This window comes from Pholis gunnellus (assembly GCF_910591455.1).
Source record: "Pholis gunnellus genome assembly, chromosome: 11".
NCBI classification, from domain to species: Eukaryota; Metazoa; Chordata; class Actinopteri; order Perciformes; family Pholidae; genus Pholis; species Pholis gunnellus.
This window is the reverse complement of record NC_136538.1, coordinates 19899423-20043601: the sequence shown is the minus strand read 5'-3', so window position 1 is coordinate 20043601 and position 144179 is coordinate 19899423. Positions and strand designations below refer to the sequence as shown.

Here is a 144179-nt window from a genome sequence, read left to right as displayed (position 1 = left end):
TTCCTTGGTTTGAAATGTACTTCCTGGGTGGCATCAACCCTGACGTGAGGTACGAGGTCGGCCACGTCCAAGCCTCAGGACACATCCTTGTTAGTTGAAACTGTACCGTTCATGCACAGGAACATGAGAAATACATAACTATAGTTATTATATAATAATTATAATATACATTAATTATGACGGCAGACAAACCTGCTGAAGCTCTTCTCGTCTGATAGGCTCATTCATCATCTCAGACATTCTCACATTAACTTTGATCTCAATCAAAACTAAATGAATCTAATCTGACAAACAAAAGTATTGTTACCACAAGTTATTGTTAAATTAACTTATATTGTCATGAATGAACCTGCGTACTAAAATCTACAATTTCAGACTTATAGACTTCCAGAAATATTTTGCGTTAATTCGGCATGAATTCAGAGAGTTGTGACTGGATCAAATGTTGACCAGGAATCACCGTTTAGCTCAAATTCAAGGATTTGGATAGAGACACGGTTGTTGTGTGAGACTAAAAGCATGAAGAAAACACCAACAGAAGTAACGGGTTGGAGCGGTTGCCGACCTCCTGACCTCCTCACCGGGTCACGGGGTCAATCCTGTCGCAGTCTGTACAGGATGAGCCGCTTTGTCTCGGCGAGTGGTCCACTGGGCTTAAGGGGGTTAACTCTGACATGGACGGTCAGAGATCTGATGGTCCCACAGTAAAGCATAATAATACCACCGAGCTTAGAGTTTCTGCCCCAGCTGTGTGCAGCGCATTGTGGATGTATGTCAGTACACATGCGGAAGAGGGTGAAGAAGGTGAGGACTTATGAATACTAAGAAAAATATACAAAGCAACAAACATCAAGACAAGTGAGGCTGCAATTAAAGCAGAACTATAGGTATTTTTCCAACAGTGCAGGTTTCAGTTTAGCTTGCACAACAGTTCCCCATTAGAACTGGGCCTGCAAGAATATTTGCATCAAATAAACACAATACTATGTTGGCTTATTCGACATGTAGAGCTCACCAATGATTTTCTTTCAAAAGACTTTTAATGTGAAGTTGCTCTTTCCAAACAATAAACAGGAAGATGTTTCAAATGTTCAATTTTGTCTGAAGGTCTAAAAAGTAAGTTTAACCGTCTCATGCTGTGTAAAAAAACAAACAATAGTTCAATAACAATCTGTGTGTGTGTAAAAGACTAGAAGAGGCCAATTGTTCAGTCGATGAGCAAATGACACTTACGGGTTAATAGGTCATCAATGTTTACTGGGGCACACACACACACTCAAATAAAGACACAAGCATGCCCAGATGTAAAATCAAGCACAAGCACACACACACACACACACACACACTACGGGAGCCAAGTGAAGCCGAAAAGCAGATTTCCACTTGATCGCCACTCTTCCACACCTCAAGGTCAGAGGTCACCTGTCAGCTGCAAATACACGGTTTGGCCACTGACACACACACACACACACACACACACACACACACACACACACACACACACACACACACACACACACACACACACACACACACACACACACACACACACACACACACACACACAAAAGCCGTTCGGCTGAGCCAGACAACAGTAACTGAAGCTTTTCAGCCAATGCTACATCTGTGTTTACAGTGTGTGTGTGTGAGTGTGTGTTTCTGTGACAGCAGTGAATGAGAGCACATAAACAAACACAGATGGAGCTTTGACGATATAGATAAACACGGTATGACAGAAAGATGATTATGGTGAACTCACCCAAACGAGTACACCTGACTTGGTTTCTTCATGCTCACCCAGGAGCTGATGAGACATGTGATCAAACTGAGGGAGGAAACACAGGTTTCAGAGAAAAGACAGCGCAGAGAGAGACCACTGGTAGAACAACAGAGAGGTCGGCTGAAGTTCACTTCTTCTGTAATTTATCTTTTATTCATTATAATCTCAGAATGAATTTTTCATGAGTGGAAATTCTCCATCAAAAGAAAAAGCAACACACAGCTGAGCAGACAAAGAGTGTTGTCTCACATCTCACACAATTTGTTTCACAATCAAAAATGATCAGAATGCATCAGTTATTTTCATAAAAATAAGAAAAGATAAAGGAAATCTATTTGATATCATATTAGACAAATAAAGCATGATATCTTCACATGTAAGAAGCTGGATTATTCATTAAATTCTGGTTTATTTCTCTCTCTCTGTGTTAAAATGTACACGTACAATCATGTGGGAATAAAGCTCATGAGAAGAAACACGCTCATGTCACAGCCGATGCAGAACACACTCACCTGAACAGGTCGAAGATGGTGAGGTACGTGTAGGCGGTTAAGGCTGAAATGACAGAACGGGAAAAACAAAGACCATTAAAACTCAAATATTTATAGCACTACAACATTAATACGGTTTCAACAAATACAAGACTGAACTATTGCTTTATTGTGGTTGTTGTGTTGATGGCATTAGCTTTATCGAGGTGTAATAATGATGTGCAACTTGCTAACTATGGTCGTGTTTTCTCAGGTCTGAAAGTGAGACAGTCAGCAGTTACTTGACTAGATGACTAGATAACTGGCCATCAGGCTCGAGTGCCACTGACTTAATAAGTTATCGAGTCATTGTACCAGACGGACAGTCAGCCAGGCTTTCACTCACCTGCACAGCAGCCAATTAGAGAACAGGTAAGCTGGGTCAGTTAGCAAAGTCAGTCAATTAGTCAGTGAGCCAAAAAGCCAATCAACTAATCAGTCAGTTAACCAGCCAGCACAGAGAGACGCTGTCCTGTCCGTCCGTCTGTCTGTCCTAACGCCCGTCCACCAGCTTTCTGTAATCAGGTTCTGCTGTGTGTGTGTGTGTGTGTGTGTGTGTGTGTGTGTGTGTGTGTGTGTGTGTGTGTGTGTGTGTGTGTGTGTGTGTGTGTGTGTGTGTGTGTGTGTGTGTGTGTGTGTGGGGGGGGGGGGGGGGGGGGGGATGAGGGATTAGAGCGGCTTTGTGCAGAGAGGAACATTTTGTTTCCCCACCACCGGTGTCCATGTTGGCCAACCTGACACCATGTAATCCTGACAGAGAGGCTCCGGAGAGACAGACGGGTAGAAAGAGAGACGGGCAGCCGGACTGAGGCGGAGAGACACGCGGACGGGCAGAGGGAGGGACCGGGAGACAGACGCAGAGAGACGGCCAGAGAGAGTTTAGAAGACAGACAGACAGACAGACAGACAGACAGACAGACAGGGTGAAGGACATTTATACAGACAGACAGGTAGAGGGAGAGTGAACGAGACAATCCGTAACACCGGTGGTGAAAGAGTTACAGGTAGTGAGGAGGACAATATCTACACCATTGAGGAAAAGTACTCTATATCAGCGAAAAATCAAGCCCTTAACATATATACACTCACAAAAGCACAACACCCTTCCCTCCGAGATGCCGTAGAGTCTTATGTTCAGCACAAAGACGGATTTCTGCAGGTTTACCGAACTTTCTGCTGGTAATCATCAGTTTCATTGTGTTCAACGCCTGAACTTCTATTGATTGAAGTGCTTTTTTTTGCTGCGTCCTGTTGTTATTTTGATATGCAGCAGCTCGTCTACCCACAGGAATCAATGAGGTTTGATGTCATCGTGTTGTGTTGAATTAAAAGCAGCAGACAATAAAAGCAATAATAATACAAACGCTGACATCACAGTGACCCTGAAACGGGCCGGACCAAATCAATAAGTGGGCTGAAATTTCCCCCTCGCTGTGCTCGGATAGGTTTACACACACACACACACACACACACACACACGCACACACACACAAACACACGTACAGAACCCGGTTCAATTCCTTTTTAAGTCTCCTGCTTACAAACACTGACACCCAGAGGACGTGTGGATGTGATACCAGAGCAACAAACAGAGCAGACGGGACATTATTCCTGTCTGTCTCTCACACACACACACACACACACACACACACACACACACACTCACACACACACACCTGAATAATCAGAGAATATGATCGTACCTTAAACAGAACTACACAAACAGATGTACACATCTTAACACATGCAGAGACATCAAGAGACACACAGTCGCCCCACAGGACCTGAACTCTATACCCAGAGCAGAGCGACGGATTCAAATCCCTGTTGTTTTTTTGGGGGGGGGGTTCAGAACTGATCAATAGAGGAGAAGAAGTCTGTCAGCTCACTCAATTCCTTTAGCCTAATTTAACATTCCTTCCTATCTATTACTACCTTCTTACACTTTTCATGTCCTTTCAAACTGCAAACGATGGAAAGAAAAGATGGCAAGAGAAGGAAGGAAGGAAGGAAGGAAGGCTTAAGGTTTTAGAAAGGTAGGAGGAAGAAGGGAAGGGAGGATAAACAGATGAGAGAGGAGAAATACGAGCAGGAGGATGAATATTTAATGCTGTCTGGAGAGGAGCAGCGCGCACACACACACACAATACTACACTACGCGTAAGCACATTCACAGTAAATGCGCACATAAGAGATAAAGCATATTAAATATATGAGCACTTCATTTATCACACTTTATTGTCTGAGTGAAGTATTCAAGGAAACTTCACTGCAACATATACGTCATGCACCTCGATGGAAACAACCATCACAGAGAGGCCGAGAGAACAAATATCACAATTTTAAGCTTCGTTTTGGTTGCTTTTTCTGACGGAAGTGTTCGTCACACAGGACCGACCAGAAAAGATGAAGACCATAATGACGGTTTTTCATATATCTTAACTTCTTTCTGTTCACTTCTTGCTTTGAGGACACTTTACACGATGACTTCTAATGCTTCACAGCTACAGCTGGAAATCAAACTTACAGATGTTTGGAGAACTGAATGAATTGTGTGACGCACAAAGTATCAAAAACTGTGCTGAAGTACCGAAACATGCTGAAAAAAAACAACATGCAGCAACATGAGACGGGACCTGAGTGCATTAGTGGAATACAACAAAGTACACTTACTCAAGTACTGTGCTTAAGTACACATCGGAGGTACTTGTACTTGAGTCATGACACTTTATATTACTACTCCACTACATTTATCTGACAACTTCAGTTACTTCACAGATAAAGGTTTTTGTGAGTACAGCGGAAAGGAATGGTCGATTAATCAACTTTGTGATTGATTATTTAAATCCAAAAGTAAAATCCTGCTTTTTACATTGATGTATGACTAATAACTAAGTAATATCATACATATTTGTATAACAGTCAGAGAGGACATTTTAAACTTTCAATAAATTACGTAGATTATAGTTAAATACTTGAGACTGTTACTGAAGTAACATTTTCAACGCATGACTTTTACTTGTAAGAGTATTATTACCGTGTGGTATTAGTACTTTTACTGAAGTAAAGAATCTGTATTCTTCCTCTAACACTGCCTTACACACCTGAAAGACACATACACTCACTCACTGGATGTGCCAACCACAGCAAATAGCAGCTTAGTGTCACTGGTTCCGGTAAACAGTAAAGTGAGATGCAGAATACACGCACACGCACACGCACACGCACACGCACACGCACACGCACACGCACACAGGGTCGTGGTGTCAGGTCAGCTCTTGTGTGCTGCAGATGTAAACTAAAAGCTTCTATCGAACGCCTCAACTGCTGCGGTGAGGAGGCTCTCCAGGGAGGAATGAGAGAGTGAAGAGGAGGAACAGATGAACCAGCGAGAGAAGGATGGAACGATGGAGGAGGAAGAGGAGGAGGAGGAGACGGGACAGGGACAGGAGGGCGAGGTGGGAGAGAGGAGAGAAGGAAGAGGAGGAACAGATGAACTAGTGAGAGAAGGAGGAGGAGGTTGGGAACACTGCCCAGTGCTGACACTGCTGACCACTGAGGGAGAAACATGAGACTGGACCTGAGGGAGGGTCGGAGGGTCAGTCGGTCAGGGAGGGAGGGTAATGGGGTAAATTCATACATTTGGGGGTGCAAATGACTAAATTGAGTATATTGAGCCCCTGAATTAGTCGTTATAAAGTCTGTAGCAGTGGTTAGAGACAAGAACATCGTCTCCTGTTCTAAGATCAACAAATAAAACTGTCTTTTAATTATGATCCACCCATAATAACGCCGTTAAATCATTATATATTGAGCAATTAAACATGTAAGAAACTGCAATCTCACCTAAATCACATAGGTGCCTTTCAAAGCCCTGAATCTCAAAACACACATATATATGATGCAGCATGCATAAAAACAAGCATGTCTACATATGGTTAACACACACACTCACATACATACACACTCCCTGGTGACCGTGGCCCACACAGACAGCTTGTCATCCCGACATGTGACGAGCAGCTTCTGTCGATATGAAACCAGACCGAAGTCAAATGGATCCTCGTATCTCCGCGTGGGATTTGAGAGGCAGCTGGCCGTGATACGTTAAACCAAACTCAGCGCTACACCCACCCCGCCTTCATGCCCCCCGTGCCCTGACCCTGTACTCTGATGGTGATCAATGTAACATCATCTGTTAAGACAAAACTGCCATTAGGGAAGCTAAGCGCCGGTATGTTCAGGCTCCTCCCTGCATTTTTCGAGTTCAGTCCTTACAGGCATGAATACTTGGTTTTAAGTTTAGGAATAAAAGCGTTTTTATCAACTTTCGTATCCTGGGAGTTGACTCCAGTCTATGCATACGACGTCTGCATTAAGGGTCTAACACAGTCACAGGACTATCGTGAGCTACACCATCACATCTATGAGAGGGACTCACACACACGTGTGTGTTCAGTCTTCAACTACTCGGTCTTAGTCTGAGGTAACGCTAGTGAGCTAGCAATGGAATAATCTGGGTTTTTTAAAGATATGGTGGCGGATTGCTGTTTCAATTGTGTTTTAGTCTTTCTGCATTTTTCAGGGGAAAGAATGTGAATTGTGTTCAAGCTTGAAATAACTTTTAATTCAATTCTTTACCCGTTTCAGCCGAACCTAGAGGACAGAGAGGGCAGTGAAACACGGAAATCATCACTGTTGCAAAGGTTTTTTGAAATCAGGCGGAAAAGCAGTCTTTTAAACTTTCATATATATATGGTTTTTAACTGTTGATTGGACACTAGAAGAGTTCATAGATCAGAATATACATGACTGTTAATGGCAGTCGGAGTGCTTTGCAAAGGTGGATCCCATGGGAGCAGATTCACAGACATCATCAGCGCGTTTAGGTGATCGAGACAAACTGAGAGAAAAAGCAGATGTGGTGGCTGTATGGGGAGTAAGAGGAGCTGATCTCACACACACACACACACACACACACACAGTTACTGTGAGTGTGTGTTGGCTGTACTCAAGGCCCTCTGGGACGGACTGCTTCACCAGCTGTGTTCTGACACACAGGAACACTGAGGGCCCGGGGACAACACACACACACACACACCTCAGATTACATATGTACATTCAACTGTCTCTGGATGACAAACAAACAAACTAATGGATATGCACACAAACACTGCACTGACACAAAACATAAAATAAATAACATTCAATAAATTGTTTTATGTTTTTGACCTCCACACTTTCGTGTATTCACCCTCCTTATGTCTGAACGGTGAGCCAGTTAGAAATTAAAATCTGAAATAAACTCTCTGCTTCTACACTAACACACACACACACACACTCTTACTCATATCAACGGTTCGTTTTTTTATCTAAATGAAGAGGAGTAGAGGAGCAGGAGGAGGAGGTGTGTTTAGTCGTCTGTGGAACAGACACTTGACCTGGTTTCTCAATGCTGCTCTGGGCCGAAAAACAGCTGGAGAACACACACACACACACACACACACACACACACACACACACACACACACACACACACACACACACACACACACACACACACACACACACACACACACACACACACACACACACACACACACACACACACACACACACACAGAAATAAACATAGTACTACAATACACCAGAGAGCTGGGAAATAATTAAATACTATCATATATACTGACTTTCAATGGATTGTAAATAAATATATTGTTATGGGGAAAGAAAATTACAAAAACTATTTCTATTCTGCTTTCACGTCAAAAGTCCGTCTTGGTTCAACTGTTCACAACTCAGTTTCGAGCGAAGGCCACATCCTGTGATGATGGGTCACAAGCTAACATTGGGTGCATGCCAACTCTTTTAATTACATCCACGTTTACGTTACGTGTTATTTCCATGCACTGAAGACAGCAGGAAAAGATCCTTCAATCAGCTTCACAGATCTGTAGCAACGTTTCATGGTTTGAAGTTTGTGAGAATAATCACTGTGGAAATTAATATGTTGGTTGTCTGTATATGTAAACTGTTTTTATACTGCGTCCAGATCCGTCAAACAGAGTGCAAATGGACTACAGAGACTCTAAAACAAAGCAAGCAAGCAAACACACTCACACACACACACACACAAGGAGGCAGTGGAGATGGAAGACAGTCTGTCCATCCATCAGCTGGGAGGAGAAGAGGCGACAAGAGGGGTGGGGTCAGGGGAACGAGTGATGGGAGACAGACAGAAGTGAGAGACAGGAGAGAGAGGGAGAGTAGGGTGAGCGAAGGTGAAAAGCAGAGCTGAGGTGTGTGTGTGTGTGTGTGTGTGTGTGTGTGTGTGTGTGTGTGTGTGTGTGTGTGTGTGTGTGTGTGTGTGTGTGTGTGTGTGTGTGTGTGTGTGTGTGTGTGTGTCAGAAAGAGAAAGGGGAAGACATGGGTCTAAGTGACACAAAGGAGTGGGCTGTCTGTGATCGTTGGAGTGAGGGAGAAAAAAAGGAAACAGACAGACTATTGGACAGACACACAGATGCCTAAACTGCTGTGTGTGTGTGTGTGTGTGTGTGTGTGTGTATGTGTGTGTGTCTGGTCCAGTGAGACAAAAAGCTGATGTCTTTGCTTTGTAAGACTGAAAGCTGATCCAGTTGTCCAATGCACAATTTGATACGAGAGGACCAGCGTGACCACAAACACACACACACACACACACACACACACACACACACACATCTGTAGAATCATCAGCTTATGTTTCAGCAACAGTGCAACAACGACTCTGCTTAAACAGCACTGACACACACACATGGACACACACACACACACACCCCAACCTTTACGTACACAAACATACAGCAGCTGGTTGTCATCACTGAGTCAATTAAGATGGAGTAGATTTCAAAGTAGAATCAAATGCAGTAGAGCGTCAGGTGAGTTGAAGACGGGATCAGTTTAAAGACACTATGACATGGACGTAGTATTGTTGTCTGGTACTGTTTGGTCTCTAAGGGCCAAATGGGCCCCCGTGAGTCATTACATCATCCTTTAGTAAAAGGGCTGGTATAGAAAGAGGAACATCTAGCAGCTAAATAAGCAGACATGTTTCTCAGGAGGAGACCGAAGCAGTGACATAACGACTTTGTAAGGTGATAATATGCTCGTTGCATTTTGAGCAGGCTCTGCTGCCTCCAAGTGGCAAAGCGTCTGCATTCACGTCTGCTTCTTATTCAAAGTGGGGCGAGTTAGTACGGTCAGTCACTCACATTAATGCTACTTGTAAGGAAGAATATTGTTAGTTTGTGAACACAAACACCTTTTATTTTCACTGTCAACACATGTGTGACTCTTAGGAAAGACGTGTCTGCACCATGTTCCCTCCACAGTCTGTGGGCTCGGAAAAGATAGATTCATACACACACACATACACATACACCCATACTACACTCTGGTTCCATGTTCTCTTAACTAACACACACACACACGCAGGAAATTAGATCAGGAACAGTAGGTCTGTATAAGTTGCCCTATGACTCTCTTACTGCAGCTTCACAGGGTTAACCGCCTCAGTGCACTAGCAAGGCATGGATGGAGTCTATACCGCCGTCCGTACGTACGTGGGTGTGTGTGTGTGTGTGTGTGTGTGTGTGTGTGTGTGTGCGCATTTAGACGGCTGCTAAGCCGTTAGTCATGAGCTAATGGGGCCAGAGAAGCGTGTGTGTGTGTATATACAGTATATACACAAACAAATGTGTCTTTCTATGCATGTGTTCCTGCAGCAGATTGCCGGCATGTAAAGCCTGCACATATGAAAAGGGACGTGTGTGTGTGTGTGTGTGTGTGTGTGTGTAAACTTCTATGAAGGTTATGCTTCATTTAAACTAAAAGTGGAACTGCACTGGAGGCGTTGGATGTACACATACATAGCGTACACAGAGACATGAGCTCACTGCTCTAACTGTCGGTGTGTGTGGGATCGACGGCTGAGGCTGAATGAGAATAATGAGAATAATGAGACTCAGTCCAGTTTGTTTACGACCCAGCAGAGCAGACTGGTCCGTCAGCCCATCGCACAAGAAACTAAATCAATGGCTGATTTAACAAAGATTAAAAAAAAACTATAACTCAAACATCAAATGTATTATTTTCATTGGAAATAGATTAGGCACTGAAAATAATTAAATAGTTCAAACACCATTTAGTCGATGTCCCCACAGTGTTGCCTGACTGGATTTGAGGAATACTGGAGAATGTTAGAGTTTTAGTTAAGACGGCTTTGCCTGTTATCTTTTAAATAAAGATTATTTTGAATATTCCACTTGCTCTGTATCCGTTGTTTAAACATTCAACTTTCATTGGATATTAGGGGTGAGCGACATGGACAAACTATCAAAATGCACCGACTGGTTTTGTTGTGGCACCCAAAGAAATCCTCAAATGTAATACTTTGACTTTTCATACACCAACGCATCACTCGTCATTATCTCAGCATCATTAAATCTGTCAGATAAATGGAAATACTGAAGTAGCAGACGGACTTCTGAATGTGTAAAATACTGGAGTGCTGATCAAGTGAGCGGAGGAGACTTAATACACGAGGAGGAATCTGACTGATAGTGTTGAGACGGGGCCGCTGTCTGCTCCGGTTGTTCTCATCGGGGGCCGAATATCGACGGCGGGGTCGCCTTCCCCCGCTTGTTCAATACCTCTGTCCTTCGCTTCCTGTCTGCACGACACCCGACGCCACCGCTGTGTGTGTGTGTGTGTGTGGCTTATGCTGCTGCATTTGCAGGCAGAGGTAGCGGGGATAAGGTTGCATGTTGTTCTTTTCGTGGCAGCATTTTCCTGAGTGATGGAATCCCTGAGAGGGTTTAATGTTGGTGGCGGACACGAGCCTCGCTGACCATAAACACCGCCTCTCCCTGCATAGCTGTCTCACTGCACAGCTGTCTCACTGCACAGCTGTATGCGGGACTCTCAACACATCCACAGGTAACTTCTCCTTAACCTTAAAATCTGCTAATTTCTCCTACGGCCTTGCGTACCTGCAATCACTGCAATACCCTCCATGTATGCTAGTTTAAATGTGGCTCTGTGTGTGTGTGTGTGTGTGTGTGTGTGTGTGTGTGTGTGTTTTTTGCCTCCTAAATATGAGCGTGTCACATCATCCAGAGCGAAACCAGTGGACAGCTCAGCTGAGGCAGAGAAATGGTTTTAAGTGCTGCTGCTCTGCACACACAGAGCTCACGAGATAAAACAAACACACTCACAGTTAGGACCAACACTGATAGTTGTGGGAGGCAGAGACGAACAATATTTAAATAATAATAATTTTACCGTTATCCTTCATGTTCTCTTCCATATACGTTTGACTAACTTGGAGGTTCGTCTGATCCTGAATGCTTGTGTTTCTGGGCCGTCAAACTTTGATGAGCGCAAGATTATTATTACTAATAGAAATGATGATTTAAGAAATAAGAATAGAGTTGTTATAAACCAGAAATATCCTTTAAAACCTTTTATAAACGTGCTATTCTCCTGCTCTGCTGTGTGTATTTGGGGAGAGAAAAAAAAAAAGAAAAGAAAAAACATGTCCGTCAATATGACAGATGTGTTCTCTGTGTTGTAGCACCAGAGGCTAAAAACAGACGCTGTGAAGGACTCTGTTTCTTCAACATGCCCTTTAAAGTGCCATATTTTGAGTGAGGTGACCCCCCCTCAAACACACACACGTGCACGAGCACGCACACATCGGCAGCAGGATCAATCTGAACCCCTGTGGTGAGACAACACTGGTAACACACTTTGACTTGTTCAGTGTGTGCTTAAAGCTGCAGCGTGCGCGCGCACACACACACACACACACACACACACACACACGCACGCACGCTTCTGTGTGCATGTGTTAAAGTGTGTGTAACTGTCAATCTGTGTTTACTGTGTGTAGACGGGTATCTCCGCCTGTTAATGTCTGGTTGCAGAGTCTCAAAGTGTGTGTTTTTTCGGTGTACATCTGTCTATGTGTGTCAGTTTGCATGTGTATATCTGTCACTGTGTTTGTTTTATATATATATATATATATATATATATGTATGTGTGTGTGTGTGTATATGTTGTGTGTGCTCACCCATGCTGTTGGTGGAGCTGCACCACATCAGCAGACAGCCGGTACACAGCAGGTTGAGAGCCCCGAACAGCAGGATCCTCCACGACTGAAAACGACAACAAGCAAATAAAATAACAGTTTAAGAACAATAAGAAAAAGGAGCAGCGTGGCTCAACCTTTGGCTTGAGGCCCGACTGAGGTCATTCATTACGCACGAGGGGAGAGATCATTGTGTTAACGTCATGTTTTCTTTTGAAAAAGAGAAAACACCACCATGCCATAATAAAGTCAGGACAGCTGAACAAACTAATAGTTGGTTCTACGAATGTTGATGAAGAAAGGTTAATTACCAATCAATATCATCAGCCCCATAGAAATGAATAGGAGAAGGAAATATGGGATGTATTGGGTTAAACACTGGATCCTACACAATGCAACTCACTAGCATCTTTCGTTATATTTGTCCACAAGCCCAAACGGATAACCGGGATGACATGAAGCTAACCCACAGAAAGTATTATACAAGCGTTTTCTCCTGCACAGGGTTTCCCCGGCTGTCAGTCAGCGTCCTGTGTGGCAGACGCTCTGGCAGATGACCAGCCGCCGTCTAATCTAAATCCAAACCTACAAACCGACTGGGAGCTGCTGGGTTTTGGCTGCTGCATGCGGAGTGAGCTTCCTGCCCCGCGGTCGACCTGCTGTGCCGGGAGATTTGGGTGAATTCTCTGACTGAACGAGTCACTACAGTCTGAATCAGTTCATCGCAGAAATACCAGCTCAGGGGAAGGTCACATCCGGAGGACCAGAGAGCAGACAACAGGCTCAGTGCTGAGAAAGAGCAGATCTGCACATCTGGAACATCAGCAGGTTTGAGTTACAAGAAATCCCCCCAAGTCATTCTTTAAGAAACACAAACAGGTTATGTTGTTTAAGTGTTGGGTACAAATGACCAAAGAGAGTAGACCAGAAACACATTTTTTGTACAATGTGTATCGGAGACCATTCAACACTGTTCTTACTCCATCAGCCAAAATGTCTATTCAGCAAAATGTTCAATGAATTACATAAAAAATGAAAGAAACGCGAGTCTAAATTCGCCCTCAGAGCAGAAAAAGAGAGTGCGTTTGTGTGTGTCAGAGAAGAGGGAAATAAGAAATGGAACAAGGGAACGAGTGAGAGAGTGTGTGTGTGTGTGTGTGTGTGTGTGTGTGTGTGTGTGTGTGTGTGTGTGTGTGTGTGTGTGTGTGTGTGTGTGTGTGTGTGTGTGTGTGTGTGTGTGTGTGTGTGTGTGTGTGTGTGTGTGTGTGTGTCCTGGCCTGTCACTTCGTGTTGGAGTCATATGCCGTGGTGGGGAGCGCCGAGTGCTGTGAAATCTACAATTACTGTGGTGTGCTGTGTTATGACAGCACTGGGGCGTCTGGTGACAGCACTAGCCAGCGACAGGCATGGGAGACCCACAGTGTGCGTGTGCGTGTGTGTGTGTGCGTACGCGTACATGGGTGCATGTGTCTGTGTGTGCAAACAGAGAGACAGCACTTGGCCCAAAACATTCCCAACCCCCATTCACATCCACAGACACTCAGCGCCTGGAGGAGAGGGCATGGTTGTAAAATCCTGACGCTCTGCTGCCCCCGTCCGTCCGTCCGTCGGCGGCTGCGTCGCTCGTGGTGTCCGGCTGCATAACCGCGAGCCAACATATTGAGGTTACATGTGACATTGGAGTGACAGAGCTGCAGCACTTCAGTTACCAGGTACTGTATGAAATAAGGAGCCCACGCTGACGCCAGGCCTCATTACATCATTGTCGAGCACCGTGCCATGCCGCAGCATCGGGGAAATGTGTGTCACCGTGATGAGCGGAAGCGTGACTCATATCAGCCTCTGAAGAAGGGAGGTTGGAGCAAGAAGGAGAGGTCAGTTTAATCCTAACAGACTGGGAGTACGTGCAGGGGGAGTAGTGGGACTTCTGGAGCACGCCGCCGTCGCTCCCCGACACGGCTCGCTTACGGTCGCAATGAAAAACACGAATCAACCTCTTTCCTCGGATTGGAGCCGCCGGGGTTCTGCGTGTTCAGGGTGGCCGTGTCCTCCTCTCAAAATAAAGCTACTTACATAATGAATCGGCGGCGGCCTGTTGACGTAGACGGAGGAGTTACAGCAGAAATAAGATGATGACCGGTGCTCACTCTTCTGTCCCCCCGGTCATGTCTCGTCTCTGCCGACATTTTGTTACTGTAACAGTGACTGGCGACCTTTAAGCACCAATGTCCAGCACTACAAACACGTACTGTATGACAGACATGGTGAATAACCGGCATTGCAATTCTTAGGCTGTTCTGAAATTCATCCGATAAAAAGCAGCGTCAGTAACTCGCTGCTGCTTTAAGTTTACTTCATGTCCTCTTCAAAAACTTAATGTGAACTTGTTTTAGAGAGAACTTTGACTCTGAGTACATCTTTACAGGAACTTAAAGTGGAACCGAACTGATTTTACACATACATGGTGGCTTTACTAGTCGTGAAGTCAGAACAGAGGGTTGTCAAGTCGAGCAGGGTCTAATGAGGAGACACTATTGAGTTGCATTATGGGAGGTGCAGGATCTAGTGCTGTCGGAGCTTGGAGCGCTTTGTGTCCCTGCTGCTGTGCAAATTCTTCATCCTTCATGGCCAACGAGGAGGATGAGGAGGGCTGATTTGGCACTTTATTTAGTTTCTTTCATTTTTAATGGTTTGGTTATGCTGTGGCCTAATCTACCAAAGCTTCTTCTATTGTTCACATGAAACTGGAGAAGAGAGAGAAACTCCTCACCTCAACACACCTGATCGATCAGTGCGTAGAGTGCGAGTTAGATGTTAGCAGTTTCGGGAAGTTATGAAAACCGGCGGACGCAGGCAATCCCTGACTGCTGACGTCAGAACAGTGTGCGAGGTGTTTCCACTTTGTTCAAGGCCTACTGAGGCTGAGGTGTCCATCAATGGTTTAAAGGCTTATTTGGATATATTTGGCATAAAATAGCATATATTTGGTGTTAAAACATGTAGGCTGTAAAAGCTGCAGGCTACCTGAAATAATATGTGGACAAGACTTTGTTATATTTTACAAAAGGTAAGAGGAGACGTGAGACAAGGGCGATGAGGCGATGAGGAAGCACATCTCAGCTTCCGCCGGTTTGAACTATGTTTGGTCCGTAAGCCGTGTACGACACCGTGTAATCCAATCCAAGGCTCTATGGGGAAGCAAGACCCCCTGCCAGTATGTGGTCAAAGTGGATTATAGTACAATAACACTGACACACACACACACCAATCACGTCTGAAATCCTTTTACGTTCATTATCATATCTCCAGTGTTGTTGAGAAGCATTTTTAGCTTAAACTCTACATCTGTCCCTGTTTTGATGGGAAACTATTCCTACTTTTTTTGCATCTACTCTAAATCACTTCAAGCATTTGAACTAAACATGTTTTTTGAGCAGGAAATTAAGACAAACTCTGTTGTTGTTGTTTTGTGTTACTGCTGATGTGGAATATTAAATGCTTTCTTATCAGCCTGCAATAAAGGAAGTGCCTTCTTCTGCCTCTAAATAATGTTCATCATTTTCACACCCAACAAGTTCATGCTCAGTTGGCCCACCGAAAAATGCTATCACATTATATTTATATTCAGAATATACAGAAATTGAGACAACAGTTGGAAGCTGTCAGACAAAGTGGACCGACTGTCAGCTCATGGCTGGTGGTATTTTACTCGCTGCTGCTTTCACTGGAACACGGTGACCTGCTAGAAAATCAGGATTACTGGAGGTGTTTGGGTTTGACCGAGTGTGACACAGCTTACAGCACAGTGGGATTATGAAGTGAGGACTTTCCAGACGCTAACTGCCGAGTTAAAACCAGGAGGAAAGATGCTGTTTGGATGATGATAACCAGGCGGATACAGTTGGTTGATAGTAAAAAAAAAAAGAAAAAAGAATGAAGCTCATTTTTATGTTTTTTAAAAGGTGAGAGATCTGAGAATGGGAGCAATTTGATTGCCTCTAAATGGCTCTCAATATGGAGGCGCCTGAGCCGGCGGCTTTCGGCTCACAGTGCTAGAAGCGCTTACGATGCAAACCACAAAACGTCAAAAGTGCTGACAGGGCTAACAGGGTCAACCTGAGGGGGAACCAGAGGGTGGGAGCTACGCTTCCTCCACGGGGTACCTGGGTTATCAGTTATAACCGCCGTCTGTTGTAACCACCGCATTAGAGCAGTGAAGAGCACCTGTACATCGATAACAGCTGTTTGATGCTATATTAATGTTCTGAATGTACAGCTCCTTTAAAGAGAAGAAGTGTGACGTTATATGTTTACTATGTACTTAAACACACACACACACACTTACCCGTCTATCTGAGGTGACCAGTCTGAATTCTTGCTGAAGTTTTCCAAAGAAGGATTTGTGCGTCTTCCTGAACGGATGAATGGTGCCCTGCAAATTAAAACAAACGATTAATAAATATCAATACTAACGAACTTTTAACTTGACAATAGATAATGAAACATTTGATGAAGTGTAGTGTGCAGCTAAATAAAATGCAGGCTAGAATATTTTTGTACAGATGTCAGGAATGACGTTTAGATTAATTTAGGTACAATCAGGTTCATCAAGTCTGTGACAGTAATGCAGAGATGGAGGCAAAGCCTGATCTGCACTGCCACCAAGTGGTGAGTCAGTGTACAACATTGACTTTAGCTACACTGGATGTTACAGACGCACCTGGTAACAATTTAATCTGCAGAAATATTTTCTTGGGGTATTCCAAACCGCAGAGTCTCTTTACTTATGAGAAAGTTATCATATTAATGCACATATTTGCACAATTTGATGGCTGATAATAATGCCCCTCACTGTTTAAATATAGGCATCTTAAAGTAATCAAACACCCAAAAGAAGAAACATCGCATTAAATACAAGAGAAATAACTGTACACCAAATGTTTCCCTTAAACTCTACGAAAAAAGTACCACCGGACTTTTATCAAGAAATTACTATCTTGTATGACTCTCCCATCCAAATGGTTCTGAAAGAAAAAACTTGACTCTTAAGTCAAAGCTTGGGTCCAGTCTTAAAACCTGTTCTCCGAAGTTTAACACATACCAGCCCAGTCTGTCTTTAAAGACATGAATACACACTAAAGAACAAAAGTCATGGTAAACACAGAGCGGACTACTTTGAGAAGAAATGAAAGCTCCAGTACAATCATTATGTGTGTGCATAATATTACAGAGGTGAGGAAATAAAGGATAGTAATTAACCCTAAAACCCATCCAATAGAACCCCCAGAGACACTCACCAAGACATATGCCTCGTGCTCATGCTTCTTCCTGTGCAAGTGGACATCTGTGGACGAATACAGACACCACCGTCAACATGGAAGAACAACAAAACATGATGAACGGTAGACTGTCTGACAATGAGCTACGGTTTCTGCATTTTAGTGTAAGATAACCAGCGTGTTCTTCGCTTTAGATAAAAGATCATTTTGGTTTATTGCAACTTTGGTGTTATTTTGTTAATGTCTATACTGTACTGCAACTCTTTCCTAACCCATGGGGCAATGTTGTTGTAGTTCAGCTGATTACATACATGCATTGAGACAATAAAGGTGTGTCTACAATCCAGCAACTTTTTTAACTTAGAACTGGTCCTCCACCGAGACTCCATCCTATCTATGAATTGTTCCTGTTGAATTACCATAATATTTAATAGAAACACAATATCAGTATTTTCACTTTCTTTACTTGTACTACCTGGTTACATCTCTGTATACCATATATAAATATTTGTTTGACTTTAACTTCCGTGTAACTGCGTATTTTTACTGTAATATTAAGGTTTCCACTTTTACAGAAGTAAAATATCTGAATAACGTTTTAATTATTTCATTCTTAACCACTAGCTAGACGTTGAAACTGGCTTGACAGTAGGTTCACTGCTAGCTAGATTAGCTATACATACACGTTACCGTCTACAAACAAGATCCACGGACCACTAAACTGGTTTACACGGACCGTAAAAGACAGTTTTTTCCGTTGTTAGCTGGTCACCATCAATGTGTTGACCAGCTAACAACGGAAAAAACTGAAAAGCTCCGCTGACGTCCACAGCTAAAGTCGGAATCAGCTGTTAGCCGTCGGTTAGCACAGCCGCCTGTTTGCCGACGTGTTGTTAGCCGTTAGCCTGCTAGCATCACAAACCTGAATCACTGACGTTAATGACATCCACCGACACCATGTCCGGTTTATCCAGCGGGCCCACTTTCCTCTCGATGACTCCAGACGGTACCACGTCCGGCTTCGTTCCGAACTTTCTGGGATAATAGTCTCCGGCATTGTGGTAAGACAGACCCGAGGACGTGGACATCATTCCGTCCATCTCCATTTTGGACTTCCGGTGCACTATTTCTTCTTCGTCTGATTAAACAGCGGGTTGCAATCGGTGTTTATACGGTGCACACCGCCACCTGCTGTACCGGAGTGTGTAGTGTAAGATAGTCTCCCTGGATTACTTTACATCTTTAGGTAAATAAAGTAATAAAGAAATGATGAATTAATAAGAAGTATTGCTAATTAGCAGTCAATTAATTAATTAATTTGAGTTACAATATTCATATAAAGCAACGACATACATAGTTAAATACATATATTTTCTAAATGTGTGTGTGGTTTCAGCTTCACAAATGTGAGGATTTGCTGCTTTTCATTTGAATAATTTAAATTTATTTGATAAGAGAAACACAAGATGTTCCCGCTTAAGGAAAACAGAATTGAATCCCACAATTGAAACTGAATTTACATGACATCATGTGCAAGACGCTGAGAACTGCTTGATTTGGTTTCAGCTCAATTCATCACCTGCACGGCCTGTTTCTCACCTCTGTTGTTTCAAACAAATACAGTACAACAGCCTTGATGTAATAGATTAAAATCACATGCAATCTCAACTAGTATAATCATACCATCAAGACCGGAGAAAATAACTGCTAAACATTGGTCAACAAATCCATTCACACACAAAAACTAAAAACTTAAATTTATATGTGAATACAATTATGAATGAGAAACAAAAAAACAATAAAAGAGGAAAATTAAAATATAGCTTTAACACATTATAAGCAAAAGTCAGGCTGAAAAGATACGTTTTTATTCAAATGTCAACACTTTCAGCAACTCTCAGACACAGCTGAAACAATTAAGGAACTGGTAGAACGAAAATTAATCTGCACTAACTTTGAAGAATGATTAATTGTTTAAGGCAATTGTTCCAGCTTCTCAAATGTGAATAATTTAGGTAAATTGGATACCTTATTGTTTGGACTAACGGTCAGAAAAACACAAGACATTTGAAGACTCCAAAAACTTAGTTTTTTTCACATAAAAAAACAAACATATTTTATAGACCAAACAATGAATTTAGAAAATAAACGGCCGATAAGTCGTTAGTATAAATACTCATTAGTTGCCGTTCTACTCCTGGATCCAAGCAAACACCAATGATTCATCCAATCAGGTGCAGGTTCTGCTCATGTTTATGTTGATTGACAGCCTTTATCATCCCAAACACAGACCAGTGCAACAAAAATATACAGTATATATAACAATTTTACAGCTGAAGCAATGAAACGTTTAGATGTAGACGTGTGCAGTGAGCTTTGCGGCTGTTCAGACAGGGAGCAGGAGGAGTCAGCGCGGGGGGGGGGGTTAAAAAATTATTCATGTAAAGTGCCAAAGAAAGAAATGGAAGCGTGACGGATTCAAGCGTGGAAATGTGTGTATTATGTCTGGGGCCCCAAAGAGCTCTATGTGTGTGTGTGTGTGTGTGTGTGTGTGTGTGTGGTGAGGAACTCTTCAACGTCATTTTGTGGGTGTGTTCATGCGAATTTCGGTCAAAGTTGAGTGTGTGTGTGTGGAATATGTAGTTGCTCATTGGTGCGGTGGTGAATGGTGAATTTTGCAGTTTGTCAATTGACACTGAGAGGCCCCCGAGCTGAGTGGCGCCTCAGGAGAGAGAGAGAGAGAGAGAGAGAGAGAGAGAGAGAGACAGGATGAAGGAAAGAGAGTGGGTAAGGGAGGGGGAGAAAGAGAGGAAGAGTTGTAGAAACAAAGTTAAAATACACAAAGATCAAAGAAGTGGAGATGCAGTGGAAGGCAAAAATATGCTCGAAAGTGAGACAGACAGATTTCTTGTGGTGCAGACTACAGTGTAAAATTATTTTCTCCATCTGGTTTGCAGCCGTGATCAGACTCTAAATCTGTTTCCTGCCACATTTGTCAAGCAGATAACTACGACATGTGCAACGCGAGCATGTACAACACTACTGCGGATAATCACTGTACGGAATATATGAATAAAAGTGATGCTTTTAAATCTGCCAACAACATCTGACTCCGTCGAGGACTCTGTTTCTTCTTAAACACACAGACATTACGCGTTAGCGGCATGAAGTATTTGTATCTTCAGGGAAATTGCTGATAATAATAAAAAAGATCTTTCATGTTGGATTTACACAAAGAGAGATTTCGGGTGCTCATAACTCTACATTCGAAGGATCTGATTCCTGATTGTTCAACCATGTTGTTTTAAAGCTCAAATCACAATCACAGTTTGTCAGACACCAGGTCAAGAAAGATGTGTGTGTGTGTGTGTGTGTGTGTGTGTGTGTGTGTGTGTGTGTGTGTGTGTGTGTGTGTGTGCGTGCGTGCGTGCGTGCGTGTGTGTGTGTGTGTGCGTGTGTGTGTGTTTTATACACTGATTTAGAGGAAATTACAAAACAGTTGTGTAAGAATAATAATATATATTAAAAAAACATCACTTTGTTGCAAAATTCACATACTTTCACGAATAAAAAAATGAATTTGATTCCTTTTATGGCCCATGCTCATCATTTTATGAGGATATTTTACATTAACACAGAAAAAAACACATCATATAGCAAACAGCTGAGTAAGTAATATCTGTCAGTATCTATATATTGGTTCTTGGTTTTGTTTTATAAACTTCCCAGCTTTCAGTAACAGCTTATTTTCATACACGTATATCCAAATGTTCGTCCCCGTTTAGCACACAATGCCCTTGTGTGCAAAAGCCAGCTCCATGAAGGAACGGTTTCCCCAGTCTGGGAGGAATAACTTGCCTGGTCAGAGCTCTGACCTCCACCCCATCCAACACCTTTGGGATGAACCGGAACAGCGTCTGTGAGCCAGAACTGCCAAACATCAGTGTTGGACCTCACTGATGCGCCAGAGAGGCTGAAGGTTCCACAGGTTCAACATTTATAGTGGAGCGACTGAAACCACAAACAAGCCTCAGCGGTTTTATACGACAACAAGCAAATAGATTAAAACCGTGCTGGCTGAGTGATTCATGTCTTTAACTGAGTATCTTGGAGAAAGTAGAGAAAGTCAATGGACTATTAACAAATGATTTATAGCCACAGTCCAGCTTTCACCCTCACTAGACGAAAAGCAGACAGAGGATGTGAAATCATCCCTGCTGAGGCAGACAACGTTTTACTTTTGGGAAACCTCATCCTATGACCTGAGAGCTGCACTTCTATTGAACTGATTCTTGATTTCTGAATCCCTCTAAAGTCCTCTGAGACCTGCGGCCGACATCACTGTATCAGAGCAGGCTCAGTTTTTGAAGCTAGCGTTAATATATTGGTATTAAATTAAACTAGACGACTTTATCTCCCCTTTACAGATATGCACACTTTATGGACTAATCCCATGAAGTTTTGGGCATAATGTGTGGTATAGATATGTTCGTCTAAAATGGTATATTTCAATATTTCTCTGGGTCTCTTGAAGAGTTATACTAGTCAGTTGACTGTGTGAGTTCACCAGAAAAAGCTATAGATTTGCATCATGGGTAATGTAGGAGTTTTGGCGCTTGATCCACAATAGGGCCTCTATTGCTTCAATTCTTTATCATGTGTTTTCATAAACTCTTTCTTGCAAGTTCTCCACATCTATGGAAGTGTGACTATGAACTCTTTCAACGTTTTCTCTCGTTCTGTCCTTACTTCTGAAGCGGTTGTGGGGGAGTTTTTCCTCGTCTTCTTCAGAGATCTTTGGGGTCTGGTTGTCAAACGAGAGTGTGAATGTGATTCTGAGCTGCATAAATAAACTACACCTACAGAAGAATGTGAAAATATGATGATTATAAAGTCTTTATAGGTAATTAGTTGTGTGTGTGTGTGTGTGTGACTTGGGGTCTGCGGACAGTCAATCAGCATGTACCTCCCATCTGGTAGATATTATACAGGCATTTCCCATCATTCACTCTTTCACAAACACACACATTTTCCTGCATATGTGTATGTGTGTGTGTGATTGTGTGTGTGTGTAAGAAAAGGAGGAGGTGCCCGGTGCCTCCTCCTTTTACTACAGCTACACACACCCTTTCTCTCTCTCTCTCTCTCTCTTTCTCAGTGCTACTCACTCCCTCTCAGGGCAGCAGTGGATGGACGCTCAGCTGCACAGAAAGCAGCTTCTCTTCTATACATTTTTTTTTAAAAGCTGAATCTTTGCTTTACTGATTCAAGATGAACACCAACGCCTTCGCCACTAAAGTGCAGTCCAAGATGGAGGCTGCAAAGGAGATCAAGGACGAGGAGAAGTTGTACAGATACAACGGGGTGTTGTACCCGCGCCTCATGTGCCCAGAGGATAACTTAAAGGCTCTGGAGAACATCGAGGCCAGAGAGGACGACATCATGCTGGTGGCTTATCCCAAATGTGGTGAGTTTTTTCTCAAAGCTGTTCAGTTGGAGAGTAACAGCTGTCGGATGGTATTACATCTTTTTAAATAAATGATTAATAAAGTTGTATAGGGGTCGCCGAAAAATGAGATCCATCTGTTACGACCTCTGACCTTTGATCTCCGTTCCGATGGTTGTTTGAAATGTTAATGATTGTAACTTTATTGATCTATTGATCTATTGATCTTTTACTTAGTAAATGCAGTAATACCACAGTACAGAAATACTTTGTTTGAAGTCCTGCATTTTCAAAATGTATTTGAGTAAAGTGAAAGCATCAACATATACTTAAATTAAGTAAAAGTACTAATTGTGCAGAATGGCTCATTTCAGAATAATATATATTATAAAGTTGTATTATTATTATTATTGTTGCATTAATATGTTCATCACTTTATTGTTGCAGCTGGTAAAGGTGAAGCTCATTTTAATTTAACAACATCATAATTTATTTGTTAATTATATTTCGTATTAATAATCTCAAATTATATAAATTATCCTAAAGTTATATTAAAAATGTAATGGATTAGAAGTATAAAGTACCAGAAATTGGAAATACTCAAGTAAAGTACAAGTACTTCAAAACTGTAGTTAAGTGCAGTATTTGAGTGATCTACTTTACACCGCTGACTGTTAGTCACGACAGATTTCACCGCAAAATACAAAATACATATATTTCCTCTTACTTGTTGTGCTATTTATCCATATAGATTATTTAGTTGTGAGTTGCCCAATTCTGGAGATATCAGCCATGAACTAGTTCCTACATGAAACTACGCACAACAAGGTCTGTGGATTACCTCGAGTAACCGGGTCATGATTTCAGGAAAGAGACGTCGCTGTTGAGTTTTTTCAAATGTATGTTTTTTGGTAATTTGAGACCATATAGTCTCATTATATCGAAGAGAAGCCAGACATCTGTGCTGCCGTAGAGATGTTACATTACTTAACAAGCGTAGCATCAACGTTTAGTTTTGGCTTTTCACGGGACACTTTCATAAAAGTAAAAGTGTCTAAAAGATATAACAAGATTCAAGTCTGTGCAGGTTGTGGCACGGACGGCGTTTTGATGAACGATGACTGAATAGACTTTCCTCTCATCTGTGAGGTTTTTTTTAAACCACCTTACAGTGGTGGAAGAAGTATTCAGATTCTTGCAAAAGTAGACGCAACAGTGTAAAATACTAAATATATAATGGAAGCCAAAGGAGCCACACCTTTTGTGAAACCCAGTTTGAATGTTATCGGCCGGTTGAACGGGTGTTTTCAGCAGTCATCCGTGCCAGCGTTATGTTTCGAACAGGACAAACTGCACCTACCACCTGAAAGCGAAAGTTAAACTTAACATTGTGAATTGATGCAAAACAACTTTAGGTTGAGACAACAAAACTAGTTGGATTTAGGAAAAGATCTTGATTTCGTTTAAAATAAGTATGCTTGTTACGTAATAAACGTAACTTGGCATCAGTGAAGTACGTTTATTATGTGACAAAAGCATAGTAAAATAAGTCAACCTTGACTTTTGGTTTCACACAAGCAGCTGTCTCCTGGATGTCTATGAGGCTGATAACAACCAGCTGATAACCTTCGAAGCAGGTTTTTTTTGTAGGAGGTCACAAAGTGAAAAGGTTGGTTAAGGCGCCTGGTTCTGGTTCAAATAAATGAAGGTCAAGTATAAAGAAAATGGAAATATGTGAAGTACAATTAGCCGATACCTCAAAACTTTGTTTTCAGGCAAAAGAGTTAGAAAACACTGACGTAAGGTCAGCTGAGTTCACTTCCGGTCACAGACCTGAATCTTTAAAGGTTTTCTGTAAAATCACTGCACCCGGCCACAAAGTAGTCCGGCACACAGGGAATTTATGTTTTTACATTTGGGTTTTTGCACGAATAAAAAACAACATATAACGTGTTCAATTTAGAGGTTTATTCATTTAAGACAAACATTCAACCATTGAATACTCACTTTACTGACATCACTTTGCAGGAATTCTGGGTACTGTAGTGCATTAATGAGCAATGTGAATGTGGTGATGATTTATTGATATTAAAAAGCACCACATAATCTCTCTCTCTTAAAAACACAAAAAGCTCACAGTGCGGTCTTCAGAGGAAGAAAAGCGTGAAATCCCTGCTGTCGCCGCGGTGCGTTCAAGGAATGTGACATGTTTTTCTTTTTGGTTTTTGTGTTTACTTTTGAGAGGCTTTTTGGACACCAGCTCGCTGGTCGAGCAACGACACGAAGACAGACTTGTTAATCGCCTTCGGAGGAATGTTAGATTACACACACCCGTCCCACATCACCATGTGTAGGGGCCTGTATGGCTTGGGGCCCGCATGGGGGCTATAGAGCTTATCTATGGGTGTGTGACAGCCCCATCAGTCCAGCCAATGGGGACCTCTTTTTAAACGGCTAAAAGGCCCGCTTTGATGTTGCAGTGCTACACAGCAGCCTGCCACAGATAATGGCTTTCTGACGTTTTGGTGATATATGAAGATTGAGGAGGATTAACCCGACCTCCAAATTTACGGCCTGTGGCTGTTTGTAGGCCTGTAACATTTGTTTCACTGGTTTCTCTGTGGGTGTCGCACTACATGGCGATACAGCTGGTTTTCTCATCACCGTCTGTCCCCAAAAAATAATAAATTATAATTCACTCCAGGAAGTAGTCAGGTGTCATTTGCAAGGGCGCTCCAATTGAATTACACAGACATTATAAATTATATTTTAAGCCTTTTTTAGCTTTACCCATTTTTAAAGTCAGTCTACCAAAATTACTTATTTTTTTTTATTCTTGTTAATATTCAACTCTTTGAGCGCAATAAACCAAATTCCATTAATTTGCAATTTATTGGAGCATGAAAGCAGGAATCTCAAGATTTATATTTCAAAACTTAGACGAAAAAAAACTAAAGTGAAGGTCGAGGAATCTTTGCTCTAAAAGTCTTTTGCTTTGCATGTCTGTCACAGCAGGTAGAACTGGAGAAATAATTAGTTTTTTGCACAGCGACATAGACATAAAAAAGTTTAAATGTGCCTAAAAAAAACCATGTACAGTAAAACTTTGTGGAGTGGTCCTCCTGCTTCAAATGGTGCAAGGAAATACTGCGATTCCCAGAGAAGGCCGGTCATAAACCAGTCCTTAAACTACCCATACTGATGTTTCCCCTCCTGTTAACTCTGATCCATAGTCATTATTTAACGGAAGGATCTGTCAGAGAAAGCAATAAATGTGGAGACTAACACGCCGGCTCGCTGCCAAAGTGAAAGAAGAGAAGAAGTGAAACAGATGAAAGAACTGACCTGCAGCAGCTGCAGAGTCCATCGAGCTGCAAAGTTAAATTGTTTTTACGGCGTGTGACGGGATCACATATTCAGCACATTTTGTACACTATTGTTACAGGTTTTTTTACGATTGCTGAAACACGATTGTGGAACCAGGGCTCATTTTGTCAAAACACTACACACAATTCACACAATTACACACACACAAGTGGCAAAACAACTCTAAAACAGTTACTCACCTGTGGTCCTTTTTTATATTGCTTGCATCCTGATTGATGAGTCAGGTGGCACGTGTATCAGCCAATTGGTCCAAGGATGTGACATTTTGAATGGCAGTTTTTTGAAATGGCAAACAAGTGACTTTATGTCTGATTCATGTGTCTTATGTGGAGAACTGTGTGCTGCAAAAAAAGTACCACGTTGAATTGCAAACTGGGTGCAAGCCAGAAAATGTGTTTAGACTTTTGGAGACTTGAGCTGAGGTTTTGGTCTCTGAGTGTCAATCTCAAAACATTTTGCTTTATATGTGTGTGTGTGTGTGTGTGTGTGTGTGTGTGTGTGTGTGTGTGTGCAGGTTTTAACTGGATGGTGGGTGTGGTAAGGAAGATCATCACAGAGGCCACAGGGATGAAAATAGAATCAAGGATGCCACCACTGATCGAGTTTTTTGGACCGGATGTCATAAAGGTACTTTTTTTTTTTTCATGCCACTCTCGCTGCTTTACTTACTTTAATTTTTACACACAAAACACATGAACACCAGTACACAAATACAGCTGAAATCAACATTAGTTCATTAATCTAGCAGATGGTTGAAGTCACTTTTCACATCGAAACATTTCATGCTGCTTTTGCTTGTTGGGATGTTAATAATTGTAACGTGTCAGTAATAATGTTGAGGTTTTGACTTTTTGACAAAAAAACATCTATATATCCAAATCCAGAGTGTGTTGGTTGGATGTTGTAGTCCATTAATCTTAACTCCTACTTCTCTTTTGGAAGAGAATCAAACAGAAACCAAACCTCATTAAGTAAACTGGTGTTGAGGAAGTCCATCTGTCGCTGCTGAAAAGCCAAACAGAGTGCAGCGTCTCTGTACTATTGGAGTAATGTGAGACAGATGTGTGATCAGAAAACACTCAAGAAATCAAACAGAAATGCAGACATGCTCTGTGTTTAGAACGATTCTTGGAAACCTCACCGCTGGCCGTGTTTCAACTGTTCAGGAACACATGGTTTGGTGTGTGTGTGTGTGTGTGTGTGTGTGTGTGTAGGTGTGTGGGTGTGTTCATGTCTCATCATTCATGTGTTGAACTCTGCACTGTAAAAATTCTGAGAAACAACATAGCAGGGAGACATTAAAGGATTAGTTTCAACCAACGGGAAAATATGTATATTCTCTTTCTCAGCGAGAGTTAGATGAGAAGGTTGATACCCTCTCATATTTGTTGCAATGCTTTCTTCTCTCAAGAATAACCACCATTATTCCTTGACTTAGTAGTTTCAGTCTCAGACTAAACCAAACCTCAAAGTTATTTTTGGCACGGTCTTATCTGAGGGAACTGACAAATGATAAGAAATCGTATTCTGGTGGTAACATGTAATGTCTAATGCTGAATAGCATACTTGCATATTGTAAAAGGTAAAGTTGACTCCCCCTTTCTCTCCGGTCCGGCTCTCCCCTCAGGCCCTGGGTGAGACTCCCTCCCCAAGGTTTCTGGGGACCCACATGCACCCCGACAACATCCCTGCCTCCTTCCATGCAAAGAAAACTAAAGTATGTTTCAAAACATCTGCAGCAACATTTTCCAACTGATTCTCCTCTTGTCATCAACTGTGAAAGTACCTCAAAGTATAAAATGTCCTTCTGAAATGGAAGACAAAGCTGGTGTGGCTTTTAAAATGAAAATGAAAAGTGAATTCTTCATCATGTTATCCTTGTAATAAAATAAATATATGTGGAATTCAAATCTATTTAGTTTCTGTTCTTTCCATATTTTTTTCTGTCCCTTTTGTTTCTTAAATTATTTTGTAGAACACCAGTTCGATGCACCGACATGTTTTTTTTTTAAATTCATTTTGTTATGTGTTGTGCAGATGCTGGTGATCTTCAGGAACCCTAAAGACACTCTGGTGTCCTTCTATCATTTCTCCAACAACAACCCGGTCCTCCCATCCGTGGAGTCCTGGGAATCCTTCTACTCCCACTTCATGAGTGGAGATGGTGAGAAACAAAAGCACACACTACCCACCTTCAGGTTATTACAATGTTATCATGACCCAAAGACATCTGCAGCCACTTTTCTCTGAAAAAGGTTGAACATGTGCTTTGACAATGAATACATCTTACATTACAGTAACTGTTAGACACTTTAAACCTGGTTAGGAAACGGTCTCATTGTAATACTGAAGCCTCCATATAGTAATATATCCTTCCATATCCTTCATAAGTAAACAAGATCATCAGCGAGAAGATTGGTGACGTTTATATAGTTATTCTTTTAATTTACCTCGGTGCCATCGGGTCGGATTCCGCGCAAAATCGGATGAAATCGTGCAGACTCCAGCGGGGCCTTCAGACCTGCCGCCTTTTGCTTTGCACATACTTTCACAGCCTGATTTTATGATACTGCAGCTCCGCTGTGTTTATGGGCTAGTAAACACCGTGTAAAGCTGACAAAGCCGGGTCACTGTGGAAGACCTGTTGGATTCAATGGAATCCAAGTGAGGCTAAAGAGCCACTAATACTCAGTGAGTTCATCAAGACACTCATAGAATTGCTTCTCACACCTTCATGGGGCAAAGGAGGGCAGTTTCTCAGTACCAATACCTTGACGTAAAAGTAGTATAATTAATAAACTATACAATTACAGCTAAAAGGTAAAATGCCTGCATTAAATAGTTTACTTAAATAAAATAAGTACCAGAGAATGCACCTTGGGATTTGTTATATATATATTTGTTATATATATATATATATATATATATACATATACAGCAAACATTTGTTGTGCAGCTTTGTCAGATGAACAGCAGAAGAGCAACTAGCTCTAGAGCGCTAACTCTGTACTGTTTCTGCAGCGTCACTGTGATCTGTAAATGATTGCCTGCAGAGATTATGGGGCTGTACAGTGGTTAACTTTATCGCTTCATGTGTTTGTAATGCTGACAACGTCCACCCACAACCACAATGAACACAACACCGGCTTCTTTGTTTCCCTGCCATCAGTCATCTCACTCCTGCCCTGCAGTAACCCCGACCACTGCCATCACCTGACCTAACCCCTTTGCACTTTCTTCATTAGTCATGTTTGCCGGCCCACCTCTGTTCAATCTCTGCCAGATCCTCTATTGTTCTTTTGTTCAGCCTTTGTTAGTGCCTGACTGCTTCTTGGACTGCTTTACCCCTGACTAACCCTTTGAATGGAAGTTTGCCAGTTACTTTCTGGCTGACTTTTTACTTTTGACTGACAAAATCACCCTGAAAGAACTTACGAAACTTCTGCCAGACATCAAATGCATTTTTGGAACCCTATTTCATAAAATTACTTTTTGCCAACTCTTCTTTTTGGTGAGATGTGATCAGTGGTGAAATTCAGAACCTTAGCAAATATATCCCTCTGCAAGTAAAAGTCTTGCCTTCAATTTAGTATTAGCTATATAAATGTACTAAGTCTAAAAAGTAAAAGTACTTATTAAGCACAATGTGTATTGTTATTGGTTTATGGGGTCATGGAAGTCACATTTAACTGATCCAAACAACTAAATGCACTTTGATGGTGGTGTGTGTGTGTGTGTGTGTGTGTGTGTGTGTGCGTGTGTGTGTGTGTGAGTGTGTGTAGTTCCCTGGGGGTCATACTTTGATCACGCTCTGGCCTGGGAGAAGAGGATGGACGACCCCAACGTTATGATCGTCACATATGAAGAGCTAAAACAGGTGGAGCACACAAGGACTTAGAGGGTAGCTCTCAAAGAATGTATAATACTGTTATTGTTTTCACATGTTCATTTAATTTATATGAAAAACAATCACTGTATAAGTGTCTGTCTGTAACGGCTCTGGTTCTGGTTCCTGTCCTGCAGGACCTGAGCGAGGGCGTCCGGCAGATCAACACCTTCTTTGGCTTCAGCCTGACGGAGGCTCAGGTGCAGCAGATTGCAGAGAGGAGCACCTTCAGCGCCATGAAGAAGAGCTCCGCCAACTCCCACGGTACTCTGGGAAACGTCATCTTCAGAAAAGGTGCCTCACCGCAACAAAATATTTTTTGGGAGTGTGTTTTTACTGAAATGACTATTGTTTTATCCATTGAAGGCATTTGTTTTAAAACTAAACTGCAATGTGCATATTTACTGCACATGCCTGCTACATAGTGCAAAGATCTCCAGCTCTGCTCATATTGACCAACACATCGAGCTAAATACTGTCATTTATTTAACAAATCTATTATTTTGTAGACTTTCTCCCTATAATTTAGCACATGAAGAGTTCATTTGCAAAAGAAAAAAAGCTATTCTTGAAATGAATAAACCGACACCAGTTTAAAGGATTCAGAAAGAAGAACATGACTTTGGAGAATAAATATAAAAACTATTATTATTTTGAAGCTTTGAGAAGAAATGTAAGGGGTAAACCAGAGGGTTTTAAACGGCCTCATATTTGTGTCCCTGAGCAGGTGAGGTCGGTGACTGGAAGAACCACTTCACACCAGAACAGAGCCAAGAGATGGACGACGCCTTCAACAAACACCTGGCAGGAACCAGGCTGGGAGCCAAACTTAACTACCAACAGCACTGTTAGTAGGAAGCAAGAGAAGAAGAAAGGAGGGGGAAAGAGAGAGGGAAAGTAGAAAAAGAGCTTAGGGGAATCTTCTGCCCTGAGCAGAGTCTGACAGACCTCCCTCTCAGGCACTGCACAGATGCTTCTTCACCTGGTCGCTAGAGGAGGTTCTGTGGAGGCAGTTCAGGGGCCAAAAGTACCTAAAGAAGGAATACAATGAAGAAAGGGAGGGAGCAAAAAGAAACAAGTGTTTGTCTTATTAACTGCAACCTGTGAACTACAGAAAACATTACAGGAATAGTTTCACATTTTGGGAGATCAAGAACAAGAAATACAGATTAAACAAATGAGATATAAAAATGTATTAAGTTAATTTTAAAAAGCTTTAAGAAGTGCTGGTAGATGGGTTTTTAAAAACGTTTTAACAGATACTGTTTCCAGTCTTTTGGAGAGTGGAATCAATTTTCTCAACTGACTGTCCACCATTAAGTAAAAACTAATATTTCCCAAAATGTCAAACTGTTCTTTTAAACCCCCAAATATCAGTGAATAAAACCAGAATTCAAAAACTTGACCAACACACTGCTCATCAACACAGGAAGCAGAGGAACATAGATGGATTTTTGTGTCATAAATTTCACCTTCAAGGTTAACAATTTACAGTTAAAAGTAAGAGAACCAATGTTTCTGGAGTTTGTGTTGTCACAGACAGAAAATCCTAATTGGTTTCAAGCATGGAAAGTTTTCAAACACAAAGGTAAACCAAAGTGCTTTATATAAAGCATGGAAAGGTATAAAAAATACAAAACAAATAAAACAGGAAATAAGACAATTTAAAGATAAAGAGTTTAAAGATGGGCAGAACAAGCAAGGAAACATAATAATAATAATAATTACAGTGAAGTGTGGCTACAACACACCCCAAAACATACACCTCCAGTAACCTGAATGTCTTCTATATGTAGGATTTAAACTTTGGTGCAAGAATAAAAAAGGCACTGGCAATCATATATATATATATAAAAAAAGAAAAAAATGCTATAATTCCCTACAAATTAAACATTTTATAATATCTTAAATTGTCTTCAAGACACATCATTGAACCTAGTTAATTAAATTTTGATGAATAGAAAGATGATTTGCGTTTTTTTGTATGATAAGTTTGTGTTTTACTGCTTAGTTGGATTGCTTTTTACTCTGAGCACATACAGGTTTTTATGTAGCAAGACCAGAGTTTATCAGCATCACTTGTTTGCCTTGTGGGTGTGATCTTCTGCCAAAATAACACCTGAATGCAGCGGATAAGGTCTCACGTGTAAGATCTTTATCACAAGCACATGAATGTTAAATCCCAGGTTGATTTGTTTACTGATTACCCCTGATTTAAACACATAACAGTTGAATTATCTTTATACTGGCAGTTATCTGAAATCAGGTTTATGGAAACACTCACAATCTTTATTCTGGTTGTGAAACTGTGGCTTTGAAACATTACTGTGATGAGATTATCGGGTATTATAAATATGCACAATCACTGTTTGTGCTGTATGTATACATGCAGGTCATCACTGTACATGATCAAAGTAATGAAACTAAAATAAAACTCTTTTCCAGATCCCTTATTTGTTCTTTATTTGTATGACTCCATCTCAATACCTTATGACTATTATGTTATTAATTAACAAGGAAGTAACAATCACACCTACTTCATGTGTTTTATTCTGAAAGGGCCAACCGGATGTGGTGTTGTTATTGATCCGCTGATAACTTAACGTTGGTCCACTGTGTGGCTCGTCAATGAATGACATCATGCGGGCTTATGTCGGTCTCCATCTGCGACATGACACCTTCAGACACTAACGGTTAGACGTTTATTTAAAAATCTAGCGTTGCACGTGCAACAGCTGCACATTAACGGGTTTTCCGTTTCAATGATTCTTGCGTTTGTTTCCTGTTAGCTAGCAAGCTAACGTTAGCCTCTCAGAGCAAGCAGCCAGGTAGCTAATGCTAACTGCTAATGATGGTGTGATGGATTTATTAAATGGACGCTGAAGGTATAACTGTGCCCACAGTGTTGCATGCCGGGAGAATTATGTTGGAACATGGAATTTTTAATTTGGCCAGAAAAGTGTTAAGTGACCAAACTGTCTTTAAGAAATCTAATGTATACATTTATTTTACCTGCTTAATGACTCTGAAAATGAAATCATCTTGGTTTTACCAAACATAAGGTTTAGTCCCACACTGTACCAGTCTCAGCTGAGGAGACATTGGTACAGCTGTCTCTTTGTAAGGCATTTATTGTGCCTTTTTATGTAATTTTATTCTATTTAATGTTCTGTCTTATCTGGACCCTGAGTCTGAAATAAAGTTTTGATTAACCTTCGAGTATTTTCCATTTTCCTCTGGGCCCTCTGCAGCCTAGTCAGTGATGAGATTGAAGAGGCTTAAAACTGATTTATCCAATTCCACTAGTGCTAACGTTGACCCTAGACTAACCCTCTATGTCTATGATGACGTTAGAGGAATAGCTTAAATTAAAGCAACACGACTTGTTGATGCTGAGCTTCCAGTTTCCTCTGAATAACAAAGTTAGTGTCAAAAGGTTTCTGTCAACTGAGTGAGTCCCTCCTAATTTCAGTGACACTTTTATGTTTTTACTCTTTTTAATCAGCTCTTGTTTGATTTGTTCTCCTCTAACTTAAATATTGTTTTGGTGATGAACATGAATGGCATATTATCGAACAGTTATCACTGTAGCTGTGTTGAAAGTGATACATCTTTGCTTGATGAATGACGAACAGGATCATCAATATATTTGGCAAATATATTTCAGTTAATTTTAGATTTAACGATTCAGAAAAATGTCAGTTCCCAGAGCTCAAGAACATATGTTTAAATAGAACAACGGGGACAAACTCAAAGGTATTCATTCACATTTTCCCTGAGTAATTAGTGTCTTCTCTGTACTCCAGGTGTGGAGTGATGCAGCAGAAGTTGTGTTCCAGAGGTTCTGGTTCCTTCCTCTTGGAGAGGAACGTCCAGCCCTGTGGCAGCACCGCCACCTCCTGCGACCTCCCCTTCCGCTGCCCCCGCTGCGGCGAACAGGAGCGCTTCCGCAGCCTGGCCTCGCTCCGCGCCCACCTGGAGTACCGCCACTCGTACCGCTCGCCGGACGTGACAGCCGGCGGCTTCAGCATCACCGGCAAACACCCCGACCCGTTGACGGCGGCGATCCCCTGGCACGACATGAGTCTCCCGACCCGCAGGGGGCAGCAGAGCGCGTGGCGGCCGCCTCACGTCCGCTCCCTCAGCGACAGCAGAGACAGCGGGTACCCCCACTCCTACAGATCTGTGAGGAGACGCACCCAGAGTGTCGGGGTGGGGACGCAGGCTGAGGAGGACGAGGACGAGGATGACGACGACGAGGATGACGAAGAGGAATTTGGGTCAGAAGATGAAGACGAGGATGACGACGACGAAGGTGAAGAGAGAGATGGAGGTAGAAACGAGGAGGATATCAAAATGTCCTTAAAAAAGTCAGACACATGCCACCATCACCTCAACCACCATCGCCTCCCGTTCCCTCCTTCTGCTCCTCATGGCCCCCCAACAGACCCGGACCTGGACCTGGACCTGGACCTGGTCGGTGCGTTCAGGTTTACTTTCTTACTATACTTTTTGGAGCACAGTTATATTTATGTCACAAATGTTCGGTGGCCGTTTCAGAGACACTGCAGTTCATCGTGATGAAGCAGGATTTCAAACTATGTGTTGAAATGTTCATGCATGCAGTCAGAAGAAGTAGGTCCATCGATGTCAGTGTATTCTGCACATTGTGGATTATTACATACCCACAGAAAGTCTCTGTGTGGAAGGCAAATGCCACTGAAATTGTCCTACAAACGTAGTTCAGGAGGTGGTTCAGAGATCAGTAATCAGCCGCAGTAACTCGTCTCCTTCACTGTCGCCACCAGAGCAGAACTCCTACTCCGGTTTGGAGACGGCAGCGGCCTCGGCCGCGGTGCGCCGCCGACTGACCCGGATCCTGAGGGCGGCCGACAGCACCATGCAGTGCCGGCTGGCCAAGGTGAGCACGGAGCTCGCTCAGACCGACACGGAGCTCCTGTGTGAGCGCGCTCACTCGCAGCACCTGGCCCAGGAGAGGCAGGAAGTGGCCGACAGGGAGAGGTCGTTGAGCCGGCAGGTGGACGTGGCCGTGATGGTGATCGCCGCACTGAGGGAGCAGCTCAACGCCTCGGAGAACGAGCTGGAGCGTCGAGAGAGGTAAAGGGAGGATAAGGAGATTACTTTATTGCCGTGTTTCAGTGGCCTTGTTTTCTCTTTTGCTCACTGGAACCAGCCAGAGGTGAAAAGCAGATTTACTCAAGTGCTGTACTTGTTATTTCTGTTTCCCAGGGAGGTGATAACCATCCAGAAGTTCCTGGAAGCGGCGGCTCGACAGGAGACGTGCGGCAAAGTTCGAATCCAGCGCTTCATCGAGAATCTGCTGAGACGCATCGCTCTGGCCGAGAGGCTGGTGGAGTATTACCAGGTCAACGGCAGCCCGCAGCAGTGCAGCCACTACAAGGTACAACATCTACTGAAGTACTACACCTAAGGACTCCCACGTTATGCTGCTTTACACTTCTATTCCACTACATTTCAGAGTTAGCTGTTGTATTTTTTTGGACTCTGCTACGTTTCGATGCAGCTTTAGTTGCTCTGCAAAGTAAAGCCACGCAGGGGTTTTCAGTTACCCGGCTGATTACACCTCGAGTCTGGTTTTTGTGTGCGCAAGGGCTTTAAGATTTTACTTATAACTTCTTAAAATAGGATGCATTATTGCTGACTACCAAACTACGTAATTAGTAGTAAGAAGTTCAAGTTCTTCAACGAGCTGCAGCATTAAAAATTCTGTTAATAATTAAAGCATCAAAGAATCAGTACTACCTGTAGATAGAAATATAACATTGACAGGGTCTGGATGAGTACTTTTGATACTTAAAGTACATTTACTTCATATTTAAATGCTCATGAATACTTCTTCCGCCGCTGCAGAGTTCTTTAGTCATGAGCACAAACACTCACTGAATTAATCCTAAATTTAATAGCTAATTTCTGCTTGTGTTTCAGTACCAGCAGCCAACCGATAATGGACCTCACAGAATCACTAAAAGCAGGTTAGTACCTCCACGTTGGCTCCTATGATGTTGTACAACCTGTAACTGGAACAGAAGTCACCTGCAACAAACTCATCTCATAATACTGAGCTGAGTTCAAACGTTTTATGGGACAAATTTAGGGTTTTAAATCTATTTTAGGTTCTCTAGGTGGTCTGTTTTAGATTCATCCATCACCATCATTAGCTTCACACAAGAGATCATTTCTCTGCAGGATTTGTATTCTTCTCTCACGTTTTTGAAGTGATCCGCTGAAAGACATGAAAAGAGGAGTTTAGTCGTCACACTCGGCTGTAAAAAGGCTTATTGCTCAGCAGGATTCATCCTCTAACAGTGCAGATAAGCTGCTGCTGCTGTTGGTCTGAATCAAAGCCAAAAGGTGACAGAGCGGCTGCTAAATCCTTCATGAGGATTTCTGTGTTTCCATGTTTTATTCATCGCTATGTGACATTTAACCTGTCTGTCTGTGTGCAGCTGAAAGTATGAAAGTCTGTCAGTCACCTGTGCATCATGAACACCTGCTTTTTCTTCTACTTCAGTTTGATCCAAAACGTGCTTGTTTTTTGTTTGTTGCTGGATTTAAATAGATAATCTCTGTTTTTTGTTATTGCTCCCATTAGCGCTCCCAAATGCAGAATTTCCTCCCGTCTTGAAACTGAACGTTGGACTGTATTTAAAGACGAGAGAGAGCGTTGTAAACATATTCATCACGTTTTCCTGCACTGTCTTCTTCTGTAGGATTGATGCCTGAATTAGCTCCTCCCATCACCCATTATTCACGTAACAGTAGTGGACGGAAACATGCATCCATTCACAAAAAACAATCTGTTATCCTTATTTGTTTTGTCTTTATGTAAGTGTTGATTTTTACAATAAAGACATATAATACAATTATTAATAATAATAGTAATACAGACAGCTCTTTTGTAACTTCGTCTTGTTGACATTCCCCACTTCCTGTCTTCATTTGTTTCTAGGTCAGCGGGGGGTCAGCTCTCCTCGTCTGGCCTCCATGACAACAGAAGCCACTCCTCCTCGCAGTTTGGCGGCCATCCTCTGTTCTCCAGGGCGGGCGGCGGGGAGCGAGACCGCGAGCGGGAGCACCGCGAGCGTCTGGCCCAGTCGTCCCGGCTGTTCTGCCGACCCGAACACAGGGACGACATCTGGAACCACCAGCGGCGCCGGTCCGCCGGGTATGAGGCGTAGAACCGTAGAGGGTCACCAGGGGAGAGCGGGGCGGTCGGTGGGTAAAACCTCATTTCATTATTCCGGTGTGGTAACCTATGGAAAAGTACAGAACGGTCACGTTCACATCCAGCTTCTCTGGAGCAGTTGTGTGTCACATCTGGCCAGATTCTTCGTTCAACAGAATGTGAAGAGGTTACAGTTCAAAGATGTTTGTGTATAATGTTGCAGAGGATGAAACGAATATAACTGATGACCGGTTATGTGACATTGCAGCTTTAAAACAATACACTAAATGTGATTATTTCTGGACAGATGCTCCTATTTAACCAGAAGGGTGCAGACGGGTCTTAATTCTTTATAAACCTAAAATCTCTAACCTGGTGATAATCGTTTAAACAATATTATTTTGACATCGAACTGTTTAAAAATAGACCTTTTAGACAAAATGTAAGGGATTTATCTGCATACATTGTACAGGATGTTCAAAAATGGGGAAACATTATTAGTAATAGATATAAGGATTTATTTTAGTTTTAGTATTTTAATTCCAAATGTTATCGATATGATTGCCAACTATCAGAAAAAACATTAACTTTTTCCTTTAGTACTTTATTTTAGTATTTTAATGTAAACATAATTTTGCATATATTAGATTAAATGTACACCTGCTTCTCCTAAATGACACAATTTGTAAAGTAAAAGTATTTTTTTATAAATCATAGAAAATAAGATTACACTTACGAGAGAATACATAAAACATACACATCACAGTAACTATTACTGCGTAACAGGGTAATGCAATAACTATGATTACTGCATGACCACATTGACATCACATTGTATTCATAATGCTATATTGTGAAGATATTGTACTCCCAGCACTGTGTTATTGAGTATTTTGTACTTTTCCATAGATTATGATGCTGAAACAGACCTTTAGGTTTACACTGAGGGCTTTTTGAGTGTGGGTAAACTTTCAGTATTCAAACATATAAATTAATGACAGTTTATAGATTTTTTTTGTCTTGTTTGTCCGCACAAATCGCAGTATTTGTTGCAGTATTAATCTCAGTCTTCAGTGACACCTACATTCTGAATCCTGTCCTCTGTATTTTAGAGAAATGTCAGGTAAAAATATGCTTTTGTATTCATCTACTGAGTTTTGATTTACTGAATTTTGAAGACGGTGGAATGAGGAGGACTAGTTCTCGGTGTTGTTGCCGACGCGTCCTCTCCTCTGGTTGAACCAGAACAAACTGCCCTTCAGTCCAGTTATCGGATCTCTGTCTGTGCTTTTGAGGCCAAATGAAAGCGCTGAAGCAGCACACGGGGCCGTAGCAAAGGAGCTGCTGCGCTTATGGAGCGTTGGGACGACGCAAAAGCTGATGCATTAGATTAAACAGTGTCTTCTAATATAATCTGCGAATGTTAGCATGTCAGCTAGCTCACAACCTACAGCTATAACCTCCAGTCGAGTTACTTCCAAGGCCATGGAGCATTTCATACTTACTCAGCTTGTGTGGGAGCCGGCTCCGTGGATCCTGTCACAGTTTAGGCTCTCTGTTGGATTTTGGGGATGGTTATCATGCTGAGCTTGGTATCCTAGATGGTGTTTTCTCTTGTGAGAACATACAGTTTGGAAATAAGAAGCTGCCAGTACAAACGTCATACCTACAATACTACGATGCAAGACAAGATCTTTATTTCCATGTCTTCTATAAAACCTGTTTGACTTGTTTTAACTGGGAGCTTTGAGCTTTAGCCTCAGGCTTTCAACGTCATATCTTGTATGTAGCCATCAAGACCCCCCCCATTATTTGGTTTGTAAAGCACAGACAGGAGTTTGATGACACCGGGCCTGGGTCAAATAAACTGCATTTCCTTCATGGCTTTTGTTTTGAAAAGGTTTCAAACGGCGAATGGGTGGGGTTCACTGCATAAGGACCAATTCAGACACTGTGTGATACTTGTACATAGACAGAAAAGTTAGATATGTTGATTTGTAAATACTTTATTGTGATTTTTTTTTTTTGTCTTGCAGTCGAGGTCCTATGTAGCCAATCGCACCCATCGATCTTTACCCTCGTTTTGTTCAGTAGAACATTCTTTTAAAGGAAACCTTTTTGGGAAGGTTTGCCATCTTTGCCAGAGTCAGAGGCCAAGATGGATATCGGTCTCATCTCTGTGTCCACTATGTGTTAGCCTAGCTTAGCACAAAGACTCGAGAGCTCCATCGAAAGTGAAAACGCGTGCTTTTAAAGATGTAGGTCTTCAGTAGGAACCAATGGGCTTGGAGCTGAGAACCACTGACAGGAAGTCAGAAAGTATTAAGAAACGCACGTGTTGTTGGTTTCTGTCTTCTTCTAACGTCAGTCTTATTATTTAATCAGACAAAGTACAGCATGTCAATAAAACATGTATTTGTCACGTTTCATGGAGCTAGAGTGTTCCAGTCTTTAAGGAAACCGCATATTCTTCTCCTCCAACACAAGCCATGAACATGCAGGTGCAGTTTGGCCCATGTCTGGAAGACACCACACATAAAACGAATGTACTCTTGAGTTAATGTTTAGCTCACGCTGAAGAGATGCCGCGTTTCAAGACCTGACTTTTGTCTCGCCGTCCGGGCTTAAACTCGCACTCATTCACACAGAAACGGGTGGAGATTCTCCGATCACAAAATGAATGACGTCGTATCAACGCTTTCATCCAAAGTGACTTACAGTACCGTGAATGCATAACAGTTGTCTGCAGTAAACGAAACTCTCTGTTTGAAATTGAATCATTCCTTTCCCGGCATCGTTCCGTACGATCTGTTTACACCTTATTTTTGCACTCATCCAATGAGAAGAATGTAAATGTAAAAGACGGTATTTGGTGTAAAATGTATCTTTGCTGTCGTTGGTTTAGGCTTTGTTGACGGTGTTAATAGATATTTTGTATACAAAGCTATAATGTGTCGTCAAGTGGAAGTAGTAGTCCTACAGTACTTTAACTTGGTCACAAACATACATCACGTTTTGGGCTTATTCCTCAAATTAAATTCCTCATGATTTAGGGTTCCTCTGCTGAGACTTTTTTTTTTTTTTTTTCGTTTTAAATTGGTTTATCTTATTTAATTTCTAATTTGCATAATTCTTAAGTCTTAAATCTCGTGATTTATTTAAAATTTATTGGAATTTGCCAATTTATGTACTGTATTTTTTCCCACCAGTTTATCAAAACCAAGTTAAATTGATGTATAACAGTTTCAGTAATACGTGATTACCATATCTTGAATATTACTGTTTAACGGTCTTAAAAACCCTTCGTCATCATGAACACTGAGGGTAAACTTGGGATTTGTCCGGTTTGTCCTCACTGCTTCTTGCCACATACAAACCTGATCGAGTGACATTTAGACAAGTTGCCGACAGATTATTCCAGAGATCCACTGTGTGGTCGGACTTCTGAGTCCGTTAGCACTGATGAGCTAAGCTCAAGTGTTACTGCTGCTGTCAGTTAAAAAAACCTGCTCTTAGTATTTTGGGTTGTTTAATCACTGAAACTGGAGTTTTGGGGTTTTTATGCAAACAGCAGCATAACTCTTGGGAGATGTGTGTGAGTATGCGCAGTGCTTCATGTTGTGACAATAAAAAGGAGGTGGAAGATGCATGAGGCAGTCTACTACTACTACTACTACTACTACTACTACTACTACTACTACTACATATGTAGCTATTGTGTTACTGTGAAAGCATGCTTCATATGTAGCAAAAACAAGTACTTATACTGTTATCATGTACTACTATGTGTACTTTTGTAGCAGAGCGAGGTCTATTTTAATGGTACAGTATTTGAAGGACAGTTGCACTAAACCAACAAAGAGCACTTCGCTTGGAGCTGTTGGATTTCATATGAAGGGTTGTAAACCGGACAATCAGCAGGGTTCATGCACAGGTTCGGAAAAGTCTGGAAGATACATGTTACTGCTTCTGTGCTTTGAAATGTTTTCAGGGGGAAATGTGCTCTGAAAGAGAGAGAGAAAGAGAGAGAGAGAGAGAAGCTTGAGAAGTGGTTGAAAACATCAACCGAACAAGTATTATAAATGCAGTCAATGTTTGTTTGATTATGACACTACTACCTTTCTTGTCGGTAGAGATTAAAGTTAGTTTTATGTTGTGTAAAAACTGTTTCCGCGCCAAGTTTGATATCCTTTCGTTCATCACGTTTGTCCGTAGGGATTTCCTTTTGCAGAAGTGATCTCTAGTTTTGTGCCTTCACTGGAAAACTCTGTCGTCTGTATAACACTGTGCAAAAATGCAATACTGTGAAGAACTGGAATACTTTTTATGTTGAAATTCGTCAGTCTGTGTGGTAACCATCGAAGATTAAAGAACAATGACACCAAGAGTATCACCGTATTGTGTTTTCATTCAAGTGTTGTGGATTTTAATGCAAAGTTATCACTAAAGATAAAACCAATCTTTATTTATATGATCTTTTTCAAGCTCCGGGGATTGTAATGTCTAGTACTACGGATCCTAATGACTGAAGAAAAAACTATTTAGTTTAATTTATTTGTGTTTTGTTGTATCTGATTTAGTAGTCTGCATATTGTTGAAAAAAACTGGATTAGAATTATAGAGGCACTTTAATTTTCAATCTTTACATCGTCATGATGTAGGTCATGCAACACTGTGGGGCTGAATGGAAGTTTGAATCATTTAATGTAGATAATACTCTTGATACCTGAATTACACTGTTTTCATTCATTATTGAAGGAAAGAAGAAAAACATGAATACCACAACTCATTACACACTTTTGAACAGTTACTGTTTGTTTGTTTATAAATGTAAACTTGAAATGCTGAAATACTATTTACTGTGACGATGCAGACACTGTGTTGCAGTACTCACAAATGGCCACTTGATGTCACTCTCCTGCTAAAGGAAGGCAGCGACCTGTTGCTCTCCTCCCTGAGTGGACTGCATCAGGGTTGCACTTGTCCTCAACATAACTTCTTCACTGTAGTTGATGTCCAACATTTCCCAGAATGCCCTTTATGAACTCATACATTCTAATGCTACACATGGTGACTTTAAATAACTGATCATTTTCTGTATCTCTTTTGTCAATATCACATTGATTACTGGCTCTGAGGAGGGCGATGTCCGGCTGTTGCTGGTCAATTCACACTCACTAAACACCATTATTGTTCTTCGTTGAGATGAGAAAGGAGCCAGGGTTTGAACTGCTCTCAGCTCTTTTTTTCTGCAACCTTTCACGTGAACAACCGAGTACAACACGGTCACCTAGAAGTCTGAAAATGTGCTCCGTTATCCCCGTTTAACAATCAGGAATGTGTCATATGGGAAGTGTCGTCGTCCATTTAGCGAATGCAAAGCAGAGAAACTTTAAAAGTGTATTTTCTAGTGACACAAGAATGTTGTTTTTGTGAGTCAAAGGTAGTCATGTGGCGTGTAACAGCGTGAGAGCGTACACACAGACACAGAAACCCACATAATGATGATGACAACAATGTCTCTACTGGCTATGTTTACCATCCGCTAATAATATGACACACACACACACACACACACATATATTTCATGTTCGATTAAGAGCCAGATTTCATCACAATCCATCCAATAGTTGTTGAAATAGTTCACAGTTGTGAAACTAATGGTCAACCTGACGCTCCAGTCGGTTTGTTACACAGAACCATCTGAGAAGCCATCATTGGAAAAATGTTTGGCAAAGGGCAGGCGCTGTAAAGAAAATTCTCATCAGGTGATTGGATGATCCATCTGTCGTTCAAACTCCCCCCGTCGGCAGAAGAGCGAAAAAACATCTTTCCAATCGAGAAAAGCCTTCACTGCCGTTCTTTGCTCGTCTTTCAATGAATACATATTCTCCAGCTCTGATATGACTGATGCTGGTGCAGCATCTAAACCTCTCTGTGTCGTCTCAAACACACCTGAGTGGCTGCCAGCAGCTCCTCTCAGGATGCTGACTGGTCCGTGCTCTGGCTCACCGGACACAAACACATCCCTTAAAGCCTGAGAAGATGGATTTTTCGCATGATCTTGTGACATTGCGAGATTCCAGCTGTCTTACAGAGTAAACTGATGGTGGCGTGAGAGGAAAACTCACCAAAGTCGTTAAGATTCAAGATCAGGAAACCATAAACGTCTGTTCAAAACTCTGTGTCAATGCGGATGGATGATGAGATACCTCACAGGAAGAGTGAACACTGTTACCTGCAGGTGTTGCTGAGAGGAGAGGTCAGGGTACCATTGAAGTCATTAGGATTCATCCTCTCAGCTATTTCAAATATATTCAACTATTCTATGCAGTTAAACATTCAAATGTATTTTCCTCAAGTATGACGCATTTTGCTTTCATGCCAGCAAGCCTTTCTAATCAAGCAGGTCAACTTGTCCACCAAATGCTTAATTTTCTCAAATGCATGTTTTTATTGATGTATTTTTTGGCCTAGTTCAACGAGACCTATGTGTGTCGGGAAACGTAGCGGCGAGGTGAACTTGAGGCCACGGCACAATTTGAAATGTCTTGTTATGTTACGGTTCCTTACTGCATAACAGCGAGTCAATAAATACTGCAGGCTGCTGTTGATCTTTCATGGAGAGAGTAAGCGCGATAACACTTTGACGTCACGTCGACTCTCTCGGTCCCCGCGCTCTGACGTCGGACAATCTCTGCAGAGCAGACTGTTTTCTGAAAGAGTCACGCAGCCCTATCAGCGTGAGCATCTACAGATTGTCACCCTGCAGGCCGGCCACCATCCCAGGCCATGTGGGCCGCAGATAACAAGCAGAGACGCACAGCTGACACGGAAATCAGACACGAAGCTGAGTTGTTGTTGTTGTATGTGGAAGGAAATTATGCATAAAGCTTATTTTAATCAAAAATCAATGAAGGAATCAGTTTGTAGGAGCTTCTTATAGCATTTTTTAAGACTTCTAGTGTGCTTTTCACAGTATTTGTTACACGATTTCCACCCATTTTTTGTACATTAAAGCCACACATGCTGGTCTAATTAGTGGCCTAACAATTGTGAATCTGTTTCTGGGGTAAACACTTCATTGTCCACTTCCAGAGTAGCTCCCCAGGGTTATACTTGATGTCAGTAGCTGCATGTGAAGCTCCCCTGTGGGACTCTTTGGCCTCCAGATCCAGTTTCCTGTCTATACCCTGCGGACCAAAGCCTCTGTCACAAAACACATTTGAATTTACTCAAGTTTTATGTGTCTGAGGGACAATGGCACGCAAAACTCAGAGTAGCGTCTACAAACACAGACCTCTGATCGGCACAGTGCTCCGGTTATCAGGAGAATCCAGCTTCTCTCCGAGGCGAGTGTGATGGATAATATGAAGTGTCTTTGATGCCACATAAGAAATTACAAGCAGCTGGAATTTCCTCTGTATCCTTTCGAGGCTATGAAACTTATTTTCTTTCGTGCAAATTGATTTATTTCAAAGCAGCCACATATTGTGCACTGCATTAGCAGGTTTTGTGACTAATTGTTGATGATTCGTAGATGTAGGAAGTTCTTTTTTGACTGGAAGAGCTGGAGAGATATGTTTCCATGCCATCAGTCTATCTTAATTTCCCACGATCGCTTTCACACGCAAATTAGTCTTTGTGACGGGATGGGACAAGCTGCCCTGCATCAGAAAAAAAAATAGGCTGCAAACCTCATGCCTGAAGGCTGCAGGGCCAGGGGGGAGACAGCAGAGTCCTCAGTGCTGAGTGGCGCTCAGGAGATAGATTTACTGTTTCTGCAAGTGTGTCAGATGTGTTTTTCCTCGCTCGTCTCAACACAACAGATACACACTCATTTTAATCTATGCACGCGTCTCAGCTCCGTCTCACAGGCGTAACTGCAACTTGAATCGTTCATTTAGGCTTCAAGTCTTTTTGACAATACTCGTGTAAACGTGAGGTTGATTTCTAATTTTAAAACATACCGTTAGCAGGTAGCTGATAGCCAAAACACACCTTCCAAAACAATCACATTTGGCAAACGGCCCATAGATATGTACAGTTTGTGGTTTTTCCCTCGCTGTGTCTCTGGCGCAGCAGCTTACGGTTGGCGATGCACTCGGCTGTGTTATCACTAGAGGCCCCTATACCGGCCCGGGGGCCAGTTAAGAGTATCGTGAGCAGGAAGTGAATGGCAGGCAATAAAACAACAGACAATAAAAGGTGTTTTCAGAAAGTGTGAGTCAAATGAGCAACCACGGGAGATCCTTGAGCATGCAACCTAACTGGACACCCAAAATATCTTGCAGTCTGCTGCAGCGGGGTGCAACAAATTCACAACTTTATTCATTCAAAGGATACGTTCACATTATTTCAAGTTTGTCTAAAAAGAACATTCAGGCCCCATATGCAGTTAGTTAGTTAGTTAGTTAGTTAGAAACTTCATTGTCTATTGTACTTTATAAGTTACCCACTCGACTGTTGAAGCCTCCTATAACCTCAGATAAACTACTGGATGTATTTTCTTTTCCCAGAATGAGGACTGTGGACAGCAAGCAAACCCTGTTTTTAATGTTGTTATGGGAACCTGACTTTTGTTTTATGACAGACTTGACATCAATGTGACATTAGGACAATTTACAAGACAGCAAACCTCAAAAGAGTCTGTTGGTCTACACACAACAACATACAGAGCTTCTGCTGTTTACTGTTGTGTTATAAATATACACGGTTCTGTGTGTGTGTGTGTGTGTGTGTGTGTGTGTGTGTGTGTGTGTGTGTGGGGCCCGACAGCCTGTTGCAGTGCAATAATTCATCCTGTTTATTTAATTTGGAGGACGTCCTACACAGGGCTTCCACAGTTTGGCTCAACATCAGGTCTAAAAACGTCCGAGGTCTGAATCACGGCGTCTATTTTCAGCCCGCCTTCACTTCCCACTAATAAAAACAAAATGTTGCTTCAGAAGAAATGCAACATCACGCGCAGATTGCACAAACACAAACACAAACACACTCACACACTCACACACTCACAAGGCCCCTGTGTCACATTGTGAGTGGGTGGGTGTCAAACCGATCAGGCTGAAAATTGTGGAGCTGAAGGAGAAGTGAGGAGGTGAGCCGTGTGGGAGCGGGTGACATCTCAAAGGACGGAGAGAGCTGTCTGTGTCCTCATGATCACTAACTCATTTAAGTTATATTTGTATTATTGTGGGTGTTAAAAGGGTCACACTACAACGCGTTATACCTGTAAATAATCCTCATATTTAGTGATTAATACTCTATGATTACGTAAAGGGCCACTTCACTGACTTTATTTTCCAGGGTGGAAGGTACATTTACTCAAATGCATTACTTGAGTACAGTTTTGAGGTACTTGAACTTTACTTGTATTTATTTCCCTTTTCTTTATACTTCTACTCCACTACATTTCACAGGCAAACGTTGTACTTTTTACTCCACAGTACATCTGACAGCTGGAGTTACTTACTAGCATTTAAAATTAAAAACGTTTAATATGCTTATGAAATTAAACACATTGTTAAAGTAAAATATTTCAGATGTCAATGAAATATTAAAGAACATTCACCCACTAAACTTCTCAGATATTTTAATTGAATTAACTGTTTAAGGCTCTTACTTTAGTGACTTTAATTACATTTTGCTGATAAAACATACCTTAAAAGTTGATGTGAGGAGCTTTTAACCGGTTATGAAACAGTCTGAATTTAATACTGATGCCTCTTTATGACCTTACGTAAACAACAACATTAGTGAGAAAATTGGCTATTTCTGTATTGTTATTCTTGATGCTGGTCACCGGGTCAGATACCACGCAAAATCAGATGAAATCATAGGTTCACGAGAAACTCCTTCAGCTCAGACTCCAGCTCAGATCCGGCTTCACTGTACCCTGCAGTCAGAACTCCGGCAGGACGAGGAGAGCTCTTTCCGGGCAAAGTATCTGAATACGTCTCATCAATGCAGAATTTAGGGATGAATAGTCAATCAATTTAAACCATGTTTTTATTCCATCTGTATCACTAATCTCTTTTAATGGGTTTCCATAAGTTAATGTTGTTTGCCCTCAAATAAGTCAATCTCCTAAATGAATTAAATTTGTTGAATTTTGAGTTATTAACTTGAGGTAACAATAAAACAGATTGCTACCCCGACATATAATACCCTCACCATAACCAAGGGTTTCCGTTTCCAACCATAATCATATTGTTTTAGGAACATTATCACTGGACTTGTTCCAAGGTTTTGCAGAATCCTCCAATATGCTGCGGACAATCAGATCACTTTGATCTGAAGAGAAAACACCAGGTCTAATAGGGTCCACGTCACATCAGTTCTCTCACTCCCACTGCTTCCTGTTTCTCTCTGCTTTGATCACAGTAATAAACACAAACAAATCGAAACAGGCCGACAAAATCTCTTTTTCAGGTTGATTTTCGATGAAGTAGGCGGCCATCTCTCTCTTTTTATGAGCATGTGTGGGTGGGTGTTTCCCAGTAGAAAGATGTCCAAATCAACTGCCTACGTCTTTAGAATGAAATGCCAAACACGGATGCCACAACAAGTGAGTCACGCTCACATACATGAGTCATTGTTCATCTTGTGGGGACTTAAGTGAAGTTCTTACCTTCAAGGAAAGCAAAAATCTTAGTGTTTTATTTTACTGATCATTCAGTTGAATCAGTGTGATGGAAAAGCAGGCACCTTTTGACCCCAAACAGCTGGAGAGTTTCACTCCAAAATGTGATGGATAAAGATGACATCCACATCTGGGTGGGGTTATTTTAGGCATTTGTGACCTCTTTAATATAGTTATATTGCATAATACTACATATTATATTGCTGGATTACAATTGTTGATGCATTGAAGTGTTCATCAATTTAAAGTGGCAATCCTTGTGATTTCAGTCCTGGTTGATTTAGAATTTCAATTTGAGTGAAAACAATGAAACTGTGCTGAGAATTCAGGAGTCTGGAGTCTAGTTGTTGAGCCTTAAGTGTTCAGAATTGCAAAGTTTATTTTTTTGTTTACTTTAACTAACTATTTCAGTAGTTTAACCATTAGTCTACATTTAGCTTACTATTTCAACTGTTTATCCATTCAGCTTAGCTAGCTATTTCAACAGTTTAACCTACTTTAAGCTAACTATTTCAACAGTTTATCCATCACTTTAGCTTCTATTTAATCTATCCATTCACTTTAGGTAACTATTTCAACAGTTTAACCTACTTTAAGCTAACTATTTCAACAGTTTAACCTACTTTAAGCTAACTATTTCAGCAGTTTATCCATCACTTTAGCTTCTATTTTATCTATCCATTCACTTTAGCTACCTATTTCAACTGTCCATCCATTCCTTTTAGCTAATTATTTTATCAGTTTAACCTACTTAAGCTAACTATTTCAACTGTCCATCCATTCCTTTTAGCTAACTATTTTGACAGTTGTAAATATTTAGGCTAGCTAAATATTTCAACTGTTTCTTGGTTATTACATCACTTTTAATATGTAGCCCATCCTTGGTTATATGAAGCAATGTGACAAAAATAACAACTATATTTTCAATATTTGAATGAAACATTATTGACAACAGTAGTGATGGCCAACTGATAAAGTCCCACAATGAGACGGCCATTAATTTGTATTATTTAAATATATATTTAAAGAATGATTTAAAGAATCATTGGTTCAGATCTGATTCAAGCAGCAATCAAAGATAGTCTTCACACTGGGTTTAACCAGCATCCGGACACATCATTTGTATGTTTTACCGTTGGTATCTATGACCCACCTTACTCTGCCTCTGATTGGTTAGTCGTTGGGTTAAACAGCGTAAGCCAATCAGAAGTGGTCGTGCCTTTGCCTTCCACGGAAATGTGTCTGGTGCGGACGTGTGTGACAGTTGGTCAAAAATGGCCTTGAAGTCGATATGACTGACCACTTTGAGTCAAATCCCTGTATGAAAATCACGCCCACAGCTTCATACCACCATATATTTTGTTGTGTTGTTTTTCCTCACATGTCCAGAAATGAAAGAAACACGAAGAAAGCACCACACGAAAGAGAAGAAAGCAGACAGCAGGCAATGAACCAAAGAGTAGGACAAAAAGATGAGGTCTCACTCTGTCATAATTTAGGACTCGCACAACGTCATAAAAGCGTGAAGCCTCTGATAGATTGTAGCTTCTACGAATTTAATTACGAATATATTACCCATAGGGTGTGTTCCTAATTGATATAGTGACAGTTATATTAATTTGTCCATCTATTACATTTAAAAAAGTTGTTTTTGTGAAACAAACAAACAGCATTACGTGTGTTTATTTATTTTTAACAGGTACAGGATATCATATTAACGGAAGCTTCATTTAACATTATATTCAATTGCTCAATATAATTTAGTTAATTTGACAATGAATATTGTCATCTAAATTGTACATCTAAACTTGTGTACCCGCTCTGGTAGATATTGTCATTTTTCATACGAGGAAAGACTGTCTGCGGGGTGAGTCATCTTATTAATAGACGATCTTTGTCGTTAGCTACAGGGCTACCGCTAAAGTGGAGACCGGACTGCGGCCGTTCCTCGCTCCGGTATGATGCCAGGTGACAGCAACATGACCTCCATCGTTCAGAGAATAGCTCGGCAGGCTCTCGTCACCTTCAGGAGCCCGCCCCGGGTCGGCGAGGAGGCCGCTAAGTCTTTCCTGGAGAACCAGAGCAAACTGAGAAGTCTGATGACGGAAGTGCGAGCGATGGACCTGAAGCTGGCCCCGCGGAGAGGAGGAGGCGACGGCAGCAGCAGCAGCTCGCCCGGCGGCGTGTCCCCTCCGGTCACCTACATGCACATCTGCGAGACGGACCAGTTCAGCATGGGGGTGTTTCTGCTGAAAAGCGGCGCCTCCATCCCGCTGCACGACCACCCGGGCATGCACGGCATGCTCAAAGTCATGTACGGCAAGGTCAGGATCAGCTGCTTCGACCGACTGGAGCGACCGGCCGGCGGCAGCGCGCAGGCAGCAGAGGTAGGCGCTCTGCGGCGCTCCGTGCTTTGCTCCATCGACGAGTACACGGAGGAGAGCGGCCCGTGTGTCCTCTCACCCGACCGGGACAACCTCCACCGGATCGACGCGGTGGACGGTCCGACGGCGTTCATGGACATACTGGCCCCGCCGTACGATCCGGACGACGGCAGAGACTGTCACTACTACAAGGTCCTGACAGAAGCGGAGGTTAAACTCACAGAGCAGAAGGACAAGGAGGTCTGGCTCATGGAGATCTCACAGCCCCCGGACTTCTGGTGCGGAGGGGAGCCGTACCCGGGCCCGGAGGTCTGCCTCTGATCCATCGGACTGACCTGCAGCCGCACAATCTTTCCTTTTTCTCGGGCTGGTCTGGTTTATGCACCCTGTAGTGGCACGAGGCCGGGGACTTTTGGACTTTGGTTGGACAAACAGCGCTCAGTGAAGGGTCACTTCAAACCACGAATCCACGTGAAGACTATTGTGAACAGTTCCTGTAGAGAAACCACAGCACAACACTAGGTCACCTTATTGTAAACAGTGCTGCCCTGCAATGGCGAACACCTGTAACTCTTGTTTTCCAAAGGTGAAATATAATGAATCAAGTTCGTACTGTGACCCCTCTCTGTGTCTGTTTTTAAGGATATTATGAGCGGAGAAGCAGCTACAGGAGTTGAGTAATCTTACTACTATTATAATTTTCAGATATTTCTTTTGACCCCTCCCAGAAAGGGAACGCAATCAATTTATTTTGTGATGCATTTGTTTCTAGTCCCTAATTCTCTGATGTTATCCACGTTTGGCACTGTAGTCTCTAAAACATCTCAGATCAAATGGGAGAAGATGTTTGAGTCTGCAGGTGTTGATGAGCTGTAACAAGGGAAGGAGAGGACTTGCGAGGTGTTGAGGTCACATGTTGTCACCTCCTTTTATCTCCTAAAGAGTTCCATCACACTCTGGCTTTATCTGCTGGATTTAGTTTAATTAAAGGTGGTATCATTGTGTGAAGCATATCGCCAATCAGCTGGAGGGTTAAAAAAAAAAAAAAGCACCAACAGTGGAGGCCTCTGAGAGGTACGTTTGCAGGAGAAACGCCAAGAAATGACAAATTGATGATGTGCAGGGCTCTAATGCTGCGTTCAAGAGGAGTCAGGAAGTCTGCTGCTTGCATGTTTGGTCGACGTTTGTGCTTCAGGTTTCGACTCTAAAATGGAAATTTGGAGACGACTTCTGATCACTTTGCGCATCACACAGCAATCCTTTTTTGTATAACCTTTTAAATACACAACATTTCAACTCTCAGTATTGCATGAAGTACTTGCTTCTGTCAGAAAGATAATGGTGTTTATTAATAACGTGCAGTCATACTAACAGTTGCCGTCTGTTGCATGAGGCATGCATGCATTTTTCTCCCCACGCTTCCAGCACCGAAACATAATCTTGAGTTATAATCTACTTGTTTGGAATTCCAGACTTCTGACTGCGTCTTGAATTCAGCATTAGTAATAAGTGTGTCCCACCCTGAGCTGAGCTGAGTTGCCTCTGTGGAAGTTGCCCGAGACCAAAGAGGGACTTGTGTCCGTGTGTTTCTAATCGTCTTCCTGCTTTGTGGCGTTTGTTCCAGTCGCATTAACAACTCAATCTTCAGGTCTCTTTTCGAAGACTCAAATATATCCGCCGGTTTATTTTTGCATTGTGTTTGATCCTCAGGACTGTTTGTGATTTGCATATAGCTGACTGATCTTCAGGAGACTGTTTTAAAGTGAACTAAAAAGCTTCTCAGCACAAAGTGTGAACTGTGTGTTACCACATCTGAAAAAGAGAGGTTTTCACTATTTCACAATTTATGTTGGAATGAATCAGGAATGCGAGGGTTTGGGTTCATAATCATGTTTATAGAATGAACATGAGCTCATTTCCAGCTCGGCAGTGAAGCTTAAAGTAACGATGTGGTTCAAGAAAGAGGTTTCATTCAAGTTTGCACTACTGAAAAATGATGCTTTTCCTGAAACTAGTGGTTGCAAGACAGTAAAGCACTTATAGATAAACTAAAATCTCTGCAACGTTTTGAAGAATGGGACCGTTTGAAATGTGTTGTCATGCATTTGGGATAACTTTAAGAAAACCTGTCGGGAGTTGCTGCAAGATGTTGATTTTTGCGAGCAGTGAATAAGACTCGTGTGCTAAATGTTGTATCGCTGTGGGAATAAAGGCTGTATGGGCGACACGTCTTCTCAGCTGATGTTTCATCAACTGAGCCGAGTCCAGAATCTTGATTGTGGGTTAAATGATCGGCAACTGTATCGATGTGTTTTGCCTGTAATGAAGGTTTTCGTATAAAATGTGCTGTTTATTTTGCCAAAAACACGTCTGTGTCATTTGCTTCAGGATGTGATGAAGTGTGAAGAAAAAGCAGCATGATGACTTTCGATACATTTTATTTTATTTGACATGATTTGATGAAACTCGTGGCGTTGCTCTGAAACAAAATCAACTGAATCAAGTTGGTGACCTATATTTTTAATAAAAGGCACCGAGCGCTCCTTTAGCAGGTTGATGAAGCTCTGTGTGACTGAAGGGAAAGTATTTGTGTCTTTGTTATGATTTTAAAGAGTCTTAAATGGAAAAAAATGTCTTTCAAATTGTCTTTTAACTTCATCCTACAGTTTTGTTTTAAAGAGTTTTGGTGTTTTCCTAACACTTTTGCAAAGATATGTAAACTTCTCTGCATACTGTTCATATACGTTGCAGAGTATTTTATACACATACCTAAAATAGAATTTGAATGTGCGTGTTCAAGTAGCTTATAGTTTCAAAGGTTGCTGCTGACAAGAAAAGCTCAACCTCATGATCCATTTAGTAGCTGGTGTGCAGCAGAGAGAGTTTCAAACATGTATGAGAAATTAAAAGGAATTGTAGATGAATTTGAACATTTACAATTCCCTGACAAGTGGGCGAACACCGTCTGCCCGTGGAAGGGGATGTGACCAAAAGCTCCAGAAGAGCCTCTAAATATACGTTTGTGCCGAAATAAAGAGGAGGAATCGCAGGCAGCCACGACAACTTGACAAGTCAACGTTTATTTGCATCGACAAGAAGCGTCAGCCCAGCAGAACAAAAGCTTTAGTGCTCCACTTGTTTGCATAAAAATGATAAAACACAAAGACAACTTTTATTTTTCCAGTGAGTCTCTCTCTCTCTCTCTCTCTCTCTCTCTCTCTCTCTCTCTCTCTCTCTCTCTCTCTCTCTCTCTCTCTCTCCATCTCACATCATTCATCAGGTAGAAACGCGGGTTGAATTTTTACAAGTATCAAGTGCATACACCTGGAAATACAAAATCTAACCATAAAGAAACAGATTATCAGGCTACAATCTCATAAAATCCCAACATGTGCCATAAACTAATGTTAATGCATGTCACTCTTTCAACATTTCTTATATGATACAAAATACAGGTTTTAAAAAAGCTTCATTTTGCTGCATCTAGCCAACGACAATTTCACTGAGTTCCCACTTTCGCCTCCGCCCTGATTTGTGATGTCACAATATCTCTTGGGTGTTCTCACGACATCACTTCAAATTAACTCGCTCCCTCATCTCCTTACTCCCGACAAGCATATATATATTTTCAAAGGTGCTAAATTTGAAATTCAGAGCATTTCTGTTGCCTCCACACGGCTCTCAACATGGCGGCGGTTCGCAGCTAACAGCGCAAACAACAGCGACAGCGCTGATGGAGCTGACCATGTTGATGTGAGGGGTAACGCATCAACCTGGAGGAGCTCCTGCATTCAGCTGCAACCACCGTTTGAGCGCCACGCGGAGCTACGGCCGTGAGCTAACCAGCGGGGCAGGCTCACATGCACAAACATGCACTAAAGAATATGTAAACAAATCACAGAGAAGCTCCGATTACAACACACACACAGAGAGACTTCCTTCTCTGCTCAGGTAGACATTACTCCACTCTGTATTTACATAGCTAATCGTTTGCTGCTTAAATAATGCTCTGAATGTCGTATAGAGAACCTTTAAATATTGTGCACCAGGGACACTAAAATAGAGAATGTAATTTATGTTTGGCATCTGTTTTTTGTGTTAACATCAACATTTTGCATCCATGGTGACATAGATTAGTCCATTTAGATAAATAAGCATCATAGCCAATTTAGTATCACATTACAAAACGTATTGCGTGTATCTGTCTCATAAACCCTGCAACACATCTTTTAACTTTAATATGATAAATATTGAACATTGATGACGTCGCTACTACTTAACAGTGCAGAAGAACATGTGAGGATTTCCAGCTTGCAATTAAATTAGTGGAGATGGGATGAAGACTGAATTACATTTTGCCTCACGCTGAAACCAAAATGCTGAGAAGAGAAATTCTTCATGTAGATGATTTTGGGAGTAGGTTGTTGAAAAACTGTTGTACACAGTTTAAATGAGGGCCCAAACACCCCCTCTGATACCACAGTGACTTATTGTATTTGTTCTAAGATTACCAGATTGTGTGCATTAGACTGCAGTTGAAACCAAACCACAGCTGGTTAAACTCCTGCATCGGTCAGCTGACCTGCAGCATTTTGGTCTCATGTTTGCAGCCTGGATTGTAATTGAATCCCTGAGAATATGAAGCATGTAGACAGTCGACATGCTTTGCCACAGAGCACTAAAATGAGCTGTAGCAGCTGGTCACACTGTGTTTTAAAGAAGCACACCAACTGTTATCGTTTAAAGTGTAAACCAAAGTCCATTTACAATTTAACACCACAATGTCCATCTTTGTTTGTGTGTATGACTGTCTCTGTTAATAATCTGAACCACTGACTGATGATTGAGGAATTATGTTTTAGTTAATGTGATAAATAACGACGGCATGGCCAAACTCTGGTCCCTGATTCTCCCTGATGTGCTTCCAAAGAGATTTCTTCCACCTCTTGACTAAATAAACTACAAGGTACTCTTTTGGCTGACAGACTGTGGCCGGAGCCGATCCACTGGTCATGTTCAGATTCAGAAAGTTCCCATTCAGCAGCATCGGGCCGTGCGCGATGAGGATTAGGACGCTGAGGATTTCTTCTCCTTCTGCCGGAGGTGAATCTTCATGTGCCTCCTCCTCTCGTCACTCCGGGCGAACTTCCTCCCGCACTGGTCACAGGAGAAGGGTTTCTCCCCGGTGTGCGTGCGGATGTGGGTGGTGAGGTGGTCGCTGCGGCTGAAGTTCCTCATGCAGATGCGGCATTGGAATGGTTTGTGGCCCGTGTGGATGCGCAGGTGTCGGCTCAGCTCGTCCGACCGGGAGAACCTGCGATCGCAGTTCTCAGCCGGGCACGGGTACGGCCTCTGGTGGACCGGCGTCTTGCTCGGCCGGTTCGGGTACTTCCTGGGTCTCAGGATCGGCCTAAGAGGGAGGCTTTGGTGGCTGGGGAAGGCGGCGGCCATGGGACCTTCGGCCGCAGGTGAGGGCGCACCGAGCGTAAAGTTCCTGATGGTGTTGAGAGGAGTTAGAGGCGGAGGCACCCTGAGGGTGTCTAGCGGGTACGGGAGGGATTTCCTCTCTGGGAAAGCCGCCTGGATATCTCTTTGACAGCTCTGCTGGTAGAAGCCTCCGTACTCGGGCATGATAGACAGCAGTGCGGCGCCGTCTACGGTCGATTTAGGCGCAGGGTTGTAGGTCGGAGGCGGGTGGTAGGACACAGAGCAGGTGGACGTCGACAGGTACCCCCCCGCCGACTGGTCCTGGTACATGTCCCCGCTGCAGGAGTAGGAAGGGGCCGGGTGAGGGTGAGGGTGAGGGTGAGGGTGAGGATGAGGGTGAGGATGAGGATGATGATGGGGGGGCACGTACATGCTGATGTCCGGATGGCCGTGCGCCATGGTACAGTCCCCCGCGTCAAGATCTGGCGATCTTGAACACGACGCAGACACCGGGGAGGCGATGTCAGCGCTGATCACGTTGATGACCTGCCTCGGTGTCCACGCTTCTCCTGCGCCTCTGGAGTCCACCGAGAACTTGCCAGTAAACGCCACTGGGTGCGTGCGTAAAGTTGCCACGTACTGCGCCAAGTCCCCGTAGCAAGGCAGCTCAGGTGCGCTCTTCCCCTCGAACAGAAGGGTATCTAAAATATGTAGAAAAGTACACTCGGTTAGAATGCAACAAAACGAGCATATCATCTCATGACACGGGTGTCTTCTTACACCCAACACTTCACCATCATTTGTTTAAACATTTTGGAGCAATTCAAATTAGAATGTTGTACTTTCACCCAGACCTCCATCCACACCTCAGGACAAATGACACAACATCTTACCGCTTTCATTCTCTTCATGTTCTTCTTCCCCTACAGCCTCCTCTTTAAAAACAATCGACCCCTCCGCTGAGTACACATCTCTAGGAATACTATCTACAAGACTGCTGAGAGATACAAAAACTTCATTCGCTATTTTAGCAGTCATCCTGGAGATCAGGCGGTTTAGACTAATTCCAGGAAATATTTTGGTCCATTTTTCTCTCAAACATTTGGTCTGTTCAGCCCGTCATCTCTTGTAAACAGCTCCTGAATGCTGCAGTAAGGTTATAAAGGGAATCGCTGGGTGTCCCGGCACGTCATTCACCAAGTATGGACTTGGGTTTGAAAAAAAAGAAAGAAGAAGAGGGAACTCCAGAAATAGGATTGGTGGAGCTCGCCGTGACAAAACGTGGAAACAATAAAAAATACATGTGGAAGTTTAACTAAATAAAAAAAGGGGGGGGGGGGGGGTGAATTTTCTTTTTTTTTATTCTATCACAGTAATCATCACGTGCTCCGTGCTGCCCTCAGACACGTAAAGGAGGAGAAAAAAAACCTCCATCATTCGGAATTCCGGTCACTCTCTCCATAAAAGGATTCTCCGGTGAGGTGAGAGGATCTGGGTCTGCTTATATGGCTGGTATCCGGGTAAAACTGTGTTGCTTTGTTTTGTCTTTGTGCCAGCTGAGCCCACACACTGACAGCACAGACCCATTTGTTTTCTCTCTTGCCTTGTCAGGAACAGATTTCTGCTCTGACTGAGTCTTGCTATTGTTGGCCTGCCGAGATAGATGGGGTGATTAGTGACAAGAACAAGAAGCTGGTTCCTCTTGGTGGTGTCCCCATGTTTAGTGGTTTAGTCTAGTTTTAATGATGTTAGGCACATATGTGCAGTAGACATATGTGTTAAAAGAAAGCTGCAGCTGCAACAGACATCAAATCCACTTCATACACAAGTATTTCCTACAAAATCACATTTTAACATCACAATCTTTGAAAAGACAGGAACCTTAAAAAAAGAAAGTACCAATATTGTTTATCTTTACGTGATCACAGGTATCTCAGGTATCACAGGTATCTCATTCACATCTATGTTTTGAGTAATGCATTATTTTAGTTAAAGGTACATTGCGCTGATTTCTAACATCAACAACTAGGTTAAATTAAGAATGTAGCACTGGTTAAGCTAATGTGGCCTGGAGCCTCTAGCGTGCAGCAGAAGTGAGCATCGGGCTACAGAGTTCTGGTTAGCTCACTTCTTTCTTACTCCACTCCTCCACATTTTTTTACTTTTCACACTTCAGACCCAGCTGATGCTGACTCAAGTGACATCACTTGAGGACATTCGGGGACTTCACACTAAAGGCTTTATAGTACTATTAACATATGCAGTACTCTCCCACACCTGGAAACATGAGCTTTGTGGAGCTCATGAAATCAGATCAGACAAATCCTCAGAGGATAAACTTCACAAGCTTTCCTTTGGACGGGAGAAGGATGTGAAAGACGGAATGCTTTTAGACGTTTGCAGTGTAAACAGAACATATTTAAATCTGTTTGATTTGTTGAATAGCTGATTAAAGAGCTGATGAAGCTGAAGCCTTCTGCTGCATCACTGAGCTGCGGAGACGAACACAGCGAGCAGGAGGACCGCAGCTCCTCCAGCCTTTTGAACGCCCACAGTTACAAAAATGTTGGTGTGTATTGTCGTTGTGTGGCGAGCCGCCCACCCTGTGGCAGATGGGGGTTTGGCCACTCCACGCGCACACACACACACACAAACACACACTGCAATGAACAGGCTCAGAAACCAAATACACACACTTAGAAAACACACACTTTCTCACAGGCACAAACACTCCCACATGCACACGCACACACACAAATACCCAGTTTCAACTGCTCTCAATGTAACTCTCTCTCTCTCACACACACATACATGCTTTCATTTGTCCTGTAACAAATATACACACCAACACACACACACTTTCTCTGTCAAAATCTGATGAACAAACACACACAAACCCACCCACACACACACAATCTTTCTTTTTCCTCTCTCCACACACACACACACACACACACACACACACAACACACACACACACACACACACACACATACACACACACACACTGCTCCATTGGGACGGTGCCCTGCTTCCACCCTTCGCCCACGCTCCTCCGGGCCGCCGAGGCTCTGGGGGGTTGTTGGTTTTGTGTTTGGTGGCTCGGGGTGTCAGCCGGGGGTCCGGCGGCTCGGCAGGCCCCACCACGCCGATTAATCATCTGTCATCTGCAGTTTTTGTTAATATGGATCTTTGTCTTCGTCCTCAAACGACGCTTGGGTCGGGCCGGCCGGCCTGCTTGCCGCCTGCCGCCCCCCCCTTTTCCATTTTTACAACCGAAAAACAACAAAAAACAACCGAACTGCCTCTTTCTGTGGCTTTCTTTCTCCAAGTCGAAGGTTTCATGCCGTCATCTGCTGCTCCAAAGAAATGTGTGACCCTGGAGACCTCGTATTGACACCTGACTTTTGACTTTTGTAGCATCAAAGATACCGGAGCAGTAACAAAACAATAGGTTACTTTTCTCTTCCTTCCTAATGAGGAAATGTGATGATTTGTCCCTCAACTTTGACACAGTCCTGGAAGTTTTCACAATTTGTCTAATGCTAACTGCTGCTAGCTGCTTCGCGCAGTATTCCACGTTGTAATGCACGTCTTGAGACTCAATAAAAGCATCTTTGTAACATCAAGCCCACTTAGAGTCATCAAATCCTTTCCTTCGGTCTTTGACTACATTTTTGTTGCCTTTATTTTAAACTGTCCGTTTGTTCATTTATTATTTTAAAAGGGCCAGAAATGTGAGTTCTAGACGTTTCAAACCTGATCTTACAAATATTAATTTCATAATTTCTTCTTTGCTGCATGCAGCAACCCAGTTCCTCCAAATGGATCAATATAGTTTCATCCTTATTTCCGCTTTTATAGACTTTTATTTTGTATTTTTATAGACGAGCGAATAGTTATCTATGGTTTGGATGCACAAAGTACATTAAATACTTCTCTGGAAAATAAATCCCTGTTCTCTAAAACATGACCCCGTCACGTTGACCTTTTTGTCAACAGAAGACGCTCAGAGTTTACACAAACAGTCATCTGAATGTTCTGCTATACCGTTGGTATCACGATAAAGGCGTTTAGTTTGTTAAATGGTGGATGACTCTTTTTTGACTCTTTGAGTGGACTTTTGAAGGACAAACTGCTCCTTCATCCTGCAGCACAAGTTGGATTTAAAATCAATCGTCAGATGATGCAAAACTACGAGTAAATATTTGTTAAATGATCCACCGAGGCCTGAAAGTACCTGATAATCTTATATAACACTACGTTGCGTTCAACCCGTAGGTGTTGTTTGGTTTGGAGAGGGGAAACTCTCGGGCCGGTTTGTCCGTTTGGATAACACACAAAGCACCATAAATCACTCTGATGTTTTGAACTCGTAGGTGTCGCTCACATTTCTGATACTGGGGTGAAATACTTGATCAACCTGCACATGATTCAGGGTTGTAGAGGTTTTGGCGATTGAACCCTCTAACCAAGCCGTCAATAGCAGCATTGCATATTCATGGGAAATGTATTGACTGCTGAGTGTCGGATAATAGACACGCACGTCAATGAGCGCGGGGCTGCGGTGAATGGCTCGGACACCGTCTCTGGGACCCAGAATATGTCTTCAGTTGCTCTCAGAGCTCGTCGACTGATATCAAACGAGCATAATTAGCTTTCTGAAGGTTTCAAATCAATTTAGCTGTTCATGAAGCCAAAGAAACAACAGACGAAATAATTCCTGCTGTGTTGAGCCAGAGCATTTAAAACTGACTCGTTGGGCCTCGTCCATACAAAATAGAATTTAAACACTGTGACTATATTCATCGTTGGGTTGCAGAAGCAAATCATTTAACAAAACTAGTGCAGCATCACCACAGTATGTTTTGCACTATACTAACTAACATATAGAGAATTATGCGCTTATTCATCAAAAAAGGCATGAAAACAAAGGAAATGTTGGCAAAATATAAACGTGAAAGCAGGAACAATAATCAGACAGCAAATACAGAAGTGTTGCAGAACTGCAATTAACTACATTTACTTTTCAAATTTCAAATCAAAGTTGCTTTTACCAGCAAAATGTTTGACATTGCTGCTCTCACAATAATCTCAGATATAAGATTCAACCAGAAGATTTCAATTCAAATGCATTTCATTTGAACTATATTTACTAATCCACACAAAATCCATCTCCAAGCTGTTCAACCCACAGTCAACTTAGGGATCAAACTAACCATCATTTTCATTGTATGTGTTCGTGATTATTTTCTCGATGAATCAATAAATGTTTTGTCTATTAGAGATAAAATCCACACCCAGAGCCTGAGCCAAAGATTTACTACATAAAAAACTAATCCTCACATTTAAGAAGCTGGAACTGGAGGATGCTTGTTCGGAAAATTGACCGAAATGATTCAACCACTAAAACAATGGCAGAATTTCCTGGGGACCAACTCAATCGATGAATCGACTGATCGTTTTGGCTCCCCAGTAAATGAAATGTCCACAATTTGCAATTTAAAGTGGCATCTAATCTTGAAGTTTAGGCCTTTTGTTGACTCCTGGTATCAAGCCTCAATCTACTTCCCTCAGAAAACACACCATAGCTACACAGAATCAGCATATTTAATAAAGCTTACGACCAGAGAAGAAAGCCTTTTACAAATACCATTGACTACCACTAAATATTTCCCTTTTGAAAAAGCTACTTCCGTGTTTATCTTGTAGAAAGCTAAAGACCGAAAATTGTGATCGTTGATTGTATTTGACTTTTCTGTTTTCCAGGTGTTTGAGCTGTTATTTAGACGTGTTTATCTTCATCACACACAAACACATAAATCCTCTCATACGAAATGATGTAAACACAAAAAATGAATAATCAGATGGTAAAGTAGAGCATCAGGAGACACAGAACGGCCAATATGAACAGAATTCAAATCCTGAAAAGAAGTGATGTTTCAATGAAGCTAATTATCATCAAGAAGGTCCGAGTTAAACTAGTTGGTATCCCTCCACTATCTCCCAGCTTATGTGACAAAAGAGCAAACTCACTTTAAAACCTGCAGTGAAGAGAAATCCTCCTTGTCCTCCTTGTCCGGCGGGCCTCCTCCTCGCTCTCCAGAGAGATGGAGGGATGGGTGGAGAAAGAGAAAGACAACGTAGAGGGGGACGACGGAGAGGGATCGGAGACGCTTCTTGAGATGAATGAAGACCGACGTTTGTCGCTCGGTTCACAAAGTTACCCGCTCTGGATTTCTGGCTCGCCCCCGGAAAGGGTCATCATCACCCGGGGTCTGAGTGGGCTGCCAATGACAAAAAGAGAGAGAGAGAGAGAGAGAGAGAGAGAGAGAGAGAGAGTAGGGGGGCAAACAATACAATTGTTCCCACCTCACTTTGTTTCCACCCTCGCAGTTAAAATTGTTATGGTAATGAAGTGGATTTTTTGCTGGACAGCAGATTGTAACAGAGAGATGTTTCTTTGACTGGAAGTGGAGGCCGGAGGTGTTCGAGGAGCTGCTGCTGCTCTGGACACGATGATGATGATGTGTAGAAACACTCTAAATACTAGAAGCAGTGGTGGAAGAAGGATTGAGATCCTTTACTTTAGTAAAAGTACAAATACCACACTGCAACACACTGCTGCATTAATGTGTGTGTTGCACTTTACTGCTGTAGATGTTCTTTCTGCATTTATATACTGTTTCAAAGTTTATTCTACAATATTGCATCATATTCTACAAAACCACGTATCTCTAAAGAGCTCAGAGAAACAGTTCGGTTATTGAGCTTCAGGAGAACCTAAAGGAACACTTCATCCTTTCAGTTTGCACACATTCTAAATCAACACACCTGGAGAGACGTGGTTTCACTGGACAGGAAGGTGATGAAAACTAATCTGAAAAGTAACTACAGCTGACAGACAAATAGTAGTGGAGTAAAAATACTCTGAGTAGAGGTATAAAGTGCAGTACTTACACCACTGCCAAAATGTTACAGATCCTCCGTTTTTTAAGATTAAGAGTATATTCCAAAGGACACTTAATTAATGAATGGTTGTTGTTGTATATCTTAAGTATTTGTGCTTCTTAGTTTGAGGAACATGTATTTTGTTGTGTCTGCGTGCCACTATGAGTTGTGAGCTCCTGCAGCTCACTTAACAATAGGTATTGTTGTGGGTTTATCTGTATAGTTTGTATGTAACTTAACTAGGATAATAATTTACTTTTACTATAAACACTGAACTTCTTTCTCTTTGAAATTGTACAATCTAGCACACATTTCTGGAAAATCTGCAAAAGAAATGTGAATGAACGTTTGTCTACGCACTCTTGTGTGAATATTAGTTCATTGGTTGATAAACAGAAGCAGCTAAATCTCCAGCATTCTGCATAAGAAGAAGAGGATGCAACGAGATGAGGTCAGTAAAAGAGCTCCAGTCAAAGCAGCAAAGGATGGAAAAATAAAACAGGATGGAAACGTGTTTCTGTTTGTTTCATGTATTGATGTGAGGAAGGTGACAGTCTCCTCATCGCTCGACTCAGATCTGATTTATACATTAAGTCTGTTTCCACTTTGGTTTTATCGATACACCAACTTTTACCTCAAACGAGAGGAAAAACGTTTTATTGTGATCTTAAACAACGAAAAAGAGCAATTTTTTGGTTTTCATTTCATGTCTTTGAATCCATAGATGCATAAATATGTGTGTGTGTGTGTGTGTGTGTGTGTGTGTGTGTGTGTGTTAAAGGGGTTGCCAGAGCAAAAAGGGCAACCCCCTCGTCCTCCTCGGGGGCCTGAGTGGGCGGACGGTCCTCGGCAGATGGATTGCTGCTCGCCACTGGTCACTTCATAAACCTGAAACAGATAAATAATGTGAATATATAATTTGGTTATATATATATATATAATAAGTTTGGTTTATTTCCTTAAATCGGTTGTTTTTGATCAGATTGAAATACATTTTGAAAGTGTTGGTTTAGAGAGTTGATATTCCTGAAATGTCCCTTTGTGTGTTCATTTGTTCAATTTTGGTTCCTTTGTGTGTTTCGGTGTCTTCTGAATATCAAATGTAAAATCTGTTCTTTATGTAATTGAAAATGTCCTTACTTCTCTCCTAGACCATATTCTCATAATCTGTCTGAATGCCAAGAACATTAGTTTAGATAAGCAGTCGTAAAAGTAACGTTTATTTATTTATAGGCCTACTTTACATCTATTCTTTCCATGCTATCATCTACTTCCGCTCCAATACATTAGTCTGACAGCTTTACTTTAGAAATTACAATTTTTACAATTACATATATATATAGTATAACAGTTACAGGGGACATTTCTATACTTTTAATACAATTAATAGCCTAAATGTTCCTGTTTATACTTAGTCTACATACTTTTCTAAAGTAGCATTTTCAATGCAGGACTATTACTTGTAACGGAGTATTTTTTACAGTGTGGTATTAGCATAGACTGTATATTACTCAGTAAGCCTACTTTTACTTCAGTAAAGCATCTGTGCACTTCTCCCACCACTCTTTACAATGTCGCCACCTAGTGGACATATTCTGAACTTTACACTAACCTCCCATGATGCCCCGCGCTGAAGCAGTCACATGGGTCCCGTTGGCCAATGGCGGCGTTTGTTTGGCCGTTACTCTCCTTCTATTGGTTCAGCAAAATTTAAAAGTACAGTTTGAAATGTTACTTGTCGGAGGTTTTTAAGAGCGCCAGAGAGCTCATCTGTGGACACAGACTGTGTTGTCGGAGGAGTCAGAAAACGCTAAATATATCATTTATAAAATAATTTTAGTAGTGGAAACAATAAGCGGACTTTACGTAAAGGGACAGCGGAACGATACGTGCACGACGTCATTCGGTGAGTTAACGTTCCTTTGGAGTAACGCCAGTTTTAAACTTAAGCTAACTAACATGCTAACTCCCACTCGTTAGCCGACAGCGTTTCTCTCGTCACTTTTAAATGTTCACCAACGACCAACCGTCTGCGTTGTGTTATTTGTTCTATGCGCTGACTTTAAAGTGTGTGACTGTACTTTCAGACTGATTTCTGCGGAGGAGAACGTCTCTCTGCAGCCATGGCTTCACACAACCTGAGCGGCTTGAAACGGGACGAGAAGGGGAGAAACATCCAGGTGGTGGTCAGATGCAGGTATGGACAGAAAAACCAGAGGAAGACCTTCTTCTTCTTCTTCTTCTGTGGTGTTTAACGGCAGCGTGCATCCTTTTTGTTGCGTTACTGCCAAGAGGAAGACTTATCCAGATCTTCTACTTCAGTGAAAGGAGCAACACTACAGTGTGGAAACACTCTGCTGACGTTGCCGTTTAAAAGTCCTGCATTCAAAATCTGACTCGAGTAAAAGTACAAAAGTAGAGTTTTTGAGGATTGTGGGAATACTTGCAGAACAACTGTATTTATGGGTTTATGGAAAAACAGGATTTGTGTTTCGTTAAAAGCAACTCTGTCCCTTAAATGTGATGGTGATGACACATGAGGCATCATTATTCCAATCTTTAAGGAAAAAAATAAAGCTTTAATCTCCAGCTGTTAGTCTGAGATTTTTGAATGTTAACTGCTAAAATGGTAAAAGGTTGAACAGCCAGACTTATGTTAATAGTGTGGCGTAAAAGAGCGACGCTTCCTTTCCTCCGTAGCATCTCGAATCTTATTTGCAATCACGTTTTAAATGTCTATCAACAGATAAATGGATAATTTCTTGTCTTCCATTAGAGGAACATTTGTTCCCCACAGCCTGCACACGCACAAGATCAATTCATGATAAAAACATAGCCCCAAGGAACATAATAGTCACAAAAACATGAGTCTGCTGCAGTCTGTCGAGGGCACGAAGCTCTTGCTGCACCGTGCTTCTTTTACACATCACAGATCTTTATCTGTAGCCCGATGATGGGAGACTGGGGTTGCATGCTAGAGGTCTGCTCTGCCTGTGATGGAGGTGTTGATAAGGGCCGAGAGGTTGGGCGTAGGGAGACCAATGATGTTGGAGGCGTTTATTCCTGTTGGTGACGGAGAGCCTGGTGAAAGTGGAGCAGCAGAACGTGTGACTGAGAGGGCCTTGAGGCAGCATCTGTGGATCTCTGTAGTGTGATGATCAAAGCAGAGTTTATTTTCACGGGTGCTTCCAAAATGCGTGTCAGTAGGAGGTACTGGGTTTGTTGTCGGGCTTGCTTGAAAGAGGGCAAGAACACCATCCAGTCTGCATCTATTAAAGTCTCCCGTGATGAACAGCTTTTCTACATAATGTACATGTCGTTGTGGTTGTTTGTAGCTGTGGTTGGTACGTTAGCCGAATGACGGCGTCACTAAGCCCTTATTCGTAGCGACGATGTCATTCAGCGAAGTCACGTCCGTCTCTGCTGCGTCACGTTTTCAGGCCTTTCAACACGATGGAGCGCAAGTCGTCCTACGGGGTCATGGACTGCGACCCGAGCAGGAAGGAGGTGAGCGTGAAGACGGGAGGGATGAACGACAAGGCGTCACGAAAGACCTACACGTTTGACATGGTGAGTGGATGCGGACGCTTCGTCTTTACACACTTCTCAAATGTGTCCAGTGGGGAGTCCTGAAGACGCCCAGGGCCGATCGTAATGATCCGAATCGAGGCGTATTTAATGGATCTGTATCGGCAGAAAGGAAGCGATCCTTCCTTCACTGGACTTGCCTGTTTTGTCATCCTCAGCCTAAAATTTGATTTGTTAGTTGTGGTTAAATGCTTCCTACAAGCCTGTCTGTACTTTGCCAAAAATCATTTGTGAGTGTTTTGTAGTTCCAACAGAGAGACGCATCTTCTCTCTAGTGAATCTTTTATTCATATCATATCAATAGTTTTAAGCTTATGGACTTAATATTTTTGAACCGTCGGCATTTAGATCAAGTAGTTTGTGAAAAACAAGTTGTCAGATGTCGTAGCTACAGCTGTGTCAGATAGATGTTTAATCAACATTTTATTTACTTAAAAAGTTGATCTCCATCGCGAGTAGTTCCTGACTTAAAGCGGTTGATGGCGTGTCTCTGTCACATGTAAAGAACTTACTTTACTTTTTGAATTTTTAAATATAATGTTTTCTTTCCACAGGTATTCGGTCAAGCTGCCAAGCAGATTGAAGTGTACAGGAGCGTCGTTTGTCCCATTCTGGATGAAGTCATCATGGGATACAACTGCACTGTGTTTGCGTGAGTTTTAATGCTTTTCTAAAATCTTCATTTTCTGTTACCTGTGTTCTGAACTGTACTCAAATAATGCGTTGAATTGGAGTTTTTATCAACATGAAATCAAAACCTGTTGATTTTGTTGTTCAGCTACGGTCAGACTGGAACAGGAAAGACGTTCACCATGGAGGGAGAGAGGAGTCCAGACGAGGAGTTCACCTGGGAGGAGGTGAGAGAAGAGCCGTGAATCTCTGCCGCCTCATCAAATGTTGCATAATAAAACCAGAGAGTAACGGAGCTTTAAAGAGCAGGAAACTGAGCTGACTAACTGTTTGTGTTTGTAGGACCCGCTGGCCGGTATCATCCCCAGAACGCTGCACCAGATTTTTGAGAAGCTCTCTGAGAACGGCACCGAGTTCTCTGTTAAAGTGTCTCTGCTGGAGATTTACAACGAGGAGCTGTTCGACCTGCTCAGCCCCAGCGAGGACGTCACCGAGCGGCTGCAGCTGTTCGACGACCCTCGTAACAAGGTAAACGCGCGTCGAGTGTCTGCGGTTACGGTGCTGCTGTCGAGCGCTGAGCTCCGTTCTGACGGCCGTGTGGTGTGTGTTGCAGCGCGGCGTGGTGGTGAAGGGCCTGGAGGAGATCACGGTCCACAACAAAGATGAAGTTTATCAGATCCTGGAGAGAGGATCGGCCAAGAGGAGGACGGCCTCCACGCTCATGAACGCGTACTCCAGGTACTCGCCGAGACTGAACTATATTTCACACTTCCAGATGAGTTCTGTACAACCGGCTGCGAGCAACATTTACCTGATCCGTTCACCGTTTCCCTGTTGTGTCTCTGTAGCCGCTCCCACTCTGTGTTCTCGGTCACCATTCACATGAAGGAGATCACCATGGATGGAGAGGAGCTGGTGAAGATCGGCAAACTCAACCTGGTAATAATCCTTCATGTTCAATAGGAGAGGTTTTAGTATATGTTGGTATATTTAAACTAGAAAATTGCAGCAAACAGCCGTCCCGTCTCCTCCCTCTCCAGGTGGATCTCGCCGGCAGTGAGAACATCGGGCGCTCCGGTGCGGTGGACAAGCGGGCTCGCGAGGCGGGAAACATCAACCAGTCTCTGCTGACGCTCGGCCGGGTGATCACCGCTCTGGTGGAGAAACGGCCTCACGTCCCGTACAGGTAGAGTCACCAGTCAGTCCTGAAATCAAATCCGAAAAATGACCGAGCATCGTTTTTGTATTCGGGATTTTGGAAAATGAGCTCTACCAGCGACTCCAAAGTTCACTAATCAAGATGTTGCGTCTGTTTTTTTGTTTAATCTAAAGTGTTAAAATGAAGAGATGTGGTTTCTGGCTCCCTGCAAAGAAATAGTCCCACACGTAGTCCTCCGCAAAACCATAAATGATCCTGTTTCAAGTTATTTAATGTCATCTGCTCAACAAGTAAAGTGGACATAAAACTGCAGAAGTCAAATAGAGATAAAATATAATGCATGAATGTATTAAATACAATATATATTATTCATTAATTCCACTTTGATTTTAGTTTCTTTAGCTTCCTTTTGTTCTCTGTATTTCTTCTCTTTAAAGTACTTAACCAGAGAGGAGTTGTAGATCTGAGCTGTTTAGCCCACTCATTGACATAAATAGGGTGGGCAAAATAATAGAAACACCTGTCGGTATAATGCAAAACAATTCAACAGACTTCATCCTCTAAAAAAGCTTACATATGAAACCACACCTCTCTAAATCCATCTCAACGCCTGAACTTTATACCGTTCTTGAAGAAGAATGTGTTGCATTATTGGACTTCGCTAGTTTCAAGTAGTTATAACTTAAACTGGCAGCTAGATTTAACTGTTGTTGTGTGTTACGTGTCTAGCTCCATTTACCAGATGGATAAATAACGTGCACTCTTCCAACAGAGAGTCTAAGCTCACCAGAATCCTGCAGGACTCTTTGGGAGGACGAACAAAAACCTCCATCATCGCCACCGTGTCGCCTTCCTCCAGCAACCTGGAGGTACGTTCTGCTGTCTGCGTGAATGTGTGCTTATGAGATATTACTTCTGTATTTTTTTTTTTTACCTCTATGTCAGAGCTCAGGTACACTTTGCATGCTCGTGATGATGCGATACGCTTCCTGTCTGTGCAGGAGACTCTGAGCACGCTGGAGTACGCCAGCAGAGCCAAGAACATCATGAACAAGCCTGAGGTCAACCAGAAGCTCACCAAGAGGACGCTCATTAAGGTAGAGATGAGTCCGATCTCTCGCTTAGACGGGAAAGGACAAATAACGTGCTGCATGTCGGGAGACGTTTTCCTTTCTCCGTCTTTAAAGAAGATACTGACTCTCTGTCCACTCAGGAATACACGGAGGAGATCGAGCGTCTGAAGCGCGACCTGGCCGCCACTCGAGACAAGAACGGAGTTTATCTGTCTGCAGAGAACTACGAGTAGGTCGCACGAAAGCACCGGGAACACAACGCAGGGATTTATCTGTTTCACTCGGCACCTTTTTAAACTATGTAACAACTGTGGCTTCACCAAGATAATGTATTTATCATTTATATTTTTACTCAAAAAGGTCTAAAGATTCAGCGCTTGAGAGTAAAAAGCTGCAACATTATCAGTTAATATATCTAATCAAACTATTTAGTTTGAGTTTAATGATGTTATTTAAATGTCAGAAAGTACTTAAATATGCCGACCGCCAGTCTTCAAAGAGTTAAACCAACCAGAGAATTCTTCTAATCTTTGCTTGAGAAATTACATAAAGAATACATAAATGTATGTTCATTCAGAACGCGAGGTTTAATAAGACGTAGATTTAGAGATTGTAGATTGTGTTCTGCTGTAACAGACATGAACTGACGTCTTGTGTGTGTGTGTGTGTGTGTGTGTGTGTGTGTGTCTGTGTGTGTTTCAGGAGCATGATGGGTCAGATCACCTCTCATGAGGTGCACACAGTCGAGTACAGCGACAGGATCGTCGCCATGGAGGACGAGATCAAGAAGGTGCGTGAGCCTCAGATTCACTTCAATCGATTAATCAACTGAACGTAAACTAGAAAGTTCTCTAGTTCTAGCGTCTCAAATGTGTCTGCGTCTTCTTAAATGGCAATAAATTGAATATAAAGCAACATTATTTTTTTATGCTGCATCACTTTTGCGTGTGGCAACATTTGGTTTCTTGTAACAGAAACTTGCGTTGACGTCACCAGAGATGGAAACGACTTGTTTTTATTATTTAGTACCATGTTCAGGTGGAATGTAACTTTGTACATGAATTTACTTTAGTACACATTTGAGTTACTTCCAATTTACTTTCTAAGTTACTCCTATAAATGTTGCTTTTTACTTTACTACATTTATCTTAAAACTTAAGTTACATTACAAATTAAGAATTTACACTCAAACCATGTGAAGTTGTGATGTTTGGTTATTAATTCAACTATTGTACCTAACAATATATACAATAACAGCTGAAGCAAAGGAGTACTTCCTCCACATAGTTATGTTTGATACAGTTCACACTGCACACATTGCGTCACTAGAGAGTACGTTTTGACTGACTCATCATGTATTTATCGGTGCTGCCGTCACTCACACTCTGTCCTCTCTGCAGGTCACTGATCTGTTTGTGGACAGTAAAACCCGACTGGAGCAGTGCACCGTGGTCCTGGATGAGAAGCAGCAGAGGTGAGGGATCATTATTTCACCTAAACCCATCTCCATTTGAAGTGAGACTGCAGGAGTCTAAAGCACAGTGAAGTTGTACTCTTTAAAGAATGGATGTTTCTGTGTGTGTGTTTCAGGTTGGAGGAGACGAGCAGAGACCTGCAGCATACCAAAGAGAAGTTGAGTGAGGAGGAGTTTGTCTGCACGGAGCTCACCTCCGTCCAGGAGTCTCTCTATGACACGGCGGGACAGGTGCAGACGAGTTTTACTGATGCTGACACATGACTTTTTCATATACATTACGTTGGAGTGTGTTCTGATGTTTTATTAATTATATTTAGATGTTGGCTAGTTCATCTTTTTTTCTTCCTTCTCTTTTTCTGTTCCGTTTTTTCTCTTCGTGTACTTTCCACACTATTAATGACTTTCACAGTCTTGTAATGTGAATAACTTCCTGTCTTAGCTGTTCCTTTTTTTGTTTTCAGAAAAGATTCTAAATCACAACAAAAAATCAAACTTGTATTAGTCAGTGTGTTCAGTACCATCGATCTGAATCCCATGTTATTATTGTTAATAGTGAGGATTTCTCAGATGCGTGCTTTGGATATTATTTAACATGTTTGTGTGTTGTGTGTCGTCCTCCAGCTGCTCAGTACAGTGGACGCCAGCACCGGTGACGTGTCGGGGCTCCACGACAAGCTGGACAGGAAGACAAAGGTCACACAGTGAAAACGATGCATTTATTTATCAATGAGTGTCAGATCAACAAATAATGGCTTGACAATATTCCTCTACTTTCTTAGCAACACAAAACCATTTATTTTAGCCATGAGGCTGAAAACAGCTAACTTAAGTGAAGTTTACACGACAGTAAAATGTGAATCACAAGCTCAAAGATATTGAATTTTAAACATCAAACTCGGAAAATCTTTATTATAATCTTTAGATAATGTAAACCTGCACGGACATAAATGTATCAAAGTAATACAAAGTACACAAATATGATCTTTAGTTGGTTTCATGGGGACTAACGAACACACTTGATTGAATTTGCAGGTGGAGCAGCACAACAGTGAGATCCAGCAGAGCTTCTCTCAGCGGATGGAGGGAGCGCTCGGCAGCATGCAGCGCTGCGTTCAGCAGCACGGAGCCCAACACCACAACATGCTGAGCGGCTACTCGCGGGCCGTCGGTGAGACTAGAGGGATGCAGGGGATCATTCCAGTGGTGGAATCGTACATATATAGTGTCTTAAAGGAGGTGGTGTAATTTCAGACAAAAATGGATGTTCAAAGCAGAGTATTTATGCATTAAAGTATGTTTAGAATAGATGTTTAATAAAGGGTTGTTCTTGACAGAGGGACTGATTATGTCCTTTTTAACCTTAACGTGATTCTTTGTTAGGAAATTTACTTTTTGTCATCCTGGAGGTTCAGTGTGTAATTGCACCAATCAAGTCCTATTTCAACAGCATGAAGTTATTATATGGACATACAAATTGTAACGTTTGGTTATAGATATTTAGATAAGTGTCTAATACCCTAATTCTGTCCATCCCTGCTTCTCTGTACAGACGGAGTGCTCGTGATGAATGAGGCGGCGCTGAAGGGCGCGCTGACCACCGTGGAGTCCTTCGTGGGTGGAGTCGGCCAGCTGGTGGCCGAGGGCGTGACTCGCTGTCAGGACAGAGTGCGGCAACAGGAGGCGCTGTGTTTACAGGACAAGGAGACGCTGCTGCAGCTGCTGGTGAGGACAAGGACGACCTCCACAGTTGAATAGACTAGATGAAGGGTTTTAAATACGTTTTGATTTATTAATTTGGCCGTTACAAGCCGAGTTCAGTTTTACCCTCATACTTTTATCCTTATCCAGGTGGATAATCCTTTTAAACAGCACTTGGATCATTGTGGGGCACATGAATCCTGTTTGACGGCTTTCTTTAATGTGTTTGTGTGCAGGACGAGCATCAACAGGACATGGAGGAGGTGCTGGAGGCTCGGACTCTGATGAGTCTGTCAGCTGTGAAGGAGCTCAACGACACTCTGAGAGCCACCGTGGAGACGCAGCGAGCTCTGGCCGACAAGGTGAGTTCATATCTTTATTTATACAATCAATGAAAGAAATCACTTGAAATTACACTTCATTTAAGCCCTTTACAAACATGTTAACTTATGACTTTTTGTGTCGTGCACCTGTGCTAAGCCTCCTTATCCTTTTCATTGCCCCCCCCTCAGGTGGAGGCGATGAAGGAGGTGGGTGTGTTCTTCAGCGGCTTGGTCCGGGAGCTGGCCGGGCTGCGGGAGGAGGCCGTGCAGAGCCTGAGCTCACTGCAGGCCGAACATGAGAAGCTGGAGGACGAGATCAGACAGGCGCAGGACAGACAGCAGGCGGTAAGGGCCGGTCTGCGAGACACGATGCACATTCTTCCAGCAGCTACTGACCCAGAGTTTTAAAGTAAACTTTGTCCAAGATGACGAACTTGATTTGAGAGCGTCCACACTAAGCCGGTTAAATTTATACGTGCATCTTTTTTCTCTTGTGTTCAACCCGAGTCCGAACTACCACCGCGTATACTTGCACAGCTATTTTTCTACGTTAAAACATAAACCGAAGACTAAAAACTGCTCAGTTGAGAAAGTATCATAATCTTTAATTCAACCACAGGCTGAGTTTAGGGTTCCACAGTAAGACATTTACAAAGTATGATGTTTAATTCCCCTGTCTGTCATTTGATGTATACAAACCAGTCGTAACAGATTAGACTTTGTTGATGTTGGGCTTCCTCTTTTCTTTTTTTTTGCTCTATTGTCACATTTCCATGTCTATAAATATTGTACATTTTTGAATATGTAAAATGACATCATTCTTGTGCTTCCTGCTGTCAGGGTATGAAGCAGACCATGCAGTTCCTGCAGGACCAGCTCAACCTGCTGTCCCTGGAGGCCCAGAAGGACTACACGGATCTGCGCTCTGCCACCAAAGCTCTGCAGAAACCTCTGCAGATCCTCCAGGAGAACATCAGCAGGTGAGTCGCAGACAAACAAACGCACGGGGATGTTTCCCTTGCCAAAGTCGGCCTCTAAAATTGTGCCTTTATCCACTTCCCACGTTGTGTCTCCCTGTGCGCAGCGGTTGCAGTGCAGTCGAGCGTCAGGCCTCGGCCCAAGCTGACGTCCTCTCCTCCACCTCCTCCTCGCTCGCCTCCTCTCTGCGTCTGAACACCGACGAAAGCCGGCAGGCGCTGGAGGAGATGACTGGCTGCTGCTCACACCTCCACAGCTCCGTGTCCGGTACGTCATTCCTCCAGTTATCGTTCAAACCCCCCTACAGCACATTCGGTGGGCATTATTGCTGAATCTGTCGATTTGTGACCGCAGGTCTGGTCCAACGTGATCTCCAGTGGAGCTCCAGAGCCATGGAGCATGCGGAGACTCAAGCCCAGGAACACCTCTCCATACTGGGGAAGATTTCCACTGAAGCTCAGACTCTCCATCAGGTAAAAATGGCCTTTGACTGCTGCATGTGGGTGTATTTGTAGTTTTAGTTTCATAAAGCAATACTCTTTTCATAGTGTTGAAAGATAACTCTTATGGTTTGTATCTTGTTCCACAAAACATCCTTTTGTTAAGAACCGAGTGAAGTTAAATTCTGCAGGTAATGCTGTACCTGTGGGTCTCAAATTATACTGAAGCTTGAGGTTTCACTGCATCACACCAAACGCTTCAGATAGAACTGGTCCTAACCTGCCCATAATTCTTCATCTTTTCTGCAGAGCGTCGAGATGCGCTGCACCGAACAGCTCCGGACAACGGCGGAGGAGCTGTCCGGTCGGCAGGAGGAGGTGAAGCGGTCTCTGATGGCCGTGCAGAACCAGACCTCCCTGGACCGGACGGTCGTGGACCGACAGCAGGCCGAGCTCCGGGACAACGTGGAGACGAGCCAACAGCTGGTCCACGGCTTCCTGCAGGAAGAGCTGCAGCAGGATGTTCCCACCGGTAAATGATTCAACCAGAGTGTCCTTTTCTGGTTCTCACTGTGTTCATCTTAATTTTTTGTCTCTGTGTTACCAGTTTAGGAAATTAGTCTTTTTAATCCAAAGATGTGTCCTTTTTGGTGAGAACACACCAAGTAGTTTAACCTGTCCAGTGTATAAACCAGTTCTGCTGTTGCCTTCAGGTGCGACCCCTCAGCGGCGGGACTTTGTGTATCCCAAGCGGCTTGAGAAGTTGCAGAGCCGCGGCGAGCTGCTGGAGAGCCTGAGGAGGCAGCAGGAGGAGCTGCAGGCCGCCATAGAGGAAGAGGAAGAGGATGAAGAGGAGGACAAAAACAGCCAGGTTGATCACGTACGTTCACTTTTTTGCTTTCTTGTTGTTGAACTTAGGATGGTTCATCCATTAACAATGTTCACATAACCGTATTTATTAATAATAGGTTGATGTTTATTCATTGAATTCAGTTTAATGCACTCGGTAATATTGTTTTCACTGACTCATTGTATTATTTGGCACATGTTGCTATTCATTCATTTCTTCATACACATTAACGTTGTTGGTTTAATCCCTGTTTCCACTTTCATTTACATTTATTTACACATTTTTCATGAGCTCAGTATGGTGATGAATTTGTTTTTTTTCCAGCATTTGTTGAGCTGAACTGCCACATTTTTACCTTCCTCCTCTTGTCTCTCGTCGTGTCTAGGACTCTCTGGAGGACGAGCTGAGTACTTGTAATGAAAGCTTGGCCACAGAGCCGTCCTTCAACGACGAGAACCTCGTCTTCAACGAGCGCAAACGCGTTCCCTTCTTCAAGGTGATCAGCACAAATAAACGTTTTAAATAGCGAGGTCTCATCATTTGAGATGAATACTGAGCTTCCACAGGAAACGCTCATCCAACTTTCAGCACATTTTTACTGTGTGTTGTTAACAATAACTCTGTATTCCTCTCATTTCTCTTTCCCAGCAAAAGAAGGGCGGTAAGAAGGAGACAAAGATCTCCGCCAAGCAGAAAGCGTCAGAAAACGAAGCCTCAACACCACAGAAATCCAGACTACCGCTCCGCTCTCAGAACTAAAACTGTTTCAATATATTCTCCTCAAACAATGTTATTACTGTCCAACTCTTGTATTTTTAACTTGTTTTGTCTTCTAAATGTTAGGATGCTGTGTAATGAATGTGTCTTGTTTTTAGTAGTGTATGACTCAACGTCTTCAAGTTGCTTGTAAAATTAAAGAGATTTATACTTGTTTCATACTTTGGTGAATGATTGATTCCAGTAGATATAATTTGAACCGTGTTATAAACTTTCTTTATTCTGAGAGATGAACAGGATTTAATCTTGTTTGTCCAAATTGAGGAAGTAAGACATGGTGAAATTATTATTTTTTTGGTTAAGAGAAGCAAGAGGATCTGTCCCAATACCCACAGTTACTTTATTTATATACAGTTTATGACTTACAAGTGGTCAAGTAACATAGTTCCACTATTATAGAATTAGACTGCGGAGGGTTTTTCAGAACCCATAAGCAAACCTCACCAATGATGGTGATATGACCATCACCAGAGTCGTGTAAAGATGGAAGTTTCCAAATGCTGACAAAGCAATTTAGATGCAAAGATATTGATAGAACTTGTAAAAACAAACAGATTTGCGATTTTTGCTAATAAATAAGTAATCAATTAATGAATTGAATTATATGTATTGAGAGGCATACGTATTCAGTTAGATAAATTACATTTTTTCTTAAATTGTACAAGGACAATGGGAGTAACCTTTTTTTACTTTCGGTTTCTAGAGGTGTACGAGTAGTGTCCGAAAAGCTGCCTGCTAGAAATAACTGCATTCGTCACAATTAATACAAACTGTATAATGTTGACTTGAATGTGTATTGCAGTTTCTGTTTTTCATATTTGGATCAATGTTCTTTGTGTTTTTTATTTACATTTTTGTCCAAAACGAGTAACAATTCTGCAGTGTAAAAATACTCTACTGAGTAACTTAATATATTAAACAATGTTTATTCATTTTATTAATAATGATAATTAGTTGATCTAGATTTGTATTCATCTGCAAAATAATTAAAGCTTTAAAATAAATGTAGTGAAGTAAAAACTATAATTATTTCCCTCTAAAGCGTAGTACAAGTCCCTCAAAATTGTTCTTAGTACATCCACTGCTGCAAGTAGTACTTTGATTCAGAGATGGGCCAATCTGCATGATTAGTACTTTTACTTTTGATACCTGAGGTGCAAATAGGCTACTTGGTACTTTTACTAAAGTAAGATTTTAAATGCAGGTATTTTAATTTAATTTATTTTTAATCGGGCACACACAGGACAGCTATAAAAGGAGGAGCTGGTCCTCGTCTTCTTTTCCGTTGCATTTCCAGAAACAAGACAGGAAGGGCGTCGACGCAGTGTCGAAGTGTGGCGACCCGAAAAAAGAAAGCCGTTGGTGTTTTTTTTTAGCTGACATGAAGATCGATATTCCTCCAGTTGTGTATTATTGATCCGCTGACGATGGAGAAGCTGACCGGGTTGTGTGTGCTGTTGGCGGCGCTGAGCCTCGCTGTAACCGAAGATAAAGATTTCACGGACGGCGCCAGTCTCACTCTGGACGTGAGTCCTTCTAATCCGGACATTACAAACATCCTGTGGAAGTTCAACGGTAGTCTGCTGGCTGAGTGGATCAAAGACAAGGTCCCTGTGGAGTTTTACCGCTCGTTTAAAGACCGCTCAACCCTGAACACGACGAATGGACAGTTGGTCGTCAACCGCATGGCTAAAAATTACTCGGGCGTGTATTCAGTGGAGATCAACAGCAAAGTCCAGAGTCTGAGCTACACGGCTAAATATCAAAAGAAGGGCTCCGATCTTGTGGTAGTGCTAGTGATGAGACCATTGACTTGCTCATCTTCTTCAAAGGAGTGTACTGTGAGCTGTGAAGGAGACACCACCGACGCGGAACCAGTCACCTACAGCTGGAAGATGGGAGCCGGAGAATGGAAGGAGGGGTTGGGAAAGAAGTTTGAAATCACCCACATTAAGCATGTACACGATAAGAACTTCACGTGCCGGATTTTTAACAAATTCGGTGAGAAAGTTAGTAAAACCATTGACAATCCGTTTTACGAGGAGCCGCATCCTACACCCCCATGGGTGATTGTGCTCATTGTGCTCACTGTGCTGGCCGCTGTGGGTGGGGGCGTGGGGTGGGGTTTGTGGAAATTTAAGAAATGGCCCTTCAAAAATCAAGGCTCCAACACATCTGCTCCTGCACGTAACTCAACACAGCCAACTGAGGAAGATGCACTTAACGGCAATCCAACTGCATGAAGTTGTGGCGCTGTTGTCTCATAGAAACAGGATCAACTGTCCTCAGAGTTCTGTTTGCCACAGAAAACATGAACATGTTTGTGTGGTTTCAGCTTCCAGCTGTGTGCATCATCCACTGTTACTTTCGTTAGAAGTATTCTCATACTTTTCTTGCCTAAATAATAATGTTGATTAGAGAACAGCATGAAAACATGATAATATATGTGTTTAAGAAAGGAAGACGAAAGGGTGAAACAACTCATATAAACTGCCAAACGGTATCAATTCAGCTACATTTCAGCATGTAATTCATACTATTCAGACAATCCTACATGACCCAAACAATATACAAATTATATATATTATACTAATAAGTATAAACTAATCTAACAAAAGTGAGATATTTAATAACCCAGCTCTGAAATAACAACGCATCTTTATCTTTGACAAATTCAAGTCTTTTCTATTCTTTTTCTTTTTTAATTGAACAGAAGATGCTGATATTGACTTGTCTGTGATTCTTTAGTGTCACCATGAACTGGGCAGACTGACACAAGTACATATGAGGAACTGCAGGATTCTTCAGTGTTAATGGAGTCATGAGACAGATGCACTTGTATAAAAAAAACCATTGCTTGTATTAATGCACCTTAGGAACGCTGTCACTATTTTGTTTCTGCTTTATTAACAGTTGAAGAAGATTGAATGTACGTTGTGTAACATATATTACATATGCTTTTATGATAAAAGTGAACAAAACATGCAGAGTTAATGTTGAAGCATATATGTATGCCATTCATCTTCTGGATCAATCTGCTAAGTCATTTTATGCACTGTGTTCTGTAATATTGTTTGGCTTTTACTATTTGTGTCCATTTAGTTTAGCGTGTTACGTTTTGGGAAGATGAGCCACTATGTTTGTAATTTATTATAGTTAGCATTTTTAAGTTTTGATTTGCAAATCAATTGTTTATATAAATTGCCTGGACAATAAATTATGTGACTCTGCTATACACACTGTATCTGTCATTATTTTACATGAGTAGCACGTGAACACAGGAAATGAGTGAACCCGGATCACTCTCTCATCTGCCAACTCATGAAACCACCACATAGTGTTTTAATGTCCTACATTGGTCTAAGTGTTCAGAGCCTTTCCTTAAATAATGGTAGCAGTGATACACAATGAAAGACTTTACATGTTTACATGGCGGCAACATTACTTCTGCATAAAATAAATACGAGTACTTGTCGATGTATTACATTTACATTTTAATTACGCACACACAGGACACATGAGAGGAGGAGCTGGTTCTCATCGTTTTCGTTTCATTTCCAGAAACAAGACAGGAAGGGTGTCGACGCTCAGTCGAAGTGTAGCGACCAGAAAAAGAAGAAGATATTCCTCCAGTTGTGTATTATTGATCCACTGACGATGGAGAAGCTGACCGGGTTGTGTGTGCTGTTAGCGGAGCTGAGCCTCGCTGTGACCGAAGATAAGTTATTCACAGAAGGCGTGTCCCAGCATGTGGTAGTGATAAAACCATGTACATGTGCAGCTTATTCAGAGGAGTGTACTGTGAGCTGTGACGGAGACACCACAGACGCGGAACCAGTCACCTACAGCTGGAAGATGGGAGCCGGAGAATGGAAGGAGGGGTCGGGAAAGAATATTGAAATCACCGATGGACACGATAAGAACTTCACGCGCCGGATGACTAACCCACTCGGTGAAAAAGTTAGTGAAACCTTTAACTGTCCGCTCTACCGGGAGGGCGAGCCGGACACGTCCGTAGTTGTGGGGCCTGTGCTCGGTGTGCTCGCTGTGCTGGTCGCTGGGGGTGTGGCTGTGGAGGCAATGTGTTAATGTCAGAGAGGCGCCGAAACGCACATGGGAGAGGATTTCATAGGAAGTATTGCCGAATTCATGGTGGTGCATTCGCGTCAATCGCGAGAGTTGAAATTTTTCAACTTGTTGAATCAGGAAGTAAATACTGTAGCCTTCTGTATTCACCCAGAGCTCTACCATACCTCATCTTAGTGGGGACCGGAGGACACTGTGTATACATGTATAAACCATATGGTACAAACAATGAAAAAGACGCTGCCGTATTTACGCCGAGATGACGTTATTTTGAGTGTTGATGGAGCTGCTACGTTAGCAAAGAATAGCACCGATCGATCTGAGCTCTATTGAGAAAACAAGTATTTTATCCTGACATTTTTATATGAAAATAAGTCATTTTTTTTGTCATTTTTAAGAAGATGCTGATATTGACTTGTCTGTGATTCTTTGAGTAGTTTCACCATGAACTGGGCAGACTGACACAAGTACATATCAGGAACTGGAGGATTCTTCAGCGTTATGAGACAGATAAATGCTTGTAATAATGCACCCTAGGAACGATGTCAGTGTTTTGTTTCTGCTTTAATTAACAGTTGAAGAAGAAGAAGATTGAATGTACATTGTGTAACCATATATTACACGTGCTTTTATGATACATAAAGTGAACAAACATGCAGAGGTAATGTTAAAGCATATATGCCATTAATCTTCTGGATCAATCTGCTTAAAGTCACTTTATGCACTGTTTTCTGTAATATTGTTTGGCTTTTACTATTATTGTCCATTTAGTTTAGTGTCTTTTTGTATGTTAAGTTTTTGGGAATACGAGCCACTATTTTTGTAATTTATTGTGGTTGGCATTTTAAAGTTTTGATTTGCTATATGAATTGTTTATATAATGTGCCTAGACAATAAATTGTGTGACTCTGCGATACAGACTGTATTTTGTCGTTATTTCACATGAGTAGCACGTGAACACAGGAAATAAGTGAACCGGGGATCACCCTCTCATCTGCCAACTCACATGAAAACACTACATCGTGTTTTGATGTCCTACATTGGTCTAAATCCTGATTTAAAGGCCATTGATGTATTCAGATCCTTTACTCAAATAGTGGTAGCAGTGATACACAATGAAAGAGAGACTTGAAATTGAGAATTAATCGCGCACACACACGGACACCTACCTATGAGAGGAGGAGCTGGTCCTCGTGGTTTTCGTGGCATTTTCAAAAACAAGAGAAGAAGCGTGTCGACCCCAAAAGGAAGAGACATTCCTCCAGTTGTGTAATATTGATCCGCTGACGATGGAGAAGCTGACCGGGTTGTGTGTGCTGTTAGCGGCGCTGAGCTTCGCTGTGACCGAAGATAAAACATTCACGGACGACGACAGTCTCACTCTGGACGTGAGGCCTTCTAATCCGGACATTACAAACATCCTGTGGAAGTTCGATGGTAGTCTGCTGGCTGAGTGGATCAAAGACAAGGTCCCTGTGGAGTTTTACCGCTCGTTTAAAGGCCGCTCAACCCTGGACACGGAGAATGGACGGTTGGTCATCAACAGCATGTCTAAAAATGACGCGGGCGTGTATTCAGTGGAGATCAACAGCAAAGTCCAGAGTCTGAGCTACACGGCTAAATATCAAAAGCACGTCCCCGAGCCTAGCCCAGTGATAAGACCATTGACTTGCTCATCTTCTTCAGAGGTGTGTACTGTGAGCTGTGATGGAGACACCACAGACGCGGAACCAGTCACCTACAGTTGGAAGATGGGAGCCGGAGAATGGAAGAAGGGGTTGGGAAAGTTTGAAATCACCCACATTAAGCATGTACACGATAAGAACTTCACGTGCCGGATGACTAACAAAGTCAGTGAGAAAGTTAGTAAAACCACCATTGACAATCCGTTGTACAAGCCGCCGCCTCCTCCTACACCCACATGGGCGATTGGGCTCAGTGTGCTCGCTGCGCTGATCGCTGTGGGTGGGGGCGTGGGGGCTTTGTGGAAATTTAAGAAATGGCCATAATCAAGGCTCCAACATAACTGATCCTGCAGGTAACTCAACAAATACAACTGAGGGACTTGCACTTAAGGACAATCCAACTGCATGAGGCTGTGGAGCTGTTCTCTCAGAAACAGGATCAACTGTCCTCAGAGTTCTGTTTGCTATAGAACACATGAACATGTTTGTGTGGTTTCAGCTTCCAGCTGTGTGCATCATCCACTGTTACTTGCGTTAGAAGTATTCTCATACTTTTCTTGCCTAAATAGAATAGCATGAAAACATGATAATATATGTGTTTAAGAAAGGAAGACGAAAGGATGAAACAACTCATATAAACTGCCAAACAGTATAAATTCAGTTACATTTCAGCATGTAATTCATACTATTCAGACAATCCTACACGATCCAAACAATATACAAATTATATATATTATACTAATAATAAGTATAAACTAATCTAACAAAAGTGTGAGATATTTAATAACCCAGCTCTGAAATAACAACGCATCTTTATTTTTGACAAATTCAAGTCTTTTCTATTCTTTTTCTTTTTTAATTGAACAGAAGATGCTGATATTGACTTGTCTGTGATTCTTTAGTGTCACCATGAACTGGGCAGACTGACACAAGTACATATGAGGAACTGGAGGATTCTTCAGTGTTAATGGAGTCATAAGACAGATGCACTTGTATAAAAAAAAAACATTGCTTGTATTAATGCACCTTAGGAACGCTGTCACTATTTTGTTTCTGCTTTAATTAACAGTTGAAGAAGAAGATTGAATGTACGTTGTGTAACATATATTACACGTGTTTTTATGATAAAGTGAACAAAACATGCAGAGTTAATGTTGAAGCATATATGTATGCCATTCATCTTCTGGATCAATCTGCTAAGTCATGTTATGCACTGTGTTCTGTAATAGTGTTTGGCTTTTAATATTTGTGTCCATTTAGTTTAGCGTGTTACGTTTTGGGAAGATGAGCCACTATGTTTGTAATTTATTGTAGTTAGCATTTTTAAGTTTTGATTTGCTATATGAATTGTTTATATAATGTGCCTAGACAATAAATTGTGTGACTCTGCTATACAGACTGTATTTTGTCATTATTTCACATGAGTAGCACGTGAACACGGGAAATAAGTGAACCGGGGATCACCCTCTCATCTGCCAACTCACATGAAAACACTACATCGTGTTTTGATGTCCTACATTGGTCTAAATCCTGATTTAAAGGCCATTGATGTATTCAGATCATTTACTTAAATAGTGGTAGCAGTAATACACAATGAAAGAGAGACTTGAAATTGAGAATTTATCGCGCACACACACGGGCACCTATGAGAGGAGGAGCTGGTCCTCGTGGTTTTCGTTGCATTTTCAAAAACAAGAGAGGAAGCGTGTCGACCCCAAAAGGAAGAGACATTCCTCCAGTTGTGTATTATTGAACCGCTGATGATGGAGAAGCTGACCGGGTTGTGTGTGCTGTTGGCGGCGCTGAGCCTCGCTGTAACCGCAGACAAGTACTTCACAGAAGGCGGCAGCATCACTCTGGACGTGAGTCCTCCTTATCCTGACCCCATTAAAACCATCGTGTGGAAGTCCAGAGGTGACCTGCTGGCTGAGTGGATCGAAGACAAGGTCCCTGTGGAGTTTTCCCGCTCGTTTAATGGCCGCTCATCCCTGGACACGAAGACTGGACGGTTGGTCATCACCGGCATGTCTCAAGCCGACACGGGCGTGTATTCAGTGGAGATCAACAACAACGTCCAGAGTGTGAGCTACACGGCTACATGGATCAAGAGCGTCCCCCAGCCTGTGGTAGTGATAAAACCATGGGCATATGGATACTCTACAGTGGTGTGTGTCGTGAGCTGTGATGGAGACACTACAGAGGCGGAACCAGTCACCTACAGGTGGAAGATCGGAGACCGGGAGCTGTTGGGAAAGGACATTCAAATCAGCGTCTTTACGAATAGGCACGATAAGTTAATCACGTGCAGGATGACTAACCCACTCAGCGAGAAAGTCAGTGAGACCTTTAACAGTCCGTTCTACCGGGGAGACGAGCCGGTGCCATTGTATGTGTTGATTGTGAGCGGGCTGTGTGTGCTGTTCGTCGGTGCGGGTGTGGTTGTGGGTGTGTGGATGTGTACGTTTATGTGTGTGTTTAAGATATGCCCCTGCCAAAATTGAGGCAACACCAGAACTGCTCCTGCTCCTACAATTCAGACTGAGGAAGTTCCACTTTACCTACAGACTGTATGAAGTTGTGGAGCTGTTGTCTCACAGAAACAGGATCAACTGTCCTCAGACTGCTGTTTGCTACAGAAAACATGAACATGTTTGTGTGGTTTTAGCCTCCAGCTGTTACTTGCATTAGAAGTGTTACTTTGTGAATATTAAGTGAATATTTTTCTTGCCTAATGTGTAACCGGAGTCAAATTCCATGTATGCGCACGCACACATGGAATAATAAAGCTGATTCTGATTCTGATTCTAAACAATAATGTTAATTGGAGAACAGCATGAAAACATGACACTATTTTGTGATTTTATTACAATATATATGTGCTTCAGAAAGGAAGACGAAAGGATGAAACAACTCGTATAAACTGCCAAACGGTATCAATTCAGTTACATTTCAGCATGTACTTCATACTATTCAGACAATCCTACACGATCCAAACAATATACAAATTATATATATTATATATGTTATATGTTTCAGATTGATGGTTATTAGACTTCACCAATAACTTGAGTCTTGTGTTCAAACTTGAAAGCATTTGCTATTCATCTAACCTCCATAACACACACACAGAGGACAACCAGCCTCACTGTTCTGTTGAAGAAAACACCACTTTACATCAGGTTCACTGTATAATGTGTGTACAGTATTGAGCTGCACAGAAGGGTACCAAGAGTGCATTTTGCTGTTGGTAATACACCAAGACTGTTTACTTGTATTTAGTTGTAATAACAGGTATTTCATTACCTGTTATGTTCACATAACTGCTCTTGTTACAAAAGCACTTTGTTTGTTTTACTAGTTAGAAAACACACATCTTAAGCAATATTTCAGTGACTTTATTACTGAAATTTATGGAAGCCCATTTCCACTTTGTGGTAGAAAATAATCTTTTTAAGCTCCCGGTGAGAAATAATCCAGATGAGAAACCTCTTAAAATATAAAAACATATTTATTTAACAGACACTAATAATAATTCAGCTGAATGGATAGAGCTCTTTCCCCACAGATGGTTCAGAGGTCCAACAACAATGAATAGACAAAACAGTATATCTGCACATTATCTCGTCTCCTCTCCCTTCACCCCCCCCCCCCCCCCCCCCCCCCCCCCCCCCTCCCCCCTCACAGATGTCGTCCTCCTCTGTCTGCCGATGCCTCCACCAAGGCCAGGTTCCCAGCCTTGGAGGTGTATTTTCGTGTGCAGAGGGTTACGTGGTGAGATCAGGATGACACTACAGCAAGCCAGACATGCTAAAATACCTTTGATATGAGATCATTTATTATTAGCTTTTAAATGATTGGCATATATGCAGGTTTAAGCGATAGTTATATCTAAAAGAATGATATGATACATTTCCCGAGATACTTAAACTCCTTCACTTGAGGTAGGCACTCCGTCCCCACCTGGAGGGAGCAATCCACCGGTTCCTACCCTCACCTATGGTCACGAACTCTGGGTCGTGACCGAAAGGACAAGGTCGCGGGTACAAGCGGCCGAAATGAGTTTCCTCCGTAGGGTGGCCGGGCTCAGCCTTAGAGATAGGGTAAGGAGCTCGGACATCAGGAGGGAACTTGGAGTCGAGCCGCTACTCCTTCGCATCGAAAGGAGTCAGCTGAGGTGGTTCGGGCATCTGATTAGGATGCCTCCTGGACGCCTCCCACTGGAGGTTTTCCGGGCACGTCCAACTGGGAGGAGACCCCGGGGAAGACCCAGAACACGCTGGAGGGATTATATCTCCCAGCTGGCCTGGGAACGCCTCGGGATCCCCCAGTATGAGCTGGAAAATGTTGCGGGCGAGAGGGAAGTCTGGGTCAGCCTGCTTGGCCTGCTGCCACCGCGACCCGACCCCGGATAAGCGGAGGAAAATGGATGGATGGATGGATGATACATTTCCTCAACACACTTCTTTATTTATTTATTTTTGCTGGGCTTCCATAGCAACTAACTTCAGAAGGAGTTATTTCAGCACTTTGGTTACTTTCATTTTAAAGTAACTGCAAAACGTGCAGTTTTGAATTCTGTGAGTATTTCAATAAATAATTCATGTGTAAACTTTGCATTTTACTCAGTTTTTACAAATAGTGTAATGGTAAAATATGTATATTTAGTATTATAATGATTAAGTATTGTAATGGTAAAATATATTCTAGTATATTGGGATGTTTTGTAACATATACTATGATTGTTACAATTGAAATCAGTAGGGAAGTTTGCATTTTTGTCCTGGAATGAAACGGGAAACAAAAGAGAACATTTCTGAAATATGAATGTGACACAGGCCCAGAAAAGTTATTGATCTCGATCTAGTTCATTGTTTATCAGATGTCTGAGTTCGATACAGGTTCACTGTTTCAAACACATCCGTTGTTTATTTCAGATCATACTCTGACATTAGGTCCACACAGATATGGAACACATCTTCATCACATGGGAAGAAGGCCTTGAACACATTCTCTTCAAGGCACACTTGAACTTTCTCCAGGTCCGCGTGGTGAAAACAATCTGTTCTCTCTATCTATGTTCTCGTCAAACGATAAAATAGAGACGTGACATTTGACATTATAAACATACTGTAAGAGCCATTTTGTTATTGTTTTGTTTTGTACAACCTCCAGCACTTGGGGGCGTAGTACCGCTGTCAATTAGGCCACAAGTTAATCTAATCAGGAAGGTCACTTGATACAGGTGTTGCTGAGCAGACGGGAGCAAACAGTTTTTGACCGTGCGATATTTAATGAATGTTTATGTTCTGATTTCTTTAGTCTATGTTAAGGAAATGGATTATGTCAGAGTAAGTGGTTGTCCTATGTTTATGTGAGAAATAAAAGGCCTATGTTGGAAACTGGACTTTGTTATTTATGTCTCAACAAGCAATCAGCAACCGTGGTGGCCTTTTTTGATAAGCAACTGCATCACTGTATCACTTGGACAATATGTTGTCGTAGCGCCTGCTCGTTGGCTTCTCCTACATGGGCCCCAATGTGACTACATTCCCTGCACAAGCTATATTTATAAAAAAAAGTTAGTTTTATTCTGGATTTGTCTCCTGGTTGTGTGGTGGGATGCAACAATACAGTATTATTAATACCTGCAAAATGTAATTTCTGCAGTGCAACATATGTTGCAATAATATTTCACAGCTATCCAAATGTCTTTGAAGAAGCTGTACAAGTCAATGGTTTTGTTAGAATAATTCACTCGAGACCGATGGAAAATAATTAATCACATGACATTTATTCTTTGCAAAGAAGGAGCAGGGTTGAACACATACAACAATACGTCAAGACTGCTCAGAGGTCTGATTCTGAATCATTTGTATATATACTTGTAAACAAATGCAATGATTGGTACAGGATTGGTTTACCATGAGGCATTCGTCACAGAAGGTGACACACACACAAATGGCGTCCACGCCGTGTAGTCTCAGTAGAGTGTCTGCAACTTCACTTGAGCATTTGTTCTGGCACAAAGGTCACTTTCTCGTAATCAGGAGGTTAGGGCCATAACATAGCTCTGCTTCCATCTTAACGCTTCCACAGTCCTTATTATCATTTCAATTAGGACATGCTGAGAGCTCCACAAATAGGCCACATTTTAAAAAACGATTTAATTTCTGCTCCATTTTTACCTTCCTCCTCTTGTCTCTCGTTGTGTCTAGGACTCTCTGGAGGACGAGCTGAGTACTTGTAATGAAAGCTTGGCCACAAAGCCGTCCTCCATCGACGAGAACCTCGTCTTCAGCGAGAGCAAACACGTTCCCTTCTTCAAGGTGATCAGCACAAATAAACGTTTTAAATAGCGAGGTCTCATCATTTGAGATGAATACTGAGCTTCCACAGGAAACGCTCATCCAACTTTCAGCACATTTCTACTGTGTATTGTTAACAATAACTCTGTATTCCTCTCATTTCTCTTTCCCAGCAAAAGAAGGGCGGTAAGAAGGAGACAAAGATCTCCACCAGGCAGAAAGCGTCAGAAAACGAAGCCTCAACACCACAGAAATCCAGACTACCGCTCCGCTCTCAGAACTAAAACTGTTTCAATATATTCTCCTCAAACAATGTTATTACTGTCCAACTCTTGTATTTTTAACTTGTTTTGTCTTCTAAATGTTAGGATGCTGAGTAATATCGTGCTTGTTGAACAGATGTATTCATAAAGTATTGGTTTTTTATTGCACAAACGGTAACGAGCAAAGTTATCCTCAACTCCTTCTGACATGACAGAAGACAGACCGTTGACTATCAGTGACGGTCAGCTCACAGCACGTTATCAATGGACTTGCAGCAGCATGATGATAGCCCTGCACTTCTTGATATACATTTACACATCATATTCAAATCAACTATACTGTCCACTTTTTGTGTGTAAAAGGCAGACATTGTACTTGCTTTGACTTGTAGGTGCAGTAAGCTGCTATTAAAGGGTGGAATATTAAATTACATCCAGACAGGACACATTAAAACATCTATATTTATACACACACACATATATCTTGTCCTTTCACGACGCACTTATTTACCTAAATGTAATAATGAAATATATCTTGAATGACTAATTGTCTCAGAAAATGAATAAATGATTACATATTATGTGTACTTCTGAGCACAAGGACAATGGGAGTAACCTTTATTTACTTTCGGTTTCTAGAGGTGTAGGAGTGGTGTCCGAAAAGCTGCCTGCTAGAAATAACTTCATTCGTCACAATTAATACAAACTGTATAATGTTGACTTGAATATGTAGGCTACTGCTGTCTCTGTTGTTTATATTTGCATATGTTCTATATATTTTTCGTTTACATTTTTTTCAAAACGAGTGGCTTGCTGAGGGAAGTTCTGTATAACATTAATACCTGCACGTTTCTAATAACATAATTAGTAGATTTAAAATAATTATAATCTCTTAATAAATGGCAGGCGAGTGATGCAATAGCAAGTCAAGGTAGTTATTGAAGAAGTGTTTACATATTTTACTTTTATAAAAGTTACAATTCTACAGTGCTAAAATATGAAATACTTAATATATGAAACAATATTTATTAATTGTATTAATAATCATAATTAGTTTATCTAGATTTGTATTCATCTGCAAAGTAATTAAAGCTTTAATTAATTTAGTGCGGTAAAAACTACAATAGTTCCCTCTAAAGTTTAGTACAAGTCCCTCAAAATAGTTCTTAGTACATCCACTACTACCAACCTCTGATTCAGAGTACATGTTGGTGCTAATAGGCTACTTGGTACTTAAAATGCTGGTCTTTTGATTTAATTTATTTTTAATCGCACACACACGGACACATAAGAGGAGGAGCTGGTCCTCGTGTTCAGCCTGTTATATTACATTTACTCAGAAACATTACGGGTTAAAGATGGAACAAAAAATAAACATGAAATCAGAGAATACTTATTCATTTATTCATCAAATATTTGATATTGTCATTGAAGCTGTTTTGACAAAAACGAGTAAATAGATTTTATGAAATGACCTCATCTTGTGAGGAAAGAGCCTGAAGACTTTCAAATCAGGGAGTAAAAAGTATAAAATAAATACACACAATTATACACCATATTTTTTCTCGTTTTCATGGTAACGTGATATGTTGCAGCAAAGTGCTGTCCCATTCATATTTACACCACCTCAAGCCCTCACAGTCTCTCACACTCACCCACTTACCAGGTGACGTCAGTAAGTCCTTGAGGGTTCAGGGTTTGAGGGTTTAGGGGGGACATTGGGATTTGGCCGACGTCTCATGTATGTTAAAACATATTTCCTCGTTCCTCTCTCCTCGCATGGTTTCCTCCGTGCATCCCTGGTGGGAGGGTGTAAGACGCAAGGAAAGGACCCAAGTGAGGGAAACGGGGATGCAATTAAGAGACTTGGGGTGTAGTGTTTTGATGTCCTACATTGGTCTAAATCCTGATTAAAAGGCCATTGATGTATTCAGATCCTTTACTTGAATAATGGCAGCAGGAATACACAATGAAATACTTCTACAAGTACAAACTCTGCATTCAAAACATTACTTTAGTAAAATATATTATTATCAGAAAAAAGGGTTAGATCCTGATTAAAAGGCCATTGATGGAGAAAGTATTCAGATCCTTTACTTAAATAATGGTAGCAGTGATACACAATGAAAGAGAGACTTGAAATTGAGAATGTTTACATGGCAACATTACTTCTGCTTACAATAAATACGAGTACTTGTTGATGTATTAAATTAATATCGCGCACACACAGGACACATATAAGAGGAGGAGCTGGTCCTCTTTTTAGAAAGACAGGAAGGGTGTCGACGCTCTGTCGAAGTGTGGCGACTAGAAAAGAAAGAGAAAGTGTTTCTTTTGGGCTGACATGAAGATCGATATTCCTCCAGTTGTGTATTACTGATCCGCTGACGATGGAGAAGCTGACCGGGTTGTGTGCGCTGTTAGCAGTGCTGAGCCTCGCTGTGACCGAAGATAAGTACTTCACAGAAGGCGGCAGCATCACTCTGGACGTGAGTCCTCCTTATCCTGACCCCATTAAAAACATCGAGTGGAAGTTCAACGGTAGTCTGCTGGCTGAGTGGATCAAAGACAAGGTCCCTGTGGAGTTTTACCGCTCGTTTAATGGCCGCTCAACCCTGGACACGGAGAATGGACGGTTGGTCGTCAACAGCATGTCTAAAAATGACGCGGGCGTGTATTCAGTGGAGATCAACAGCAACGTCCAGAGTGTGAGCTACACGGCTAAATGGATCAAGAACGTCCCCCAGCCTGTGGTAGTGATAACACCATTGACGTGTGCAGCTTCTTCAGAGGTGTGTACTGTGAGCTGTGATGGAGACACAACAGGCGCGGAACCAGTCACATACAGGTGGAATATAGGAGACCGGGAGCTGTTGGGAAAGGACCGTAAAATCACCGAAACTAAGAATGGACAAGATAAATTAATCACGTGCCGGATGACTAACCCACTCAGTGAGAAAGTTAGTGCAACCATTAACAATCCGTTCTACAAGGGGGACAAGCTGAAACCTTCAGTCGTTGTCTTGCTTGTGTTGGGGGGGATTTTGATAATTGTGCTCACGCTGATTGTTGTGGTTTCGCACATATTGGCGAAAAGGTTCCTCCGAAATCAAGAACTGATCCGTCAGAGAACTCGACAAATGCAACTGAGGGACGTGATCTTAACGGCAATCTAACGGCATGAAGTTGTGGAGCTGTTGTCTCACAGAAACAGTATCAACTGTCCTCAGAGTTCTGTTTGCTACAGAAAACATGAACATGTTTGTGTGGTTTTAGCCTCCAGCTGTGTGCATCATCCACTGTTACTTGCGTTAGAAGTATTCTCATACTTTTCTTGCCAAAACAATAATGTTGATTGGAGAATAGCATGAACATATGATAATATTTTGTACTTTTAAATATATACATATATAAAAAGAATATATACATATATTTAAATAAATTAAATATATATATTTAATTAATTAATTAATTTTATATTTTCTTTTTTAATTGAACAGAAGATGCTGATATTGACTCGTCTGTGATTCTTTGAGTAGTGTCACCATGAACTGGGCAGACTGACACAAGTACATATGAGGAACTGGAGGATTCTTCAGTGTTAATGGAGTCATGAGACAGATGATCTTATTAAACGCTTGTAATAATGCACCTTAGGAACGATGTCAGTATTAATTGTCTGCTTTAATTAACAGTTGAAGAAGAAGAAGATTGAATGTACATTGTGTAAACATATATTACACATGCTTTTATAAGTAAATAAAGTGAACAAAAAATGCAGAGTTAATGTTGAAGCATATATGTATGCCATTTAATCTTCCGGATCAATCTGCTTAAAGTCATTTTATGTAACACTCTTTGGCTTTTACTGTTATTTTTGTCCATTTAGTTTAGTGTATGTTTTTGTGTGTTAAGTTTGGGGAAGATGAGCCACTATTTATTTTTTTATTTGCATATGAATTGTTTATATAAAGTGCTGAGACAATAAATGATGTGACTGCTACACACTATTTCTCGTTATTTCACATGAGTAGCACGTGAACACAGGAAATGAAGTGAAGCCGGAAGTGAACCCAGATCATACTCTCATCTGCCAACTCATATGAAACCGCTACAAAGTGTTTTGATGTCCTAAATCGGTCTAAATCCTGATAAAAGGCCATTGATGTATTCAGATCCTGTACTTAAATAATGGCAGCAGTAATACACAATTAAACACTTCTCTACAAGTAAAAGTCCTGCATTCAAAACATTACTTTAGTAAATGTATGTAAGTAAATTATTATCAGAAAAAAGGGTTAGATCCTGATTAAAAGGCCATTAATGGAACAAGTATTCAGATCCCTCACTTAAATAATGGTAGCAGTGATACACAATGAAAGAGAGGCTTGAAATTGAGAATGTTTACATGGCAACATTACTTCTGCTTACAATAAATACGAGTACTTGTTGTATTAAATTAAATTAAAATCGCGCACACACAGGACATATATGAGAGGAGGAGCTGGTCCTCGTTCTTTTCGTTGCATTTCCAGAAACAAGACAGCAAGGGTGTCGACGCTCTATCGAAGTGTGGCGACCAGAAAAGAAAGATAACGTGTTTTTGGGGGCTGACATGAAGATCGACGTTCCTCCAGTTGTGTATTACTGATCCGCTGACGATGGAGAAGCTGACCGGGTTTTGTGTGCTGTTAGCGGCGCTGAGCCTCGCTGTAACCGAAGACAAGTACTTCACAAAAGGCGGCAGCATCACTCTGGACTTGAGTCCTTCTTATCCTGACCCCATTAAAACCATTGTGTGGAAGTCCAGAGGTGACCTGCTGGCTGAGTGGATCAAGGACAAGGTTCCTGTGGAGTTTTCCCGCTCGTTTAATGGCCGCTCAACCCTGGACACGGAGAATGGAACGCTGGTCGTCAACAACATGTCTAAAAATGACACGGGTGTGTATTCAGTGGAGATCAACAACAACGTCCAGAGTGTGAACTACACAGCTACATGGCTCAAGAGCGTCCCCCAGCCTGTGGTAGTGATAACACCATTGACGTGTGCAGCTTCTTCAGAGGTGTGTATTGTGAGCTGTGATGGAGACACTACAGGCGCAGAACCAGTCACATACAGGTGGAATATAGGAGACCGGGAGCTGTTGGGAAAGAACATTAACATCACCGACACTAAGAATAGACACGATGAGTTCATCACCTGCCGGATGACTAACCCACTCAGTGAGAAAGTTAGTGAGACCTTTAACAATCCGCTCTACCGGGACGACGAGATGGAGCCATTCGAAGAGGGGTTTGTTCTCGGTATGCTCGCTGTTCTAGCCTTTGAGGGTGCGGTTGTGGGGTTAATGTGGAAATTTAAGATAGGCCCCTTCAAAAATCGAAGGCACCACCAGTAGGCCTACTGCTCCTGCAGATAAACCAACAAATCAGCCTGAGGGACTTCCACTTAACGGCGATCAACCTGCATAAAGTTGTGGAGCTGTTGTCTCACAGAAACAGGATCAACTGTCCTCAGAGTTCTGTTTGCTACAGAACACATGAACATGTTTGTGTGGTTTCAGCTTCCAGCTGTGTGCATCATCCACTGTTACTTGCATTTTAAGTATTTTCATACTTTTCTTGCCAAAACAATAATGTTGATTGGAGAACAGCATGAAAATATGATAATTTTTTGAACTTTTAAATATATAGGCTACATATAAAAAGAGAATATATACCTATATTTAAATAAATTAAATATATATATATTGAATTAATTAATTAATTTTATATTTTCTTTTTTAATTTAACAGAAGATGTTTATATTGACTCGTCTGTTATTCTTTGAGTAGTATCACCATTAACTGGGCAGACTGACACGAGTACATATGAGGAACTGGAGGATTCTTCAGTGTTAATGGAGTCATGAGACAGATGACCTTATATAAACTGCTGTCAGTATTAATTTTCTGCTTTAATTAACAGTTAAAGAAGAAGATTGATTGAATGTACTTTGTGTAAACATATCATATTGCACATGCTTTTATGATAAGTAAATAAAGTGAACAAAAATGCAGAGTTAATGAAAAAAATAAAATTGAAATAATTGCTTGTCTTAATACACCTTAGGAACGCTGTCAGTATTACTTGTCTGCTTTAATTAACAATTGAAGAAGAAGAATATTGAATGTACATTGTGTAAACATATATTACACATGCTTTTATAAGAAAATAAAGTGAACAAAAAATGCAGAGTTAATGTCGAAGCATATATGTATGCCATTAATCTTATGGATCAATTTAGTCATTTTATGTAATATTGTTTGGCTTTTACTGTTATTTTTGTTCATTTATTTCAGTGTATATTTTTGTGTGTTTAGTTTGGGGAAGAGGAGCCACTATTTTGATTTTATTTGCATATGAATTGTTTATATAAAGTGCCTAGACAATACATTTGTGACTTTGCTAACACTGTATTTGTCGTTATTTCACATGAGTAGCACGTGAACGCAGGAAATAAGCAAACCCGGAAGTGAACAGGGGATCACACTCTCGTCTCCCTCCTCTCTGTGCGGTGATGCTCGTAACGTTAAACCAGAGAGCCGCCGTCTGTCCGCCGTACCGGGGATGGATTTAGAACAAGCTCTTCAAGTTGTCGGTGAGTTTGGACCCTACCAGAAGCGGGCTGTGGCTGTCCTTGTCCTGACACAGGTTAGTGAATTGAAAAAACATATTTTGTCTATATGAGAAAACAACAACCGCGGTAAACGTCCGGGTTGTCACAGCTAGTAGCGCGACGTGGCTCTTACGGGCTATAACGTTGCTGTGGACCAACACAATAACACGTGTTGGCGGTTAAACATAACGTTAGAGCTGTCGCCAAATGTTTACAATGTAGCTATAGCTACGAGTGCAGCAAGTGCAATCTACAAACCCTGGATACCTACGTTGACACGCACTGCAAATGTCGGAGTTGTTTACATTTGGGCTATTGAAAGGAAATAGCTAGTAGCTACGTCATTCACACACCCACATATTCCAAACTATTTTAAGTAAATGTCCCCCCCATGGTATGTCATATGTAATGTCACTTATATCAAATTTGATGGCACATATTGGCATCATGCGTCATGGTTAAAGTTAGCCCTCCTAGCTAGCTAGTTAGCTAGTTAGCTTGCTCACCAAACTTAAATCCCAGAAGTTGCCACACGATGTGAGTCTGGTATTGATTTAAGATCAGTCAGTTAATGATGCAGTGAAGACTAAAGGAGCTGCCAACTCGTATGAAACCGCTGCGTAGTGTGTTGATGTCATAACTTGGTCTAAATCCTGATTAAAAGGCCATTGATGGAACAAGTATTTAGATCATTTTACTTAAATAATGGTAATAATATACAATACAATACTTCTCTACAAGTAAAAGTCCTGTATTCAAAACATATGAGTAAAAGTATGTAAGTAAATTATTATCAGACAAATGCAGTCATTGTACTATTAAATATGATATTTGTGGAATAATATAAATGTACTGCTGCTTTATGTTGCATTTTACTGCTGAATATATGTAGGTTGTGTTAATAGTATTATATACTGTTGAGTAGATCGATCCACAAACGTGCTTCATATTCTGCAAGATCATAAAATGTTTTTGGGCGTTGCTGTCCTGTGAGAACCACACATCTGTAAAAAGTCAAACTTTTCATGAGCTCAGAAAAACCTGTTTTCAGCTTTGTGACGATGCATTTTCCAACTGATCAAAGAGGCTTTTTAAACGGTTATTTTACTTTAGGAAGTATAATCATTTTCTAAATGCATTAAGGAACACACAACGTTCTCAGGTCGGTACCGTAGTGATCTGTGTGTTTCAGGTGTACATGGCCTGTCAGTCCATGCTGATCGTACTGATTGGATATACTCCAGAGTACCACATCGAGCCGCAGGACGGGGTCCCATCCAGCCAGCAGGAGCTCCACCAACGCGTCACCTTTACAGAGGACATTGACTCCATCGTGACAGAGGTGAGGGAGCTAGAGTTCATACGCGTCATCACTTTGGCTCAACCAACGCCGCTGATTCGGCATGTCTGCTTTTCCGACTCTTCTCTGTGTTCCCCAGTGGTTTCTCATCAGGCAGCAGGCCTATAAGGTCAGTCTAGCCGGATCGCTGTTTTTCGCCGGGCTTCTGGTCGGGAACGTCGTGTTCGGGCCGCTCTCCGACAGGATCGGAAGGAGACCTGTTTACTTGACGGGTGAGGACAATCTCAGGCCAGGATCAGACAGATTTGTGTTGTCCAGTTGTCAGTGGACATTTGAGTTTGCACCAAATTTAAAAGAAGTAGGTAGAAAAGGTTTAGTCCCATTTGAAGTTGAACAGATTTTACTGATTTGCCAACAATGATGGCCTGGAAAAACTGGGAAATGCACTTTTCAATTTCACAGCTGTTTAAAAACAAACCACAAATTCAGCGATCAACACATTATTTGTTTTTCACAACCTCTTACATAATATACAACGTTTATAAAGCATCTTGGATATTGAATACAGTATTTTTGTCATTATAATAATTACATTTTCCCATGATCCCAGATACTCTCTGTGAGGTATCGTGAGAGATAAAGTTGGCTTGGTGCATCTCTAATTATAGTATTATACATTTGCTGTGGAGAACACGTTAGGACACATTTCTTTTCATCAGATAATCACTGCTGGGTAGAACGTGTTAGTTTACTGTGGGATTAGAACCTGCAAAGAGAAAGAGAGAGAGTTGGTATACAACAATGTAAGTTATTCTAATACAAACTCACGGATGCCTTTTTGTGCCTCTGTGGGCAGTTTGAAAGTTTCAGCATCCAAAAAGATACAACTCTACGCTGCCCCTCTTCCTCCTCCTCATCTCTTTCTCTGCCTCCCAGGTCTGTTTTTTGAGGTGATCTTCGGGTATGTGACCGCCTTCGCTCCCAGCTATGAGGTCTTCGCCGTGTCTCGTCTCCTCGTGGGGCTGATGAACGGCGGCATCGGCCTCGTCTGCTTCGTTCTCACTCAGGAGTACGTGGGCAAGTCCCACTGGGCCATGACCGGTACGGAAACGCCAAAACAATCCCGTCATACATCACTCTATATGATGTGTTGGTTTGTACCTGCTGCCAAATTAGTTGATCCTTTTTTTTGGGATATTTTTCAGGTAAAACACTGAATGTTCAGGGACCAAACCTGTGTTTTTTATTTCCATTATAAGGCCTCTAAATGACCCTGCAGTTCCTAAGCTATTGAATTGATTTTTTAAAATGTATTTCTGTCTTCAGGGACGTTGACAAGCATAAGTTTTGCAGTCGGCATCGCGCTGTTTGGAGCTCTGGGCTACTTTGTCCGGCCGTGGAGGACCCTGGCCATAGTGGCCAACTCGTCTGGCGTCCTGTTCTTCCTGATGTCCGTGTGAGTACGAACCTCAGAGACATGAGTCCACACATTAAACCAGAACAATTAGAAGCAGGAGAGGATCCTAAAACACACAAATGGATTGGATAGATATCGTGTAATGTTCGATCAGCACCAGTTTCACGGCAATACAGGAATTTTTAAGAATGTAAATAAAATGCAACTCAAGCAGAATACATTCAATTTGTCAAACTAACCAATTTCCTTTTGTGTGCATCTATGAGCCTATTTTATTTTTTACAAATCACAATATAGTCACTAAATTAAGATATAAAGAATGCATGTTTTGTAGCTCAGGAGATAAAAACATAAACACACTTGTATACTTTGCTCCAGTGCATTTTAGTATTCAGAAGAAGCTAAAACCTTAAGAGTAATCTATTTGTTAGCATCGTAGTAACGTTACGAGTACTGGCCGATTATAAGACGACCTCCACGTTTCTAACACGTGTTTTTGGAAAAGGAATCTGTTGTTTTGAATATGTAAATATGATAAAGCCCCCACTCTTTTAAACGCTATATCCAGAAAATCATATTCGTGCCAATACAATAATCTCTCCTTGCCTCCTTTCCTCCAGAACTCTTCCAGAGTCTCCTCGCTGGCTGTATTCTCAGGGTCAGACGGAGCAAGCTGAAGAGGTAAAATACATTTATGCAATCGCAATGTCTGGTTACAGTTGAGTGCTGAGGCTTGTCGTAGATTTAAACCCCAAGGTTTTGAGAACAACACATATTGGGGTCACTTCTTTTCCTCGACTTCAGTGGAAAACGTCATGAGCTCTAGAAATGATCGGAATTAGAAGTGGCTGAGAGATCTGACAGGATACAGCATCTTACATTATCATGCAATGACGATCTGAAACTCGTGAATTGTGAAACATTGTTCATCTCGTCTTTACAGGTCCTGCGCTACATAGCGCTGAGGAACGGCAACGCTGTCAAACACCTGACGTTGAAGCGTGTCGGTGCAGCTAATGCCGGTGATGGCAGCAGGCGAGCGGGTGTCCTGCAGCTGGTGCTCCATCCAGTCCTCCGTCTGAGGACGATGGTGCTCATGTATGTCTGGTGAGTGTAGCACCACAGAAGAAGAACAAAACGAGCCCAAGGCTGTTAAAACTTGACTTATGCTGCTGGTTCAATTCCTGCTCCTACCACAGGCTCAGATGCTTCTTTCTGCCCATACAAGCATAACAATATTTAGAAAATTGAGCTTGTCTTAGTCCAGACATTCAGAATTTGTTTTGTGATAAATTGAATTCCAAAAATGTTGCACATTCCATCCTCCGGTCTGTCTGAGGTTAACACGCCGCTGATATCAACTGTAGGAATAAGCAGAATGTTTGCTTATAAGATGATGAAATATTTCAGTAGTCTGGGAATGCATCATGCTGTAAAACCACTGTGGTTTCTTCTGTAGTGATTAGAAATAAAGATACTGTGAGGAGGAACTGACATGTTTACCACTTAAAAGATTATGTTGTGTATATACTACTGCACACACACATCTCTACATGTTCACAACTTAAAAACTTACTTTATCCCGGATGCTAAATAATCAAACTCCTGTTCACTCTGCATTATAGACGAGAAAAACTGCTTCTTGTTTTAGAGTAGATCAGGTTTAACTGGTTATATATATATATTAGTTTTCTGTTGCACAGTAAACAAGCTGCCCTGCAGGAACTGATGGTGCAAGATGTGAAACACAAAACAAGAGAAATGTCAAGGAGAGTCTAACTCATAACCAAAAACAGATGCAGCTTTTAGTCACCGTTTAAACCGTTTGTTTGTTTTCATTATCATAGCAACTTATGGTGTGTGTGTGTGTGTGTGTGTGTTGCAGGTATGCATGCAGTCTAGTGTACTACGGTCTGACTCTGGGAGCCGGTAACACGTCTGGGAGCCGTTATGTCAACGTAGCCATGTACGGCCTGGTGGAGCTGCCCGCCTACCCGCTCTGCATGTACTTCATCAACAAAAACTGGTGAGACAAACACACACACAATAACACACAATGTAACACCTTTTACACAGCTCAACGTTCGATCTTCCCGTCTGGAGACGTTGATTTATGAACAGTATTTGTTGTTTTGTGACCCTGTAGTCACTGTGTTCTTTGCCCAAATCCACCACAGGGTTAATGTTTTAACATGAAGTGTTGCAATATCAGAATCTGTGTATTAGCTAATGAAAAACTACTTCCTGCTTCATTTAACCAGCATTAGACTTCATGTCTGTTAATTATTAACTTCTTCTTCTACTTAAATTGCTGATTTGTACATGCAGATATTTCCATCAGCTGTGTTCAGTTCGACTACTTTTTGTCAACGGTGTCTCTCTGTTTGACTTAAGACGTTGTTGAAAGCTCGAGGTACATAATGTGTGTCCTGGTTAAAGCGTCCACCGATGAGTCATTGTGTGTCTTGTCTTTCAGGGCTGGGAGGAGGAAAAGCATGGCCAGTTTCCTGTGTCTGGCCGGCACTTCCTGCTTCTGCACCATGTTCATCCCCGAAAACACAGGTGAGAGGGTGACGCCCACTTATACAGAGGAACACACTTCTGAACGCAACTGATCTTAAATGTGTGAGGAAACAGACGCAACAGGTCCTGAATATTTAAAAAGACTTCAAAATGTTTTGAGGTAATGCTCTTGTCTTGAGTGACAGGATTGAATATAACATTAGATTGAAGGTGGTGTATACACGATTGGAAGGATTTGCATCGCCTCTCAACCGGTGGCTAGCAGCTAACGATGCTAACAGTGATTCGTTTGTGTCTGCAGGGACCTTGCTGAGCGTTACGTCGTTTGCGCTTCTGGGAAAACTGTTGGTGAGTGCAGCGTTCAACATCGCCTACGTCTACACCTCTGAACTCTACCCAACAGTTATCAGGTGAGCTAACAGTACAGACTGCATGTTGAGTTATTCACAGACATCACATTTAATGATTTGTTTTTTGTTTCAGAAATGCTGGTTTGGGAGTTTGCTCCATGTCGTGCAGAGTTGGAGGAATCCTCGCTCCGTTTGTTCCTTCCATGGTAAGGGCAGTTTTATTCATGCAGTTGTACTTCCTCTTTCTGGATAAATGCACATTATGTAATTGTCTTTCGCTTTGGGTTTCACAATCAAAACAATAGCGAGATACAGAGTTATAACATTGACTTTGTAACACACAGGGTGAAATATATTAGATTATTAGATTTAAACTCGGGTAACCCATGATGTGAGCAGCAGGTGTAACTTTAACCTGAAGATATAGTGACACCTAGTGGTGGTTTAGGTGACTTCAACAAGGCTAAGCAACTAAACCACATGTCCAGTTTGATATTTAGTTACATAATTAAAACTCATAAACAGTCATTTGTTATTTTAATACATTTTAGTGGATTTACAAAATAAATCTTGAGTTATAAGTTATTGTACAGAACATTTGTATTAACTCTTTCCTCAGGAGACACAGAAAGACTTTATTTTTCTGATGTCATTGTGTGTGTGTGTGTGTGTGTGTGTGTGTGTGTGTGTGTGTGTGTGTGTGTGTGTGTGTGTGTGTGTGTGTGTGTGTGTGTGTGTGTGTGTGTGTGTGTGTGTGTTGCAGCGGGCTCTACACACCTCCATGCCTTTCACTGTGTTCTGTCTGAGCGGTCTGTCTGCAGGCTGCCTCGGCCTCCTGCTGCCTGAAACCCTCAACGGACCTTCAGCAGAGACTCTGGAGGAGCTCAGCAGCTCGAACCACAGCCGAGTGCTGGAGAGCAAGGTGATAACACAACACTGAGCGAGAGACACACGTCTATAACACGAGAGAGACACGCGTCTATAACACAACACTGAGAGAGAGACGCACGTGTATAACACAACACTGTACTGTCAGGTAGACTGTCCTGCCAACAGGTAACCAGAACGTAAAATAATGATATAATCCACCTCAATAACTTAAACAAACTGGAGACACAATATAAACCAAACTGTCCGCCCTCCCCTAACAACACCTGGAGACACAAAGCCATCAGCTGGGCAATGATCTTACAGACGACAATACAAACTACATTTGGCAGCTCCTACAGCTTTCTGACAGATGAAAGACTTGATAACGTGATTGAACGTTGTGGCCTAATCACCTCTTCCCCTCATCATCAGCTATGATTTGCACTCGGCATCACTTTTCTTTCTTTCGTCGTGTCCTACTTTTCTTTTTTGTTTCCCCAACAGGCTCTTTTGTATGACGATCGCAAACGTAAATCAAACCACAACTGAAGCCAGCGGTGTCGGGTCTCCGTTACCGGAGCAGCTCAGAGCAGCAACACAGATTGTCTTCACCTCATTCCTTATGAAACTGCAGCCTCACGAAAGTGGTGAACTCTCCCCGTTATAACTAACTGGAAGGACTAGTCACCATGTTTATGTCTGTGAACTATGACAATTAAAATGGGGCGGGGAAGCAGACACTGACCAACGCTTTGCCTTCAGGAAGAGGCCGTTAATCGACTGACTAGCAGTTCCTCTTTCTTTATAACGGTCGACTTGCTGCCTTTAGTTAATCTCCTGAATGTCGTCGTGGTCTTTGTGCCTTATTTGGAGGTGGACCACCGAGAGAGACGGATATGTGACTTACTTTACATTCCAGAGATGCCGGGAAGTCGGAAAATCAATCAACTTGCTGATAGCAAAAGTGTAATGAAGCGTGATGCAGTTATCTGACATTACACACACTCTACACACGCCGACTTCCAACATGTTAAGATTCCTCAAAGTACAGTTATTTTTAGGACCACACGGAAAATGTGCTTGACGCTAAACCACAAAATCTTTCCCTTGTGTCTCTGGCGGTTAGCTCCGTCCTGTCGCATGCTTAAGTGTTGTAAGCCAGTGTTGTAGTCAAAACCACCTAAACCAGGTCAGAGTGTATCTGTATCGAGACCAAAACTGTGTTTGAGACGAAGTGAAGACCGGAACCAAAGGCAGAGCAAGTCCCACACTGCATGACACACTTTCAATAATAAATGTGGATCATGCGAACCACAGGCTCTCCTTTCTTGATCTGAAAGAGCACCTTGCACCTTCTTCTTTTCTGTATGGGCTCAGTGCTGCTCGATATATGTGCTGACATGTTCTTAATTTGGGGATGTCCTACAGGGTGGGGCTTCCATTGGTTTCTGATTTTTCTTTTACATTTTTATTCTGTAAATCTGGGAATATTAAAGGCTCTTTGTGCTTAAGCATGCTATACAAATACTATTATTATTATTATTATTATTATTATTATTATTAATACACTAGTGGGCTACTTATCTCTGCTTTCTTATGTTCAAGGAAAACAAATAAGCAGTAAAATAGTGTGTGTAATGTCTTCAGAGATGTTAGTGGCGTTTGTTAGGTTCAACTCTGACGAGCATTTATTGGGGTTAAAATGGGGAGAAGAGTGCTCGACCTCAGAACTAGAACCTCACTAAACATCTTGATAAACGTGAATAAGTAACCTGCAAAGAATGTCAAAGAAAACGCCCAGCAATCAGCTCGTTAATACATTAGTCAAAGCTTTAATCTTCACCGTTTTGAGTCATAGTCATGCAGCACTACAGCCTGAGGGTCAGTCAGGAACTAAAGGGGGGGATTTTGGGGGACATTGTGGGGGAAATCAGAATCGTAGTCATGTAGGTCTGACTGCGTGAAGAGAAGCTGGGGACGGTGGGACCGAAACCTTTCAGGGATTTCACCCCCAGCTGAGAGATGTTTAATGTTTATTTCCCTAAAAGGGGAAAGAAGCTTTGCACAGAGTGTTAACCACAAAGCAGAAGGTGTTGGTGAGAGCGATCAGTCCACACTCGTTTACTATGGTGCCAATGTGTGTGAAACAGTTTAGACTTTAGACAAATAGTAATCAGTCAGTAATCAATCAAACCACAACTCTGGAACAAAAACTTAAAAGTCATTTTTTTTGTACGTGCATCAAAACATGTCATCACTGCCCTCTGTGCCTTCTTATGTAGCCTTGAACTCTATAAATGCTTTAAAGAAATAACATGTAAGATATTGTTGAGATGTAAATAGATATAAGTTGTCTTGAGATGTTTTATATGCCATCATTTTGTATTGTATCTGTATACAATCATACTCTTACAACATGTACTGTGAAGGTATTCTGTGCATACGATGTCTCTGGGTCCTTAAAATAATAAATGATCTATTTATGTTAAAGACAGTAAACAACTGAAAAACATGAACATGACGGGTCTTATTTCCTTCACTCTGGTGACACTGCAGAACATACTGTTGTCTTTACTTAGGGGACATAAAGTTAAACTTTAACAGTTCATTTCCTCATCCTGCCGTAGTTCAACTGTCTCACATTCAAACAGATCATTTTGATCTTAAAGGTGCATCGTGTAAGATTTGGCCATACTTTGAGTTTAAAACAAAAAAAAATGAAGTAACATTATCAAAAGAATGTTTAGAAGAAACAGTTTTGACGTTGAAGCCAATGCAGAAGTGCCAATAACTGCAAAGCAAAGCACTGCTGTAGACGGGGTCGGCAGCAAAAGGTATTTAAAACGCCTAAAAACTAAAACCATTCTCAGGAAATTCTAATTTCTTTACCCACAAAAGCAGCTGTTTACAGGTGTCATCATGTTTCTCTCACATGGTTTTTGCACATCCCATCAGATTGGACTTGTCGAAATCGAGATTGCCACAAGTGAAAGGTTTGCTATTACTTTTGGGATGGTCCCACCTCATGCACCTTTATTTGCTCATACTCCCCTTGGTTAAGGCTGCTTCTTATCTTATTCTTATTAATAACTAACAAACCCTCTGTTCTCCAACAGGCCAGGGTTTGATCCTTTTGTAGCTTCACTGATACGAGACCACTTCTCTCAGAGGCCCCTCAGTACAGTATAGGTATTCAAACATGATTGTGTGTGTGTGTAATTTCTCTCACACTTCTCATGCCGCTTTATACTTCTACTCCACCACATATCAGAGGGAAATATTTAACTTTGTACTTCACTATATTTAGCTTTAGTTACTAATTACTTTACAGATGAAATTGTTGCAAACGAGGTCTTATGCTCTGGATGATTTGACCCAAACATTTTAAGTAATGAGAGGAAACAACCTTTTGTTTTATTCTGATAATAAATTATCTTGTTATCTTGAGATAACAAAGCTTGTTATCTCGACATAATCAACTTTTATTGTCAAGATAATGATATTAAAACGTATTTTTATCATGCCTGTTTATGACTTCCGTACATTGATTATGTAGTGTGTCAGCAAACTCACTTTACACGTCGATGGTCTGTTGGCTATAAGATAAGATAAGATAATCCTTTATTGGTCCCGCAGTGGGGACATTTACAGGATTACAGCAGCATAGTGGATAGTGCAAACAAGAGACATAAAAAAAAGTAACAAATATTAAAAAAAAGCTCAGTGGTGAGCAGGAGCTGCTGTAAAAGGCTGCCACTCGTGCGGCGCCGGAAGTCATTTGTTTTGAAATGGTGTTTTTGCATAATATCGGTAATATTTCTGAGGAAAAATGTTTAAAATGCATGACTTTTACTTGTACTTTACTTGAGTATTTACACAGTTTGGAATAAGTACTTTTACCTAATTAAGAATCTAAATATTTATTCCACTGCTGGTATACATTCTGAATACTTTATCATTAGTATTTTATTAACGGGGTCAATGGGGTCAGGAATCTCTGGTGCAGTTACACGCAGTGACCAGTAGGCGTCACTGTAAACCTGTCAGCGAATCAGAGAGCGAGCCGGAGGGGGGGGGGCATGACGTCATCGTTGGGGTATTTTCAAGATGGCGCTGGACCGTGGCCGGAATGCCACTGGTGCAGCCAGCTAAAAAATACGTTGAGGGGGATTTAATTAATCTTCTGTCCGGCGGAGACGTTAGATTTCTTCAAGACGGAACAAATACTTTTACTTTAAGACATTAAGAAACTAAGATGTTCCACCCGGTGAGTGTCAGGTGATGTTGAAGGCTAAAATGGTAGCCCCTTCTTCCAAGAACAACAAAACCTGCTGTTGCTGCGGAGGAGGAGGAGCCGCCGGGCCGACCGGTCAGGAGGACTCGTTGCGGGATTTAACGCCCGGGGCCGAGGCTCGCTCGACGGACTAAAAGCGGTCATGGACACGACGAAGGAGAACGGAGGAGGGTCGTTCGTCATCGACTTGAACGAGAACGAAGAAGGCGGAGAGACGGAAGCCGGGAAGGGTCAGCTGTATGTGACCGGTAACGAGAGGAATGTAAACAGAGACGCCTCGGTACAGCACGAGAGGGGGATCATGTTGGATTTGGCGGAGAAGTACCTCCCCGACCAGATGACTGGCAGCTGTGTGATTTCGGGGGTCCTAAACGGATTCACCGAGGCATTCGGCCAGGAGGAGCCGACGATGGTCGGAGAAGGAGGAGGGCTCGGCCTCGCAGGGACCACAGGCGCTTCCTGTCCAGCTGTGCTCGGGGGTCGGGTTTCAATGGACCGGCAGCCGCCTGCGGGAGAGAGCGAAGGGGAAACCCCGGATTCCGACGACGTCACCCCGGGAGAAGAGGCCCCCGGCAGTGGCTGCATCAGGACTTTCCTCCCCCTCGATCGACTGCCGTGCACGGGCAAGCACCAGCGGGACTGTGCGTGCTCCACCGCGGCCCTGCAGCGTCCAGATGTAAAGATGCCTAACGGGGTTGTTGACAGTCCGGATGTCGGTTATTGCAAACAGACGGGCCCGCTGGTTCTGGGCCAGAGACTCGGTCTGTGCGACGTGGACTGCGAGGAAGTGAAAGTTGTAAACGGTGGTTTACACATTGTGACCACATCAACATGTGACTGGTCCGACTCTGACTATTCCCCCGAAAAGGGGCATGAAAACGGGGCCGGGTCGGGATTTTGTCTGAGGAGCCAAAGCGACTACAGCGGGACATTGGTCTCTCAGTGCCCGGGGGAGGATGCCACAGAGCCCGCTCACTTCCTCGACCCATCCGAGGACCCCCCCACCCGGGGATCAAGTGCCAAACTCCCGTCAACCCTCTCCAACGTGAACGGCGACCGCGCGCTCTCTGAACCCAACATCAGGGAGGACTTCAGTGACCTCTGTTTGCCCGTCAGGCCGCAGAGTTTGAGGACTAGCTCCAACGTCGTGTTGTCCCTCAGCTGCGATGCCACCCCGTTGTCCCCCGACGAGGACGAGGGGTTTTATTTCGGAGATGAGGGGTACGAGGAGGACTTCCGGAACGCGTTGGAAGCGGGTCGTAGGCAGAGCGCCCCGGATAATCTGCCCGATCTGTCCGAGCAGACAGACGGCTCGGACCACCAGCTGATGCCGAGGAGGTTCGGCATAGCTGATTTCTTCACCAGGTAAATAGAGGCGCTCAATCCGTCCCCTGAGTCACATGTAGGCTGTCAACACGCAGCCCCAAAGCAAACCAAACATCACTTTAACCCAAACACACTCTGAGTACCTGGTTTATTTTACCCTGCAAGGGCCTGTCCTCATCTACTTGCATCTTAAGATTTGACTTTATATATAATATATAATCTTCTCTCCTTAACAGACTATTTGTAAAGACTTCAATATTCTACTAACCATTAAACTCGCTCTTTCTGCACCACTCCTGATCTTTAGGAAAGAAACGACAGAAAGGCTTCACTCCTCTTGTGCATATTCATCCCCGTTTACTGCAGTAGTTCACACTCCACACACTAAAGCTGCAAGTCATCCCAATTTGAACATTTAAATTACCACATTAAAGACCAACGCTTGAGTGGTGAGATCCCCCCCCCAAAAAAATACAAATATTACTCTAGAGAGAGAGAAAAAAACTAATATATATTTCAGCATGGCCTCGAATACAGAGATACAATACACGCTGGCAATGAGCTCCAGATACACTCGAATGTGTGTTTTTTTTGTCAGGTTGAATTGTTTTCAGCTGCTGTTGAGGCATTGTTGTGAGGACTCTTCGTCCTCTGCCAACATGCGTCATTCCTCGTATTCTGCCTCGCGCTTCGCCTGCTAGAACTGAGAGCACAGTTTTTGTTGTTTGCCTCATATGCCAAACAGGTCCGGATTGGCAATATATGAATTTATTCCACATTATGCAATCACAAGTGTTTGTTCAGAGGGGTTCAGGTTGTTCATGGATGGCTATTTGGACACAGTGGCTCCACAGCGCTGTCTTCAAATGTCTTGTTTTGTCCGACTGGACACCAGAGATTGTTCGATATATTTGCACGATAAAAGACTAATTGATCGTTTCAGCAGTAGCAACTTTTCAACCTGTGACCCGCATCACTGTGTACATCTGCTTTCCTCACTAAACGCTCTCCTTTTGTGTTGCATATAGAGAAGAAATGGAGACAGAGAGAGTGACTGGAAGAGGGTTTGGTAGGAGGGAGAGACCTCTCTGATCTGTACATCTTGTACGATGATGTTTGTATGTTGTTTGATAAAAACCCTCCATGACGGCGTAGATACATGGAGTTTAATGAGTACACCAGAAATGTATTTTGGTCAGCTATTACGTTTCCTTAACGTAGTTTAACTGATGAATCACGACATTAGGAACTGCATACTCGGGCTGTTTATTTGCCGACTAAGATTTATTTCGTAATCGAGCTCCAATCAGAGCCCGTTTACATCAGCACAGCGACACATCACATCTATCCCCAACGAGAAACGTGACATTTAGCAACTAAACACATTTCTCCTGCAGAAGCGATCTTTTTGTCACTCCTCACTCGTACAACACGTTTCCTTTTGTCCACCTGAACCTGTGAGCCTTTGTGCTTCTACAGCAGTGATGCTCTGTGCCCTAAGAGAGGCCAGACATGTGATGTAATGACTCCATATTTAACATCTGCTTCTGTTCTTATAGCGGGATTAAAGCGGACGATAGCCGGGCCACTTGACCATTTTGACACGTATCGGCTTCTTTTTCCTAGAAATGGCAGAGCTGCAGTCCGTATAGGTCTATAGCTGTGTCATAGCTTCGCATGTTAATCGTGCCCCAGTTCAGCGTATGTGCAGTAAGTGATCCAGCAGGGCTCAGTGAGCAGTGACTCAGTGCAGCCTCTTTCCTCGGGGCTTAGCCCACATTCACTGCTCCCTCTGCTCCCTGGTTCTGAGGCCGATTCATCACAGCGTTTAACCTCCGTGATGTTGTGTCTGTCCGCCTGTCAGGCGTGAAAAACACTTTCTTTCTTCCTGCAAAATGTACATTTGTGTCACAATCACACGATCCTCTTTCAACAACCACACTCGTCGTCAATACGCCTTTAAAAAAAAGTGTGTTTTTCTTGGTGTCACTCTTGACAGTTACAGTATTTGATGCTACATTGTGAAGACGGAGCTGTGAACATTAAGAAGTATTGCTTTTTTAAACAAATTTGCTTTATATCCCCCCCCCAAACAATTATGATCCTAAAACAAAGTAATTCAATGAAGAAAAGATGGTTTTACTCTGGTATAGTTGCCACAATGTCTCCGTCTAGTATTCACAATACCTGAACCTCCAATACACGATTGTTAAACATGTCCCGTTTTAAACTGTGCTCGTCCTGGACGGAATGTACAGAAACGAGGTTTAGTCTGCCGCACCTAGACCTCGTTTCTGATCCGCTATGAGCCACAAGTCTGACACGCCCCCATCTTGTGCTCAGACCGACACCAGGAAGCCTTTTTTTCTGGAATCGGAGGAGAGTGGAGCCGGTTGGTTTGAAGGCCGCAGGTAGACGTGTCGTCCGTTTGTCTTAAACCATAGAAACTTTAGGAGGCAGAGGTCAGACTGCTTCTACAGCCACGACTCTGCTGGACATCCAAACGCAACAGCACTGTTACAAACATGACAAACGTTAGTGGAGGTTTAAAATAGGCTGAATGCTCAAGTGTTGTAACGTGTTAAGATGTGGGCAGTTCACTCTTGACCTACTGCTCATGCAATGTGAGTGGGATCCAGTATTACATCACAACGCTGGTTGTGAGGATAGTCCAGATCCACTTCATTTGGTCCTGATTCTCCTTTGATACAGAGTCGGATTCTGTGCTAATTTTAATGATACATTTGTTTTTCCCACAATACTATGCTGTTTCCTAACCTCTGAACTGTCATCCACATCTGAGATTTCTTTAATTATTCAAATAGATCCGGTGTTGTGCTCACTGACGACTGAAGGAATTAAGAATGTGGCCAAGAAAATGTAAAAATATCTATTAAAAATGGCATAAATTAGAAATAAATACCCCCACGCCGCCTCCCAGACACTCGTACTATCTTCTATCTTGCAGCTCTTTCAATTAATGTCTTCATCGAAATTCAGACATTTGGTCTCTAACATTACGAGTGAGAGGAACTGCACCCTGACAGCATTCTTGTAAAAGACGTAGAAGGAAGTGAAAGACGGCTGAGTGCAGTTCTTAGAGCCGGAGGGAAATTCTTTCTCTGTGACTACTGATGCAGTGAAATCTTGTGCGGCTGGCAGGTGGAGGAAGAGTGTTTTTGTGAAATCTCCGTCTGGGCTGGTTTTTTTGGGGTTTGGACGCGGGCCTCAGCAGCTGGCTTGAATGTCACGGCGTCTCAGAGGAAATCCAGACAGACGGAGAGGAAAGCGCCCGACTGGAAAAGCTCCACGCTGGCTGTGTGGCTCACACTGCTGAGGGTCAAACCAGCTCTAACTAACAAATACAAGCAGGAATGCTGCTTTATTTAAACTACAACTATCGGCCTAAAGCGGTTTTACAAAACAAAACCTTCACCGTCTCAACACCAGCTTGTTATAGTAACATTTTGTGCCTTTTCTTGTTCAAGGTTCAATTCATCCATCTGTAAAATCATGGACATTTGTAATAATAACACCGCAAGAAACACTCATCAACCCATCAGCAATGTCTCTCTCAACGCATCCTGTTCTTGTTTGTCCCCGCTGATTCTCTCTGTTCATTTCCATTAGTTTACAAAGGCTTCATGCTTGGGAATTAAATTAGCTCTAATCACCTCCGTGGTGAATTATTTACAACCACACATCCTGTGCACGGCACCGAGGGAATCGGGTTCGATCTTATCGCGCACGGGTGTGTGTTTTTCGTGGCTCTGCTGAACAAAACGATGCTTTCTTGTTAAATGTTTAGCTACAGGTGTGTGTGTCTGACTCCAGCGTGAGAACAAGCTTCTGATCTGAGGGAACAGCTCGTTGTAACCGGCACAAAGGGAACCGTCGTGTTTTATGTTTAGCGTGCCGGAGTACGAGTAGTGACAACCTGACCCGTTGGATCAGACGAACACTGCTAGCGTCTCATGTTCTCTCCAGAAGGCTGACGCATCTATCAGCTGTATCCACTCTCTGATAACTGATGCAGGTTCAGTGTTTGATCCTCATGTTTGTGATCTTTATGCTTCCCACAATTACAACACAACAGTCTGATTTGTCATTTACTGCAGTTTGGTGAAACCCAGACCAAATGAACAGAAAGTTTAGAAAATGACTTCCTCTTTTCTGTTTCTGACGTGTTGATTCACTTGTTGCATGAAAACAAGAAGAAGAAAGAAGACGCTGTCTACTTCTGCTTCAAAACACTTTTTACTTAAGTTAACGTCTTCAATGCAGAAAAAAAGCAATCAACAGAAATGAACTGTTTGTGCATATTAATATGTGTATATTTCCTAAACACTGAATGTGCTGTCAGGAAGAGTCCAAGCGTTGGTCTTCAAAGGAAGAGTTTGTTTTCTGACACTTTACTGGATTCTCACACAAACACTTCAGAGTGAAGAAAGTTGAGCCAGCAGAGAAGAGAGGAATAATATTTACTTGGCTGTCTGTGTGTGTGTGTGTGTGTGTGTGTGTGTGTGTGTGTGTGTGTGTTCACTTCCTTTTCATAATCCTCCGGTTCCTCTCCCTCCTTCCTTCTTTCTCTTTCCACCAGCTGACCAGCAAACTCTTCTTCCACTGAAACAAATTCAAAACTGATGAGCTGGCAGCTTTTTTTTTTTTTTCCTCCAGCATCATTTCAAAAAGCTCTGCAGCTGCAGACTGTGGTTGTGATGATGATGATGATGAGAGATTAATCCCCTTCATAACATCTTCACTCTTTATAACGCCGTCGCTTTTCTCATTCGTTTTTGAGGAACTGAATTATTTTTCTGCAGCTCATCAAGAACTCAACATCTTAGATAATGTAGTATATGTAATTTATAATGAATTATAGGAAAATAATCAATATTCTGAGATCGTGCATGTTAAGAACCCACTTATTGATAACAGAGGAACTTCCTTGAAAGAATAATATAGATAATAATAATAATAATAATAATAATATAGATGTTCATTAGAAGTATGCCAATTAAACACCAAATATTGATCCAAATTACACGGGGCATTCAAGGAACCTCCCTAAATAAATGTGCATATCAGCTCCTTTTAAAGGAGACTATGTGACTCAAATAATAATGTTACCAACAGGTTTTAATGCATCAACATTAAGTTCATTTAGAGGATAATAGGAACACTGGTGAATGTTCAGTGATTTGGTTCATTTGTTTTGTAACGTTTGGTGTATAAATTGTGTTTTAATCTCGAGAAACAGAAGATCTTACATATTGATGATACATGTCAGTCAGTCTCTCTGTCAGTGTATTGCAACGTATTGTCATCGCTGTGTTGACCAAAGGTGGAAAGGTGCAGTTTACAGTTTCAGTCCGACCTGCAGCACGTGGAGAGTTTTCCAGATTAAAGTTTTTCCGCTCGTTGCTTTTGAAGAGACGCCTTTTTTTCTTTTATGTTTTGATTTGTGGCTTCCTGTGTGGAGACGGTTTCCTGCAGCGATCGTATCATCAACACCAGAACTACATTTGGAAAAACAGGGAGAGTGTGCAACATGTTACTCTGGTGCACAAGTTCTGTACATGAACATTTGATACAGTGAGGCTTTGTTAATATGAAAACATGTTTTTGATCACAAGTTCTAGGAAGGATATGTTCTAGTTGTGAGTCAGGATCAGCTTAGATAGTTCTACATCCACTTCATTGCCTCCAGTTCTCTTTACGTTTAAGAATATATGTTTTATTGAAGATCAGCTGTGATAATGATTCCTTCTGTCTCTCTTTCAGGAGCCTGTTTACTAGGAAATCCAAAGAGCCTAAGGCATTGACCCACAATGCAACAGGGTGGCGACTGTTTGGCAAGACACCCGTTAGAGAAGATCCAACTACAGACCCCGACTCCACCGAGTCCACACAGCAGGTCGGCTCCTTGAACACACTCGCACCATCATCACCACCATCTCCAGGATGGTGACGCGTGTTTCTTTTCTGGTTTATATTCTACAATAACAAACCAGCTCGGATTCATTCAAAATAAATGGTTTAAATGGAAATCTACTGCGAGGAACAATAGTGTCCGAACCATTGACTCCTCTCCTGTGTGTGGCAGTGTGTGTGAGGTTGCTTTTATTTTCTAATAATGGATTACAGATCAGATTACAGATCAGATAACAATCAGCTCTCACAGTAACCCTGTTACAGCAGTGCACATTCACTGTGTTAGCTTGATTTCGCTCCACCTGGTTTCCTGTCTACACGTAAATACAGTGAGCAATAAGTGCTGAATCATGAATGTGCAGCTTTTCTCTCTAGTGTTGTAACTGTAAACTGAAAAGGTTTGTGTTTTAGACTGTCGGTCAGGCCAACGACACTTGCAGACGTCCGCTTGGGCTCTTGAAACCTGTTGAGTATGCGTCGCGTTTATGTTATTATAAGGTTTTTATACATAGTTATAGTAAACCAAAGAAGTTAAAGGCTTTAAATACAGGGAAGTGCAGCGTGTCATCAACCCTGCGTGAGATGTTTGGTTGGTCGGCCTGATGATGATGATGATGGTGATGATGTGTGCGCGTCTGGCTCCAGAGGCTAATGCAGTTAGCCTGCATCTGTTTACGTACAACATGGTGGCTGGAAAGAGACTGTTAAATGGATTTACTGTGTGTGTGTGTGTGTATGTGGTCGCTAGGCAACTTACACACACTGCCTGCAGCTGAGGATGCAGATCATCACACACACACACACACACACACACACACACACACACACACACACACACACACACACACACACACACACACACACACACACACACACACACACACACACACACACACACACACACACACACACACACACACACACACACACACACACACACACACACACACACACACTCTTAATTCAACCCTCTATCCGCCACCTGCTGCGGGTCATGCCAGCAATGACACACACACACACAGCTGCAGCAGCTTTGCTTCTCTCTAGTTTAATTTAATTAGAGGTTTGATTTTCATATCAGACAAACACAAAAAGAAGCGCTGCGTGTGTGACCCAGCTGTGGGCCTTGGCACCGGCCCGTCTTCGCTGCAGCACCCTCGATGAAGACGGCAAAAATCCCTGCGATGCTTATTTCAGCTGCAGGGAGGATCTGTGAGCTCACTGTGTAGCGTGAAGGCAGAGGAGGACTGAAAGCTGACGGCGCTAACGGCACACCGCGCTCGCTCGGCTCACATGATGAAGGAACCGGCCAGATGTGGTCTGGCTTCAGTTGGTTGACACGTCAGACACAAAGCTATGGAGGGGGAGGCAAAGGAGGCGAACGGCTTACTTCATTTAAACTGTTTCCTTTGAATTCAGATTGTGCAACAGCGCAGGAATTACTACTACGGATTGCTGTGATTCTGATCACGTACTAATCGTCATTATCACCGGGATTAATCAACAATAACTTCTGCAGTTTGCACGCTTCCTCTGTAAACATCTATTTAACACATTCGAACTAAGAGTATGTGGACCTCAGCACAGACCCACGACTATACAATAGGACGCTCCATGACCTCATTCTCAGTTATTAGAAACCAAGAGGACCCGTGAAGGTCTTCAGATCGTTGCGTTGAATAATATTTTGACTACAGTGTGGAATGGTTTGTCTCTTTCCTGTTTCAACATGACAACACGGCCGTGTGTCCCCATACACAAAGCCAGCTCCATAAAGAAGTGGTTTTGCTAGTTTGGTGTGGAAGAACTTGACTGGTCTCCATAGAGCTCTGACCACATCAGAGCGGAGGAGGAGTGGAGGCTGCTAGAGCAGCTCATCAGTGCTCATAATGTTAGAATGAGATGTTCAAATGTTGCAGGTTGAATTGTAAAAACTCTGTAAATGATACACGGCAGCTTTCACGACGCAGTTAACTTACTTAAATCACCTGATTTTATACACATGACTCTCACTTCGTCGTGACAAAGTTGAATTTCCCATCATCACAGTCAGAGAGTGAACTCGTTCTCCCTCTGCTGGCGATGCTCAGAGATCAGCGTATGAAAGGCTTGTTGTCTCGTTGACCCGCAGCTGTCCTGCTCCTCCGAATGAACTGTTTATTGTGCATCGCGTCGACCGTTAGACCTCAGAAACACACGTTCACACTCACATGGACACAAACGTGGACATTCATTAAGCAACCTATAGGCCACATACATGCACACATGCACTCGTAAACGTTCACACCACGCACATGCTTCGTCGCTTTGATGGTGCACGCACACACGCACGCACGCACGCACACACACACACACACACACACACACACACACACACACACACACACACACACACACACACACACACACACACACACACACACACACACACACCCACAGATGGAGATTTATTCAGACTGAGTGATTTATTGTCCATCACTAAGTTGAACATAACATAGCTCAGAGAGCAGCTCAGATCTCTGACAGCCGCTGTCTCTGTGTACGTGTGTGTGTGTGTGTGTGTGTGTGTAGTGTCCACAGGAAGAGCTGGAGGAGGACTTGGGTTTGTCCTCGGGTCCTCAGCTTCCCTCGGCTGCAGGGAGAAGGAAGAACCTGGAGTTTGAGCCTCTTTCCACCACAGCTCTCATCCTGGAGGACCGTCCAGCGTGAGTACCAGTCAGAGACACACGTGGAGCTAAAGTTTCATCTCTCACTGGTTCAGTCTGAGGAAATGTGGCTTATGGTGGTTTTCATATTGATTTCATACGTTATGCATTACTACTAACTGCCACAGAAACCTGAGTTGATAAAATAAATAAATACATGATTAATCCTGAAAATAACTGCCAGATCAATTAGTCGCAGCCTTAAAACACTTTCACATTCATATTTATTGTATGTTGTTGATAGGTAGTGTGTGGTTTGGTTAAAGTGATTCCAGGATGTTTTTGGGCCGTTTTAAGAGTTTGAAGCATACTTTGATCATTATCAGGATAATGTCCTGAATCGGCATTTGCATACAGTCCATGCTTAGTGTTAAGTCATTTTTTTTTAAGTGCAAAGTCTGACTCTGTTCTTTGCATTTCAGGAACCTACCGGCCAAATCTCTGGAGGAAACTCAGAGACACAAAATGGAGTACGATGAGATGGTCGCAGGAGCCAAGAGGAGAGGTAAACACAAACACACACAAAGAGCAAATGTCAAAAACTAATTGCAACCAGCGTCTAAAATCGCCTCTTTTCCTCACCTGAACAATCTTCATCACTTTATTTGATGCAGAGTCATTGTTCTGCTTTGATTCGATTGGCTCAGACAGAGAAAGAGTAGCCAGCAGGGACAAAGTTAGTCAACAGGAAGACCAAAGACTAAATGCAAGTAAAACCTGGTACCGTCTCACTCTCTCTCTCTCTCAGAGATGAAGGAAGCCCAGAGGAAGAAGCGTCAGATGAAGGAGCGGCACAGACAGGAGGACAGCATCTCCAACGCCATGGTTGTCTGGAACAACGAGATCCTGCCGCACTGGGACACCGTGTACGTTCTGTGTGTGTGTGTTGTGTACACAGCATGTGTGTTTTGGTGTGCAGCGTGTTTATTTTTCTCATTGTGTGTGCAGGAAGGGAACGAGGCGGGTGAGGGAGCTCTGGTGGCAGGGACTTCCTCCCAGTGTCAGAGGACGAGTGTGGAGCCTCGCCATCGGCAACGAGCTCAACATTACACCAGGTACAAACTGATATATACACACACACACACACACACACACACACACACACACACACACACACACACACACACACACACACACACACACACACACACACACACACACATTAAATACACTTTTCTTATTTTCAGCAAATGTCATGTTCAGACCCAAAACATTTCTGATCTTTTCTGTCCCATGGTTCATGGTTTGTGTGTTTCTCTCTTTGTGTAGAGCTGTATGAGATCTTCCTGTCCAGAGCCAAAGAGAAGTGGAGGAGCTACAGTGAAACCAGTTCAGTCAACGACAGTGAGAGTGGTACGACTCATCACCGGTCTGAAGTATTTGCCTGAACGAGGGCGCGTCCGGTTTAGAGCGTAAACGCAGTGACTTTGCTTAGCATCACCAGCTTTATTGTCCTTAACCGTCCAAAAACTGGTTTTAATCTCTAAAAAGCTGTTATATCTACAAATTCCAACTCTCTGTGCAGACCTTAAACTACCCCTCTGGCAGTGAGAGTGATTACAGAAACACTGTCGATGTGTTTTGATACTTTTGTAATTCTATTTACACCAAGAGACATTACGTCATTATGTTTCACATTTTGTAAAGTCATTAAAAATGTCCTCATGTGGGATTTTTGAGTCCATTTTCATAGGTCGTCCTCCCGGTCACTGCTGGCTGATCTTAAATAACCATTTGATCGCCGTAGAGTAGCTGCTGAGTGTTGCCAAATATCATTCATTGTTTACAACACTACTAGTGCTAAACAGGAAGAGTGTGTACAGTACAAGGGGCGGGGCAGAACCTAAAGACATGACTACTCAGGTCTGAAATGAGCCTCACGGTTAACTTGAAGATGTGCCGTAAAATAAAACGTACACAACCTTCAAAAGTGAAATAAGACGCTGAAACTCTCTCTCGTGTGTTTTCCTGTTAGACGGAGGGGCGTCTCTGGCTGACAGAGAGTCCAGTCTGGACCTCATCAAACTAGACATTTCCAGAACCTTCCCCTCTCTCTTCATCTTCCAGAAGGTATTTATTCTGTAACGTGTGTGTGTGTGTGTGTGTGTGTGTGTGTGTGTGTGTGTGTGTGTGTGTGTGTGTGTGTGTGTGTGTGTGTGTGTGTGTGTGTGTGTGTGTGTGTGTGTGTGTGTGTGTGTGTGTGTGTGTGTCTGTTAGTTTTAGAACTTCAGAGTGTGAATGTTTTGTCTGGCTGTCGCCTCCTGTGGGTCAAAGGACGAGGAGGAGCACCGTCATTTTTTAATGTGTTTAAATTAAAATCTTAACGCTCTCTCGTCCCTCTGCAGGGTGGTCCCTACCATGACCTCCTCCACAGTGTACTGGGGGCTTACACCTGTTACAGACCGGACATTGGCTACGTGAGTTTGATTATTTGTCCGCTCTCAAAACAATAATAGCTGATATTTAATTGTTTACAGACAGAATTGAACTGAATTTGATTTTATCCTGCGGGGTTTGAACGGTTTCTTTGGGGTTTCACATTGTACACACTTTGGTGTCTAATATTTAGGGGTGGCTGTAAAACACAATTGTAAATTAAAGACGGCAAAAATCCACATCAATCCATACTAATAGCCCGTCTTTAATGCTGATCTGGAGTCTGTGTTGTTGTGATGTTTCAGGTCCAGGGAATGTCATTTATCGCTGCTGTGCTGATCCTCAACCTGGAGGAGGCCGAAGCCTTCATCACCTTCGCCAACCTGCTCAATAAACCCTGTCAGATGGCGTTCTTCAGAGTCGACCACGAACTGGTACACACACACAATAACTGTTATCTATGTTCCTCATTTTGTTCACGTATGGCCCAGTCCCTCATCATCTCTTTACTCTCTCTCCGTCTGTGTCAGATGTTGAAGTATTTTGCAGCCTTTGAGGTTTTCTTTGAGGAGAATCTGCCTCGTCTCTTCAGCCACTTCCAAAACAACAACCTGACCCCTGACCTCTATCTCATCGACTGGTTAGTTATTAAATACTCCGTTGTCTTTGAAATATTCTGTATTCAGATGTTTTAATCATGTAAAAGTATGTTTTTTCTTCTATATTATGAATTGTCTAATTGACACCTGTAAATGAGAGCCCTTGATCTTGTAAAGTAAAAAGTATGATTCTGTGTGTCCCTGTCCAGGATCTTCACTCTGTACAGTAAGTCCCTCCCTCTGGACGTGGCGTGTCGGGTGTGGGACGTCTTCTGTCGGGACGGGGAGGAGAGCTTGTTTCGGACGGGGCTCGGTATCCTGCGGCAGTTCGAGGAAGTCCTGCTCCAGATGGACTTCATCCACATCGCCCAGTTCCTAACCCGCCTGCCGGAGGACCTGCAGGCGCACACACTCTTCACCGCCATGGCCAACACACACATGATGAGCAGGAACCGCCGCTGGGCTCAGGTCAGCATCACACGCAGAGAACAGAAATGAGTTTTAAATAAAAAAATAGATATTGATTTTCTCTGTTTTCGCACAGGTGTTTTCTGCATTGATGAAGGATGTAAATAAAGACATGGACAAAAACTCCAGCCCGGCTTTGAGAAGCTAACACTAGCCACCCTCGACGCTAAACGCCACTTTTCTTCAAACTCATCGTCAAACGCAAGCTGTGAAGGTTGAAGCTCATGCTAGCCCGCCATGAACTTCAGAGGAAAAATGCGAGCTCGCCGCGTCAGCACTGCTAACATCCGAGGTTAGCTGTGGAGCTTGAAGCTACGTAGCCTGAAGCTAAACCTTCCCTCCAGAGGCGTCGCTACGAAGCTTGAAGTGAACACGAGCCAGCCGTGAAGGTGGAAGCTGAGGTCAGAATTTTGTACCAGAGACGAGCTGTTGGCCTGCGCAGGTGAAGGAAGAAGCGAAACCACCAAAGTGGTTGGTTAATTCTAAACTTTAACAGCCATTGTCAGTATTTCTCCAACAGATTTCGGAGAAGCGCCTGTTGTTGTTGTTGTAGCAGCAGTGTCCCTGATCTACCAGCCTACAGAAGCTGACAAATTAAAACTGACTTTCAGATAATATTCTGTTATTTCGCCTGCAGACTGGAAGGGAATATTCACACGCTGTCGGGACACAAACACCACAAACACCGAGCATTGCGCCCCATGTAATTCTACTAAGAGGCTCAAATTCTCATTTTCGGTGCTAGCGATTTTCTAAAGGCTTCAAAAATGACCTCTGTGTTTTAATTGTTATTGTAGCTCCTTGTAGGTTTTGATTTCACACTATTATTGATTTGCATTTTTTGCTTGAACTCTGGATCATCTGAAACCTGCAGTAGCATGGCTGATGCTGAGATACTGGTTGTAGCTGATAAATTAGCTTCCAACTTTAATATCCTAGCTTTTTAAAAAATGCTCATCTGTAGGTAAAAACACAAGGGAGTATGGGAAGAACACGCAGGACAAAGAATAATGGGGGGAAATGGAATAATTTTGTACAGTGTAGTCTTTCTGATAATTATTAAGAAATCAAATAATACACATCTCATCAGTGATCGTAATCAAGTACAAGCAGACTAAATCCTTAATATCAAAATCCAAAGGTATATGGGGGAAATGTAGTGATGGTGGACATAGAAATTCACTGTACTTGATGGTGTTCAACCAAGATTTTTAGAGTAAAAAAACAACTCTGGTAGAGTTATTGACATGAATTCATGAAATGTGGATTCATATCAATTGTTGCTAAAAAGACAGAAGCGCCAGCTTTTGAAAATGTTTGGGTCAAAACTATCCACATGAACCTTACATGTAGGAGCGCGGGGCCGTCGCAGTTTTAAATCAGTGCTTCATGGATCCCCATCTATCGGAGCACTTTCTATATGCAGCACTGATCTACATCATGGAAAACACAACTACACAGAGCGAGCTCGGACTAAATACACGGGGCATTAAGTGCCTCATTGTTTCCCCTCTCTGTGGTTAGAGGGAATACAACTAGACGACCAAGATTAAATAGAAACGTGCAGATACCAGAGCAACAACACTGGCTTTTAGCTTTTACTAGTTTCAGCTTGAGAACGAAGCTTTTTAGTCTTTGCAGCAGAACTTTTTGTCGCTTGTTGTCGTCTGTGAAAATGCAAAAATTAATTTCAGCAGCGGATTGAAAGTTAATATTAATGAACTCTTAAAAAAAAAACACACCTGCACATGTTACAGCATTTTCATACGAGGAAATGAGAAGTTTGGTATTTTTACATAATTGCGTGGGAGATACTTCATTTTAACATAATATCTTGAACTTGAGGTTTTGCCTCAACGTAACACTCTCCTCCATTGTAAAGAGTCTGCTGCTGACCTCACCGCCCCCACAGCCAATTAATCAATTAGTTGATCTACAGCTACTTATATGATTTAACTAAAAGTGACATTCTCTGAATCCAGCTTCTGAAATGTGACGATTTTCTTCTTTTCTTCATACAATTTAATTGTAAATGGAATTTTGGACCATTGGTCGGACAAAAGAAGAAATCTCTAGAAAATCGCTCTGTGATATTAGACTTTTAAAAATATTCCTTACATTTTACAGATTAAACGATTACAGCTGCAACTAACAAGTATTTTCACCGAATTTCACAGAGTATAAAGAAATATCTTCAAATTACATGTTTGTTCGACCAACCACCTAAAACCCATCAGCATTCAGTTTGATATCATAGAAGTGTAAAAAGTTAGTAAATATCCACATTTGAGAGGTTGGAACCAGCACAGATTTTGGCATCAGAATAGTTTCAGATCAATTGTTTTTAGAGCTGAAACAATAAGTATATGAACGGAAAATGACTCCATTAACTGAGAAAATAATCTGCAGATTAATTGATGATAAAAAGTCATTACTTACAACCCTGTATGCAGCGTTAACCTTTAAAGGAGGCACTCTGAGGAAGCTATCATGCCTTTTAAAAGCAAGTTTACAAGTTCTTTAAAATACTGAATAAAGCAACAAAGATGGCGTTATCTTCCGGTCATCGAGCAGCCCCGAGCGATTCCATTTATTTAATCTGGATTATAATCTAACGGTTTATAATCAGCCCCGTCAGGTCTTTTGGCCTGTTGAAGTGCTTTACATCACCTCCGTGTCCGCTTTGTCACTTTGTTTTTAGCACTCCTTTGATTTACAGACACTATAAGCCTTCACCTCCATTTCATCCCTACCTCTCGATGACCATTCCACACACACACACACATACACACACACACACATACACACTACTGATGGCGAATACTTTCCACTTACCTACCAGCAAAATGAGCAGGCCTTAAAAACGTGGACCAAGCAGCCACTTTGTAGTTTTCTCACAGTGTGAACTTCCGCGTCGACTGCAGCTTTTATCGGTTGTTGAAGTAGAAAACTCACTGGAGGCGACGAGCAATCCTGGAGGGAGGAAGAGGAGGTGGGAGGGAGACGAGAGGTTAGGTGAGGCAGTAAGACGGGACACGGTTTTATTTATGCATTTTTAAAAGTTCTGTCCCCCTTTTTTATTGAAAAGGATTAAGTTGTTGTTGCTACTTAGTTTTTTTGTTCATAACTACCCAGGTCTTCCTCCTTGTTTCATTTCAAACAACGGCAACGAGTGATTCCTGCACAAAATGCAGAATGTCACTGTGTAGAGCGATACAATGGAAATGAATTGATTGCAAAGTATCACATATTAATACTTTGAAAAGACAAAAACTAGTCAAACAAGAAAGTTTTAGAAAAGACAGTGAGATGTGTTGAGGGTCAGAATGTGTCTCAGCCGAGCTCTTCCTGTCCTCCAGGTTGCATCTTTTCTGGTGAGTGTTTCTGCATCGCACCAGTGTTGCACCAAATGACTCCGTGAGAAGGGTTTGTTGTTGCACATCAACCAACCAGAAGCCAGTATTCATGTGTCCAAGCTGGTATCAGGGTTGTTTTGGGGGTAAACTCACCATCCAGCTGAATTGTTTGTGTTGATGTTTGTATAAACTGCCAAACGCTGTGTTCATCGAATCACGTAGTCTAAACGTGATTTATATATATTTTATTTTTGCTTTGCGCTCCATCAGAAAACTACAGAAACTTCTGTAAACTCTCACTTACTTTACACTAAGACAGCCTCATAACCTCTCAGCTATTTAGGGAGTTAACTCAGATAGCGTTGTGTGCTTTTCAAATTACAATTTGACACAGACTGAGTCAGTAATACAGGTGTTGGAAGCAGCATGATTTCATACAGTTAAACATGCATAATAAATACATAATAAACGCATGCATGTCCAAAAAGTCAAAGACGAAAAACTGCAGTTTTCACTGGCATCACATTCGTTATTCAGTTACAAACACACAACTCTTAAAACACCTCCGATGAATCAGAAGGCAATATAAAATAATAAGCACTTTGTGAACATGAGCTGTTTTTTTAACAGGTACACTAATTACACCGAGCGCAATTAAGCTCAATAATGAACTTGCAGTAATATGTTGGTTTAAAGGTAATAAAATCTCACTAACGAACAGGTTTCTTCTCCAGGTTTCCATTAATCCACCATGAATCTGATCTAACAAAAAAAAGATCAAAGTGACTCCTGTGGTTTTATTTTTGTTGAATCCGTATTTACAACATACCTGTGATCTTTGGGGGAGTCTGTTATCATTGTGTGCCTGCAGCCTTGTTTGTTATAGCTTGATGGACTTTTCCAAATTTTCAGTTTGTCTCATGGATCCTGAGAAGGTTTTCTAATACAAAAAATGATCTCAACCCTTAAAATGTAACTTAAAAATGGCCCAAATTGGAGTTGCATGGGTCTTAAACAACAACGATATCCATTTGCCACCCAGAAATCTTCAATCTGTATCAAAAACATGTATTATTCATAATAAACAATGTTTAATTCAGTTGTATTTTAATTGGTTTTGGCCAAAAATCACGCTTAATATCCCAAAATGGAAAATGTGTCGGTTAAACACTATTTTTTTGTTCCAGTATTAATGTACTATACGCTTTATGAATATTTGTTTTCATGTCAATAAATTTCAAACTTCTCTGAGAATGTATTTAATGTCGGTGTCTGAAACAGTTACACCAGAATGGTAAAAGGTTCTACAGATGGGATTCAGAGCATTGGTATAGCAGCAGACAACCATCATCTATGTAGAGACGTAGTGGAGCAGAGAACAAAGTCCCGCTGTGTGTTGTAATGCGACTTTCTCTGCTTTGTTTACATAGCCGAGCCAGCCGTGCATTTTAGTGCATGAGAGTCTCTAAAGCTAACGCTCTGCTAGCTTTGCTAGCTCCTTTAGCTGCTAAAGGTTTTGCCATGTTGAGAGTCACATGGAGGCAACAGATGCACTCTAAATCCTGTAAAGAGAACCTTTTACTAATCAAGACATTAAATTAGCTAATTAATAATTTAAATATGTTTTCAGACTGTTTCTCAGTATCCATGCTCAGTATTGATCATTCTGACCGGACAAACTGAAACGAATGACGGCTGTTGAAGTAAATGATGTTCCAAACTAGACACACACGTGTATCGATGATGAAAGAGGCTACCGTCTGTGTGTTTGTGCTCGTCTTCTCTCTTTTAGACTCCTTCATTTGGAAGAAAAAAGTGCAATAAGGTCTTGTTTCTAGGCAGGAGATACACTGACAGTATGCTCAGCAGGTTGATTTAACGTTCCCTCATCTCACTCCAGATCATCGATGAAATATTCACACAGCTGCAAAAAAGGAAGATGAGATGAATTAGACATTTCCCCCTGGTATGTTCCATGTACTCATTTTATTTAAGTTTCATCATCACTCTTAGTTGTATTTTTTACTTTCATGTAGATTCATTCAGCTTTTTATGTTTGTTTAATATGCGTTTTATTATTTTTTTTTGGTCAAATTTCAGTGGAAAGTTTTCATAATGCCTTACAGGTGATGTAAATAAACTGTAAAAAGCGTTCTTTCTTTTCATATAATGGCCACTAGTTGAATGTGTAAATAAATATCTCAGCAAACTGACTTCTTTCTGTCATTTAAATCTCAACTTCCACAGCACCAGCTGACGGCCACAACACATTAAACTACTATTACAACATATACTATGACTTTTTTATTGCTTAATATATTGGGACATTTTATGATGTACTAGACTTTGCCATTCTGAGACTTTTTAGGACATTCTTTACAACATTATGATTGTAATGACATACCATACTATGCCATGGATTTCTTGATAGCGTACGATGATTTTTTATAACGATTTTGACTACTATGAAGTTTACTTAGCTTTTCAACCCTTGTTGGGTAATGACAAACTATCCCAGAGTAATTAATAAAATGCAATTTATTATGATTTTTAATGGCATACTATACTATGTTTTTATGAAATAATTCATCACATACTATAACGGGTTTTTTTAGACTATATTATGACTTTTTTATGAAGATTTTTTGACAAACTACACTATGATTTCTTACTTTTTATGACATACGACGTGACCCAAACATGACTTCTTTTGAATATATTATACTATAAATTTTGTATGACCTTTTTTCAACAAACTATACCACGACATTTTTAAACATTTTTTGACGTAATATACGATAACTTTTGTGTTTTTTGACAAACTATACTATGTTATTTGACCTTTTTCGACATACTATGACCTATTTTTTAAACAAGTAAACAAAGGAAGAGCGACTGCTGAATAAATATCTTTCAGTTGTCATTGTCAAAAGGTTCACAAAACATCTTTTAGGCTTGGGTAGGGAATTCCAATCTGTTTTTTTTTATACTTTTGCACCACATACTAATCTGACTTTTTTTTATGGCATACCATGCAATGTCATTTATTCTGGCATACTAAACATACTAAAGTATGGCATTACACAGCAGTCTGTAGAAAGTATGCTTGTTACAGTATAATGTAACTTGAGGGATGAGAGATTTTAGTCCTAATTGATACTTAAAGGAAGTTACGCCATATGATTACTGGAGCTGTGATTTTCTTGGCTCTTGATGTTTTGAAATTCACATCGAGTTTATGTAAAAAAAGGATGAGATGTACTGAATAAACTGATCACGTTTTACATCTTGTAATGTAACTACAGCAGAAGAAAAGATGCTTCAGTGACTGATATTTACTTGCAAATGGAATCACTTTCATCTGATTTAAAGGGGAACTAAAGTTATTGTAATTGTTGGAAGTTGTGCTATGTCCACTTCAGACCACTAGATGGAGACTGATGACCAGCTGTAACTTTTAGAACTTTATTCTTTGGTCTGTCAATGGACACATCAGGTAACTGTGAATATCTCATCATTATTACTCTGTGAGCAATTAGCAAGAACATATCACGTGAGTCTCAGCCCATGATGCAGTTATGAGAGGTGTAGTGGAATGATAATAGTGTTTGGTCTTTGTTAAAATACATTTTATTTGACTGTCCAATGCAGCAGTTGATGCTTGGTTGAGAATATTAACATAAATCATATTTTGGCTGTTCAGAAAAACTGATTAACCCCCCCACCTGCACAATTAGGCTTAGTAGAAAGTTTATTTTGTTTTATTAATTTATTGAAGCACAGAATCCACTCCATTTTAGCTGGAAACTCAATCATAGTAACTTACAATCCCTTCATGTGCCTTTTCACTATTAGTTCATTTGTTTCTTCGTTTATTTTGGATCCCCATTTGCAGAACACCAGTGGGATTGTTTAACTTCATTGGGTCTGAGAATGGTTTTGTGTGCAGGTTACATCCTAGAACAGATTAAATCAGTAATAAAAAATAATCTGATTTGAATCTGAGTGTGAACATCTGTGGTTTGAACCTCTTGGCAGTGGATGTTGGTCAAAGCGGTGCAGATATACGGCGACCACACTCAGGGATCTCAGGTATTTCCGAGTCCCTGCGGTGGAAGTGAGGCGAAGCCGCGAGGGGCCTCTCGCCGCATCTGAGCCACAGGAAGAATCTGTGGAGGTATTTGGCGGCAGTCTGGGGGCTTTCCTGTGGAGGTGGGGCTGGAGGGGAAGAAGGAGCCTGGTGCCCCGGGGGCCTCTGGGATACCACAGCAGGAGGCAGGGAGGCCGAGGTCAGGGCAAAGGAGGCTGCATGGAGGGGAATGGATGAGAGTTTAAAGAGAAGGAAAAACACCAGCAGCAACAAGAGTGGAGATCTGTAAAGAAACACTCAGAAATAAATCAAATGTCAAATCAATCAGTAGTGTTGATGGACACAGTTGTCCCACAATGTAACACACAAGAGGAATAGACAGCAGTGTTCCTTCTTTAGAGCATAAAGAAAAGGCATAACAACTTCCAGTTTACCTTAAAAACATTTTGAATGTTTGCCGTCAGCGGTTTGTTTACTTGATATCTGGTTGCACAGGAAGCTGAAAACATGTTTTCTTTTAGCTCAAACATTAGCTAAGTCTACGAATCATAACCATCATTCTAAAGTGCTCCTGCTTTCTTTGCAAGTTAATATACTATCACTTTGATTGTGACATTTCCAAATTTGTTTGTCTAAAAAGTTAAAATGGCATCTGTTGGCACATGCACAGTAGTGTTAGTACAAAACAGTACAGCACATATATATCTTGTGCACCAACTTTATTATATTATGAATATAATGCACAGTGTGTATTTTACAGGCCTAGTATTAGTATATAGTGGCACTGGGTTTTTTTAAAAGCTGCAAATTGACCAGTTGTAACGCATCTCATGTAGTTAAAAATGTGTTTTAAAAATGTAAAACTGTAAATAACATATTTTAAAGAGAAAATACTGTAAAGAAATAAAATCTTAATATCACTGATCTTTAAGGAGTTTGGCGTCTCACTTTGCTGCAGAGATGTAGAAGTGTACCTCAGGGAGTGTCAGTACAGTATGACATCACTGCTGGGTGTGGTCACAGGTGTTACTCTTTAAACAAGCAGGAATGGAGCCTTTAACAAAAGGACAGTTAATCCGAAAGCAGGATGAAACTCATGTTTAATCTTGCCTGTCTGAAGGTCTCATTCATTGCATCCCAGTTTAACAGAGATTCATGGTTTTCAGTCCTAAAAATGTACACACACACACACACACACATGCACACGCGCACGCGCACGCACACGCACACACACATGCACTCACACTCACACTCACACACCTTATAATTATATATTTTATAGACAGTGATGTGTACAGTAATTATTACTATATGTCCAAAAAACAGCAAGCATGTAAACAATTAATAATTAAAATGAGAAGATAATGATTTATGGGAAAGACATATATACACACTATATATATATATATATATACATATATACACACTATATATATATATATATATATATAAATATATAAAAAAAAGACATTTTCTATATGAGTAGAATTAGGTAAAAACAAAGAAACCGGAGGAAGGAGGGTGCAGACTATGGGTCAACACAGTGTTTCCTGTCCCCTGGGATGTCCGGTTGCTCTGGATGACTGGATCACTCATCTCACCTCCTGCACTCTTTCATCTCTCCCTTCGCTCTCTCCCTCCTCCTCCTCCTCCACTCATCACTCCGTCACTACAGGCGGTTTGGTTTCTGTCCACATTAACCTCTGCAGAGGGTTGTCCAGCGATCATACCACCATTACTACGACTACCACACCACTTGATTGACAGGTCAAAACTGGGATGTCACCTGTCGATGAATATTGAAGAACCTTAAATTCCAGCCCATCATATCATACAGGGATACGAAGAACACCACAAACTGTATTTAAGTACAACTTTGAGGCAGTATTTTAATTTCATACTACTTCATACTCTACTACATCTCAGAGGGAAATGCTGTACTTTTATCTGACAGCAGGAGTTACTAGTTAGTTTACAGATTAAGATTTTACAGACAAAACATATCAGTTTATAAAATACGATACTGTGCTGAATAAACTATACCACAATATGTAGAATAGTTTAAATGTGCTCCAACTTCACCAGCTTATAATGCTGCTAACACGTTAAAGCATGCGTAATAACATTCCAATAATTTATTATATAACTTTCTGAAAGGGATCATTCTGCAGAACAAGAACTTTTATATGAATACTTTCGGTACATTTTGCTGTTAATGCTTTTCTTGAAAGTGAGACTTTTTAAAATATTATTTTAGTGCGGTATTTCTAATTTTACTGAAGTTAAAGATAGAAGACTTCTTCCACCATTGCATAAATCGTATAGATTAATTAAACTAGATTTCAGCTCCACAGAGTCCTCATCAGGATGCACTTATTCAAAGATTAGGGACACATTATTACATTGATCTATACACTTGAAGTAAGCTTTCTACTGAAAAGCCAGAGTCTGCACTGAATGACTTGACCTCTCTGAACATTATTAATATTAGACTTTATCTTCCCATCTGTTACAGTGAAACCCTTTGAACTCTTCGCCTTTACAAGTTTAATCTAATTTGAGTTCACAGGTTTTCTATGTTAACTGCATATGAATGGATAGGAGAGTGTGATATAGAATATCCAATCAACACTGTTCCTGAGACTGAAAAACAATGTTAAACACAAACACGGAAAGACATTTTGTTCTCCTGTGTGTCGTTTTCTTGTTTGCATCTGTGTTTTGTACGGCACTACACTTAACCTCATGCTCTAGGTGATGTAAACAGGCGGTGTAATCGTGGAGTCTTGTGAGTTAGTTTTTGTTGGCTACACCTGAGCACCAGCGTTTCTAGTCTCATTACATGCATAGGGTCCTATTAAAATAACCTTCCACCTTCACAGGAAGGTTTAGGCATAAAACCCACTTAGTTTGGTTTAAGAAGTCGTTGACGTTAACTAGAAACTTTAGACTTTTGACTCACATCACGACCAAGTAACTACCGACTCCCGTAAACATTCACTTTTACTTTCGGACGGGACATGAACACCACTCTCCTGACTTTCCAAAAATCATGCTACTGCCACCCCCCCCCCCACCCTGAACAGACTTTATACTACGTCACATGCAGGAAGATTCACATTGGAGTGAGTTGACAGCCGGGTACGTCGCAGGCCGCAAGTGAAGATTTGTGATACAACTGCAAACATGTTATGGCACAATCTACACAGCTGTAATGCAGAAAACAAACCACATGTGATGTGACAGGGCAGTAATAACCAAAATATGAAATTACATTTTATTATATTAGTCATATACATTAGTTACATATATATGAAATGTAACTTCTGCATGTAACTCATCCCTAGCTTATTGGGAGCAGTGAGCTGCTGAGGAGCACCCGGGGAGCGGTCAGGGGTTTGTGTCATATCACAAACATATGAACCGATTCATGAACCGACAGTAAAATTCTTTAAAAGTCTTCATATTTTTCCATAATATGACATCCTGCTCTCTTCAGAAAAACAGAACACAAACAACCGTCCACACACGCAGCACTTTGCTGTGGCGTTTATCACGAGAAGGGTTTTGCATGAGCGACATACTGATCGGCGGCTCATTCATGTGTGCATCGTCTTCCCCGTTTTCCCAGTGTCATATGACGACGTCCCCCAGCCCAGACACGCAGAACATTCATTCAAAATCTTTTGTGACCGACATACAAACGCTGAGGGTGACGCACAACAGGCAGGAAACAATATAAAAAGGTATTGTTTTACATTATATCAGGTTTTAATGCACAATACTTGTCAGTCGATTGATTCAGTTCTGATTTTATTTTTTTTTATGACATTTGTTGGTAAAAAATGTAAATTTAGCTTTTTGGTTTTTATCTCCATATCTGTTCTTAGTCAAGATTTTTTAGTTTTAGATTAGCATGCTAAACTAAGATCGTCAACACACCTGCATGAGCAGGTTAGAACCTACTCACCTGTCAATGAAATGTTAGGTGTGCGAAAGCCATTTAAGATGAATCACCTTCCCGGGATGACACACTTCACTTCTCTTTAGGTTCACTTTTGTATTTCAAAAGTTATCACCATTCGATTATAAATAAGCTTCTTTGAGACCTACAAATTAATTAATCTTTTGAGTGAAGGCATAAGGCATAACACTTCAGAGGGGTGTCCCACCTGTGTACATGCTCAGACCTCAAACAGTGACAGAAACCAGTTTCCCATTAGGTCAGTGGTCGCCCCGGGAGGCCAATTCTCTTTAGCTCCCCTTTCACTCGTCATACAGCAAATACTGCTGGGTCGGGTGGAGGGAAAGCCGCTAGGCGCCGAGTTGCAATTAGACGCTCCATTATATAAAGGCATATTCAGATAACAGGGGCACCAATGAGGTCAGTACATGCCTTTTGTTGTGGGATTAATGAGATTTTTAATAAAACAAAAAAATGCCCCCTTCCTTATTGTAATGACCTAATGAGTGTGTTGGTGGCGCCGGGCCACGTTGGTGGGAAAGTCCCGCGGTCGTAGCAGTCTCTCGGTAGCCCCCCTCCACTTCATCCCTCCTTCCTTTCCCTGCACCTGCATCAACCCAGTGCTGCCCCGTGCTTTCCGGACCCCCCCACCTCCAGTGTTTGTATTCAAAGCTAGGAACCAAAGGAGTGTTTAATTACCATAAAATGCTATCGGCATTTAGCCCTCTGACAATATGAATGGCAACATAGAGCTCATTGAGGTTATCAACAAGGGGACCACTGGTCAATTGGGTCATTGATTTGGATTGTTTGACAGACCCGGAGCCAAGGCCGCAGGAGCAAGCAAAGTTCAAAAATCCCCCTCAGTTGAATCGAGAAGTTTGTCACAGAATCTGTTGGAAGGGGCTGTCAGGAGTGATTAGGGGGCATGAAAGGGCTCAGCGATCAAACGGGGCCTGTCCCAACGCTGCACATTTAATTAGAATTTGCATGCCTTTGTTCCTGACCCTTCAGCAGGCATGATCTGATTACAAGGGTGAACAGTTACCACCAGGGGAAAGGGGAACTTGCAATGTGCAACCGTGCTTATTTGTCGAACGAAACTAATCAGTTTTTAAAAAACTAAAACAAATTCAGCCTCGCTCGGTCTCTGCAGCAAGCTGGAGGATCAACAAAACAGCTGGAGGGACGCTCAGGTTAGGGTGCTTCTGAAACGATTTACCTCGCCTTGTGCTTAATTTCTGTCTCCCACTGAATTGTGGGAGTTTGGGGAGTGGAGAGGGGGGGGGGGGGACTGAGGCGCTCACTGGCTCATTAATTGGGAGGCACAGCGCCCTTTGACCCCAATGATGCAGGGTGACAGGGAAATTGAGGAAAGGCGATTGGCTAGCAGCTTCAGCGGTTGAACGTGCCACCAGTGGTGTTCCAGGGTGGAAAAGGGCAGCACTGAACAAAACACTGCTCTCTTCCTTTTTCTTTTGTTCTTCCTCTCCGTTTTTTTTCTCTTAATTTTCCTCTTCTTTCTGTATTCCTTCACTTTCTTTCAATCTTTCACAAATGTTGGAAATGGAATTTAAAATGTATTTTATATATTTATTATCCGTTTTATTTATTTTTTGTATTCTTCTTTCTATTCTGTATGGATGACACCTGTTGCATGTCCGTCCTGGAAGACGGATTGATTCTTTGTTGCTCTTACAGAAATGTCTCCCTTTCTCTGCTAAAGTTTGTTTATTTTGTGGAGTTTTAAATAAATTGAAAGGAGAGATCATTGTCATATCAAATTTTTCATTTTTGGCTACATGGATAAAACTCACTTGACTTATGATAGTGAGCTTTAAGATTTCAATTCAACACCGATTATAAAAGAAAAATTATTTTATAAAACAATGAAAACAAATAACTGCAGGGTGATCAGATCAGAAGGGCTGCTAACGGAAATCCAGAAATAACTGATCATTTTTACATTTAAGGGGTGTCGACATATTTCGTTCAATCACCGTGCTGTACAGCTAGTCGTGTGCTGAAACAATGTCGCACTGATTTCTTTATTTTCCATTTGTTAGATACTTTGTAATCCAATTCTGGAGTTACTACACAACAGTACAGTTTTGGTTTTTTTTGGTTACTTGAAAAAAGCGAGACATTTTACTGCCATATTTAAAAATAATAATAATAAAAATGTTCTGAAATGTGTCCTGAAACCTGTTTTGTAGAGTTAATGCTGTTATTTTGCATTTTGTAATTTTTGGTTTGTAAAGTGCTATAAATCTTTGATTTTCCAGTCTTCTAATCATGATAGCAGTTGTTTTGTTTACAATTATAAAAATGTGTGTATATCAACAAAACCTTAGTTTCAGGAAAGACAAATTTTATTTCGCAAACTATCTGTTAATATTTGTATTTACTTTATGATATTAGTTTATTCATATTATCACTACTGTACACTAGTCCACCACGGTATTGTATTTTATATTACATTTAATTCTTTTTTATTTTATTACTATATTCTAACATCAACTTTCACCAATACATTTTTACTTTACCTGAACTAAAACATTTTGTAGTAGCATTGTTGGAGGGAGCCCGATAATAAGAATCTGATTTCCAACTACTGATTCATTGTAACTGTTGTGCACAGGACACATTTAGACAATAAATTATATATTATAACAGCAATTATAAGGTTTCACGTTTTTTCAATTGGTAGATATTAGTTGTAAAATAAACATCCTGCTACATACACACACATATATATATATATATATATATATACACACACGTGTTTCAAAACTTAACTTAAAAATGTAAGATAAAATTAAAGTTTTGCATTTTGTTTTGATGCATAACAGAAAACATTTGAATTAATTAACATTTTGTCATTTAATCAGAATTATAAATGAGAATTGTATTTGTTTCAATGAAATGGTTGCATACCTAAAAGAATGTACCATTATTAAAATTATTATAATAATAATTATTATCAATATTATTTTTCACTATAATAATGATCATCTTTTTATTGCTATTATATGGCATTTAACATACATTTAGGTATGGATACTTTTAGAAAACATTATTGGTATTACTCATTATTATTAATATTTGTATTATAGGACATTTAAAATACATTTAGGCATGGCTACTTTAACAATAATGAATGAACTTAGTTTTGTTTATTTTTCTTCATCATGATTGGTTTCAGAGGATTGTTCTTTATTATCTCTTTACTAATGTTTTATCTTTACTCACATTTTGTTTTTTATTAAACTGCCATTTAATTTTCCATTTTTCTTTTCACCAAAGTCGAACATCTTTTTTTAAAATTTCTGCTATTTTCACAAAACCAAAAACTTTTTACACTCACGTTTGAGAAGTTACATGTAAATTCAATGCCGTGTCCTGAATCAGTAAAAGGTGATCTGATTTGTTCTGAAGGATTACATTTGGGCAGAAACTTTAGTAATTGTCGGGCTTGTTTTTTTGCGTGATGGAGGTCATTAGTGTGTTGCGTTTGCATGTCGTCTCCTCTCCTGTCTTTGTTAAAGTGTCTCCAGTGTGTCTGGGATGGCGGCACGCACCCTGTCCAGCTCCCACGTCTCTTTACCTCCACACGCCTCTTGGATAACCGTCTCCTCTTTCTGCTCATCAGACTTTCTTCTTCTTCCTTTACCTCTACTCCTCCAGCCTCTCCACTTCCTCGTCTCTTCGTTTTCAGTCTATTAAGAGGTTGCTTAATGTTTTTCCTTTGAATAGAAGAAATATGCTAAATTGATTCAATTTAAAGCAACCTCTACAGAGGACATTAATTGTTGGAAAAAAAACAAACGTGATCAGAGTTACAGCATCTACAGCTGCTATCCTACTACGACTTCTTCCATTTCTGTAACTCACCAAGAACCGACGACGCAACAATTACACACTTCATTCAAAGATTTTCATTCTTTACACAATTTCTTCTGTCACTTTTCATGTGAACAACCATGTGCAACACTGTGAATTTCTTCTCCACGTATTTAAATAAATATCCCGTTTTACAGCACAACACTTAATTTCCGACGACGTACCAAACTACTTCGGGCATAACCTGACCCTTTTCCTCTTCTCCTTACCATCTCTTCCACCTAATAGTCCTTCATGTCCCTTCATGTCCTCGCCTCCGTCTCATCTTTCCGCAACTCCACTTCTATTCATCATCAAGCTATATTCTTCTTTTTGCTATTGCAACTATAACTATTCTCCTTTTTCACCCCAACTCCACCTTTACTTCTTAGTTCATCTGCTTCAACTCTTTTGACTTCCTCACTTGTTGCTCCAAGTCTTTGTGCCACTCCTCAATCAGCAATTTAGATTTTCTAAACCATTTCAGGTAGTATCTGCATAGGCTAAGATGGATATTTATGATTATTATAACTAAGCTTGTCCCCTGATTTTCATGACGAAAATGCAATGAAAGAATACCAAGAAAGAAAGAGTTACATCTACGTCTTTTCTACACCTTTCATCGTCAAAACTTGCCATATGTTAGAGCGGCAGTCTACTGTTGTATTCAGACAGTTCAACAGGTCCACTGTTCCTCTTGTACTTTCCATTACGGTTTCTTCTTGATTTTGTCAAAAAAATATGACGTTCGCAATTACGTCTTCGAATCTGCCTTCCATCGTCACAACTTGCCATCTGTTGGTGCCGACAGTCCACTTGTACTTTTGATGACGTTGTTTGCTTTGTTAATGTTTCATAAGAGAGAAAGCTCTGGGAATCACTTTATAGCAGGTCATTTTCCAAATGACAAGAGCTGACGTTGGAATGACGAAAGTTGAAATGATATGATTTCGCTCGCCAAGCCTGGTGCACCGAGGCAGAAAAACAGTCTCCTTGTGCTCGGCTGCGGTTTCTGTACTCTCTGAACCCTGAAATAATGACCCTTCCTTGTTCATTAGTGTCTACGCGGTCAATCATAACACATCAGAAATGAGTTTAGCATTCAGGCGCAGGACAATTGACCTTGTGTGTGCCCTTCCTCACCAGCGAGCTGTCACAGGGCTTCATCCAAATTGAGGCAATTAGCTGCGATGTGTCTCCCCCATTAAGCTGAGTGTCTCCACTGTGTCCTAATGACAGCAGCAGGACATGGCCTAATCAGCCGCACCGTCTATCCAGAGTTCACATCCACTCCTAGCTGGCACACCCAGGAAGAACAAGAACTGGGGGTCCCAGACAAAAACCATCTGCAACCAGGCAGCATGAGGAATACATGTTCAGACAAACAGCAGCACTGAGGCTACAGGAGGGTCAGATAAGAGAAAACAGGTTTGACTCGACGTTTAAGTAGTCCAATATCCGTTTGGGTGTAGTGTAAACCAAACTCGAAACATGGTGCAAACATACTGTTTGCACCATGCAAATTGCAATACATATTACTCAGTATGCCATGGTCTTGCAGGACTTTTATTGTGTCATATGCATGAAAATCTGCACACTAAGAGGAATCAACAAGGGAGATTTTATGCATTGACAATAATCATTAAGCCCATAAAGGAACGTTAACCAAAATAATTCATCCTATACCATGAAGTATACAGAACACAACTCTGGCCAAAGCTTGTGCTTCATTTTAAACAGCATGACTGATGTATCATCTTACAGTGCATGCCATATAACTGCAATGTCCTGGGTTCGATTCTAGCATTGAAGCCTTTGTTGCATATCATACCCCTCTCTCTCTGTCTCCGCCCATTTTCAGTCAGCCTCTACAAGGGAAAAATGCCAAAAAAAGAAAAAGCAGTATTCAAATTGAAGCATGTTTTAATTGTGTCATTGTGGTCTTAGCTGTCCTCCACGTCTCTGTTAACCCTGCCCAGAGTCTTCCTGTTCAAATGTTACACTTTAACCATTCATGTGAAGGCAGGATTTGATTTATATTCGGAGCATCTACTCTAGCTGGCTGCTGCGCCATTAATATGGTCTCTCCCAAATGGTAATTACTCTCACTGCCAGAGGGCGGGGACAAAACTGCAGTACTCCAGCTTTAACCAAATGTACAATGTTAACATTAGCTGAAAATGTTGGCCATACCAAGTGCTATATTAACCAACATTTGTTAACATTAGCTGCTATCATTGGCTACAACAAGGTCTATGTTAACCAAATGTACAATGCTGACATAACCGCCAACTCTGGCCATAACATTTTCCAGGTTACAATTTAAATATTAGCTGCTAACTTTGGCGATAAAGAGGTCCATGTAAACCAAACGCACTAATTTTAGCTTCTACTATTAGCCTTAATAAGGTCTATGTTAACCAAATGTGCAATGCTAATATTAGCAATATTAGCAAATACTTTATTAGCAAATACTTTATTTGCTAATATAAACAAGTTTTGCTAACAACTTTTACAGAGTTGTTAGCACCAACTCTGGCCATAACATTGTCTATGTTAAAATATACATTGTTAATATTAGCGGTTTATTTTGGGCATAACAAGGTCTATGTTAACCAAATGTGTGTTGTGTCGGGCCCATTGCACCTTTCAATGGAGCATAAGCTGTTGAACATAGTTACCTGTATTAGGCTTTCCTTTCCAGCTGTGTCCATGTTTGCCCACTTTGCTTGATGTCAGTCTTGAGGTTCTTTCAGCAGGTGTTTTTAGATGGCCTCTATTTCTTGTGCTTTGCATAACTTGGTCTATATGAATCAAACATATCTTAGTATTAGCTGCTAAATTTGGCCATGATGAGGTCTATGTTATCATAAAATACGCTGTTAATATTAGCTGCTAACGCTGGCCATAATGAGGTCTATATTAAACCAAATGTACCACATTAATATTAGCTGCTAACTTTAGCCATAACAAGGTCTATGTTAACAAAATGTAAAATGACGATATTAGCTGCTTACCGTGGCCATAAAAATGTCATTGTTGAAAGCCGAGCGTGGGACCTTTTTTTTTTCCAGTGACTCAAGCAAATGTAGCACCAACGTGCATATTTTATCAGCATTTAGATGGTGCCTGGTGCAAATTGTCAACCCTGATGGTATTGTCAAAACAAGGTAGCATTGGATGCTAAAGCTTGCCACAACAAGGCTTTAAAGAGAAAGTAAAATAATGATTCAAAGGAGTAATGAACATGAATAAACAACATTCAGACATTAATATTGAAGCGCTGTGTATGTATTATCCCTGCTTTGTTGACAATCCCAAGACAAGCAAAGAAAAATAATCAAATGCCAATAATATTACCTGCTAACTATAAAGGCTACGGTAAAGGCTAAATGACACAGCTAATCTTCCAAATGGAGGAGGTTCCTGCCCCAACAACTTTTCCTTACAAGGCCACTGGAACACAATTGTTGGATTAGGAAAGCTATTCTGGTGATGCTACTCATATGCTAACTGCTAACTGCTCATTATCAGTAAAAGAAAACAAAAGAAACCTTACCATACTTAATTAGAGTGCAGGGTTAAGACTCACCCATTTAGATGCTCCAAGAAGGAAGAAGTGTGCCTTCAAAGAGAAAGCTAACAGTCACGTACCTGAGTTCATGATAATGCAGCCATGTGTTCAGTGTTACTTCAAATATCAGCAACCAGTCTAGAGCAACAGGTGTTTCATGTTCACTGATTGACAACACAGCTAGCCACTCCCAGAAACAGCTACATCACTCATGGTTTTAGAGGTTTTACTTTGTAATTCAAATGGGCATGTATGATACCATCTTAAAGCCTGAATCATACCATTTACTTTAATGTATGATACCTCTATCTATCTCCTTCCAGCAAGGAGTTATTAAGCAAATTGTAGTACCCATGATCCTTTGCAATCACTGGGGCATTTTAGCTCTGTCACTAAATAGGAAGGTCCAGCAATTATTGTTTGAGGTAAGGATAAAGAGAAGAATAGAGAAAATGTAATTGTACATTTTTTTTTGTGTTACCATGGAATGTAACAAAGTGAGTTACAGTCATTTGTGCCTGCTTGATTTGTCTGTGTGTGTGTGTGTGTGTTTCTGTGAATGAAATAATAGCTTGTCTTGTTTAGCGGGTAGTTAACAGTGAAAAAGGCTAATAGGCCTGACCTGCCGCTCACCCCGGAGCAGCAGAAACAGAAGGAGAAAGAAAAACAGAGGGAAGAGGAGCCTGTATTCTTCTTGTGCACGAACGAGAAGGGTGAACGAGGGAACGAACCAGCGCCGGGTGGCGGATTAATTTAGATTGTGCCCCTCTGAAGAATGGAGGGAGAGATGGAGGGAGGGACGGCTGGGAGGCTCCAGTCAATAGGGCCGCTGATGGGAAGAGAGAGAGGAACAGAGGGAAGAGAAGACAGAAAATGTCTGCACATGTTTCTGTTTGAGTCTAATAAAACTACACTGTTCATTTTACAGTTTTGTGTTTTTATTTTAGCTGCCTTGTCATATCAAGATGCATGTCTACTGGAGGGTCTGAGGATAGAGGATGCTGTATGCTGTGCAGTTTGTAAAACACATTTGTAACAAATATACATTATAAACTGACTTGACTTGACAAGATACAGAGTTTAGGTGATGTTAATCTTATTTTCATAGTTCTGTCCATTATTTATGACAACATTGTTGTAAGTTAAGTCCCTACTTGACATAAAGAATACAAACTAGACTTTTAGTCTTCATCTTCGTAATACATGACATAAGTATGAACTGCAGTTGTGTTTCAGAGCACACGTGTAATTTTACTACACCAGGGTCTGTCCTTGGTATTCCTGGTTCTGGTTCTCTCGTGCCTTCCTCACCTCCATTGTACACCTCCAGGTGGAGCAGCGAGGCAAAGCTCTGCCCCTGGCTGGAGAAGGAGCAGCTGCTGCCGGGAGCGGAGCTCTTCATCTCCCACCGGAGCTCAGCTTGCAGGTTGAAGTCGTCAGCGAAGCCGGATCCGGGTCTGTCTGCGGTGGGTTGGTTGCTGCCCAAGGCCCCGCTAGACTCTGAGCTGAAGGAGTTTCTGGTGAATCTACATGATTTCCTCTGATCCGAAGTTGTGCAAAAGCTATTGTTTATCTGTTGTCCCTGATGTTTTACTATGATTCTTTATCTTTTATTTTACAACCTGCCAACAACATACGCATTCATGAAACGTCTGTTAGTGAAAGTACACAGAAAAGTCTGATGGAGTTAAACATGTGGTGGAGTGATGGATTGTGCAACAGGAGGTTCAAATCTATTATTCCAGACAAGGCCGACAAAGCTTCCTGTAGCCGTTGTGTATTTGTTGTTCTAACCTTATCAACTCAATACACCTCAGAGGGGACTAGCGCTCGACCGGCCCCTCCTCTTCGACAGTTTGGGATGCCAAACCAGGAAGTGACTCCTTATAATAATCACTGATATGTTGTTGTGGAAACAAGCTGTAGCACGCAATGATGGCTTGTGTCGCTCGCTGCCACCGCTGCAGTCATGGCAACCGCCTCACTGCTTTCATCGGCTTCCAGTCGGAAAGAGAAGAGGGGCTGCCAGCTACTGACAGAGCAGGGACAGCCTGGAGTGAGTGTGTGTGTGTGTGTGTGTGTGGTTGTGGCATGTAGTCAGATTGATTGGTTTATTTGTGTGTGTGTGTGGTCAGTGGACAGAGCCGATCACAGAGTCCAGTCTCAGTGATTTACACACTCTGATGCTAAACACACACACAGACAGTCCGGAAACAGCCATTAGTACTTTAAGTGTTGATGTTTTAACAAGACAAACACAGATCCCTGATCAGCCTGCCAGGGTCTCTGTTGTCAGACTTTGGTCAAACAATAACAAAGACACTGAGGCACTTTGTTGGAGCACATTGGTCACATGTCAGGATGAATGACTGGTAAATGTGTCTAAAATGATGCACACGCCTATTAAAACTTCTCCATTTGATGGATACAGCAGTTTTTCCCACATAATGACTTTACTTGGAAGGGCCGTCCAGGTATACTAACGGCCGCCAAAGTATATACGGCAACTCATTTCAGCTATTTCTATCATATCTATCAACCCCTCCCATCCCAGTGAACTTTTTTTCAGTTGAAAATACATTTAAACTATATAGTTCTATACAACTATATCATTCGACCAGTGTGATATGACTTTGGAGAAAAACGTTGACAGTGTGACCAATATCGTCTCTCTGTCAACCTAACACTGAACAAACCATCAACATTTTCAAACAAATGTATGTTTTTGTGACCGGTTGAAAAGACGGCAAAAATAGGTCTTAGACGTTCAGACTGAATATCTCCCAGTTTTCAAGTAGAAATCAACGTTGAAATCCCGGTTGGTGCTCACTGGGATACCCGCTAGTTGTCCTACTGACAATCTACATGCTCTGCAGAGAAACTCAAAGAATCAATCAGTTCACAAACGATTAGCAGGCTATCATGAACACCCGTGCATAGATTTGTCCCAAACCGATGCATTCAAGTTAACTCTGATGAAATAGTCCATCTATGTTCTCAGACCAAGACCAAACTCTTCAGCCCAGCTAGTAAGGATAGCTACTGTGTAGATTATTGTTAGAATACACCTGGGAGGTCAGCACACTGTATACTGGGCGTGCCTCCTTCCTCGGACACATGTGAGACAAAATTAAGCATCAACACAAAAGTCTAAATCCACAGTGGTCAAACTTTGCTTCTCTTCAAACTAAAAAATGGTGTCTAATTTAAAAAGATTACATTCAATCAGAGTAAACTCCCATTTTTGTTCTTTGCTGTTCTGTGTGAACATACACACACACCTACACACACACACACACACACACACACACACACACACACACACACACACACACACACACACACACACACACACACACACACACACACACACACCACCCAGTGGTTAGTGGTTACCAGGCGGGCTTACTGGTGCGGAACAGAGGACCAGTAAGGGGGTCTGAGATGCTAACTGACAGGCCCAGTGTCTGATGGGGCAGAGGGGCCTGAGAGGGGTGTGGAGGGGTGGTGGTGTTCTTATTAGGCAGCGCTGCGTGGGCTTTGACCTCTCACACACTTCATGAGTTCACTTAATGAAGCCCTGAGCCTCAGCGCCCCGCTCTAGTCCCTCCAGCCTCACATGTGTAATACAGTCGCGACAATCAGCAGTCGGGGATTCTTCCTAAGTCGACGAGCCCTCTCTTAAAAAAAGAGTTGGGACAACTGAGGGTTTTCAGTTTTGAAGTGGCCACAGCTGTCCACAATTTGGTTGTGTATAAAAAAAAAAAATGCATCAAGGTCAAATGCAACACTTGATTTTTGACAAATGTCTGTGATGATGTTGGTGTCAAACTGGTGTCAAAGCAAACACACACACACAAAAGCTGCTCCACAAACTTCAATTAGGTAAATCTATAACTGCATGTCAGGTTCCTCTTGTATTACTGTGACAACACTTTACCCTTTTCTTTTGTCTCTTTTTAGAGCTGGAACATCTTGCTCGTTCAGCTCATTAAACATCGACTGGATGCTCTGGGTACCAAAGAGACAGATAGAAGTGACTGTCAAATGTGGTAAGTAGTTAAGTACTATTTATCCAAGCATTGTTAGCAAGTATTTTCATGTTGATACACTAATTGTATTTGCTTAATACAACTATTTTCCTGACGGCAGTTGATGGATATTTAATACGACAGATGACTTGAGCTCATATATTCTGATGAATTCTGACGAACCAAACAGCATAAAGGTGTGTTCAGGTTTATATTATATCATATGCCTGCTGTAGTATGTGTGTACTCCTGTCAGGCCACCTCAAACTTTCCCTTAGTTAGTAACACACCTTAGTTGTTCCAGAACCTCCTGGATCAGCTATAACATTTTAACAATGCTGTCAGGGTATTGTATCACAATTTGTCCACACTAATGGGTTTGTCTTGTACTTTTTTTTTTAGGTATTTTTGCCACAACTTGGACACTCTGGTAATCCTGTGTCCTCTGTGGTTAAAGTCACGGAACTCAGCATGCAGCTCTGCTTCCAGGTCAGCAGAGCGTTTTTTTCTCCCTCCTGTCTATCTCTTGACCCCCTCTGCGTCAGCCGGGTTATGTCAGCTTAGCATTGAGTTAGCTATGTTGCGTATTAAAAAGGACTTAGCAGCATGCCAGGTCCTTCCGTCTAGAGCCATGGACACCATCCTCCCTGACGGGCCTGTAACTACCTAACAGGGATTACAAATGCAAATGTGGGCAGGTGATCAGAACTTTTAGGGACACCACTCAGCCATCTGATTTTGAGTTCACTTAACTGACTACATTGACTGTTTCCATGCTACATAGATAGAAGGGCATCCTGATTTTTTTCTTACTATAATCAACAATAAAACTATTTTTTACGAATATACATAATTACTATAGTTCTGATTGACACATTGCTAATGTTGAAGCATGATGTCGGTACTTTTTACTTTCGAAATTTTGTACATGACAGAAGTAATTATTTAACGATGTGGGAAGACCACATAAAACCCAATCCTGCGCCAAGAGGGATTGAGAAACAGTATTTGCCTTTTAAAGATATACAAACCAGAAAGTATTCAGATAATTGGATCAACGAGCTAATCTGTAAAATGCAGGGTGTCATGACATGACTGGAATGTTTCATCAACTCTAATGTAATGTGCTCGAGGGGACAGATTACGGATAATAAAAAAATTGGTTGCACAACCCAATTATTGGAGGGTAGAGTAAACATCAAATGAAGAGCCAGACTATAAGAACCACTAATGAGTGATGATGGAGTTCAAATATTCAACAATATCTACAATGATAATCATGAAGCTTGATTTATGGAACTCAAAAGCAGAAACAGAATGATATAAAGATAAAGATAAAGATATTAAGCACAATCAAGATCAACTCAAATAATAACCACATTGTTGATTCTTTTTTATTTGCTGAGTTAGTTGGATGGGTTTGCAATCCTACATTTGTTTAATTAAAAAGACAGAATGGGTCTATTGTATAACACAATGTACATTGTGTACCTGCACACACAGGGATAGACAATCATTTTGATATTTAGAATATATATATCCTGGCTGGGAATATGAAGCCCTGGTACAATGAAATGAATAATTAAACATTTCAAGTCAAGGCATTTATGAGAAGAGAGTTACGACCATTTAAATGTGTCAAAGTGTGAGTATGTGTGTCTTTAAACCGTTGAAACAGGATTGCATCGTCCAATTGCTACAGAAGTGTGTGTCAAAGAGGATTTCCACTGCTTTTTGTAAAGGCACACACATTATCACAATGACAACCTTTAAATGTATTTACAGCACTTTAATCCAAAAGCGCTTCACAATTTGCCTCCCAGTCACCCATTTACACCTTCACCAGGGAGCTCATGACCCGCTCTTCCTGCTGAGCTGCAGCTGCCTTTGCTTGGGACAAACTTTAAACACCAAGCCTCTATTTTGCTAACTTGGCTACCTCTATTCCAAAGACCTTTACTCTGATTGGCTGAAAGATTGGCTGGGTTACACTCGCCGCCACTGGTAGGCTGCTGGTACGCGCTGACATCAGCAGGAACCGCAGGAAGAAGCCCGGAGGTTACAGAGAAACTGCTGAAC

The 144179-nt window shown here is 41.7% G+C and overlaps 10 protein-coding genes across 10 annotated transcripts in view; 8 read left to right on the top strand and 2 right to left on the bottom strand.

The window, feature by feature from the left end:
• slc30a6 (solute carrier family 30 member 6) overlaps positions 1–18824 on the bottom strand; it is a gene marked incomplete at its 5' end in the record, with an annotated part of 40057 nt that extends 21233 nt beyond the window's left edge. The window contains 6 exons of the mRNA XM_079169128.1: positions 1760–1825; positions 2293–2335; positions 12422–12506; positions 16785–16871; positions 17737–17783; positions 18641–18824. Coding sequence (XP_079025254.1) covers positions 1760–1825; positions 2293–2335; positions 12422–12506; positions 16785–16871; positions 17737–17783; positions 18641–18824 — 512 coding nt within the window. The remainder of the gene's footprint in view (positions 1–1759; positions 1826–2292; positions 2336–12421; positions 12507–16784; positions 16872–17736; positions 17784–18640) is intronic.
• Positions 18825–22899: 4075 nt separating this feature from the next.
• sult6b1 (sulfotransferase family, cytosolic, 6b, member 1) lies at positions 22900–32890 on the top strand. The gene is made up of 7 exons (XM_079168795.1): positions 22900–23185; positions 27066–27178; positions 28179–28268; positions 28589–28715; positions 30334–30428; positions 30575–30731; positions 31165–32890. Exons 1-7 carry the CDS (start codon positions 22990–22992, stop codon positions 31287–31289), a joined length of 903 nt encoding a protein of 300 aa, XP_079024921.1. The 5' UTR covers positions 22900–22989; the 3' UTR covers positions 31290–32890.
• A 1363-nt stretch (positions 32891–34253) lies between these two features.
• Positions 34254–37657, top strand: znf365 (zinc finger protein 365; the record flags this gene model as incomplete). Its single annotated transcript, XM_079168372.1, has 5 exons — positions 34254–34917; positions 35246–35555; positions 35688–35859; positions 36405–36451; positions 37429–37657. 5 exons carry the CDS (start codon positions 34254–34256, stop codon positions 37655–37657), a joined length of 1422 nt encoding a protein of 473 aa, XP_079024498.1.
• A 12318-nt stretch (positions 37658–49975) lies between these two features.
• Positions 49976–53238, top strand: adob (2-aminoethanethiol (cysteamine) dioxygenase b). Its single transcript, XM_079168301.1, has one exon. The coding sequence runs from the start codon at positions 50248–50250 to the stop codon at positions 50992–50994; it is 747 nt and encodes a 248-aa protein (XP_079024427.1). The 5' UTR covers positions 49976–50247; the 3' UTR covers positions 50995–53238.
• A 2502-nt stretch (positions 53239–55740) lies between these two features.
• Positions 55741–57138, bottom strand: LOC306702775 (early growth response protein 2b-like; the record flags this gene model as incomplete). Its single annotated transcript, XM_079168454.1, has 2 exons — positions 55741–56801; positions 56994–57138. The coding sequence occupies 2 exons, from the start codon at positions 57136–57138 to the stop codon at positions 55741–55743; spliced, it is 1206 nt and encodes a 401-aa protein (XP_079024580.1).
• Positions 57139–64815: 7677 nt separating this feature from the next.
• On the top strand, positions 64816–76197 carry kif11 (kinesin family member 11). The gene is made up of 27 exons (XM_079168797.1): positions 64816–64957; positions 65139–65248; positions 66492–66621; positions 67194–67291; positions 67418–67496; positions 67612–67797; positions 67883–68007; positions 68118–68208; positions 68310–68455; positions 69201–69297; positions 69430–69525; positions 69642–69730; positions 70204–70291; positions 70902–70975; positions 71092–71206; positions 71600–71671; positions 72011–72146; positions 72528–72700; positions 72913–73038; positions 73189–73344; positions 73840–73979; positions 74084–74244; positions 74332–74450; positions 74727–74949; positions 75131–75297; positions 75653–75763; positions 75916–76197. The coding sequence occupies exons 2-27, from the start codon at positions 65175–65177 to the stop codon at positions 76024–76026; spliced, it is 3183 nt and encodes a 1060-aa protein (XP_079024923.1). The 5' UTR covers positions 64816–64957; positions 65139–65174; the 3' UTR covers positions 76027–76197.
• A 3523-nt stretch (positions 76198–79720) lies between these two features.
• On the top strand, positions 79721–88444 carry LOC306703333 (uncharacterized protein). The gene is made up of 3 exons (XM_079169272.1): positions 79721–80004; positions 88031–88141; positions 88294–88444. The coding sequence occupies exons 1-3, from the start codon at positions 79900–79902 to the stop codon at positions 88402–88404; spliced, it is 327 nt and encodes a 108-aa protein (XP_079025398.1). The 5' UTR covers positions 79721–79899; the 3' UTR covers positions 88405–88444.
• A 4600-nt stretch (positions 88445–93044) lies between these two features.
• Positions 93045–93782, top strand: LOC306702717 (CD48 antigen-like; the record flags this gene model as incomplete). The annotated part of the gene is made up of 1 exon (XM_079168371.1): positions 93045–93782. One exon carries the CDS (start codon positions 93045–93047, stop codon positions 93780–93782), a length of 738 nt encoding a protein of 245 aa, XP_079024497.1.
• Positions 93783–94942: 1160 nt separating this feature from the next.
• Positions 94943–104010, top strand: slc22a15 (solute carrier family 22 member 15). Its single transcript, XM_079168991.1, has 13 exons — positions 94943–95076; positions 96234–96383; positions 96481–96613; positions 97278–97442; positions 97668–97797; positions 98379–98439; positions 98702–98865; positions 99644–99784; positions 100235–100320; positions 100583–100691; positions 100765–100837; positions 101395–101553; positions 102006–104010. Exons 1-13 carry the CDS (start codon positions 94993–94995, stop codon positions 102048–102050), a joined length of 1500 nt encoding a protein of 499 aa, XP_079025117.1. The 5' UTR covers positions 94943–94992; the 3' UTR covers positions 102051–104010.
• A 1718-nt stretch (positions 104011–105728) lies between these two features.
• tbc1d12a (TBC1 domain family, member 12a) lies at positions 105729–124729 on the top strand. The gene is made up of 13 exons (XM_079168973.1): positions 105729–107160; positions 112906–113038; positions 115627–115760; positions 116183–116265; positions 116509–116626; positions 116709–116815; positions 117030–117113; positions 117736–117830; positions 118106–118177; positions 118442–118570; positions 118667–118776; positions 118945–119203; positions 119280–124729. The coding sequence occupies exons 1-13, from the start codon at positions 105938–105940 to the stop codon at positions 119349–119351; spliced, it is 2619 nt and encodes an 872-aa protein (XP_079025099.1). The 5' UTR covers positions 105729–105937; the 3' UTR covers positions 119352–124729.
• The last annotated feature ends 19450 nt before the right edge of the window (positions 124730–144179 follow it).

Coding starts and splice junctions, on each gene's coding strand:
- sult6b1 (XM_079168795.1), top strand. CDS start 22,990: ATGAACACCAACGCCTTCGCCACTAAAGTGCAGTCCAAGATGGAGGCT. Junction 23,186..27,065: donor GGTGGCTTATCCCAAATGTG/GTGAGTTTTTTC, acceptor GTGTGTGTGCAG/GTTTTAACTGGATGGTGGGT. Junction 30,429..30,574: donor CATATGAAGAGCTAAAACAG/GTGGAGCACACA, acceptor CCTGTCCTGCAG/GACCTGAGCGAGGGCGTCCG.
- adob (XM_079168301.1), top strand. CDS start 50,248: ATGATGCCAGGTGACAGCAACATGACCTCCATCGTTCAGAGAATAGCT.
- kif11 (XM_079168797.1), top strand. CDS start 65,175: ATGGCTTCACACAACCTGAGCGGCTTGAAACGGGACGAGAAGGGGAGA. Junction 68,456..69,200: donor CGGCCTCACGTCCCGTACAG/GTAGAGTCACCA, acceptor CTCTTCCAACAG/AGAGTCTAAGCTCACCAGAA. Junction 72,701..72,912: donor AGACGCTGCTGCAGCTGCTG/GTGAGGACAAGG, acceptor GTTTGTGTGCAG/GACGAGCATCAACAGGACAT.
- LOC306703333 (XM_079169272.1), top strand. CDS start 79,900: ATGGGAGCCGGAGAATGGAAGGAGGGGTCGGGAAAGAATATTGAAATC. Junction 80,005..88,030: donor CTAACCCACTCGGTGAAAAA/GTTAGTGAAACC, acceptor CGTTGTGTCTAG/GACTCTCTGGAGGACGAGCT. Junction 88,142..88,293: donor AACACGTTCCCTTCTTCAAG/GTGATCAGCACA, acceptor TCTCTTTCCCAG/CAAAAGAAGGGCGGTAAGAA.
- slc22a15 (XM_079168991.1), top strand. CDS start 94,993: ATGGATTTAGAACAAGCTCTTCAAGTTGTCGGTGAGTTTGGACCCTAC. Junction 96,614..97,277: donor GAGACCTGTTTACTTGACGG/GTGAGGACAATC, acceptor TCTGCCTCCCAG/GTCTGTTTTTTGAGGTGATC. Junction 100,321..100,582: donor GTTCATCCCCGAAAACACAG/GTGAGAGGGTGA, acceptor TTGTGTCTGCAG/GGACCTTGCTGAGCGTTACG.
- tbc1d12a (XM_079168973.1), top strand. CDS start 105,938: ATGGACACGACGAAGGAGAACGGAGGAGGGTCGTTCGTCATCGACTTG. Junction 117,831..118,105: donor CTCTCTTCATCTTCCAGAAG/GTATTTATTCTG, acceptor GTCCCTCTGCAG/GGTGGTCCCTACCATGACCT. Junction 118,777..118,944: donor GACCTCTATCTCATCGACTG/GTTAGTTATTAA, acceptor GTCCCTGTCCAG/GATCTTCACTCTGTACAGTA.